At 38.2% G+C, this 115647-nt stretch overlaps 6 protein-coding genes and 1 long non-coding RNA gene across 9 annotated transcripts in view; 3 read left to right on the top strand and 4 right to left on the bottom strand.

The window, feature by feature from the left end:
- LOC140939015 (uncharacterized) overlaps positions 1 to 1502 on the bottom strand; it is a 3461-nt gene extending 1959 nt beyond the window's left edge. The window contains exon 1 of the mRNA XM_073388574.1: positions 1 to 1502. This exon is cut by the window's left edge and continues 1959 nt beyond it. Coding sequence (XP_073244675.1) covers positions 1 to 1140 — 1140 coding nt within the window. The 5' untranslated portion in view covers positions 1141 to 1502.
- Positions 1503 to 2681: 1179 nt separating this feature from the next.
- Positions 2682 to 5226, bottom strand: LOC140939016 (tetratricopeptide repeat protein 4-like). Its single transcript, XM_073388576.1, has 4 exons — positions 5106 to 5226; positions 4709 to 4870; positions 3621 to 3698; positions 2682 to 2847 (listed from the first exon to the last, which is right to left on the bottom strand). Exons 1-4 carry the CDS (start codon positions 5182 to 5184, stop codon positions 2693 to 2695), a joined length of 474 nt encoding a protein of 157 aa, XP_073244677.1. The 5' UTR covers positions 5185 to 5226; the 3' UTR covers positions 2682 to 2692.
- Positions 5227 to 17593: 12367 nt separating this feature from the next.
- LOC140937356 (tRNA-dihydrouridine(16/17) synthase [NAD(P)(+)]-like) lies at positions 17594 to 31815 on the bottom strand. The gene is made up of 14 exons (XM_073386911.1): positions 31528 to 31815; positions 30064 to 30327; positions 29834 to 29916; positions 29339 to 29442; positions 28466 to 28610; positions 27534 to 27639; positions 26839 to 26880; positions 26356 to 26422; positions 25721 to 25845; positions 24762 to 24914; positions 23746 to 23824; positions 22297 to 22364; positions 19692 to 19818; positions 17594 to 18225 (listed from the first exon to the last, which is right to left on the bottom strand). The coding sequence occupies exons 1-14, from the start codon at positions 31735 to 31737 to the stop codon at positions 18125 to 18127; spliced, it is 1674 nt and encodes a 557-aa protein (XP_073243012.1). The 5' UTR covers positions 31738 to 31815; the 3' UTR covers positions 17594 to 18124.
- Positions 31816 to 31892: 77 nt separating this feature from the next.
- LOC140937780 (xenotropic and polytropic retrovirus receptor 1 homolog) lies at positions 31893 to 46837 on the top strand. The gene is made up of 15 exons (XM_073387352.1): positions 31893 to 32085; positions 32340 to 32391; positions 34486 to 34587; positions 35334 to 35563; positions 36168 to 36215; positions 36876 to 36977; positions 38597 to 38680; positions 39728 to 39806; positions 40287 to 40474; positions 41618 to 41797; positions 42221 to 42362; positions 42913 to 43095; positions 43798 to 43970; positions 44873 to 45006; positions 45802 to 46837. The coding sequence occupies exons 1-15, from the start codon at positions 32017 to 32019 to the stop codon at positions 46088 to 46090; spliced, it is 2055 nt and encodes a 684-aa protein (XP_073243453.1). The 5' UTR covers positions 31893 to 32016; the 3' UTR covers positions 46091 to 46837.
- A 119-nt stretch (positions 46838 to 46956) lies between these two features.
- LOC140938620 (uncharacterized) lies at positions 46957 to 53808 on the bottom strand. The gene is made up of 8 exons (XM_073388119.1): positions 53544 to 53808; positions 52645 to 52847; positions 51795 to 51859; positions 51174 to 51296; positions 49564 to 50083; positions 48101 to 48340; positions 47451 to 47613; positions 46957 to 47098 (listed from the first exon to the last, which is right to left on the bottom strand). The coding sequence occupies exons 1-8, from the start codon at positions 53643 to 53645 to the stop codon at positions 47033 to 47035; spliced, it is 1482 nt and encodes a 493-aa protein (XP_073244220.1). The 5' UTR covers positions 53646 to 53808; the 3' UTR covers positions 46957 to 47032.
- An 8206-nt stretch (positions 53809 to 62014) lies between these two features.
- Positions 62015 to 96099, top strand: LOC140937519 (uncharacterized). Of its 3 annotated transcripts, none has more exons than XM_073387080.1 (25): positions 62015 to 62096; positions 77590 to 77684; positions 77780 to 77867; positions 78986 to 79132; positions 80025 to 80173; positions 80865 to 81017; positions 82135 to 82218; positions 83202 to 83319; positions 84794 to 84891; positions 85434 to 85529; positions 85646 to 85733; positions 85896 to 85945; positions 86665 to 87064; positions 88146 to 88462; positions 88753 to 89043; positions 89545 to 89805; positions 89920 to 90222; positions 91435 to 91809; positions 92221 to 92304; positions 92406 to 92621; positions 92726 to 92815; positions 93253 to 93527; positions 94049 to 94214; positions 94862 to 94975; positions 95253 to 96099. In XM_073387080.1, exons 1-24 carry the CDS (start codon positions 62036 to 62038, stop codon positions 94964 to 94966), a joined length of 4110 nt encoding a protein of 1369 aa, XP_073243181.1. In that variant the 5' UTR covers positions 62015 to 62035; the 3' UTR covers positions 94967 to 94975; positions 95253 to 96099. The 3 variants fall into 3 exon arrangements, with proteins under 3 accessions (XP_073243181.1, XP_073243180.1, XP_073243182.1); XM_073387079.1 differs by lacking the exon at positions 62015 to 62096 and adding an exon at positions 65291 to 65526; XM_073387081.1 differs by lacking the exon at positions 62015 to 62096 and adding an exon at positions 76264 to 76494.
- A 6801-nt stretch (positions 96100 to 102900) lies between these two features.
- LOC140937757 (uncharacterized) lies at positions 102901 to 104191 on the top strand. The gene is made up of 2 exons (XR_012165515.1): positions 102901 to 103166; positions 103933 to 104191. It is a non-coding gene; the product is annotated as an uncharacterized lncRNA (long non-coding RNA).
- Positions 104192 to 115647: the final 11456 nt, after the last annotated feature.

A 115647-nucleotide genomic window follows, 5' to 3' on the forward strand; every position in this document is an offset into this window, starting at 1 on the left:
TTCTTTGGCAATTTTTAGTAGTCGTTTATAGTAGTCTATGGCTGTTTTAAAATCTCCCATATGGTAATGGGTGTTGCCAAGATTTCCATACGCCACTCCTTCCTCCAATGTGTCACCCAATTCTTTCGCAATTTTTACTTGTTGTTCATGGTAGTCTTTGGCTGTTTTAAAATCTCCCAGACTAACAAGAACGTTGCCAAGAGCGCCATACGCCACTCCTTCTCTCGATCTGTCACCCAGTTCTCTCGCAATTTTGAGATGCCGTTCATGGTAGTCTAAGGCTGTTTTAAAATCTCCCAGTCTGTAATGGACGTTGCCAAGATCACCATACGCCGCTCCTTCTCTCGACCTGTCACCCAGTTCTTTCGCAATTTCCAGACACCGTTCATAGTAGTCTATGGCTGTTTTGAATTCTCCCAGTCTGTGATAGGAGTCACCAAGATTGCCATATGCCTCTCCCTCTCTCCACCTGACACCCAATTCTTTCGCGATTTCCGAATGACGTTTATAGCAGTGTATGGCTATTTTAAAATTTTCCATACTGTAATGAGCAACGGCCAAGTTGCAATACGCCCTTCCTTCTCCCGATCTGTCACCCAATTGTGTGGAAAGTTTTAGATAAAGTTTAAAAAAATCAATGGATTTTTTAAAATCTCCCAGATTGCGATAGGCGATGCCAAGATTGTTATACGCCTCTCCTTCTCCCAATCTGTCCCCTAGTTCTTTTACAATTTTAAGATCACGTTCATGGTAGTCTATGGCTTTTCTAAAATCTCCCAAACCGTCAAAGGCGCATCCAAGATTGCTATACGCTTTTGCTTCACCCGATCTGTCTCCCAAGTTTTCGGCAATTTTTAGACTTTGTTTATGGTATTCTATAGCTTTTTTATAATCCCCCATACTGTGATAGACGTTGCCAAGATTGCAATACGCTACTCCTTTTCCCGAAGTGTCATCCAATTCTTCCGCAACTTCTAGACAACGTTCATGGTAGTCCATCGCTGTTTTAAAACTTCCCAGCTTGTGATACGCGTTTCCGAGATTTCCATACGCCTTTCCTTCTCCCGATCTGTCGCACAATTCTTTTGTAATTTTTAGATTACTTTCATGGTAGTCTATTGCTGTTTTAAAATCTCCCATATCGTGATAGACATTGCCAAGATTGCAATACGCCTTTCCTTCACCCGATGTGTCACCCAATTCTTTCGCAATTTTTAGATGTCGTTCATGGTAGTCTACGGCTGTTTTAAAATCTCCTTGTTTGCGACGGATGATGCCCAGATTGCAATACGCCGCTCCTTCTTCCGTTCTGTTACCAAACTGCTTCGCAATTTTTAGGTGACGTTCATAGTTGTCTATGGCTTTTTCAAAATCTCTCAAACTGTGAGAGGCGTTGTAAAGATCATTGCCATACGCCTTTCCTTCTCCTGACCTGTTCTCAAAGTTGTCAATTTTACCAAAAGTGCCAAGGTCGCCTACTGTGTATGTCGCCTTCGTGCAACTTTTCTATGAAATAAATAACGTACATGATTTATGACATATGTTACATTACATTTTCATCATCTGGAAATATATCATTCCGTAAAGAGAGGTGATGCGTTCCAAAAAGTATAGTATCGAGAAAGTCTTTAATTTCGAAATTTTTCTTTTAAAGAACAAATACGACAGAAGTTAGGAGAAACTGAAAATCATTTAGGACAATTCAAATAATTGTTTATTTTCTGTAGGTGTTGTAATTGGTCTTATCATGATCTAACACATGCAGTGGATTGTTCATTGTTATCGATTCCAACCTCAGGACCCGATTCTTAACAGTAGACACAGGCGAACAGAGCTATTAGCTAAAACATTTAACAACAGGCAAGGTCACAAATAACCCCTCCACTCCCTGTGACCTAAGCAGTCCTTTCGGCACATACTGACTGCACATTTCAACTATAAGTACTTTCCTTTATATACGCGCGAGCTATTTTCTCTTCTCTGCTTATCTCTTTTGCTTTGCTCAGGCCTGTTGTTTTGTTATTTCAGCAAAATTACAAAATTTAGGGTGGTCCATAGGGTAGGCCGTAAGGTAGGCTAGCCAAGGATTTGTATACCCGTGTGGGGCCAAGCTACGCAAACAGATCGATCAGAGGTGGATCAGCACCTCATTTAATATTATTTGCTAAAGGAGGGTATATGCTTCTCTAGCCTACCGTATCGATACTGTACAGTAAGATGAGACCTCCAAGTTAACATCTCTGAAAAAAATATTCAAAAACGCGGAAATAACGCACTCCAAGCCCTTTCTCCATCACTCTCACCTGTTCTCCGTAATTATTTACGTTCAGCTTCTTTTGTTCTCTCACAGACCTATCCAGTAAATCCAACAGCTTCTGGTTATTCTGGTTGATCTTGTACAAGTTCAATTGTCAAGAAATTTAAAAACCTGCCAAGTTTCTGCCCTTGAAATAAATTATCTAGAGTCTCCCTTAGTTTCCTTGGAGATATAAACCCATGAGTGTATTGTAAAGTACGTGCTGTGTATTAACGACCAAATATTTAATTAAAACTGCTCCACTTCACTGCACGTTTACACCTCACTTTTTTTAGTGAGAAGGATAGATTGCAAAGGCTTATAGGTCTGCTTTGTACAAGGCACCTATTGATGTATTTAGTCTTAAATGCATGTGAGTCTGCACTAGAAATATTTTCAACAGTGAATAGAAGAAAAATGAAGAAGGTTTGTGAAGAAATGATCTCTAAATCGACTTCCTCTGTAAACTTCAGTAAAAGATACTTCTAATCCTTTTTCACACCACGTGATGGCTTCGCTGAATAGTTTCAACTGAACGCAGGCACTTGCCCCTGTTAAGAAAAAAAGCTCAGGCTAAAACACATTTAGGCTGTAAATGCTATTCAGATATAAGCTAAAGTTTGGTGTCAATCGTGGGAATATTGAACAAGATAAACTTAAAAATTTATAAGAGATATATGGATTGCTGGATGTCTATATATTTTTTACCAAATTTGGAAATGTTGCTAACCTCAATGTGCTCTTTCTGACTATCTGGATTTTGTGTTGTTTATCGCATTATAAACGGACTCGTACACAACCACTCTCGGTTTGAAATTAGGCAATAAGTAAACCTGGGAAGAATGAGATTGGTGCGCGAAAACACACACAAAAAAACAATAGTCTAATTAACGTAACCCACTCCAGAGCAAGATAATTCTCTATAAGAATTTCGTGGTAAATAAATCTGAAAAGTCCAACATTACTGAGGTCTACTGAGAGAAAACACATTTGTTGTCATGGTAACTGAAAACATCAATGGCCATTTTCCCATCCGTCCCAGAAGGGTTATCCGTTGAGTAATTCGCTTCAGACAAACAATCTGTCTTAATGTGAAAACGGAACGGCTTTAATTTTGACGAATAATCTGTCTGACTTAAATTGTCTGTTTATCCGTCTCTAGAGTGAAAACGGCTGTTAACAGCCCTTAAACTGAGCGCAGTTTGTCTTGCGTTATTTTGAATCATAAACGGTTATTTAAGGAAAGATGTTGGTGAGTTTTGCTAGTTATACACAAGCAAATCAGTAATCGCAGTCAGGATCGATTGGCCCATAGTCGACATACCTCGCACAAAAGCCTTTACAAACGATGGTTGTACGTCTATGGCAGTTTTGGCATCATTCAGTGTTTCAGTGTAATTCTCTGAGGAAAAATAAATAACACACCCAAAAACGCAGTTTAAGTTGACACTTTCATATAATTCTTAATTGTTGTACTGTATCTTTTGAACTTTTTGTCACTTAGAAGCAGCCTCGTCCGCAGGGCTTTTCCCTTAAAAAATAGGTGGGGCGCCCAACCCATTTTTTAAGGGAAAAGCCCTAGGGACGAGGTTGACTTAGTAGTACTTTAAAATAGACATTGCATTCCTTAGTATCGTGACCTGTCAGTATTTGTTCTCGCGTTGTGTGTGCAGTGGCTGCTCCCAAATCTTCTGCTATTGGTAGAAAAATTTCATAAAGCCGAAACCAATATTGTGGAATTGCACGCATTTAGCCTGGGATCCCACTAATAAACCAATTTACAGTTGTGGATGGAAGCGAGGCTGAGGGTGACCTTGTTTTGATACAAACCCTCTCTGCTTTGTTATGGAAATTGTTCTCGAAAAATACTAGTTTGCATAAGAATAACTTGATTGACATAATAAAGCAGGAAGGTTTGTATCAAAACAAGGTCACCCTCAGCCTCGCTCCCATCCACAACTGTAAAATGGCCTATTCACCATTTCCATATACACTATAATGCACCTTTTTTACCCGCCTCCCCCCCCCCCCCACCCTCCCAAAAAAAAAATAGAAAAGAAAATCTTGCATTACTATTCTCTTCGCTTTTTCTTGGGACGACTGTAATACCCACGAGAAATTGGAAACAATGGACATTCAAGATTTTGGAGGTAAGCAATTAATGTGCATTATGGTCTATGTGAAAAATAGTGAATGAACAACTACTGCAAGTAGATATTAGGAGAAGCAGTTGTTGTGTAGTCTGTCAACTTTTTTTAAGCAGCATTCCACAAAGCGTGAGTAGCAACGGCTGACGCTTTCAGTGATTGTTGATAATTGTTCTTATATACAGAACCACTACTTAAAAAGATCTTTAGTGAGTTAAAGGTAAATGTAACATCACGATAACTAACTACAATGGCAACTTCTTACTCAAATTAAAATGCGCTGCCGCCCTGTTACTGTACAGTTTGGCAGTCAGTTCTTTATCCTTGCAGTTCACTTTAATTCCGTCTGTGTAGTAGCTAATGGCGCTGCTGTAATTCTTCTTGTTGTACTCCTCGTTACCCTCATTCTTGTAAACCTCTGCAATTGCTAATGCAGCAAATTAAAATTTTTTCAGTGATTTTACAAGGCGTTTTTGCGAAAACCAATGTGATCATCATTTACTCTTGTTTGGCCTACTCCAAGCCGGGGTTTTATATCAGGGACTACACATGAAAAAAATGTTCTTGTGAATGGGTAAGGTCTTCCCTTTAACCGAATTCAAGTTTTCAACTGTTGAAACCATACTATGGAATGAAAAAAGCATTTTTCTTTTTCTTTTCACCTCGTAAAGTGTCTGCATCAAACAGGAGTGTTCCTGCATCAGTAGATGTGACATCATCTACCTCTGGACTTTTCTCCATGAATGCTTTTAACACAAGTGTAAGGTTTCCCTTTCCGATGAGCTACTGGGCCCTGAGAAGAGAAATAGGGGGTTTCGTCAACTTGTTTTTTGTAAGATATATTCATTACACGATTCTTCCTATCTACGTTTTTATCACAGCCAAAGACTTTAAAACAGCATCCCTACTTATAATTGGGGTAATTTGAGCGCTGGCCACTATCGTGTCTTACTGAGAAAATCTTAGCTGATAGCTAGCCAACCGAATCCAATATCATCTACTTATCTGCAAGTACTAGTATTCTTTTATCCATAGTGTACTTTTCTGGGTCACAGATGACATAAAAATGTGGTAAGAACAAAAAAGGTGGCACACAAGCCACAGGCGAGTGTGTTACTAATTCGTGTCTTGACTGCGCTTTTGTGAACTATGGCTGAACAGAGACAAGGATACGTTTGATGGAGAAACAACAAACTTGAATGGAAAAAATACAAGAATACGCAAAACATAATGCTCGATGGATTTTATCCACTTTTTTTTTAGAAGTAAACGTGTTTATATTCTGAAACCAGGCGGAGAAAAGGGCCAAAGTTTTGAAGAACTACTACGAGGAGGTAACATAACATATAACATAACATAACAACTTTATTTAAGTGTCGATGACTTTAGCTTATAAAAGCTAATTGGGGACACTAAAATATGTGTAATAGAAAAAATATACATATAAAATGAGTTTATACATGGTATCATTGGGTAAATTTATAATTTTCTAAAATCTAAAATTTATAAAAAGTTAAAAGTTAGAAGATTTCGGAGTTACCCTACTACAAATAAGACAAGAGCCACAATTGTCACTTATAAGATCCACAAGGTTAATACGCCGTATCAAGAGACTATAAAGGGGACAGAGGGGGCATCCCCCATATACACCCTATTCCATAGGTAATTCGTCTCGAGTTATTTTTAGAATCGGGATAAAGTTACCTCGCGCGAGGCGTGGATGTTTCGTGGAGGTTTCGCATGACCAAACGCCGTGCAAAACATGTCGGGCGAGAGGCAATGAAAGCGTAAAAAGATCGAGAGCATTCCTGAATATTGAAGCGGAATGAGTCGGCGCTCACCTGGGAAAAAGGAATCGCTGGACTCTTTGACAACCCGTGAAATCAGTTTAACTCGAAGTTGTCGTAACCTCAGTGCTTTAATAAAATAAGAAATTTCGCCGGTCTATTGAAACCGGTCGTTTGTACAATTTAGGGAGTTTAAGATCCAACGACGCGGACGACAACTAGAACGTCAAAAAAAAGAATAGGTTTAATTAGCAAAACAACAACTTCGCACGTGCAACGCACGTTTTTGTTCATTTCTTTCCCGTTTTTGCACGACTACGACGTGAAAATGCCTAATTTCGCGTTTTATGGAGGACGTAAATAAGCAACGACGAAATTTTATTTCTCTTTCTGAGCTTGAATATGGTCCCTTGAATTTCAGCTTTAGGAGGGTTCGCCTACAATTGACAAAGTAAGTGGGTAGGAATAATCGCTATAAAGACTGAAAAAAATAAACATCAAACCAGAAATTGCTCTCTTCAAACTGTAAATTATAAATGATCCTGAGAGAATATTCAGTGTGTTAAGGATTTCCCTGCTCTACTGTTAGCTCTATACAAGAGAGGAAGGGCGATTCTTTTTTAATTTCGGTTTCGCTGACACAGCTTTCGCAGAAATCTCGCTGTAGTCGTTTTCGTCGACAAAAGGAATAGCAAAATCGTTCTCCGCGTCTTCCCCCATTTTGTTCTGCGTCATTTCGTGAAGGACGCGTGGCTCTCAGCGTGGGTCATCCACGCGGAACACATTCGCAATATGTGATTGGCTGTTGTCTAATCCCCCTTGAGATCTGTGGTGTTAAAAATAACTCGAGACGAATTACCTATGGAATAGGGTGTATATTGGGGATGCCCTCTCTGTCCCCTTTATAGTCTCTTGGCCGTATGCTAGACTTAAAGGATTGTAAGGTAGGTTTGTGGTCCGTGCACACTTCGGCCAATCTAATTTTTCATTTTTCCAACAAAAACGGAAACAGGAAATATTACTTATCCTTGTCATATTTACATATTTTAAAGTACAGACAAAAATAGAAAAAAAGAAAATGGTCAGGAAAATTGATCATTTTTTCATTTTTCTAATTTTGAAGTCCGCTTCAAAAATACAAAAAATACGGTAAACGGCTAAAAGCGATATTTTGCATTTTTTTGTTTTCTTGCTATTGTTAGAAAAATGAGAAAAATGAAATAATGTCCGATTCCTAACTCATTTTTCTATTTTTCCGTTTTTCGCCAAAAATAAAAGAAAACAGAAAAATGAAAAAAAATCATATTTATTCCCACCATTTTTTCCATTTTGTTCAAAAAAATGAAAAAATAGAAAAATAGCATACCTATCGCCCAATTTTCCATAATTCCATTTTAATAAGAATAATGAAAAAATGACAAGTGTTGCGAGCAATTTTCTATTTTTTTTTATTTATTTAATAAATAGTAAAACTTTAAAACGATACACCCTTTCAGACAGTTTTTCACTTTTTATTTTATTGAAAAATGGCGCAGAAAAGTGAGAAGTTATGAATATTTTAACGGTACGTGAAGAAGAGACTCGCTAATTCGGTTAGAAGATTTACCCAGGGTCGGCGGAGATGTGGGGGAATTTGGGGGGGGGGGGAGGGCTTAGTTTCGAGATGCGGACGTAGTTCCATTCACTTTTGATCTCGATTTCCCTGAAGGTTTGAGTTGTCGGGGGTCGACTGTGGATGAAAGCGGCGGGAAAACCGTACCGTACCGGCCGTGGAAATGAAGAATATTAGAAAGGGTACGAGGGGGGAGGAGAAGGCGTGAAAATTGGTACGGGAAAAGGGGGGGGGGGGGGGGGTAACTCAACGGTTTTCATGCCAGCAACACTATGGTCCCAGCAAAAAAAAAAGCGGTTCGTGAGAGAGATCAAGGGGAAGGAGTTAAGAAGAAGCTCGTTGAACAGTCACATGCGCAAAATAAATAAAGAGCACGCCAGTGAAGAGGTCAGACGCTTTTAAATGAAATAGATGCTCAAAAGTAGACTGCTTAGCAGGTCGAAATAACGGATCTTGCCGCAGAACGGGTCTTTTAGGATTGCAAGAGTAAAGTATATTGAATTAATATTATGGAGGAGAAACATAACGAGGCGGCTATTATACGCTCGCGGGAGAGAACATCTTAATGATCTGGCCCCATACATTTGTTTAAACGTTGGATAGCGACTATCCACCGGATAGGCCACTACCCAGCTGCCTGATAATTTTTTATGTATCTAATTTTAGGGAAACCAATTGCGTTATCTACTGGATAGTTATTTATTTAGCGGATAGCGTTATCCACCTTTTAAGCAACTCAGCCCTGGAAAGACGAGAGCAAAGATCGCTAATGTCGGTAAACCCATGCGACAAGTATGGGGAAACGTTCTACAGTTTGAATGGAACAGGAACACTTTATGGTGACGCAGTGTTAGAACAGGTCACAGAGTGAGTCCTAAGTAATGAGGTAAAGGAATCAGCTAATCAAATCCAAAAGTGAATGAAACAACGTTCGCATTCTGAGAACTAAAGCGCCCCCACCCGCCCTCCGCATCCCACGTCTCCCGCCAACCCTGTGTAAATCGTCTAACAAAACTAGTGAGTCTAAAGTGGATTAGGTTTTTCTTTTCTTTATTGGTAAATGTTCATGATTTATCATTTTTCTTTGCTATTTTTCATTAAAACAAAAGATGAAAAATTGTCCGTTTTTGTTTGTTTGTTTTCTATTTATTGAAAAAATGGAAAAATTATTCGCAACACTTGTCATTTTTTTCATTTTTCTTGTTAAAATGGAATTGTGGAAAATTAGGCGATAGGTATGCCATTTTTCTATTTTTTCATTTTTTGAACAAAATGGAAAAAATGAAAAAATGGTTCGAATGAATATCATTTTTTCATTTTGCTGTTTTTCGATTTTTTGGGAAAAACGGAAAAATCGAAAGATGACCTAGGACTCGGAGATTATTTTATTTTTCTCACTTTTCTGACAATATCAAGAAAATAAAAAAAGCAAAATATTGCTTTTAGCCGTTAAGAGTATTTTTTGTATTTTTGAATTTAACTTCAAAATTTGAAAAATTAAAAAAATGATCGATTTTCCCGACCATTTTCTTTTTTTCTCTTTTTTTCTGTACTTTGAAATATGCAAATATGATAAGGATAAGTAATATTTCCTTTTTCCGTTTTTGTTGGAAAAATAGAAAATTAGATTGGCCGAAGTGTGCACGGACCCGTTTTTCAGGAGCTTTGTCATCTTTTGGCCATTTTTCTTTATTGTAGTAGGTGCCCTTGTCGCTCTCTGCTAATTTCGAAGTCCACTCTTTGGCGGCAAAACGATTTTGTCATCTTCTTTCGTCTTGGAGTCGAGGACGAAAACGGACAAGCTCTTTTTTCTTCTTTGTAGGCGTTCACTTTCAAACTCCAGGGAAAAACAGTGAGCGCTATACTTGTAAACCACAATTTCTGTCAAATTGCATGATTACGGTAGCTTGATTCAACAGCGGCACGCGTATCAAGTATGACAGGACTTGTCAACGATCAATTAAAATAATTAGCATAGGAAAAACTTTTGCACTCTATAAGTCTGCACAGAAAAAACATTTTTCCCGGAATTTTTTTTTAAAAGAAAGCTCTTGATGAGCTCTATTTAATAGTCTATAAATTGTACATTTAGAAAAATGATTTTTTTTACCCTGGATGATACCTTAAAGGACTGATGGGATGAAGGTAATGTCACGTGGTTTCTCAGGGAGCAAACAAGTAAAAAACCTGTCAATGTAAGAAAGCGCGGTCGAGTTTGTTAATTCTAGACGACCTAGACAACAGAAAGTGAGGAACTTTTCACCTTAAAGACGATAATGGCCGGGGAAGTTGTGTGTGGAAGTGATCATTTTTTCTTTATGGATGCAGTAGCGACCGTAGATGCGCTCTCAGGAAGCAATAATGAGGTAAAACTTGTCGAAATTCGAACTATACATTTTGCAAGACTAAAATCATCGCCTTTTTTGAGAAAATAAACAAACTCGACCGCAATTACTCGTGATAATTTGCCCCTTGAAATACCACGTGTTCCTTTACTTTAATTTTCATCCCATCAATCCGTAAGCACGTGCAAAATTGGCTTGTGTGGATCGTGAATCAAGTCTATTGCGTAAGAAAAGAGTTCAACTCCCACAGGACTGGTTTGGGGCCCTACCATGGCCATCGTTTAATTGTTTTGGGACACCAATATGCATGGGCGCCGTGATATCATGTGAAAACACTCTATATCCGGTAAAACTCAACAAACTTATAGGAGGGCTTTGAATTCAGCCTCATGGGAAATACGGTGTTGAATAACTCCTAATTTGCAAATAATTTACAAATTTAAAGATTTACAAAATATCTTCTGGAGACAAAAAAGAAAAATTCACCCTAAAACGAGCAAAACACCGTCGACCGATCCGAACTTACTCTAAAATGAAATAGAGTACGAAGTTTTTCAGAGGGAGGAAACACCATATCAAAATAATAAATCAAGAATAAGTTGAGAAAATAGTACGCAAACAATTTTAAAAATCCTTACCAGTTTGCACTTTCCCTAAAGTTGTCATTTCCAATTACTTTGCGTTGCAGTTAGATTTAGCGACACTCTCCGAGAGCATTTTTTTCCTCTTGTGAGGATTGATTGGACGAAGGAACAAGTAGACGCTTCAAACAGTGTACTCTTTTGTTAAAAAATGTATTTGCATAACAATATCTGACCAACATTTCATTGTGTTCACACGTGTTTTCTTACATATTTATTTCAACACCTGTCTTGTCGAGATACGATACTTTACTGAAATAGGTCGAGGATTTCATCTATCCGTAGGCTCCTAATACTTCAAAAAATCTACACTGTTATGAAACATTTTTTAAAACAAAAAAAATATGTTAAAGTACAGATCTGATCTCAGTGGCACAACAAGATGTTCAGTTAAACACCGGCAAAACTAAGAGTAAACCGCTGATAACGCTGTTAAAGAAGCCCAAGGAACTAAGACGCCGGGTAACATTTCTTGGAGGAAGAAATGGCAGAGGGGAAAGAACACGTATAAATCCCACTAAAAGGAGAAAGTTTGTTGCATATTAAATAATAGGTTTTTCCCCTTTTTCAGAGAACAAAGCCATTTTGAGAGTCAGTGGTTTACGCCACAGGCTTTTGTGGGGGCTTTCGAGCAACACGCTGGCTACCTGTAGGTACCAGTAGGTACTGCCAACAGTCACCTGCTAAACTCCAACTCCTAACTTGCTCACTGTCTAACAAGCCAAATGAGTAGCCGTTGTCCAAAGCTGAACATGTTTCGGTTAGCTGACTGTGGGACTAAAAACAAGGCAAAAGCGCTGTGTTTTATGAGTTTGGTATAACTGAAGTAGACATGCAGCTCTGATCACTGTTCTGATCGGCAAGAAGCTACAAAAACCCAGGCTACAAGCCAATGTCTGTCGCGTAGATAGAGTGGCAATTACGCGGCAGACAAGCGACGCGAACGACTTCATAAACGCTATAAGCCATGCGAGGGAGAAACCTTTGGTCGAAGGGTAACGAAAACCTATAAAACGCTGATTAATCATTTCTGACCTCCCAAAGACGACCACCTGTCAGAAACTCACATCTGACAATGGAAAGCAACGAATATTCCAAAACAGACATAACTAAATTTGCGAGCTAACAATAATTCAAGTACGACTAAAGACATAAGATAAAAACAGGAAAAAACCCATGTGGACAAAATCCTGACTAAACTTGGTCCACTTGATGAAACAGTAACGAAACTTCAAAGATGAGAATCTTAAGAAAAACCTTTAACATGCACTTTTCTGTTGAAGTTGCTCTCAGTCCCACTTTCGCGCACTAACACTTGCAAAAACGCTAGCGCTGGCTACGTAGGATAGGCTAGGCCTGCCCACAACAGCAGAACATTATGACAACATCTGCAAGAACACTTCCGCGAACATAGTTAGCGATAGCAAGCATGAACCGAGAAAGCTCCAGTGTTGCCAGTACTATTTCCCACGAGATTCAACGTAAGGCGCTCGCACATGTGTAGTCTCTCGTCTTACAAGACTAACATGTTCAAGAATAGTTATATATTTGATGGCTTCATGGCGTCAGGCCAATAACTCTTAAATATTTTTCCTAGATCGTTATAATAGGCCTCATCACGGTCTTCGACGCCATCTTGACGGATAGGCAAGCAGGCGTAAAATTACAGTGTTTGTATGAGAATCCGATGTCGAATAATCTTCGTAAAACGTCCGTTTGGAAAAAAATATAAATTGTAAACTAAAGCTACAAGGTAGAGGATTCTACTGACAAATTTTGAGGGCTGTATCCGCGCTAAAACGTTCTCGATAGCTTTTTAGATTTTCTATACATTTGTCTATAATTTTTCCCGGGAAATTTAGTCGGCGGGAACTGACATTTTTACAGAAAAATGTATTGGAAATTAAAGGTCATTAAAAGAAGCGATTCTAGGGCAGGTGAGGCCCTGGAATTTTGAGAGAAGAATCTTTTGTCTAATAACTTTAGTTTACATTTCATAGTTTTTTCAAAACGGACGTTTTACGAAAATTATTCGACATCGGATTCTCATACAAACACTGTAATTTTACGCCTACTTGCCTACCCGTAAAGATGGCGTCGAAAACCGTGATGAGGCCTATTATAACGATCTAGGAAAAATATTTAAGAGTTATTGGCCTGACGTCATGAAGCCATCAAATATATAACTATTCTTGAACATGTTCGTCTTGTAAGACGAGAGACTACACATGTGCGAGCGCCTTACGTTGAATCTCGTGGGAAATACTGGCAACACTGGAGCTCTCTCGGTTCATGCTTGCTATCGCTAACTATGTTCGCTAACTATGTTTTAAATTGTATTTAGATGATACCTTCGTTACCTAAATTGTTTATTACAGGATATATTTCTAAATGTTACTATAATTTAATATGCAGATTACTTTTCTTTCTCTAAAAATTTATCAGGAAGGGAATCTTTCTTATCTCATTTCTTAAAACGCATTCGCTTTTCTTTTTTTCAACAGATGACCACACTTCGGGGAGAAGCAGAAGATCTTACCTCAGCTAGCTGTTGTCCAAAACTGATTTTCCACTAACACTTTCTTCTTCCAGTTTACGTGATGATGAAGCTTGACTTTGAACTGGTTCAAACTAGTGAATATTAAACATTTGCACCTGAAAACAAGAAACTTCATAGCATAAATATATAATAAGGGTTTTTCCCCTTTTTCCGGGAACACGCAAATACCATTATGCATGGTGTCTTGATTGACAAAAGAATATTAAGAAGGTATTAAACTTTTCACAGACAGTCCGCGTAAGAACTATCTGCGAGCAGTGGTTCCTCCTGGACGGACGCTGCGCTAAAAAGAGAAAGGAAACCACTGCGATCGACCGTTTGCTCTTTTCATCGTGCCGCCGTCCAGCATCATGGACGAATAAATTAACTTTGATTTGCTTACGCTTATAACTGCTGCTTTAACGCGAGCCTGCTGTAAATAAGCGCTCTTTCAGAAGGGTGCGCTTCTATAATAAAATCCATACATCAACTGTTTGACCACACTGCTCATCTCTACGGTCATTTTTGAAACCCAGACGTGGATTAAGCGATCGATTTTATCCGCCTTTTTTATCGTAGTAGGAAAACCGCAATACAAACAGGACCTGCAATCGCCAATGTTCTAGTTCACTAGGGACAAAACTGCTACACAACTTCGCCCGCGTGTCTTGTAAGCCTTCACTTTTCAATAAATATCGTATTGCAAGACTCGTCTTCATTTGGCCCGTCTGTAGCAAGCAGTATCCTTGAGCTAATATTCAGAATACAATAAAAGCTCAACAAAATTGCAACATTGTTAGTGGGCTTGTTATTCTTTCTCCCGGCGGTCCGTCGATATTGTGGGTCGTTTCTACGAAAACGAATAAGAAAATAATCCTTTTTTGGATACATCGTTTCTTTTCTCAACGAAATCCTAATGATCCGGACTTTTGTTCTGATCTTTGATTTTAGTAAAGAAACACACCCAAAATGAATGATTTTCTAGTAATCGGAGACCTATGTTATGCCCACAGGATCAGGATCAATAATTACTGCGACATTCGGGTTGAAGTTTCAGTCATGAAGGTTTTATCTCCTTTTCTTGATCGCGACAATCTCACAGGAAATGGTTTACGGCTCTCCTAATTCCTATCTCGTTTTTTGCTCAATGAACCCTACTAGTACCACATGAGGTAGCACGAATAGACGGATTTTACCTCAGCAAGATGTCCCAAGTTGATTTCCCAAATGATGAACAATATCCTAGAAGTGAAGGCCCTGAGTGTAGCTTCTAAAACCAGTTGAAGAGAGTTCGAAATCCTTTTTCATTTGACAGATTTTGCTCTCAACTAATGAACAACGAATATAAAAATATAAACGAGAGGCTTAGCAGAATATATTATCATAAGTAAGATACTACTTATTACGTTCAAAGCAATTCACGGCCTTGCTCCTTAATATCTATGCGATTTACTAACATTTAAATCGTCCTTATATAACCTTAGATCTTCAGATAGTATTTTACTTTCTATGGCAACTGCTCGATCGAAGACGTTAGGTGATACAGCTTTTATGGTAGCAGCGCCAAGGCTCTGGAACTCTCTTCCAAAAGACCTTCGTGCGATTACTAATGTGAACATTTTTAAGGCGCATATTAAGACTTATCTTTTTAAAACTTTATATTGGTGAGCAATTTTATATTCACTTCTTACTTGCATGCATATATATTCTTTTTATTTTTATTTATTTTATTTTATTTTTTTTAATGCATTATCTTTTATTTGTTTCTTTTAAGTAATGTAGTTGTAATGCGCAGCTGATCATTCTCATGTTAAGCTGCGCACAATAAGTTCATAAATTATTTATTTATTTTATTTTTATTTTAGGTAATTAGGGCTTTTTCCCTTCTTTCTACAACAATGCCTACTTAATTTTTCGTGCTAGGCAACTAAAAACAAGATTTGAACCATAGCTTGAAACTCACACCAGGGGTAGGTCCAGATACAAATATCCGGATATTTTTTTAACCCTAAGACATCATTAAAAAATCTCATGATATTTAGGAAAAAATTGTGATATTTTAGAATTTTTTTGAGAAAAAAATATACTGCCATCATGTTTTTTTCTAGGAGGCTACTTCAATGCAAATGAGGGCATGGGCGTTTCAGTGACAGAAATTCAAACAAATCTCCACATATGGGCCTGTTGTAATCAGATTCAGCAATATGCTCCATTTATAATATACGCAATGTGGCCAATGTTCAACAAAATGGCTGATGACTTACCCTCTGAGCCACGCACAAACCAAACAGTAGTGTCCCTTAATTTTAGACCACTTTAGACCTCCACCTAATGGTCTTTCACGACCTCTGCCTGTATTTAAGTGCAGTGATCTAGTCTTCTTGGAAGCTGACGGATACATGACTGTAAATAAGGCTGACTTTATGTGGAATTGTTTAGAGTTTTACTGTATGCTGTACAAGAGTAAAATTTCCTGAAATTTGTGTTGCCGTTTTTTAGATGACAGGCTATATTTTTGTGTTTTTACTATAATATTTATGAAATGAAGCCAGGTATTTTTGAGATATTTAGAATAAAATTTCGAGATATTTAGAAAAAAATCGGGAATTTCCGGAAACATATTCAGGCGATTTTTGCGATATTTGTACCTACAATTGTAGGCCTAACCGGGGCCTTCAACGACGGTTTCCACCTAAATGTACTGAAAACACTTTTTACACATGCGTAGTACGTTATTCAGCCCTGTCGCGCGAGAGAGAAAAAGCCTCTGGTACCCAGGGTAATTTCCCAAGCAATGATGAGAGCAACTGAAAAGTCGCCAGAAAGCACTGATAAATCTTCTAAAACCGTTTATAACTAAATCAATTTTTTTACGAAATGACACAACTTCCTTTCATGTCAAATAAAGCGAATACCAAACGCTTGCTTAAATTTTTGAAAACTTGGTTGGCAAAAATATCAACTCATTACCCTACATGGCAATTTAAAAGAATAAAACTCATTCAAAGTCCGATTAAAAGTCTTTATATGACACCGGGCAGTACGTTAATGGTCCCTAGAAGCATTCGAACGACTCCAAATTTAAAATGACGCAAATTTTAGAACATTTATTCAGTAAACTGACTTCGTTGAGTTGAGTGAACTGCAGCGAAAAAGAGTGCCTGGTTAAGGCTTACATAACAACTTAAATGATTAGCAAAACACTACTTTTTTCGCGGTTCGATAAACAACAGGATTCCGCATGGAATAGACAACAAACTGAATGAAACGTAGTGCACGAGAATTATCACTTTCTTATCTTCAAAAATCGGCCTATGGTTCAATGCCATTAGAGCCCACTGAAACTAGACCTAGATCCAATTTTCCTGATTCGAGAGAGTCGCTTTTCCAAGGTACAATCAGCTAAGCTAAACACCGACGAAACAATATTAATGGCTGGCACAGAATATTTTGGCCAAACCGTAGTTCAACCATGCGATCCGACAAACCTGTCGACACCATGCGGAAATCACACAATCACACACTTTCACGGCACTGATAAGACTATCCACAACCACGCATAATCTTCTCACGTTTAACATAAGCGAAATATCTTCGAATAACTCGGAAAAACTCAGCCTATTGCCAGATAAACACCTCTGGACTTTTCCATTACAGTCGTCCCCAGTCGTCTCTCTCTCTGTCTCTCCTTAGTGGCGCAATGGGTGTGATAGGAAGGAGGAAAGCGTTCAACCGCAGGCGAGTAGTTTCACTGCAAAGTTTTGAACATTTTATGGCGTCATTTCTATGGTCTATACTCTCATACACCATAGCTCTCGACCAATCAGCGCCCGAGGATTCGCTAAGTTATTGTATATTGGAAGTCAGGTAAAAAACTGCCCCTTTTTGCATCCTTAATTTCTCCTTCTAAAAATCATTTTGTTTGAGAAGTAATATCAAGCATTCGACACACATTCGAAGTTCGTCAAAAATACTCCGCTGCGCGTCGTATTTTCAACTCTCTTCTTAGTGCACTGTTTCATCTGCTGATGAAACACTGCGTCTCATGCTTGATATATTTCTTCCAATATGGAACCTCTAGTTATTATCATTTGTTATTATTTTTCATTTTTTTTTAACTCATCGAAACCCGAAACGGTATCATAAATAAATCGTACGTGTTGATTAAACAGATTGCAAAATACACAAATATAAACACACAAATACAAACAACCATATCCACCACATTTATGTTTGTTGTTGAACCATGTATTTCATTCATTTACAAAGTTCTCGTTCTAGCGTACCACGTTGTTTCCGAGCAAGCTTTATCGATTCAGGGGGTAGGTTGAAGGGGAAAGGAATTGTTGGCCCTTTTCCCCCTACCCCAAATCAGTAAGCGTTCGATTAACTCAGTAAAGAGGCTTTGTTAGCCACTCATTTTCAAGTCATTGTCATTCACTTTAGAAAGCTCAGGTAAGACATACTCTCTACCATGGAAAACGGAATTAATGGAGCATAGTTTAACTGTTTATTGTCCCAGACCCGAACACATTGTTCCATCGCTCTTAATATGATTTGAAGAGGTACCCAGTCGCCGTCACGCCAACAAGAGGTGAATATCTTTAGTTTCTCACTAGCTATATCTCAGACGATCGTGTTGTACAACTGCTTTAGGGACTGCGTTTTTCTCTTGTCAGCTTTCTTAACGCGAGGCTGTGACAGGCGGACTCTCTGGGGAACAAATGTCCTTGCGTTACGTGTTCAGTTGACAAGAGCTACGGCTGCTTTACAACTAATCCTTTGCGAGGCGGGATACAGGTCTCCAGTGCAAATCGCCACTCCTCAGTCTCATGAAATTTCAACAGAATGTCAAAAACTGAAACAAATGAGAACAAAATGGATACGATACAATTATATCACATGTTATACAAAGAGCCAGAAGAGCTGCGTGACGACACAAATAACAACTGTGCAGGGCACTACAACCAAAACACTCTGCTCGCAATCATTGTGCAACTACGTTACCCAGGAGGGCCACTAAATTCTCTACTGGGTGGTTAAAGTGATGACTTGAAGGACAAACATTGAATGAAAATATATAAAACTAATTTACAAATATTAAAAAGGGTAAAAGCAGTAAAAAAAAAGGAAAAAGGTAAAAACGGGTAAAAAAAAATATATAAAAAAATTATGAAATGGGAAAGCTATCTAAGCCAGCATAACCATCCTTTATAAAATTACAATAGTTCTGTTTGAATGCGTTAATACAGGTGCTAGATCTTATATAAATAGGTAGAGAGTGGCAAAGTTTTGCAGCTGTAACAAGAAAAGTTTTTCCACCTTCTGTGTCACGGTTATACCCATGCAGGACAGCGTATAGTTATATCACCATAGCGTGAGGTTCTGGTCGACATGTCGCTGTTACGCACCAATCTACTACCTAAGTACTCTGGGAATTGTCCATTTAAGCATTTGTAGAATAAGCATAATTTATTTACATTGATCTCGTCATAAAAGGGTAGCCAGTCTAGTCTCTTGAATAGGGTTACAGTACGTTGGTCTCGCGTTTTTAGGCCTAAAATAACACGAGTTGCTCTTTTCTGAAGACGAAAAATTCGTCTAATATTACATTTTGATGTTGAACTCCAGACTGCTCCGCCGTATAGGAATACAGGCTTAATAGTTGTGTTGTAAGAAAGTATGCGCTCGTTTAGAGAAAGATATTGTCTGGTCGATCTAAGACCTACACGTTTTGTCAGTTTCTTACATAGTTGTTCGACATGTTCATTCCGGTCAAAGAATTGATTACCGCCCTCAGTAACTAACTAACTTTTCAATCGATTAAAGCCAATCATTTCACCTCAAAATAAGAAGTCAGATTAAAATTAGCCATGGTTTGTCTAAACACCGTCAAAACTTGATTTCGGTAACCAACCGTACGGCCGGAGCTTATGCTGGTTTCCTTAGTAGGAAGCATGCCCAGGGGTATTGCTACTGCCCCTGGACGAGATGCTAGTCCATCCCAGGGTTATCCCCCAGCAGTATGTAGTCAGTACCCATTTACTAATGAAACAACGCGACGGGCGAGGCTTAAGCGCCGGACCTACAGATCCGGAGTTCGAGTCTCACTCCATGCTAAACGCTAAACCCATTGGAAGAATGAATGGGTACAAGCCTTGAAAAAGATAAATTCAACGTCTAGGAATGCAGTATACTGTTTATTTTTCTTTTCCCGACTCGTCACGCGCTTAACACATGCTTTGTGTTATCGTGGATAAAATTATTTAGAAATGATCTAAAGGAAAACAACAATTACTTCGACTTATTGGGAGTCGACTATACCTTGGTTTACTGTAAGCACTTTTGATAAGGAGTGGTTTCCAGGTTTGCTCTTTCTTTCCATGTGCTCTTCAATGGGAAGCCGTGCTGTGTTCACATTCTTAGCTTCAGCTCGCGACCTGGTCCTGTCCTTAAACATCGAGGCGGATATAAGTAAAATTTCTTCTAGGTATGTGCATATTAGCATATCAACTCGTTAATGTGCAAAGCATAATAGATAAATGGCTATTATCACATTTGAGGTTGCGGTCAAAAATTTCTGAGAGTGGGTTTTTGAAGGTAAGCAAGCGAGTTTCCTTGGTTCGCTTCGCTTCTGTATTAATTTCAGTTTAAGATTCAGTGTATTCAGTTTGTTAGCAAATATATTAGTAATTTCACGACAATATAGAAAAGCAAGCTAGCAAACAATTTACGTGGTCAATAAGCAGCACAAAAACCAACACCAATCAGTGTTCTACACATTAAGAATCAGTAAAGGAAATGCTTTCAATCATGATTTGAAAAGACGGATATGATAGCAGCACCATCTATATTTAGTATATACTCAATATAAACCATAGAAAGTACATTTAAGGTGACTCGACCCAGTTTTTTGGGGGGGGGTACCACCCTACTTTGAAGCTCTCTGGCATCCCCACCTTTACTTTTATCGTAAGTCTAACACATAGAATGGATAACATATAGATCAATCTACAATATGACATAAAATTTTTGGCGATCGGAGTAAATGTCACGTGGTTACAATGCCACGCCCCTTTGAGGTCTGAGTCGAAAATCTGCTGTTGCCGGCATTTTTTCGTGAAAATCTCTCGGCTACACATAGTGCGCATTAGTGCCTTGCGCTGAACAGAGTTTCACCAAAATCGCAAAGACCCAATTCGAGAAATTCAGCGGTTTTCAAATTTAGGTCATAATTTATGCGAAAATGATAAGCAAACTTTACACGAATTATATCTAATAAACTATGAGATTCATCTCTGTATATTGGGCATCCTTATAACAGATGGGTCCTTGCAAGTCAGCAAAACGCTTTAGGGCCTTGTAAATGCGCGCGATTTCGAGCAAAGCAAACATATAGAAGCTATAGTTTTCGCTATTTGTTGACGTTTGTTAGCGTTTAAGGGTCAATCTCACCAAAAAAGCATTTTCTTAAAAATTCGTAGTTTTTTTTCCTTCACATTTTTTCAGGGCCACAATTGATTAACTAACTACCCGGACGCTGACTTTCATGGTCATTGAAAAACTGTGACATTATCTTCTATAAGCCCAAACTTGAGTAAACATTGAAGATTTTTAGCGTTTTGGCTGAGTTTGTGCTTTGGGAATTGTCTATCGTTTCTAGTCTGTCATGATACAGCATTCTTGTACAGGGAGACAGGCCATCGCGTGATACAAAGAGGTTTAACTCACAATTTTTAATCAATTCTCGTGCTTCTTGCGCCTTTGCAAAAAAATCAAGAAGTGCTACACACTAAATCTACTTACTATTAAAAAAATATCATTTTTCATAGGTTTAATGCAAGCCAATAATTAAACCAACTCGTGACGGGAATCCCTTCTATTTTCTTATACTAAATTATCATATCTCGGTGAGCATTCGGAAGTCAGCCAAGCGTGGTCATTGCACGCGTGCTGAACAAGAATGCTGTATAATGACAGACTAGAAACAATAGACAACTCCCAAAGCACAAACTCAGCCAAAACGCTAAAAATCTTCAATGTTTACTCAAGTTTGGGCTAAAAGAAGGTAATGTCACAGTTTTTCAATGACCATGAAATTCAGAGTACGGGTAGTTAGTTAATCAATTGTGGCCCTGGAAAAATTTGGAGGAAAAAAAACTACGAATTTTTAAGAAAATGCTTTTTTCGTGAGAAAGACTCTTAAACGCTGACAAACGTCAACAAATAGCGAAAACTATAATTTCTATATGTTTGCTTTGCTCGAAATCGCGCGCATTTACAAGGCCCTAAAGCGTTTTGCTGACTTGCAAGGACCCATCTGTTATAAGGATGTCCAAAATACAGAGACGAATCTCATAGTTTATTAGATATAATACGTGTAAAGTTTGCTTATCATTTTCGCATAAATTATGACCTAAATTTGAAAACCGCTGAATTTCTCGAATTGGGTCTTTGCGATTTTGGTGAAACTATGTTCAGCGCAAGGCACTAATGGGCACTATGTGTAGCCGAGAGATTTTCCCGAAAAAATGCCGGCAACAGCAGATTTTCGACTCAGACCTCAAAGGGGCGTGGCATTGTAACCATGGGACATTTACTCCGATCGCCAAAAATTTTATGTCATATTGTAGATTGATCTATATGTTATCCATTCTATGTGTTAGACTTACGATAAAAGTAAAGGTGGGGATGCCAGAGAGCTTCAAAGTAGGGTGGTACCCCCCTAAAAAAACTGGGTCGAGTCACCTTAAGCATTTGGATATGATCACATATGCCTGGCAAATAATAAAATTACAAATAACATTTCTTATAAGTTATATGAATAAGATGAACTAAAATCAGCAGATGCAGGTCACCACAAACTTGTCGAGGGTTTGAAGAATATTGTCAATAGCTGTCTTAATCCGCCGGAGTACGTAATTCTTACCCTGAGGACGTGATGATCTACAAGCCCGCCTATGATGTAAACTTTATCATTGTTAAGTTTCTCGAGAACTGAAACATTAAAGAAAAGCATATCAACTTTCGTTCAATCCTTGGTAAAAAAGGCTTTTTACAGCCAAAGCAGGTCAAGCGTTCCCGTCGCTAATGAAGTAATGAGTTCATTAATGGAAAAGTGATTTTGTTTGTTGATTCAATAATCCATTCATAAAATGAACAATCCAACATTCATATTCAGCCCTTATTCAATAATCGAATGCTGATTCGATTACTGAAAAAATTACACTTTCCACAAGTTGACCTCAGAATTTGTTTTTTCTTCTTTTTTTTCTAGAGTCGAGTGCAGGCAAGTTCTGAAGTTCAAACACAAACAAACTGTTACTTGTTCGCCATTTTGCTGCCAGTAATCAATGCAACAGACCTGACCTCTTAGAAAACACGATGGTCAAACTGAGGTCAGTGTATGTGCGGTGATTGGCAGATTTCGATCCTCGGCCTTTGTCAGTTTCTTTGCGTTTGCGGTCTGTCTATTCTAGCCGTTATTTTGATTAAAGGCAATGAAAAACGCAATCGTAAACGGTAGGAAAAGGGAAGCAAATACGATTGAACACAACAGACAAGGATAAAGAACAGGTAGATTTAACCCAAATCAACATTTAATTATTGAATCGAGGTCAGATTTGACTATTGCATTATTCCTTTTTACGAATGGATTATTGAATCAACAAACCAAATCAGTTTTCCATTCATGAATTTTTTAGTCCACTAGCGATAGGAACGCATGACATGCTTTGACTGTAAAAAAATGCCAGTAGAGAGGAGACGTCGTTTGTCACGTTGCCATGGTAGCAAAATTTCTGGATCACAACAAACCGTGGTCCTAGCCGATAAAAAGAACGAAAAAATTGCCATATACGACTTTGTTCCTGTGCATGATTGCATATACAGGAACAAAACGGTACGTTTCTTTCATCGTTCGACAATGCGAATGGCCGTCTCTATCAACGAAAGATTGTTGACATGCAAAAATTTTAATGTCATAGTAATGTGACGTAACACTTCCCCTCTCTATTGATTTTCCTTCGATTAGTTGAGTATTCTTTCTAATTACATTTGTTTATAGCCTTATATGTGACAACAACGTACTGGAACACAAAAAAATGTATTACCCTCGTGGAATTGGTTTTGATTTATACTACCATACTTTGGATTAGGGACGACGACAGTCGAGTTGTATTTCTTTTTTTAAGTATCGTTAACTGCCACTTATAAGACCCTCATCCCCGCCCCCCACCTATCTACACCTGTACTTGAGACCGAAAAAATCTAAGGCCAGGATATAAAGCGCCCTCTGGCTCCGATAGTAAGCCAATTTGCGGTATCGTAATAAGCCGTGGGTTCAAGACAATTCCAGATAATAAATACCATATCATACCGTGGGGGGAGTCTGGTGTAAGATATACAATGTCTTCGACGTCAAACACTTCTAAGAAACTCTCTTCCGTCCTGTGCACCTCAAATAATACAAAAAAAGTATTGGAAAGATATACAGCCTATTTTCAGCAAATTGATAAAAGAAGTAAAAGTTGCATTATCAAAGCAAATAAGGGATGATTTATCAGTTTTGTTTGTGAGTTAAATTATTCATGTGCTTATTCATAAGGAATCTGGCTCTAACTAGAAATACTGTAATAACACTTTCTTAAACTTTCAGCCTGAAAATAAAGGCTGACGTTCTTCACGTTTACTGTTTCCCTTTTAGCTCCCCTGTATACTCGATATTATTTTGAAATTTTGGTCAATTTGTTGTGTAGCTAATGGCTTAAAGTTAAAATTGCCTGCAAATTTTTTTTCACACTTGCTGTAACGGCTGTCAACATGAGACTACATTGTTACGCTCTGACGTCATAGATTTTGCAATGTTGCCCACTCAGAGATTTTGGGGGGAAACAGTTTCATTGTTAGATGTCATGAGACTTCGAAGTAACCAATCAGATCAGGTTGTTCGGGGTTGTAAAACTTTCCTGCAGAAAGTAGAGACTAGTTCTAATTCTTGCAACACAATCTGTACATGTTGCGCGTTTTACCGGCCCAAGGCAAACTTATTTTGGTGTTTTGTAGCAAATGACGCAACTCCAGTGTATGGCCTGACTCCCGCGTATCAAAAGTCAGAATTCACGCAACTTGAAACAACCTGATTTGTTCGGTTGCAAAACAAGTTTGATCCGCAGGTGATAAAACGCACAACATAGCTCTTCAACTGGTTTTGAAGCAATGTTGCAAAAAAAGTTGCACGTTAGTGTTGCCCATTTTACCGTAGCTTACGTAAAAATGATAATGTTGTAGCTGGATCTGCTTTGGACGAAGCAAGAAATCTGGGTATTAGATTACTTTCATGTGGCTTCAAACATGAAACTAACAGTTTCATTTGACTTCTACCAGTTTACTTACCAAAAGCTTGTTGAAATCTAGCGACTGTCTGACACACTCGCGGTACACTCTACCATTTGTGTCCAGTCCCGTCAGTTGGAGAAAAACAGGGGATACTGATTTCATGTTAGAACCATATAGCTGTCTCACTTGAGCTGCAAGTTTGGTCACTTCCTGTAAATAGTAACACAGAGTCATTTACCAGGCATGATGATGCCAGCTCCAATTTAGTCTCTGGAACTGTCACTTCTACGAAAAACATGTTATATAACATAATTGTAATGTAACGAACAAGGAGCGGACAAGATTCCAACTGAAAGCAATTCCGAGTACAGGCAGTGCGCTCTAACAATTCAATAGCTGAGGTGCTACGATAACCACTGTAAACAAGACGCTGTCAAAACGTAATTTATGTCGCTAGCGTGAACTAAACGGCAGGGGTATTTTGCAGAATTCCGAACACCTAATGGAGAAGGTCGAACGACTTTGAGTTTAGTGATTGGGTTTAGGAAACCGCTGAGTGAATCAGGTTCCATCTAGGTCCATAATACTGGGAAAACTGATCTGGAACTTGATTCACTCAGTTTGCGGAAACATTGAAGAACAGTTCCCCAAAAAATCTGTCGACCAACAATGGGCCGACAGGCGGTCGACAAACGGCCGACAAGCGACCGACTATTGGTCAACAGTCACCCTAATCACTAAACTTCAGAGACATTCGGCGTTCTGCAAAATACCCCTGCCGTGGACTAAAGGCAAATTTGAGTTCACCACGAATCTCAGAAAGAAAGTCAGAAGAGAACTTGAATAATATTCAGGCTTTGAAGTGGTTCTGCGTGTGTAGATTGGCGACAGTAGAAGCCAGCTCTCCAAAATTCTCAGATGAATGGAGCTGACAAAGTGAAGACCATTCAAGCAGAAAGAACATGCTAGTGCGGGGAATGAAAATCATCAAACTGTCGGAGGAAAACTGTGTTCACCTTGTTACTCATGTCTTCTGATAAAGTAAAATCGATGGCTATTCTCTGGCCGCCATTCTTCATTGCATTTTCTACTCTCTCTTTTTGAATTTTCTTCTTTAACAATTTTGGCACGTGGTCTTCTTCTAATGGAGAAATAAAAATACAGTTTAAATCCAACACCAGAGCTTTCAGGCCTAAAAGAATTCAATATTGTTGGGTCATACGTGTGTGGGAACTGATAAGAACATCTTTGGTAATATGCTAATAAAAAATAAAGATGTTCAGAAGAAACGTTTCCATGCTTGAAAACTCTATAGTCAAGTCCCTTGTGCAACAACCTCTTCAAAGCGATCAGTTTTCCAAACAGCTTGATGATGTTTTAGTAACACGACACTCCTTGTATTGCAGTTTTTGGTAGAGACTGACTGTAGTTCGATACTGGTAAGCATTTACCTCCCCTAAGCAACCTTTACCTCTAGACATTTTAAGTGGTAATTTCCTCGTGGGGGATTTAACTCACCAAAATCTACCCCAGTAGCTAGGTCTCTCTTTTGCCTCTTTTGAATTGTAAACGAGGTTGTTACCTAAACTTATACTGTCTCTTATTATTCCCTCATAAAACTTTACAAAATGTACTGCAGTAAATTATGTACCTTTTAGTGTGACTGGTTCACATTTCCCGTTCTCCTGTTTCTCCTCCCGCCTTCGTTTAAAGGTTTCCTGCAAAAAACAAACAAACATCCAAAAAAAGATCACCAAATAGTCTGAGAATTCTAAGTTTTATATCCACCTCCTAACTTTATTTATGGATATACACCTAATTGCAATAACGTTGTTGTAAAAAAAAAAAAGAAAGGAAAAAGCCAAATAGGAATTAATTAGGCTAACAAAGCCATATTCTTAGGGTGGATTCATTTGCAGCCGTTGCATTTCCCTGCTGAAATTTTTTATTGTTTTTCACCTTTAAAACAATAGAAAATTCCAAGAAGCAAATATGAGGTCCATGTGCAGATGTTGCTATGAATTCACTAGGCTTCTTAGCCTAATTAATTCCTATTTGGCTTTTTCGTTTTTTCATTTTTCTAACACAACGTTATTGCAATTAGGGGTACATATTGTACATGTAACTCTAATACCTTCTTTCTTTTCAGTCTTAGCAAGGACTTCATCTCACTCTTCTGAAGACAAAAAGAAAGTTAGAAAAATACTATAAGCTAATACTAGCCCTTGTAATAGTATTTATAAATAATAATAATTTATTAAAAATAACAATAATAATAATAATAATAGTTACTTTTAGTATTGTTATCAAAAATAATTACTTTTCCCCCATCACAAATTTTCTATTCAGTGGGTTTATCACCATATTGTTCAAATGATTTCACCTACTGGGTTATTAGAAGACACACACTTTCTAAACAAATTATTCTCAAGTAGGGATGTTAATAGTAGACTAGGAAAACAGCTGACATTTCACAATGCCACCACTGGTTTCCCCGCAAAATAACATCTGAGGAACGAGCGCAGAAATTCCATACTGATGACATGTCTCAACCTAGATCTTGGTAGTGCTTCTGATTGGCTGAAGCAAAAATCCCTTGTGGCACTACATTATCAGTATGGAATTTCTACTTTTCCTCCTGAGACATCATTTGGTGGAAAAATGTTGGCAGTTTTTTCAGGCTAGGAGAGTGAGTTTTCTGTGTGTGACAGACTACACTGTACATGTACGTATAAAAAGAGACTAAGAGAAACTGCCCTAAGTAGAGATTAAAAGGAGTGTGGAAAAGTTTTAAACGACTCTTAAAACTTAATAATCTGGCAGACTTACCGAAAGACGTGTCATTTCTTTCTTTAATTCACCTATCAGCATCCGAATTTCACCTAAGTTTTCTATATCTTCCATTTGCGTTGTAACTCCATGAAACCTGGAAAGACTGAAAAGGGCAATCAAGTTTGAGGTCATGTGTGTTTAATGGTAACCCAATACTGATTTGAAGAGGTACAATGTATCTGTGATTCCCTACTGCATGGACTGTTAACACTTAAAGACCGATCTTTTTAAAAAAGCATATAATGTTTAACTTTTTGATAATTTCGAATAGGATTTATTGTGATATTTTTATAAATAAGACTGCAAATAGGTTTTTAATTTATTCATATTTTATTACCAGTGGGATCTTTTTAATTATTTTAATGTTATGAATTGTAAAGCACTTTGGTCAATTAGTGGAGTTAGCGCTATAAAAATTGTGTTATTATTATTATTATTATTAATTGAAAACAACACTTATGCAAGATAATAGACGAAAATAAAGAGTATTATGGCGTTTTTTAATAAATCCTTCATGTATAAAGTTACAGACAACAGTGATAAACTTTGAAAAACTAATAAGCTTTTAAAAACCCAAATAAAATTATTACGGCAATCTGCATTTGAAAATCTTCCTCAATTTTGCCCATTTGTACCTTCTTTTGGATATTCGATAATTGAACCTTTCTTCAAAATTAGGCTTTTTGTGTATTTCATTCTTCTGTTACTTAAATCTTTACTTCAATATTGTTTAAAAGTGGTTATTTGTACATTTTACAAACTCAGACTGTTGGACAGTTTCCAGTAGCCTGTGAACAGCAAACGTATTTCCTGTCGTCACTTCTTCAGGCTAAGTTTCTAGTGGCTGAATTAAATTTGCTAAATTGCAGGACACAGTCCCTTCAAGTGGATTCTCTCATTACAGAATGTAATTTTTAAGATCTCCTTACTAGTATCCACAGAAATTGATGAGATGTTGTTTGATATTAGGAAGAGGTGTATTGTAAACCTCACACAACTCCAGGTACTGATCAACCACATCCAAAACTGTTGGCTGTTTCTTACAAAACAGTGCTGGATTGGCATCTAAAGAGTCTTTGAAAAATAAACAGAACACAATATTATTAAAAGACATGAATTATTGTGGAAACCTTAAGTCAGAAAAGGTTACAGGCACATTGTTTAGTTCCCAGACCAGTTAAATATACATGTACTTTCATTCTAAGAATGTGATGCAGGTATGTGCAATACAAGTTGCTTCAAGAAAACATGCCCCCTTACTGTCTGAGTGGCAACAACAGCTTCACAGATCACACATCAATGTACATTTATGTAAGGAAACAGTCTTCATCCTAGAGCAACGAATATGGCTATTCTTATTGATTTAATATTTTTGCTTTGGCTATTTGTCGACAGTCTAGAGAAACCTAACAAGTAAGTAATGAATAACAATTAGCTGCAGAGGTCTGTGGCTATTATCTATAACATGAATTGAATAAGAAAAATGAATATCTAGTTGTTAAAGGGAAAATAGATTGGCAAGCAAAAATGTTGAGGCAGGAGCAATGGTCCTCAAAACTGAAAAGTAAAATTGAAGTCAAGTTTCCAAATTGTAGTCTCATTTCTTGAACAATCCACTGGGCTTTGCAAAGTAACTTTTATGGGAAACTGTTAAGTCTTGCATTTTAAAACAAAAGAAAAATGTTTCATCAGGATGTCCCCTGAAATGTTACATATATACCTAGATCTTGGAGCTAAGATACATGTACCTTCTTGACAATTCTAACACTAGAACAGATGCTGATGACTGAAATAATCCTTACCTGACACAGCTATTCCTTGAACTCCAGTGTATTCTATGCATCTATCAATTTCCCACAAACTAGATGAGCCCACATCAAGGATGAATGGCACAGAAACAGAGTCACTAGACAAAATGAAAATTAAGCAACAAGACATGAAATATTTCTCTTATAATAATATTATTCCATACAACTGTCAATAATATGTACCAAAAAAGAAACAACTTTACATGTCCCCAAAACTCTGGGGAATATTTTGGAGAACAAACATGACATTTAATGTAAAAGTTCCAGCAAAAAAAATTGTTAAAATTTGGAGGCTGCCACTAAGAAAATAGCTGGGGTCATGCTTATACATGTACATGTACAAGCCAGAGGAAATACGCCGCCCCTGGCCCTTAGTGACACCCATATTATTTGACTGGGTTGTTTCCACAAGCAACAAGGGGCAGGCCATGGAAGGAAACATGCATTTAGTTTTTTTTTCATCAGTGGTCCTCAAGGTACTCTCATTACCAGATGGTCTTGACTGCATCCCAGTCATTTTTGGTGACAAGAAAATTAACCCTCTCTGGTCTGTGTTTGTGTAACAGTATAATCTAAAAAAAGGAAAAAACAAAATGAAGCTAAACAGCAGTTATAAATACCCTCATCAAATGAGCAAAAATTAAAAAATATGTTTTAAAGCCCATCTGAAATCCTCGAACCTTAAAAGAATATTATAGCTGTCCTTCACTTAAAATTACCTGACAGCCTGCTTCTTGAAGGGATTTTCCTTTCCTTATAGTATCATCAACTGTTTGCCGACTAAAAGGAAGCTTACAAAGAAGAGGTGTTTCACACTCTTGGTTGATTTGTTGGATACAGCTAACCCAAGATTTCCATCTGTCATGTTCATCTGTTGAGCACGAAATAGAACTGGAGCTGAAGTCACAGACGTCAACTGCATCACAAATGTCTCTTAGTTCCTTCACCGCTTGCACAAGACTGTCCATATTCCCTGGTTGCAGCTAACAAAATTATCAATCAATTATTACTCAGCATAGTAAAGCTTTAACACTAAATGTACGGTTTTTTCAGTCTCCAAATAATTTAAATCAAAGCTAACCTCAGCTCCTTTTCATTGGGGCAGTGGTGAGAGCAATCGCCTCTACCAGCCCGTAACCCAGAGTGAGCAACTCCCATACTAGGCCTATGTCACAGCTTTTTTACAGACCAGTTTAGGGCAGTTTGTTCCTGCTAAAATAGAATCTCCACCATGTCTATGAGCGCATTCAAAGTATAAGATATCAAAAAGGAAAACTAAATGTTATTAAAAGCCAAAAAGTATCATTTTTAGGTCTGTAGGTTTTGCTGACTGGTTTGTGGAATTTAGAAGATATTCAAAATTCATGCAAAGACTGTTCTAAAAATAAACTGTTCCGCGAAATCGCTGCGACACAGGCGCATGGAAGTTGCTCGCTCCGGGTTATGGGCTCCTGTTGCCTCCCACCAGTGTTGGAGTTTGTTGTTAGTTCTGTTTCTTGTTCTAAGAGGTTTTTCTCCAGGTACTTGGGTTTCCGCTCACCTCAATCAGGAAAGGTTAATGAAGAACCACTATGTGGATGTACTGCTACTGAATTGTTATTTATTTATTTATTCATTTACCTATCCATCTATTTATTTATTCATTTGTTATAATTATCAATTGACTCCTAGTCAAGCACAGTATTTTTACCTCTGATTTTCCTGAACCTCCTAGGCACTTGGTCTATTTCTGTGTGGGGTGGGGTGGGATGGTTTTGATGAGTTGAAGTGAGTGGCGTTGGAGGAAGGGGGTAAGTACAATGTACTGCATAATGCAGGTATCAATGTGTGGACCGGGAGGACGGGCTGTATGGGCATACGTGAAGCATCTGAATATTTTTTTTTTGGGGGGGGGGGGGGGGGCGGTGGGGTTCAAATTTCCGACCCTTGGGCCTGGAAAATGGTTCAAATGTGATAAAATGTCCTGAGGGGACAAAGGAAGTGTTCAAATTATTTATTATTATTTTGTTTATTATTTGTATTGCGCCTTTTCTATGCCCGTACCAACCCCATCCCCCTCCCCCGTTCTTAACATTGATATACCTACATAAAGAGAGAATTTACATCCCCAAATTGGTATCTTTGTACAACATGCCACTGTAGAAACCTAAAAAAACACCACCATAAATGTTACTTCGTCTTACCTGGACGATTAAAGGACGATCAGTATGCCCCATTGTTGCGCTCCCGAATAGATTGTTTGTATTTCCATCACAGTCTACCGCTGTTACAGAACGTGTAAAGCACAGATGAACACCTAAATTCCTCAAAAGTATCCTCCAAGATAGATCTTCTAAATTGGAAAACGGTGATGCAATATACCGGCAGTTAGAAAGAAACTTTAACGTTGACATATTAAAAGGAAAGCTCAAAGAGATTATTGATCACAATTTTGATTTGCCGCTTTCGCCAAGCTTTCGCCGCCATTTTGATGTTTTCCGTCCCAGTTTCCCTCGACCTCTCTCACTAGGCCTGGTAAGGAACAGCAACAGACGACAGGATCGGAAAACCTCCGGAAACCTCCCCGCCATATTTCAGATTTCTTTATTTACTGTTATGTCTACCAAATTTTTAAGGTTAATTTCTGAATAAGAGGAACTATTTTTAATTCAAGATAACTTCCCTAGTAAGATATGAAGTTTACAGAGCATCTGAGTGCTCATTTAACCCCAGAATGGCGGAGTCAATACATCCGATATGAGGTAAGCTTGAAGCTACCGCAAAAATCTTGTGTATTTCAAGCTTTATTCTAGTGTAAAAGTTTTGTTATGGGCTCGGCTTTGTGCCGTCTTAACTTTTGTATTTGTGTCTATAAATATAATTTAGAGTTAGCAGTTCCTGTTTCAGGAAAATTGTTTTTACCCTAGCCTTGCTACAATCTCGTGCCGGTAATATCCCTGCACCTTAAAGCTTAATATTATCATGTGATTTTGTTTTTTTTTTTTATAAACCGCAGCAACTCAAAGAAGTATTGTATGATGGCCTAGACAAGATGCCATTAAAGGATGGTAAGAAATAACTTCAGTTTTTTGTTTGTGCATGGGGCTTTAGTATGGAAGGTGTATGTAATTAATATAAATACATGTACATATTAAGCTTAAATACTCCTGTACACCCTGTGTACACAATGCTGCTCCTCGTCTAGACGGGGAGCAACATTTACAGAAATACGTAGTAATGTATACCTGCAAAATTTTTCCGAGTCGAATATGTGAAAGCTTAATCTCCAAAGAAATGACAACCCAGATTTCTGACATCATTTCCTCAAAAATAATGTATAATTTACATCAGAACATTACTGATTGTTTATCCATCTGATGACATATCTGTTGATTACTGAGGGTGTCTGAAACCTCTGAAACTTTAAGATGGATATACTATGTTTTTCCTTGTACTGTTTCCGTGTACTATTACTAGTTAGAATATAATTTTTGGTGTCTATATAGAGGCCAAGTAAACAAATGTTATCTTGTTGGCCCATAGTTCCTATGAATATTTATGTACACAGCAACTAAATAACAAATAATAAAGCAAATTCTTGTAAGTTATAGAACAAGTACACACACAACTAAAAAAACTAAAGGAGAAAAAAAAAAGAAAAAACAAAATAAAATTGAAAGTGAATCAAGTGGATAATAGATAACAGTAATAAAGCATATAGTTTATAAAAGCTGCATAAAAATATGTGTGTCTATTTATTTTGATTACTTAATGTCAATTTTAGGCAGCCTAATGAGCATTTGAAATGTTCATAAATGCTTGATAAAGTAAAATTTAGCCAAGGATTCAGAGACACATCGGTCATGACCAAAGCCAGGTGTCTTAACATTGATGTGTGATTACACTTTAGTTGTTCATGCATTTAGAAAATGTGGGACTTGTAAATCTTTCTGTCTCAGACTTTTGAACTTTTCCCAGCGTGCAAAGAAAGTTGTGTCCAATAGCCCGGAGCTAGTGGATTTTGCTATCGAGTCTAGTGATTTTTGTTCTTAAATTGCTGGATGGGCAAGTACTGTTTTTTGGGGAAATTCAAATAACAGAAGGAATGTAATCAATCCTTCTAATCAAAAAGGGTTTTCGGGCTAGTTAAAATGACTTGTGGGCTAGTACATGCTAGCTACAGCTTGCCAGAATAGTAGGCTGTAAAACTGACGCTCTTTGCACCCTGTTTTCCTTGCAAGGTGGAAACAAGGGTCTCCATGTAATAATTCAAGATTATATTTTCCATTTTGACTCCTCCTGTGAATTTCATTAAGCTGACTGAAAACAATAGGGCCATTTATACAAAGAAAAATAAGACGCATCTTAAATAAGACGCAAACTTTCCATATAAACAGCACATTTCATCTAAGATAAGACGCGCCTTAGCTAAGCCGCATCTTATTTTAGAGCAGCCCTAAACACTTGTTCTTAGATAAGACGCGTCTTAGCTAAGACGAGAAAAACTTCATCTAAATGACCTTTCTTACATAAGACACATAGTACTCACGCGTAAATTTTTGGTGCGCCATGTTGGATTGCTGTTGCTACGGGCAATATTCACATGAAAACGAGTCAAGAACAGAAATAAAACGCAAACCATTTATATGAGCTGTTCTCATCTTAGATAAGACATGCTCATAAAAATGGTACAGCTCTCGTCTTATTTAAGACACATCTTATGTAAGACTCGTCATATTTTTCCTGGTATAAATGGCCCTAATACATGTGTAATACTCTGTAACTAAAAAAATTATCACTGGCTATTATGTACCTACACTGTAGTGGCACTGATACACTGAACAACAGTCACTGGAAAGAAAATTAAAGACAGGAAAAGACACTTGAGCAAATTACAAGCCCACCAAAAGGAAAAGAGAGCTTAAGAGTAACCAGCGAAAAAATTGTTCTGCCAGGTGTACAAAACTGGTAGGCAGGCTTGAGAATGAAGTTTTTGACCTGCAGTTATTAAAGCCCTGCCGAAATTAAGGCTGATGAGATTAAGTCGGAAGCTCGACATGTTAGTTCTTTCACCTTGTCTCACCTTATTAACTTTGCCTTAATAATGAATTATGAAGTGAATTAACGCCCGACATTGAGTCACTGTTCTTTTTTTTTCACAGAAAACCCTGACTCAGTTGTGCAGAGTTATTTCTCCAAGTTTGAGGAGCAGTGGTTTAGCTACTGTAATGAGGAACTAGAAAAAATAAATACATTCTTTGCAGGTACATTTCAATTTTCTGCCACAGTTGAAGTATCCCACATTCTGTAAGAAGCCAAGGCTTTTCTTTTTATGGGGAATCTCATCAAGCAAAAAAGTTTTAGGCAACTCTCCTTTCTCGCCCAGACATAATGTATGTTGTACAGATCAATTTTACAAGGAAATATAGAAAGAAAAATAAGATTATGGTACTAGCAATGTTATTACCATTTATATAGAAAATAAGAGAGGTCCCAGACAAGAAGTAAACTTCTCAGTTGAAAGTGATTATCCTTTTATAAAATGTTTCATCTTCTAGGAGATATGATGTTACTGACATATTTTGTTGCCTTGATTATAAAGCACAATAAATACACTGTCAAGGATACAGTCTCATATGAGGATCAGCTTATTAGTATTTTTGCTGGTTTCACTCTAATACAGCAAATGTATGTCATCAAAAATCCAAAAATCCAAATCATTCAATCAGTAAGTTTAGAATCTGGGAAAGAAGATAAAATGTAAATAACCAAACATTCTTGGTATTAGGCTCAGATCTATGCGATTTTTCATAATATGAGTTACACAGAGAAAACTGTTCTACCCAGCAGATTTACTTGTTTGGAGCAAGAAGCCATTTTTGTCCCTTAAGGGACACCAACATACAATGTCATGTACACGTAGTAGCAGGAAATGACCAAACATCTCTCACTAAGTTTACAGTTGTGTGTTCCAAAAGTTTCAGTTTTGTTTTGTGGTCATTGTCAACAGAAAAAATTGCTGAGGCTGGTCGTAAGTTTACAACTCTTAAAAATGAACTGTATGTGGCTGGATCCCTCAAGGTGGGTCCTAGTTTAAACACATTAGCCACTTCAAAGAAGATGACTCTGGTACCTAAACCAAGTGACAAGGTCAAGGCAAAGACGAAGAAGAAAGCTTCTGAGCTAAAGTTTGCATTTGGAGAGTTTTATCTCAGCTTGGTTCTTCTACAGAATTATCAGGTACTTTCATCTTAATGTACCATGGAGCTCATCTATAGCTTTCTTTAGTATTGTTGTTATTTGTAAGTGGTTTAGGATGCTGGATTTTAATACGATTTCCCCACTGGCTAAATCCTCATTGACCACTAGCTGGAGTTACAATACAGTGTATTTATCAACTCTTCCAAATATGCTTCTAGAGTTATTTGCATCAAGAGCTGTCCTCCTTAGTCTGGAGTTTAACTGACCTTTAAGCCATGTTTTGTTAAGAAAAACCAACTGGTAGAGCCGTGTACCTGTTGGGATTAAAATCCTATCTTACATATCATACAAAAATTATGTATAATGTCTTAATTTAATTTGACATTAAAATTTTTGTTTTATGAACCCATGTATGATTGTGTTTTGATAAATTTTTGTGACAGAGGTTGGGATAAATGACACCATGGATATAGTTCAGAAGCATACATGTAAAATGTTGATTTAAAGTTTCCTGCAGTCATGAAATTTTCCTTTAGTTGAATTATTGTGATGGGAGCCCAAAATGAGAACTCACTTGTTGGCTAGTGTAGGCCTTTGCATTCCTTTGCATTCACTTATTTTATTTTATTTATTTTTGTTTCAGCAACTTAACTTTACTGGATTTAGAAAAATTCTCAAGAAACATGATAAGGTATAGAAAATTTTATTGAATCCCAGTTTTTTGCCATATGCAGTGTACTGTAAGAACATGGAACTTTCATAGGGAAATCCATCGTTTTAGCCATTCATTCAAAATGGTTTAATTTAATAAAATAATAATTATGGTATTGATGTTTAAGTGCATCAGGAATATTGATTCATGGAACCCTACTTACAGTGTACTACTTGATACAATCAAATGTAAATACATGTAACAGTTACATTGTGTTGGCTTAATTGTTGTTTAAAAATGTTGATTGACTAGATTTTGCTGTTACAGTGTGACTTCTCAAACCGGGGCACTTGGAAGAAGATTATTCAATCACAGCTTTTTTTGAAAACAAAAAGTTCTCAAAATTTTTTCACAAATGGACCAATACCATTCATTAATTTGAGGGTTGTTTCCTGAGTGGTCAGGTAAGTTCAAATGGTTTTTTAAAAAGTTTTCATAGTTGAACTTGAATTTTTTTGGTCTGTTTGCAAAAGAAAAAAAAAACTTGAGAATCTTTTGTTTTCAAAAAACGTGATTGGGTAATCTTTTTACAAGTAACCAGTTTGAGTAGTCACACTGTAACATCAAGCAAATAAGACCCATCTACATACACCTTTCATTTAACACTTTTCTGATCTACATGTAAACATAAACTTGCAGGTACTTGAGACAACGAATGGTGCTCAATACAGGCAAGAGATGATAGAAACAGCCGATTTTTTCACTAATAAACATGTTGGTGAACTCATTCTAGACACTGAGGTGTGTTTAATCTTGTAAATGTAAATGTTGATCAATGTAAATAATCATATCATCCTCTCCTCTAGTGGTTCTTTACTTCTCACACAGTGAGAAGTGTATTAGAAGCTATCATTGTTTCTCATCCTTATCCAAAAGACTAGAAAGTACATCTCACTGGAAACACCATTTCTAGTTGTTAGAAAGAATAAAGGCATTACTTTCTCCTCAGTTATTTAAAGCCCCTTGAAGTGTTAGTCAGGCTGAGAATCGACCCAACCTTTATGCTCCACAGTCTTGTATCCATCCAATTGAAAGTTCTATTACTAGAGATGGTGATGTTCTAGATTTTATAACATTGATAGCAGAGCTCTTGAACTTGAAGTGTGTTGCAGAGAACCATGTGTATTGACATTTGGTTATCTATGCATCCAAGGAATTTTGGTTGTGCGATATTGTCTGTCAATGCATATGTTGTAGTCAATTTTTTATCTCAGGTAATTTTTGTTTCTTTTTGGTTTCTGGGTATAGTAAATTATGTATGCTAATGAAGTTGAAGCAAAAGAAAAAGAAGAATTACTTCAGATAAAAAATTAACTACAACACATACGCCTGTCTATATGTATATCCTAATATTCACCCTGTCATGGAAGCAAATGTAAATGTCAGCCTTACTTCCATGTTGTTTCTCAATTGACAGTTTTCAAAACAGGGTACCCACTGACCAGTATGACATGACTGTGTTGCAGGCTCAAGTGTACAGTTTATCGAGATGATGTTTTTAAGTTATTCCACTGAGCAGTTAGTTGTTTTCAACAGTAATGATTACACGCTCAGGTCCATTTTTTTAGAAGGACTTTAGTTTGTCTCTTGTTAAGTAGAAAGTTCTTTTTTAGTAGAAAGACTTTCTTAAAGTGCCCATCACCTAAAATTTTATATTTTCTTATCTGAAACTATACCTTATCAAAAAAACTTCTGCGAAAAAATTTTGCGGTGTCAACAAAACGCGAATTTTTTACCAATTTTCGAAGTCTACATTTTTGCGGTACACCCGCGCCGCTGATCGTGCAAACTAGCAGGCTCACATACGACGTCATGTGACATAAATTAAGGAACTCGCATTACCCAGTGGTACACAAAAAAGATAAATTACAAGTAAGGATTGAATCACAATGTCTTCGCAAGAAGAAAGGTTTTTTGAAAAAGAAAAACCTATCAGAACTCTTATTGTTTTCCTGATGATAAGGTCACGTGTTCCTTAAAGTACGTCATATAATGCCATACTCCGAGAGAAGACTAAGACGAATGGTGTGCAAAAATGGCGGCAAATTTGAACGTTTTTAAAAAATTATAAAAAAATCGTCTTTGATTCAAATCGCAAAATTTTTTCGCAGAAGTTATTTTAATAAGGTGTAGTTTCAGATAAGAAAATAATAAATTTTAGGTGATGAGCACTTTAAAGAACCCCATAAGGGGCTTCGCTTTGCCTTGGCTATATTTATTGAATTATGCTCTGTGCACCCTTATCCAAGTTCTGGTAGCCTCTAGTGATCTCTATTAAGTTATTGCTTGCCCAATCTTGATCTTTTCCTTAGTTTGTCTGCGATTTTTTATTGATAATTCTTTCGTCTTCACATTTTTAGGATTTGTACATCACAGAACTTGAGGGTGGGAACCGCTCAAAAGCCATGAATAGATTACGAGTTCCTCCTCTTCAAGAAGAACAAGTATGTTTAAAAAACTCACTGAATTTATTTGTGTTAATTGGATGTAATGTGACTGTGAGATGCAGTCTTTATGCCAGCCTGCAAATGACCTGCTCATCACTAGATCACAAAAGTTCGTAGTAGCTCAGTGGTTAGAGTATCCCACTAGTGTCCAGGGCTCAAAGTTAGCGACTAACTGGTTGCATATGCTACCAGATTTTTGGTTGTGCGCCTAAAAATTCATGTGTAATTGCACCTGTGCGCCATAAAACCCAAAGAACAGTGTGACTGACTAACTTCCGACTATACTTACAAACTCGAACTAGAAAGACGGTGTATGTTTAAGTGGTCTTTTCTCCCAATGGATTCTGCGAACTCGAATGTTTTTTTTCGTTTCAATGTTTTACTCCACCCAGACTCTTCTGTTTTGTAATAAACACCACTGACACATGCAAATATATGCTACGAACGAAACATGTACTTTTTGCGCAATGGAGGTAAGAAAGTTTTTTAAGTCATATCCCAGTTACATGTAAGTCATTGCGCATTTAACAAATTCATTAAAGATTAATTTTCATTCTCGTTCGACTCACTCATTGTTGTCAGTTTTGAATTGTTTTTCAAGGGTAAGTTTTCTTTAGTCACAACTGTACTGTCAAAAATGGAAATTAGTATTTAAAATCACAACGGTATTACTGCGTAGCAAATCGGTTGTTTTATCAATCACAGGACTGAAGTAAAAGTAACAAACTGAAGATGACAAATAAACGTGGCACTGTTAAGCTTTTTACTTTTTCTTTTGAAATAGATGCTGCAGCTCCCAACATTGTAAGCTGTGCTCCTAAAATTTTCAGCTGTGTGCCTAAAATTTCGGCAGTGCGCCTAGAAATTTACATCTGGTAGCACAAGTGCTGCCAAACTCAAATTTAAACTTTGAGCCCTGGTGTCTGGAACTTCATGAGTCCAATTCCCATCTAGAACTCAGCATTTTTTTCTGAGTTCTTCTCTCCACACATATCATTCTACTTATTGTGAATTTGTTGTTGTTCTTGTTGTTGTTGTTGACAGCGAGGAGACTGGGTGTCATGTAGAGCTGGATTTTACGCTGGACTTTTTGTCATGCTGGTTTCAATAGCCACAGTTGCTGGTAGGTTGTGATCCTCACCATTGTTTCTGTTAACAAAGAAGGGTGCATAGAAGTAGGGCAGCTTGGAAGCTGATGTGGACCTGCTATACATGTAGCAATAAACACTGTCATAGATTCACACATTTTCAAGTTAATTAAGTAAGCTGCACAATAATCGGGAACTACATCGTTTCCAAGTGTTGCATTTTTCTTTTTTTCTACTTCAGTATTTGTTATTTTCACATGTAAATATTTTTTTTCATTTTTGGTTTGTGAGGGATATCTTGTTTTTTTCCATCTTCCATCAACAGGAATTAAGTCCTCGTTTATTTTATTTAAGAAACTTACTATGTCCTTAATTTCTATAATCTGTAGAATTAAGCCATTCAATTTACTGTTAAAGAGATTTTTCCTTAGCTCAAGAATTTCGGCGACAGTTGCTTGAGAGACTAATACGTAAATCGCGTTGCTTACGGAAGATTACTTTGTTTTATCTTCCAGCTTTCTTTACAGATCACAGTGGCGAGTTTGATATCGCTATTCGTATTTACCGTGGTATTTTCCTTTTTGTGCTGGTCACGTTTCTTTTAGCTCTTAACACGTACGGCTGGCGGAAAGCAGGTGTCAATCACGTGCTCATATTTGAACTTGATCCACGTGATCATCTCAGTTACCAACAGTTACTAGAGGTAAATTAACAAAAATTGAAACCCGGAACTAGGTTGAACTTTTTAGCTAGTTATTTCATTATATTAAGGCCAAAACCAACTGGTTCGTCGTTGCAGTTCACAAAAAGCAACATTCAGTTACGTGTCAAAGCAACATCTCATTTTCCTTTGTAGCTGGCTCGATAAAAAACTTACCTTGATTTAAGGTGGCTCAACGTATTAGTTGTGCAGAATGTTTCATCGCTTTTGTCTAACAGATGACAAATTCAACAATCTTGTTCTCTGACCTTCCTGTGATCGTTTCTTGTTTTGCTGTTTTCAGTTTGCTATTCGTTTTACATAGCGACGTTGGTTAGGCTATGAGGGACTTTAAGATCCAACGACACGGACGGCAACGAGAACGTCAAAAAAAAACAAAAGGTTTAATAAGCAAAACAACAACTTTGCACGTGCATCACGCTTTTTTGTACATTTCCTTCCTGTTTTTGCACGACTTCGACGTGAAAATGCCTAATTTCGCGTTTTAAGGAGGACGTAAACAAGCAACGATGAAATTTTATTTCTCTTTCTGAGGTTGAATATGGTCACTTGAAATTCAGCTTCAGGAGGGTTTGCCTACATTTGACAAAGTAAGTGGGTAGGAATAATTGCTGTTAAGACTAAAGACACTGAAAGAACGTAAATTCACTTTTTAAGCGACGTTCTCGTTGCCGTCGCGTTGTTGGATCTTAGAAAACCGCGGACAGCACGCAAAGAGCTAGCGCCTGGGCGTACAGACCTACAATGGAGTAACAACCAAAACTTTTTTGGTTATCAGATTTTCCAAGACATACAGTAGGGTTCCGCTCGCGTGCACTTTCAGAGCATTGCCATAGACAGTTAATCTTAATGATAATGATCTTATGTACTATTTAACCTTTAAGTCCTAGTCGTGACCAATATCAATTTTCTCCTAACAATATCCATACACTGTCAAGAGATAAGTTATGAGAATTAATAAAATGATCAACCAAGAGAAAGTGCCTTGATCTATTATCAAATTCTCTTAGCCAATTCTTTAAGGAAATGTATGGAGATCAGTTTGGAGAATTTGTATGTGGATACCGGCGCTTAAAGGATTAAACAGGTACTAACTAATTCTACCCATTTCATTTTCTATCTCAGGTTGCCTTGTTACTGGCTGTGCTGTGGGCCCTAAGTTTAGTAGTGTTTATGTTTAGTCACGTGATAGGTATAGGATCATACTCTCCAAATTTGGTGTTGGTGTCTTTCCTATTCTTGTTCACTTTTAATCCTTTCAAGATATGTTATTACAGAGCACGCGTTTGGCTTCTAAGAGTTTTGGTAAGTGTACTTTACTGCTTATGTAGCTTGCAAATATGCCCTACCTCCATGTTTTTCATTAGGCTCACTGGAATCAAACATGTCTGTCGTTTTTCTTACGTTTTTGTAATGTCATGATCAGTTTCACACATGCAACAGTGTTCATGTGAGCGTCTATGTGCATCCAAATGGAAGGTGATTCTCAACCTACTCAAATAAATTACAACGAGTCCAGAAGGGATCAGAAACTGCTAGGGTACATGTTGTGTGTGTAGTGTAGTGTCCATGGTAATACGTGGTTGTAACTGAAGATGACTTCAGACACCGTCTAAAACTGTCTTACAGACTGAAAATCTAGTTGATATAGTTCTGCAACTCGTGGATATTCTACTGCCCTCATAACGGCTTAAAACATGCTTTGTTTTCGTATTTCTTTTTTTTCAGTTTCGTATCTTCACGGCTCCCTTTCAACATGTAGGATTTGCTGATTTCTGGTTGGCTGATCAACTCAATAGCTTAGCAGTAGCCTTGCTGGATCTACAGTTTATCATCTGCTTCTATGCACATGACTGGCACGTGAATAATCGTAAGTTTAGGATATTTTGATTTCTGGTTGCCTGATCAACTCAGTAGCTCAACAGTAGTATTACTTGACCTGCAGTTTATCATCTGTTTCCTTTTGCGTGTTAATGACCGTACTATTTGCAGGTAAAGCAAGTAAATAACACGATTCTTATGTCCTTAAAGTTATTTCAGTTCGCAATCTTCCCTTCCTTTTGAAGTTGAGTTACAACGCATCCTTGCAACCACGCCTTTCCCGTAAAAAATGTTGACTCTCAAGGTTTTCGCAACGTATTCTCACAACATTCTTGTGAGGGTTGAGATGGTTTTGAAAAATCAGTTAAACCAGCTAGCTTTGTTAAGAAATTGTCTCTCACAACAAATGTTCTACTCGCGCATTTGCAGTGTAACTAATTTATTTTGTTTAAATCAACTTAAAATGTGTTCATTTTGTTGATAGCGCAGATTTAAACAATTTTTTGACGTTGTCGTTGCTTCGTGGTTACTGCTCTATCTTACCAAGGTAAAACTTGAAGTCGACCTGACAGCACCATGTTGTTGTTTTTTCTTTGCAGCTAGTGAAATGATCTGTGATGGTACATTGTACGGTATTCGACCTTTTGTAGCCTGTCTTCCTGCCTGGTTTAGGTTTGCTCAGTGTTTAAGGCGTTACAAGGACACGAGACAAGCTTTTCCTCATCTAGTAAACGCTGGCAAATACTCTACAGCTTTCTTTGTGGTTGTATTTTCTACTCTAGGTAAGAATTCATTGATACAGAAGTTGGTGTTTCACGGAGGGGGAGTAGTGAATTACCGGCTGCATGTGATGTTTATTTTCCCGCCTTTTTTACGCTCGTACATTCTTCCCTTTTGCTGTTATCAATGGCGTTTTTTTTTTCTCTCAAGCAATTCCGTTGTGAAACCCAAGGTGTTTACTTTATCGAAATTAACTTCTTCTCATCTACTTAAGTTAAAAGTTTGCTAGCATTTGACGGTAAGATATGAAAGAGAAACGCCAATATTTCATGGGATCCCGGTGCAGGCTTTTATGGAACAGCTGTTATGAAGTCAGCGTGGCCGAGCCGTTAGAGCGGTGTACTTTTAATCCGAAAACCTCGAGTTCAAGTCCTGTCCTGACCGCTAGCCGGGGTGAGCAGGATTTGTTGCCCACGCTTGTTAATAGCCATCCGGGCTGGGTTGTTCAAAGTTGGGTTAAGATAACCCAGGATTAGTGCGAAATTTTATTTCAGAGATGAAAGCTTAAAGAGCAAATTCACTTTAATTTTTCTTGTCGGCAAATTGATGATTAGATGTTGTAAAAAGAAAGGAGAAAATTATCCGAGAAAGCGCTTTTGAAACACCTTCCAAATGTAAGCCCCTTGATCCCTCGGAGGTTTACGGTACGCTTTCAAAACAAAACGTTTGGTTATGCGACAGAGCATTTTGTTTGTTTTCTTCAGCTAAATCTGATTCTGTGCAGCGCGATCGTTTCTTCTTGGCCTGGATTATTGCTGCTTTTATCAGTACATGTTATACTCTTACCTGGGATATTAAGATGGACTGGGGACTACTGGACAAGAACGCTACAGGCGAAAATAGATTCCTAAGGGAGGAGACGGTGTACAGATCCAAGGTGAGACTGCTTTCATGCACCATCCAGGAAGAGGTTTGGTTGTAATTGTGGTCGTTAGTATTTGAAGGAGCTGTGTCAGGAAATTTATCACAAATTCAAACAGTAAGAGCTGGCTGCCACCAAACTGAGTGAAACAGCAAAATAGCAGCTCAAAGCATTAAAAGAAGGCATAACTAACGCAACAAATATAAAAGAAGGCACGTATGGACAAACATGACAGCCTGCGAATACAGCCGTTTCTTCTTGCTGCTCGCCCCTAAGGACGTTTCGCCTGGCGAAACGTCCCTGGCTGCGAGGAGCTAGGAGAAACGGCTGTATTCGCTTGCTACAAACGTGAAGGCGGTTTAGACGGATTAAATTGGGGTTATTAAAAACTTGTTAGCCTGAACAGTTTTTCAGAGCGATTCATTTTTGTCGCTTGTAACGTTTGATAACGCTTTGGGAAAAATATTTGTGTTAATTAATTATACGAAGCTGTGAATTCGTCATTTACAGGTAAATTCCTCGCTAACGTTAAGTTCTTTAGCGCATAAAGCTGGGCTGGCTCGGCTCATGCCATGTTTTCTTTTGAAATTTTCGTTGTGTTGAAGGCGGGCTGGCCCGCTTGCCGATTTTTCGGCTTGAGGAACCGGAATCTCGAGAAGCGAGCAATGCATGAGCCGATCCAGCCCGGGTGTGGCTCACCTCGTATAAACAGGCCCTAAGATTGTATTGACCCATGACACATGACTCATTCTCAACCAATCGGAAAACGCGCGATGCCATGTATTTCCAGCTTCGATGGAGCCGTTGATGCGATCACTTGCCAATTGTACTTGTCTGCTTTACGTGCTTGTCCCTTATTTATTACACCGTCTGCCACACCGTTTAAGGTTTCTATGTTTCTTTGTTTTTTCTTGCAGGCATTTTACTACTTTGCCATGGTGGAAGATTTAATATTCAGACTGTTATGGACGCTCACGGTTTCTGTAGGACAACTGGAAATATTCCACTCTGAACTTCTTAAACTGATTTTGTCAATGTGTGAGGTATTTAGGTAAGTAGCTTATGATTTGGGGTAAACCAATTGTTAGTACTGTACTTAAAAGTATAGGACTCAAGAACTCTGTTGTTTTACCAAAGGATTCCACGAGACTATGCAGTACTTTTCGTCTAATTATCATCGATATATCTTGGATGAAAAAAATGATTATAATATAGTTCGGCGGCTTCACCCCGGGACGGTTCCCAACGACGATTTTTAGCGCAACACAGCGTTGCAACATTGCAACATTGACGCGGCTTTTTTTTTTTTGCCTTGAACAGTGGCGTGTCAATACCAGTATTTTTGTGGGACAGAAACAGTCCATGCCACCGTTGTATTAAAAGAAAACCCATTGAACTTCAGTTGAAGTCCCCGTATATTTATAAGGAAGCTTGAGCACTGATGATGACGGCAAGTGAGCGAAAACCTTCCTTAAAAGTTTTAATTCGCGCTGTTTGAAACTTCATCGCTATTATATTAATGCATCTCAATTAATTTCTCATGATCAAATGTAGTCGAATTTTCCAAAGGTGAGAAAATGAAAAATGAAAATGGTTGTTGTATTCGTGTTAGCGCAATATAAGAAAATTTAACGCCGTTGTTGTGCAGCGACAGCAAAGAAATGAACCAAAATGTGTAGCTGTTCCCATAGCCCTTTGCCGTCAGGAGTAGCCTCCCACACAGGCGTTTGTGGGGAGGGAGGAAATACGACTCCCCTACGGCTACGTCAAGAGCTTTAGGGAGTGTTCTTTAATACTTAACTGATTCTAGATTTGCCCATTTTTACTGTTTTCCTTCTGTTTTTAGACGTTTTATCTGGAATTTTTTCCGACTCGAAAATGAGCACCTCAACAACTGCGGTCAGTTCAGGGCAGTGCGTGACATCTCTGTGGTTCCCATGGAAACGCATGACGAGGTCTATCTGGAACAACTGATGGATGACGTAGATGGCCTGGCGCTATCGAAACGGAAGTTAAACCGCCGAAGGAAATCCTCAGTAGTCGTTAAATCTTTGCGCAAAATTTCCTCCCACACTGATGGTGTAAGGGCAGACACGAACATAGTCATTGAAAATGAGACGGAAACACGCGTTTAACGTTGAAAAACCTACAGTTTCGAATCAATATGTTATCCATTCATATCGTGATTTCAAATACAATATTGCGGACCATATAAAGCAAAGGGCAATTTGGCCGAATGAATGAATCTATCGTAAAGCTATAATCATTCTATCATAACAACAGCCTATTGTTGAAAAATATTACGTGGCTCTGGGCCCGGTTCCTCGAAAGATGTTAAGTTTAACCCAGGATTAAGCTAAATTTTAAGCAAGGTTTTCCCGTTTAAGAACATTTAACTCGAGCTTACAAAATACTGTCGAGCCTATACTCCGAGATACAGAAAATTAATGATAACACAAAATGTTACTCTAAGCAGTGCATAGGTCGGTGAAAAACAAAAAGGGAACAAAATTTTAATTCTGGATTAGCGTTAATCCGCCTTCCAGGAACCAGGCACTGGTTAGTAAGCGTTCTCAAATCCGTCCGAAGGGGCTCTAGGTCCGCAATACTTGAGGTATTTGACCCATAACAGTCCATAATTACAAATCATTTTAGGTCATATCAAGAGTAATATATTTGGTAGCGAAAGTAAATTGACGAATACAGATAATCAAAAATAGTTTTTTTTATTTAATAGAACTTGTGACATTCTGTACATAATTTATTGTACAAAAAGACCCACTTTTTACAAATACGTTATGATATACCATATTGAGAAAAGAAATAATAGTATTTAATTTTTTTTTTAAAAGAGAGAATAAAAAGACGATTTTAATTTCAAACTTGTGATGTCAATAATTACGTCTTACAATATGTTGCTGCAGTCTTTTAAAAAATTATACCGGAGGATTCAAATAGCATTTTTGTCTGATTATCCTGACCAAATCAGCTTAGTGAAAAACGCGTACCCAATACCCAAAAGGGTGGAGACTTCGTGACTTGGGAAATATTGGAATTGATCAGTACGACTGAATAGGTCATTTTTCATCAGGCTGATTTTGACTCTCCAAGTTGAATACCTCGCCCCATTCTTGTATGAACGTCTGCAAAGAAATTGTAAACATTTTAAAAACAATATTTGCGTCCTCAGCTTTTGATTATCGCATTCGTCCCTAGGTATTTTGATAGGCTAGGTAGGTAGGTAGGTAGGTAGGTAAGGTGTAGCCTTCCTAAGTTAAGACCGGGCGGAAAGGAAAGCAAAAGTTCGAGACAATTTCTCGACTGTCACCTTTCGCAACCTGTCCTTTCCACTCCCCCCCCCCCTTCTTTTTGTTGTGTTTTGTTGCTTTGCTCGTCTTCTTTTACTGCTGGGTATTTACTAGACTTAACTTCGGTATATCAAAAAGGATCGCGAAATTAATGGTTAGTCCTCCACACGTTGTTATAATCACCCACCTGATGCAGTTTAGGTAGAATCGGTGGATCTTGTTTTAAAAGAGCATTGCGCAGGAACACCATGTAATAGACTGTCCACTGGAAAGCTGTAGCCTTGTCCATGTTGGGATCCATGCGTGGTATTACTGCCTTGAAAAATTCTGCTGCTTTGGTTATGCGTATCCTATAGGCAGACAAAAATGTAAACATACGCTGAAGTCTGAGTCACGGGCGCACACTCTGGATGTCAGAAAAACGAGGAATGGAAGAAGAAATTGCTACGTCAAGCCCGTTCCCTGGGCTTTTCCTTTAGAAAGTAGAAGAATCTTACGTGCACCCTTCCCGTTTCTCTAAGGAAGAAGCCCTTGGACGAGGTTTTTTCTACGTTGGACTAAGGACATGAAGACTCGTACCTTGTCAACGGTTTTTTTGACAGGCCTAACGCCTACGCCTTGAAAACGACACGAGTTTAAAACGGTATTCGTTAGCTGCCCCTGAAAAAATACAGATGGTAACTGGCTACGAGTATGAGCTTACATTTTTCAAGTTTCCAATCGATCAGCATGAAACATGTTTTAGTGACCAACTTGGAAATATAAAAACAATTCAATACTAAACTGCAAATGGTGAGGTTTTAAAATAAACGCTTCAGGCTCAAAGACAAGGCTGACCTTCTATGCCTCTCCTTGGAATTGTGCCTATCCACTGGATTGGCATTAGGATCGTCAGCTAGAGGTTCTCTGTAGCTGTCAAGTTCCAGGAAATATGGTTTCTTTCCTGTCAAGCTCACAGATATCGGACTCTTGGTATCGCTTGGTGAATCTAAATCTGTTTCTGATGTTGCCGTTTTTGCACTCTTCAGACTTCCCGCAGCAGGCGATCGCCTAGTTCTTTTCTTTGTCCTGAGGCCTCTAAAGAGAAACATTAACAATTTACAGCAAATTAGACTAGAGATCTTTAGATTATAAGACGAGAACGACTACGAGAACGAGATTTTCTCCATACTAAAGGCTGGTTTTCACTAGCGACGGAGTCGGAGTCGTAAGAGCGCTTATGACCTGGTGAAAATCAAAAATCGGGGTCGTAAGCGGAGTCATAAGCGCGACGGAATCGGAGTCAGAAGAATCAGAACGTTTCCATTTTCTTCCGACTCCGCTTGCGATTCCGTCGCTTACGTTCCGCTTATGATCTAGTGAAAACCAGATTGTCGGAGTCGGAAGCAGAAGTGGAAGGATAAGCAATCAGAATGCACGTTCCCACGCTTTGTGATTGGTTTGGTTCTTCTGCTTCTGCTTCCGACTCCGACAATCTGGTGTTCACTAGATCATAAGCGGAACGTAAGCGACGGAGTCGTAAGCGGAATCGGAACGCTGTTTTCACTAGATCATATAAGCTCTACGCTTCTGATTACGACTCCGACTCCGTCACTAGTGAAAACTAAAACGTGAGAGCCGTCGTCATTCTTCTACCACGGGTTTTTGGTGAAAATGACGTAGTGACGGAAAAAAGTAATCAAATGTTAGAAGTTTCATCATTTCAAGATCGGCAGAGGGCTTATAATTAAACACCTAGAATATAACGGTGTTTGAAATGACCACTAAATGTTACATAAAGAATCAAAACAGCTGATAGAGAGCGTCCTTCCTTCAACAACTTTCTAACAATCCAAAATTTCGTGAAGAGAAATGTGTGCCTCTTAGTTAAAAAGAAGAGACATCCTAGTAATCTAAATCCCGGAGGGATACTCTACCAATATTTGGGTATAAGTGAGCCGCTGAGGGTTTGAAACCCTGACCCTGTTTTGGACAAAAAAATCCTGCAACACATACCCTGTTTAGCACAACACCCTCAATTTTATTACCCTGTTTAGGACAAAGGACAAAATGCACTCCGTCTTGTTTTTAAGCCATTTATTTTGAGGGGAAATTCACGTTATAGGCTTTTGTATACTTGGAACACAAACAAAATTCATCTTGCAAATCAATCCAATCGGGCAGGCAATACCCTGCTGACAGACTCGCACGAAATTATATAACCTGTTTGGGACAGAGAGGTAAAAAAACCATACCCTGTCCAACGGCACATCCTCGTATAGGCCATACAAGGGGGTACCCGCCCGGTGTCTAAATCTAACCTTGTTTCATCTGAGTCAGGAGAATTAAGTGCGGTAAACTTGGTAAATGTGCAAGCAGCTTGATTCTTTGCGGAGCTGTCATCTTCTTGGCCTTCCACTACCTGAATAGCATTCAGTAGAGTCTCTATTCCTGGAAGCACGGACTCCGAGTTTTCTTGAACATTCTCACACAAAGGAGGAGAAACTTTCACAGAAACTGATGATCCTTGATTCAAAATTTCCGTCACCTGCTCACCCACGGTTCCCACTTGAAGTTGCTGTGATGAGTAGCTTGATATCTGGTCGTTTAAATGTGAACCTCCTCCAGCGCTCACCGCGTTCACACCTTGTATTTTAGCAGGACTCAGCGTGGGTGGAATCTTAGTGTGAACAGGATTCGTAGCACACTGAGGGGATATCAGTCCTGGTTCAGGTAATTGAGGAAATGGCACTGAAGGAATATGGGCTGAGGTGGGCTGTGGGATAGTGCTCCAAGTGGTTTGAACTGGCAAGGGCAACAATGGTACTGAACGGACATTGCCTTGTGAGAGGTGCATAAAAGACAACAGTGCTTAATTTACACGTGAAAAAGGAAATAATGCAGGGTTCGCAAATACGCCAGATTTGGCGTAGTTTATGCCATCATTTTTAGATTACTTCACTGAGGTTCAAAGGGAGTCACTTATGCTCCAAAAATTTTTGGTTGCAAAATAGATGATTTTTTCTTACCTTTTTACAAATACAATTTACATTAACTGCAAACGTTGTAAATCTGATTTACACCACCCAAATTGAATTTGAGGCTTTCCAGGTCAGCAGACTCTCATGATGGTGTATACATGCCAGAACCACGCGCTGAAATGGCATACTCATCGAAAAGAGAGTGACAGGATACATGTACAGAACTTAATCAGGTTACCCAAAGCTGTCAAAGTTTTTAACTCTTGTTTAAGGAATATTGCATTGCTTTTTTCATTGTGTTACTTGACTCCAAATATTCCAAAAATATGACTCCAAAATTTGTGAAGAGCAGAACAAGAGTCACACTGACTTCACCCATCAATAAAATCGGCAAATCCTGTCATAATAATTCTTTCATTTTTTCCTTGTTCTTTCACGTTTTTTCACGTTTTTAACGTAAGTTTATTTGAAAAATATTACAACCATAAGTATTATGATTTTCGCAAAGAAATTATCGTAGTACTAAAGACAGTGTTGTACTGGGATAAAGTGGCAAACTTGCTTGAAGGCAGCCACCCAGTGACATTGTTTGAAAAAAGTATGGGACATAGGTCCTGGTGCCATAGTCTATATCTGAATTGTGCTGCCATTGGTCTGGCTGAATGAGGTGAGATCAAACAGCTGCTACATTCACATACGTGTGACTTTACATGCTGATGTTTGATCTTACCTCTCTTGTCCCTCTGCAATTCAGCCAATGGCATGGCTGCAAGAGAGGAAAAACTGACACCATTTCTTTTCCTATTTTTCTGTGAGCAAAAACCATCCCTCTCCTCCCTGGAGACAACATATCACAATTCTTCAAGAGCTCCAGAAAAGATAGACAGCCAGGAATGACTGTTGCACTTACACTGAATTTGATTAATAAATAAAGAAGTTTAAATGCTTACCATAGGTTCTTCCAAGGACATTGTTAAGAGCATATATCAAGTCTGCTTCAAGCTTTTCAGAGTTTGTGGTCATATGGACAGCTTCCTGAACTTCATTTGTGCCCAGCATGTGAAGGGTGCTTTCTGTTCCCAAGGAAGATAATATAAAAAAATGGAGTCACTGATAACCATCATTTCAGTGGAGAACACTTGCAAAGCAAAAGCATGGATAAAATTTTAAAATACTCACAATAGATAGAGGGTTGTTGTAGGATCAACTCATAATTTATCCAGAGTATTATTTTGACATGGGACCTTCAGTTTTGATATCTGCAGTTTTGAAGTTAATTCATGGTATGCATGAATTTGAACTTAAAAGGCAGTGGAGTTATTATCTTGCAAGTTGTTCTTATAGGACATGAAATGTTGCATATTGTTCTTAAATTACTCCAATTTATAAACCCCGGCCAAAAAGCAGAATGACTAAGGAATAATTTAATTGAAAGCCAAATGTCATCAACAAAGACAATCAATATGAATAATAATTATTATAATTATCAGTGTATTGATGATTGGATTGGACACTGCTCCGCAATTCTTTGTCACCACAAATAATAAGGTTACTACAGAAATAAAATCTACCTGGTAAAATGTCAGCCGTAGAAATGACAATCACTGGTGTTCTGGAATTCATGCCATCAACTGACCTACAAAAATCAATTTATCTATCATAAAGAAATTTTGGAAAGTACCCTTAACAGGTTTATCAAAAGGATCGCTCTGAAGAACCTGTTCTGAAAACCAGCTCTGGTTGGAGCCATATTTAAAATAATTTCCCACAGAGGTCAATTAAGAGGCAGCATGGCTGAGAGGTTAAAGCTCTGGACTTGTAATCCAGAGCCCTAGGTTCAAAGTCCTTCCCAAACTGCTAGCATTTTATCGGAGGTCTAAATTTCCATTCCTGGCCACACTTGTAAAATATCCAACTGGTTCAACCCTGGCAAGCTGGTATTCTTAACCTTGCAATATTCTATTATTTGTTTTATTGTCCCTCAAAAATTATGGGAGGAGAAAATTATTTATTATTATTATTATTATTATTATTATTATTATTATTATTATTATTATTATTATTATTATTATTATTATTATTATTATTATTATGGTGTGATCCTCTCCAGTTCTTTTTCTGGAAATTCTCATCCATATTTATGTCTCACCAGCAATCCTGCAGCGTAGAGACATAACACTTTCCACAAGATATGGGCAGTACCAAGGCTGTGTGCTTCCAAAAATATCTGGTAGGCTCAACCTCCAAATTATATCAGGCCTTTGCATTCACCGAGATAGTAATTATTATTACTATTCACCAAGATAGTTATTATTATTATCATTATTATTATTATTATTATCATAATTGTTTTAATTACCAGACATTTGACTGAAAGTGATATCAAAATAGTTTAAGTTCATGTAAAATTGATTCACAGACCTGATATTTCTTATCAGTAAAGGATCATTGTCTGGTAATATGATCACCACAAAGTGGGAATGTCTGCTATGTATAAGGGCTTCTGTTGGGTTCCTAACAACCACAGTAATGATGCCTTGGCAAAAGAGATACTGAGATATCCTGGACAGTAACTGCTGTTCATCTGGAGGCAGTGCTAGCATGCACAACTCTGAATCATAAACCTGAAAAACCATTTGGAGAAAGCTATTTTTTTTCTGCTGTGGCTACCCGAAAAAAATAACTTACAGGGCATGTAGTGATGCTAATGAAAAGCACAGTTTGTGGCAATGTGGCCATAATTGCAAGGATTTTAGGTCCAAGCTGAGTTTGAAACATATTCTCAGATTTGACCGCTCCATGAAACGATTCACTGAACTTTTAGTTTTGAAACCTAATATCTGGAAATTATTCTGGCCTGGTTGGAGCTATGAAGAATGAAAAGGAAAAAACTCTATCAACTGATTGAAAAACGTTTGCACTTAAAGCCAGTTCATTTAAAAAACGTAACATCTATCATGATTTTACCCTGTATCCAAATTTTAATTCTACCTAGCAAAACTACGATCTCACCGCGAGCAAGTCTTAACTCCTCATAGTTTCAGCATGTTGACTTAGGACTTTTTTTGATGTCTAGCCTAAAGTCGCGCGCTGAAAGTTGACGAGAGTTGAAAACTATCGCAATATTATAAATGGCAACTTTCACGCGCTCACAAACGCGACTCTCGCGCACATGGAATCGGATTCAAAGAGTTGTAGTCTGCTACAGAGTTTAAACAGGAACAAACAAAGCAAAGTTCAAACTCATGTAAATATGATTACTACTGAAACTCTTGCTTCACAGCCAAGATCTACGAAAAGCCTATCGATAACATAATTACCTTTGCAGTTTTTTGCAGTTCGCTCGCTCCACCGCGTAAAACTGGAGTCAACTCAACAAGATTTTTTACAGGTGAGTGACGCGGAGAAGTTGGCGATGACATTTTCAGTCAAAATGTCTTCCAATATTTACCATGGATAAAAAAAACTCGCCAACGAGAGGAAAATCAGGGCTGACGAATCAATAATTCGACATATAACGTCGACAATATCTTTCGTAGGAAAGAAGGATGTTGTTTCGAAATACGCCATATTTGGTTCTTCTTGTGGTCGCCATTTTCCAATCTTTGCCGGGTAGAGCCTGGGTTCCAAGGAATGAAGGGTCATGTCACTTCATGTAACCAGTCTTGAAACTGGAAAAACTGACGGGAGAGATTCATTTACATCCCCTTTTCCTACCGGTGTGAAGTTGTAGGGAAAGCGATGGAAGAAAATCGGTGAAGGAGCGAATATAAGGAGCTTTGAGAGTTCATAAAAGGGTGAGTCAAAAGGATTTATTAGTAGAATTTTTTTATAATTACTGGAGCAAACATAAAACACTGTGAAAGCGTTAATTTCCGCGCAGCTTTTCTTATTATTTCTGAAAGGCATTCGTAAATCCTGGATGCTCTGCTTAATTGCAATCATATGCAATCATAATTAGATTCATACATTTAAGGCTAAGAAGTGTAATCTTTTAAAATCGCAACTACCACACGGTCTACTCGAATTTTGCACGAAATGCGAGAAAACCAAACTGCACGACTAAAATTTAATTCGGCGGCCATTGCAATCATTAAAGCTTCCCACATGCAGCAATTCCGAGTAGAATCATATTTTAGATACTTATTGTTTAAATAAAAACCGTTCGCGAATTCTTTTTAGAGTGAACAGAACGAAAGTGGCCAAAGTATTGATATGTCCGCGGTCTCCGCGGGATGAATCAAAAAAGGCGCGAAAATGACTGCCATACCTCCCGTTTTTTTTGGCTCGAACCCGCAAAAGAAAATAATCACATTTTATCGAGTGCTAACTGATACAACTGACACACATGTTTTATTCTTCAAATCTCAAGCTGATTTGACTCAAAAGAACTTTTCATTTTCGTTCCAAGATTTTTGCACTGTTGAGTTGATTGTGTCAGACAGCATTGTTGTGCTTACAAAAATAAGTCAATTTGATAGGTAAATTTCAACTATAACAACTTGATTAGAGCCATAGATATATAGGATAGGATAAGGTTATGATTTTGAAAGCTAGGCTGAAAATAGGCCCAAATCTACAGCTGAATGGGTCCAGCACCACCCACTCTTTCCCAAGTCTCTTCAGCCATACCAGAGATGGGCTCCTGGCCATACCAGCTTCTTTCACTAAGTCAGTTAGGAATTGTCCATCGACAATGTGAGCTTACGCAACAGGACATTAGAGGAAAGAACACAGTAAGTGTTGTGTGACAAGCGTCACAATAATTTTGTTTGAAACACTCTTCCGCCAAACTTCACCCTCCTTTAAACAGATCTTTTTGTAAAAGACCAGAAAACATTAACTTAAGTGAAGATCACCACTAAACACAGAAGTAATAGGCCTGTCACGTTTGTCACACACAAGCATTTTGCCGTCCTCTTCTTTCTACCATCCTATTAAGTGAACTCAGTAATGTCAGGCTGAAGGGCTTTTTTTTCTGTAAAGCTTAAAAAGGTACAAATGGGCAGGAATACAGAAAAAGCTATCATTTTGCTATCTTAATTATCCAGAACCTTATGAGGTTTGGGGAAAAATCAAAACTGTGGAAATTCTAATTTTTCTGAGAAAATGTTGTAGCTAGTGTATGAATTTGGTTGGATGAGTTTGAAAAAATGGCTTGTCTGTGTACAAGAAAATCAAATTACATTAAAGAGACTCAGCTTAACCGTAAACAACAATTTATAAGGTAATAACTTATAAAGGAACAAACATTTTGTTAATTAGTGTCTAAAGATGACAGGATAAATCCAAACTGGTAAAAGGCAGATAAATATTAGCAGAGCCATCTGTAGTGAAGCCATGTAAATTTTTCTCATCATGTCTTTAATGGTATAATTTATGAGGTACACCTTAAAGTTAAGGCTTTTATCATACATTTACTCATACGAAGTAAATATTATAGTAATACAGGTGTGAGATGTAAAAAAAGTGGGTTTTTTTTAATTGCTCTGGAAAGAGATTAGCCTAGCTCATTAATCGAAAGCTGGTATTTTCGGGATAGATGAAAAGAAGCCCTGGCCCTAAAGAATTGACTGTAACCTCTTATAGGACGGCCTAGATAAGACTTAATAGTGCTGCAAATACTGATCATGGCAAATAATTCACTTCAATATATGTTTTAAAAGTACTTCAGGAAGACTAAAACGGCAATTCAGAGCATTTTGGACAAAACAGTCGTCGGGTGCAGCTGAGAGGCAGCTGTTGTGAATGACCGTTTGTTGCCGGGGGGAGGGGGGTACTCCTGGATATTCTTGGTGGGAGGTGTGCCGCCTGATTCTCCAAATCCTGACCCTATTTCAGACCAAAAAATGTCATTTTTCACACGCGTTCTCAGACCTGGCCCTTAAGAAATTATGTTAGGACAGCAACAGAAAAGATTTCTTAAAATCCATTTCGAATTCGCATATTTCTCTTTCTTTCTTACTCATTTGGAATTGAAACAATAAATACGTTCGTACCGGCTACCGCGGTTCCCTTGAAAACCATACCCGGTTCCAGACCAAAATGATCAAAATCTATACCCGTTTTCAGACCAAAACGACGCAAAAACCCTACCCCTTGGGGCAGCACATACCTATATGGCTTATATAGGGAAGTACCCCCCCCCCCCACCCCCCGCCAGAGGGCGTTTGTTAATGGCCGTTAACCGAGTTAGTTTGCTGCAAAAGTAAAGGCCTTGAGAAGCAATTAGTGTCGGGCTCCTTCATCTGTCTGTTAGTTGTGGCTCCTCCTCCATGATAATTAACCTCAATTAAGGCAATGCTTGGGTCGACATTGCTTAGCGCTTGGGATTGAAATAGGGAGCTCGAATAGAACCCGTCATAGGAACGTTTTGTGACAGTAATGGGCTTCTACTCATCTACTATATAACTCATCATTTTTGGTCTCCTGTGAGTTTTCCCGGTCATAGAAAAGATAATTCACTCTAAGATGTTTATCAATGGTTTTGAGCACAAGCAAGTCACGTTATGGCATCTCATTGCTCGTGCTAATTCAGAAATGTTTCGCTGTATTTCAATTAAACCACTGACTCCGCCCAGACAATAAAATCACAATCCATCAGTTTATTGTCCGTCGCGTGCATGGAGTACCCGCTGGCAGGAAAACGGACAATAACAGTTTGCAAGATCTCAATTAAATCTATCATGTTTATGGTTGTTCAATGCGGCAGAAAAACCTATGACAACTACTTTAGGGTAATTTTACTTCGTGTAGGAAACCGTTAACAAAATATTGTGAACAGCTTTTTAAATAAAGGTCGATAAGATATGCTGCACAAACGCATTTTTGAGGTAACAACTGAAAGGTACCGATAACTAAAAATAAATTCCCTCAGCCGAAACCAAAGTGTGAGGATAGGTGGGTAGAAAGAGCCATTTGCGAACCATCTGTTGTGAAAAGGCCAAAAAAAGAGAAAAGATAGTTTATTTACCCTTTCTTGATGTATCACAGCTACAACAATGATACTAGAACGTGTTAATGCTTTGTAAAGGGGCTCTATCGATTTTTAGTCATTTTTTTTTTCGTCCGTGCGTTGAGCTTTGAACAAACCGGTAGTTTTTCGAGAGCTGTTCAGGCCCGCAAATGACGCAACACTGTTGAAAGCCCCGCCTCTGTAATTAAGGTAGACAACCAAATATTGGTGCCATTTCCTCTTTGTTCACCACAAAAACGGACAGTTTCCGAGCATTTGCTTGTGTTTTTCAGTTTTTTGTGTTGGAATTATCTAATTCAAATAGTTTTCGAGGTAAGTGACATATTGTTTTATACCGATTGCAATGTACCTTGAACAATGAGATACTGTGGTCAGTTTGTTGGTTTTCCGGTGCGATGTTTACTTTTTCACGGTCTGGACGATTATCAGTGAGTACTTCTTATAGATAAAAAGAGAAATCTCAAGCACCTTTAAGGAGTTTTTAGGTTTTTTCGAGGTTGTACAGGCAAACATAAGCAAATAGCATTAACGGATTTCTCTTTATCGTTTTAGAATTCACTATTAAAGTCAGTCTAGAGTTTCCGTGTAGCCCATAGAGACATTGTTTTCTTTTTTAAGTGAACTCAATTCCATTACCCTGCGAGCAGAGGCCCTTCGATCGTCCTACTTATCTAGGGAGAGCGAAGGGCCTCTGCTCGCAGGATAAATTCCATGAACTTGTCAATGAACGCTTCTAGCAGAGTTCACTGTTAGTTGATCATCTTTTTGTGCACAGCTCACACTTACGGAGAGAACCAAACATTAGCAAACAGTTCAATTAGTTAGAAATTTGGTTATTACCTCGGTCTTTTTTTCGTTCATGGAAAATTGACTATAAAGGCGGAGCAAACTGCGCCGCTGAAAAGTGATGCTTTGTAGCTTAACCCTAGGACCCTTTCTGTCAACTAAAGATTGAAAAGGCAAAACCGTGCGTGTTGCAGATCCGTGCCTGTGGCGTACAGCAAATATGATGCATCTTTATTCGGGTGAACGATTTTGGTGAAGTGCTACAATCCCAATTAACATACAATATAGATAATCCGTTTGTTTTGTACTTATCCCTTATCAGAATGTTTTGGCGCCTTTAAATAGTAATACTTTCTCTTTCTCGCCTATTGATCGATGATAACGAGATTACATCACCGACCATCACCAATCTGCCAGCTACAAAATCCATTCCCATGTCTCAGCGGCCCAAGATGTAGCAGATATCAGTAAACTGAGTTAATCTGATGGATTCCCTGCTAGCAGAGGTCTCTCACGACGAGGCAAAAATGAGAGTCTCTCTCCTTTCTCTCATTTTTGCCTCGTCGAGAGAGACCTCTGCTAGCAGGGAATCTGATGGATCGTGATACATGTGGTTCTCAATTTCATGTAGGTTTCTACGTAAAAGTCACTTAGATTCCACAGCAACGTTGTTTAATACACTTTCAATTATAAAGTACACAGTTAAGTTAAAATGTGCCTACTAGTGCTTAAAAAGGAGTCCAGACAGCTAGCTAAAATATTCAGAATTAGTTTCTTGTGGTACTTGCAGTACTATTTATCATTCTATCATACCACTACTATATACAACTTAATTCGTGGCTTTATAGACTGTTAGATGCCTGTGAAATCCTGCTTTTGGCCACTCAAACACAGGAAGCTTTTGAACAGTTATGTTCCTAGTTACTGTTCGCTGTACATAGGCTAGTCATGTATAAAATGTTACCCCGGGGGGGTACTTTAGGAATTTTTGGGTGGGGATGTGCCGCTGGGACCCTGGAACCCTTAACCTATACCAGAGCTAGTTGAGCTAGTTCAGCTGAATTTTGCTACCCTATACTAGAGTAAACTCCTCAAATCCCCCCTATCCTAGAGTAGCTGTTTCCCTAGTCTAGATAGAATCTTCAACCAACTGATCAGTTTCCTGAAAAATGATACCCTATTCTAGAGCCAAACGTTCTGATTTATATACCCTATCCTAGAGTAAACTGCTTGAAAACCATACCCTTCACAGCGGCACATACCTATATGGCCCATATATGGCAGTACCCCCGCCCCGGAATTTTACGCCTAATCACGGTAGCCCTGGCCTGTTTATGTGAACGAAATATCAAAACAACAACAATCTAAAAGTATTGAGCAGTGGTTTTATCTTTTCCAGGTTTTAAAAGCAGCCTATAACGTTTCAACCTCAATTTTCCAAAAAAATATAATCTTGATCACTTTAAATAGCTATAGGTGCGTCAAGGTACAGTGGAACCTCGATTTTACGACTGGTTAAGGGACTGGCAAGATTTGGTCACTGTAGCGAGGTTTCGTTATATCGAGGTTCTTTTCCATATATTTTACTATAACTGGGGTAAAGAAAATCGTTCGTTATATCGAGGACTTCTTTATGTAGAGGTTCCACTGTATTAAAATTTTACATGAAATTCAACTCAGTGAACCACTGATTTGACCGTAAACAAGCCGTAAAAAAAGTCGTCAGTTACTGTCGACGGATCAAGTGATGCCTGGAGCAAATCCGGTAAAACTACACAAACGGTGCTTCTTTTTACCCCAGAGGTTTCTAGTTATATCCGTCAGGGTAGTTGGAAATCTCGGAATGGAAATTCTGAAGTCTGACCATTCATAGAAACTTCAGAACATCTTTTCATAGTAGCATTTTTACTACGATGCACCTTGTGGTTTCAAGTTTTTTTTTTAAGTTAGCGTTTGATACGAGTTGTATTCGCTTAAAATATTGATATGAGAAAGTTCTCTATCAGTTTCCAAGGTCCTAAATTCTTTAACTCTCTTACTTTTGAAATATTCTTCCTACCTCCCGGCTAGGGAGATCCTAGCGCTATGGACAAGTACAACTTTTTGTATGTAAACTGAATATAGAAAACGCATGGTGCCAGGATGATCCGCCTTCTAGGATCTTCCTCGCTCCATGTAAACGTCCCCTGCGGCCGGCTGTAGTTCTTTTCTTATGGCATTCTGTCCACTTTTGGAAGAGACTGTCCATGTGAAAAGCTTATCCTTGATATTAGTAGAAGCTCCAAAAACTTTATCACTATCTTAGAATGTTTCCCTAGAATTGAATTGCGTTCTATAAACGCAAAATGGAACTGGGTCGTATCAGCCCATCAGTTCATAGGAAACTCTCTTTAAAGTTATTCTTCCCGTGGTCCCGGAACTCTACGTCCCTCGCATGATCCCGCTGCTTAAGTTTTCCCTGGCCTCTAAGCCTTGGTTAATTGTCATTTTCTGTATCAATATGGACCTTTCCCTTCTGGAGTATGCGTTTTCCTGTGCCAGCACACCGCTTTGTCTTGTAAGTGTTTTAAAAACAAAGTTAAAAGCCAGTCAAAGTGTTAAGTATTCTTTCCCGCCGAAACTATGTTATCCAATTTTCAAAAAGGCTTAAGCTATTTTACAGATTTTCCATTAAGTGAGGCCAGGTCAAAGATCCTTGCAAATTTAATATGCCTTAACTGAGGGTATGAAAAAAAAAAGGTAAAATAAAAAGGTGTTAAGACGAAAAATGTTTTGCTTTATAGTTTTGTTAACTCTCAGGAACTAGTTTCCATGAATCGAAATGGAAAAGACGGTGAGACTTGAGTAACACAAAGAAGAAAGACAGTTTGTATGCTAAGAGACCTTTTCAACAAAGTCTCCGAAATTAAATGTGCGAAACATAAGTCGCGAAAATGTCTCACAAATAAGCTGCATAAGTAATCTCGTTAGTTCGAGGATAAACCTTACAATATGCTTGACCTCGAAATTTCTATCCCACAATCCATCAGTTCCGGTACCCTTGAATGGGTTCTATTTTTGACAAGCGGACTTCCGGTCCTGTCATTAACTCGTAAATCAACAGCGCTTCCTTGTTGCCAAGTATTCATGACAAGCCCTCTTCATAGACCGTATGTTTTGAAAAGCGAAGGTCGCTTCATAATTTTGTCCATTTATGGCCTCAAAAGATGCCATTGCATTACAAAGATCGTTTAGTCGAAGAATTATTCTTTTAGAGGACCAGATACGATTGTCGCGATGTATAAATTTAGCAGATGATCTTCGTATGCGGATTGTCATATCTTTCAGCCCATCCCATGCTATATGATCTGTTCAAAGCGGCATTGCTAATAAGAATCATTACATATGTCATGATAAGTAATAAACTTGACAGTCGAGTGACCTTTTGTAACAAAATTGCTACAACAAAAAACGTCTAACCTTTGCTGTAAGAAGTAATTTTTGACGGAAAAACCACTTCAAAGACTTAATAGGAAAGCCTGTTACCGTGCGAGCGTTTTGAAGGGTCATTGGTTAATAGCGCCTTTGTGTGGTTACACCAAATGTCTAACTTGGGCTTCTGATTGGCTGTCGCTGTCTCATTTCTTAAAAATTATCCTCTCTCAAAGCACTTCATAGAGGTGTTTGAGGCCGGAATGATTAAGTCCCAGGGTCTTTCTGGTTGAAAACTCTAGCGAAAAGGCATCTTAGATCGAAAGGAAAAAGTATGTTTGTATAGGCCTAGTGGAATAAGTGCTTTTCTTTGCATGTGAGGTCGCAAGGTCCCTGCTAACTAGCTGGATCTGTCAAATACTCGTATCTCAAATTCTCGCCAGCCTTGACACATGTCACTAAAGCGATGACACATGTAGCAGAAACCTACGCCAAAAAAAGTTCCATGACATGCCGGTCATTGCTCTGTTATCTACTGAATGCCGCAACGGAGTGAGTGGCTATACGAAACTATATAAGCGTCGCCTATTGTTTGTGTTTTAATTTCAGTTTAAGCGCCGCGCAAGCGATTCTCCGAAGATGGGACCATCTTGGACTTGGATAGTGACCTCATCTCTATTGATCTTGCTAATTTTTGGAGGTAAGTAGGCTTTATTTTTATTCGATGTTAACATAAATGTGTAATCCGAGCAAACCCTATAATATCAGCTTGTCTTGACCGCCCCTTGTTCAGGGTCGTAAATCTTGGCTTGATTTATGTGAAAACTTCAGCGCTATTTAGCCCAGAGCTATAAATCATTCCAAAGTGCTTCCTCCCGTGCTCCAAAGTTGCTAATAGCTTTGAAAACGCTTCTCTGAGGACGAAATAAATCGGTTGTGTCTGTCGAACGTTAAGAGAACAATGAGCGCGTGTTCACGTTAACTGTAGACTATAGATGAAGACCGGCAACTCAAGCACAAGTCCTTTTTGCTTGTAAATATCAAAGCCATGGAGCGAGCACAGTGGTGTTTTGAGAGTTAGGAAGTATTAGGAGAGAAAAGCAGTGAGTTTGGAGAGTTCAAGGTGTAAAATTGACATATGTGCGAGAATGAGTTATGGCGTCCGGAATGTGGTCTGTAAGCCGGGAAACATATTCTGCGAAGATACAGAGAAATGCAAAGCTTTCTTGCGCTGTGTTAACTTATTTTATCGTTCTTAGTCTTTTCTTTCGTCATTTGTATTGTGTTTAAAAACTTTAAAGCTCTAAAAAACGTGATTTGAAGAAGATTCTTCAAAGGATTTGACTTAAGCTTTGCGAGAACTCATGCAGAGCACTGAGTCGTTTTTACTTCATTTTTCAATTTTTTGACACAAACGATCAATCTCCTCGGCACTGAACGCTGATTAAGAATAATGTTTGAATTGGCCCATAAGGACCATCCGATAATACACACTTCTCCGGAAGAATTACTAAGGGAAATGTTTTTATCGTGAAAAGAAGAGCAACGTTTCTTCTTCAATTACCCAAGTCTGCGGAAAGGTGACAAAAAATTATCCATCAGGCATAGAGGCGCCTTGTCCGGATGTGGCGAGCGTTCTCAGTGAAAATTTTGCCTGCAAGAGAGAACAGATTTACTTTTTTGTACTGTTACACGGATGCATTAGGCCCCCGAGAGGTTAACTGTGAAGTTTGCCTTTGTCAGCACTTTAAAATCTTACTGAATACCAAGCAATTAGAAGTAATTGAGCTGAGGGGTAATGGCTTAGTACTCTGAGTATTGTGCACGGTGATTCAAAGGTCGGACATTCGTGGTTTCATGAGCAATTTATTTACGTTCTAATTCTCGTTTCCTTTGAACGTGATTCATAGCGACAAGTTTGCATAGTTGAGGAAAGAAGGTTTTCTTTTAGTTGCTCCCGTTTAACGGTAATATTCCATCAGAGCTGCAAAGAGCTGTCTATTGGTCCTCGAGAACTTAGCACGTTTAAAATGGATTTGTAAGTGAGTTGTTAAGCGCATCAAAAGAAACTCGTCTTCTTATTATGTTTGTTAAACTTGAAGGGACTAAAAGGGAATGTGTCCGTTGACCATCATCTGAAAATCATCCGTTCAAAGCAAACAGATTTATCTGCAATTTGATTTTCAATTCGGGATTTTAAACCATCACAATAACAATTTGGCTGATTTAGATAGCACAGCGATGACAAATCCTCTCCGTACAAATTAACTTGATTTGTTCTGTGATTGATCTAACCGCTTTTTACCCTGCGAGCAGAGGCCCTTCGATCTTCCTAGATGGTAACCGCTTTTTGAATTAGTGGAGAACTTAAAAACTACCAGTATTCTTTTTGCGATTGCTTGGCTGGTTTTGGTTAATTTTTCCCATAAACTAGTGTTTGTGTGGGTTTGGCTCTGTTCTTGTACAGACCACTCGTTTTTGACACCGGCAGTGTTTTTCTCTTCGCTACGTATTATCCAAGAAACGTTATCTGCCTGTGAGCTCGAGTTATTTGAATTTACGTCTTCTCAGAGAATTCGCCAACATTGCAGCGAAGCTTATGTGTGCTGTAGGAATGCTTGGGACAAATTACGTGTACCTGACTATATCCCAAATTTGCACCATCACATTGTGTTAAAGCTTTTTAAAAGTCTTTATAGGAACATATCATCATAGTATCCATATTGCAACGTGTTTCTTGTTGAAAATAATGTTAACAATGATTATAATAATAAAAATTTTAGCCGTCTATTACTTTTGTCTTGTGAAGTGAGAAAATATGGAAGGGCGCATGGAAATAAAATGGCTGAGAATTCTGTTCCCACTACATCTCTTCTTTGCATGGAGCGCAACCTTTCGGATGATTAATTCCCAAAGAAAAGCAATAAATCATGAATCACCAGGATGTTTTCGCTACCTTGTTAGAATGTACAAAGGTTAAGCGTTGGATCAGTTGGATTAATGTTGTTGGAGAGAAGCAATACAATTTCGCTGTTTTCGCGGCGGGATTGACTTGCAAACATGTGTATTTACTTTGCTCTTTAAAATGTAAATTGCGTTTACGAAATTATTGTCAACTCTTGTCAGATCTCCTAGTTAGCATTTTCTCCTCCCTGCTATATAACTTTCGTTGATAAGTTTGTCAGTAAATGAACTCCTGTGGCACCCAGACTACAATAGATTGTAAATGTGATAGCGCTCTTTTCTTGATGCACAGAGATACGCCCGGAGTTACAGCACGCATGGACACTCTTCCAATAGTATTTTGTTACAGTCTGTCAAGATCGCGCGTGAATTTCGTTCGTGGAAGATTTTCGATGAAAGGGGGGGAGATATCACTTCTCGAACGGCTGAGATTTTTTCCTCGCAAGTTTGGTTAAAGCAAAGTATATTTTCCATTTTGCTGATGTAAAGAACTGCTATTTTGGGGTTCTTTCCCGTCCTCCCTGACCAAATCGTGAAAGATCTAATTAATCAAAAATCCATCACACGTTTCAAAGAACAAAACAATTCCATTAGTAAGTGTAAAGTGTAAACTCGTTCACAAGTTCCTGTTAAATTTTTTTTTGGCTCTTTTCACGTTTCTTGAAAAAAGTCCTGCCAATTTGCTAAAGCCGTGACCTTAAAAAAATTGTTCCAATTGCTGTTAATGTTTCTCTCGAATTTTCAAAGATTAACCAATTTTAAAAAAGGGATTACAAATTCCTTGCCGGAAATGAGTTTAATGACAGTGAAATGTGTTCGCGGGCTTTTTAATGAAATGACGCGACCATTACGTAGTGAAAATATTTAATTCATTTCCTTTAACTGAAATGCTATTACTGGAACAAAACTCGACTACCATTGTACGCATTACCACTACAAGACCTCGTCGACCCAACCCGTTTGGATGACAAGCACTAGCAGTAACCGTTGGTTAGTCAGAATGCGATATCTTCGAGTCAACTTCAAGGAAGACTCGGAAAAAAGGCGATGTTCGCCGATAAAACAGCGGTTGTGTATTGGAATCGCTATTTTACTCGTTCTGTTGCTGTGTATTATTTTAGCGGCAACTTATACGCGTAATTCTGGTCGATCCGGCGAGCTATTAGGTAAGTTTGCTGTTAATTTGACCGGGTCTTGCGTTTTGTTGTGGTTTCTATAATTTTGTTTCTCCTTTTAAATGAATTAGAGGTTATTAGGCAGTTGATTTTAGTATTGAAGTTTTTTTCTGTACGCACAGTTTCCTCCCTGAAGGACGCTATGTGTCTGAGCGATTCTTCGTTCACCCCGAGTAACTATTGTCTTCTGAGTACAGGCTCGATATTCTTAAGATTCAAACCATCGTTTTATTACAGGGGTTATACACCTTTCATTGTGTCTTGGATACAACCTTGAAGCAAAGTTGGATCATACGTTTATCACGACATGAAATATATATCGACCAGAGGTTAACTGCATTGTTTAGTCAGTGCTATTTCTGTTCAGAAATGTTGCAAAACAAAACTCTTCCAGTTTATTTCTCTCGTTTTGAAGTTACGGTTGAATTTGGGAAAGGAAGGAGTTTATCATCAACTTGGTACGATGTCGATAAATTTCAACGAGTCGCCTACTCACAGTTCTCCATTTACAGATATATATCTGACTTGATTACAATTTAATTTTACTTCCGAGCCTCTTCTTCCCTCTACATGCTGTACACTCGGTTAGCGAAAGCTATTTTCATTCACTTTTCTGCACTCTAAATACGCATTCCTTTTTCCTTTCGTGTGCGAGGCTCTTTAAAAATATGTTTTGGATTACATATTGCGGGTTATTTTTATTATGTTTAGTAACGGAAGAACATTTTATTGTAAAGGGCTCGCTTCTCCGCGCGACAGATTAACTCTCCTTCCCTCCTTATCCAATTTATATCTGTGTTTTTCTAGAGAAAAGCATTTCAAAAGAGGGAGTCAAAGTAACTCCGCTTCTTAAGAGCCGTTCCCGAATTCTTTCTTTTGTTTCTGAGGAATGCTTTCTATTCTTATAAACACTCAAAGGTGTAAAACTATTATGCGGGTGTAAACTCCTGGCGTAAAAAGGAATTATTCCCCAACGACAAGACATCGCCGAATTTCTCCTTTTACACAATACGGCAAGACATAAATCTTGTAATGGGTGCAAGAACAGTAATTTTTGTCGCTAGTAAACACTGATTTCAAAGTCTTAATCGAAACTTGAAGCACGCTTTCTCCGATTTGTTTGCTTTGAAGGGTCGGTAGGCGCCTATGTAAACAGCTGGTGTGGGTATTAATCCTTCCGAAACAATAAAATCATTTTATGGGTCCATTCTGTCATTGACATAAACGGCCAAGTCCGCAAATGATCGACGCGTGTTGATATCTTTGAAAAAATCCGCTTTTAATCCGAGAGTGATTTCGTTCTTTTGGGGTACAACGTTTAGTACTTGAATGAACGTAACTTTTGTAAGGTACATTATTGTAATCTTATGACCATAGTGTGGTTTATAATCCTTCCTTTTTGCAAAGAAACATCTTCGCGAACCCATTTGCATCACCGTAAAATGGCGGGTGTTGACATTTTGTAAAAGCCCCCGCGTTTTAATGGCAAAACATAAGAAACCTTTTCTAACTTTGTTTTACCGCCGAAAGGTAAAGTCATTATTTTTCTGAAATTCCAGCCTAGACATTACAGACCATTTCAAAGGAAATACATTTTGCGGTTTATTATAAAGCCGCTCCAAAGTGTACATTCGTCACGTTCGTGTCTAGTAATCCACGAACCTGTACTATTCGTGCATTTGCCCCTTGCTCTCTTAGTGAAATTTTCAAATCTAAGGGGCCAAGACCTTTTGACTTCGGTTTTTCGCCGTTATTAAGAATGAGTAGGGATCTTTGGGTGAATCACTACGGGAATTTTGGACGGAAATTCCGGTAACTTTGCGCTGTTTTACTTCAAAACAACGCCTTTTATGTTAAATGTGGTCGACATTCCACTTTATTTACAGGAAGCGAAAATCAATTTACCATCCATCATCCTTAATTTTTGACAGGCGAAGTTTTCATTGTATCCACCCATGGTTCCATTTCTTTATCATTTATTTGCTTTGGGAGAAAATAATTGCTCCCAGTTCATGTTTAGACGCTTCTTTCAAGCCTGGAGATCTGTTCAAACAGAGCACTGTCTGGACAATAGTTGTGTTTTAATCAGTGGTAGCTGTCCTGGGAAAGTTTGTAGCGGTGTAGCAGGGTCGCCTCTTGAAGATAGTTCCGGAGTGTTTTTACAGAGGAAATATACTTTAAAAATAATCATGGTCAAATCATTTCCATGTTATAATTAATTATCTTTGACGCCGGGGCAGTTGAAAATTCATTCCTGTGCGTACGAACTCAATGAATCTATAACTTTTGCGATGCTTTAACCTGAAACATTCAATAAACGTATCTGCGATTTGCCAGTTTTTCTCGTTCAGCTAGGGCCCTAGACCTGGCCCATAAAAGGTGAACGTTTTCTGACTAAGCGCCAACATCGTTTTCTTTCCTTTTTTTATTATTTTTTTAAAGTTAGGGCTGTTAGAGAACGTCAGGTAGAAGACAGACCGAAAGATTCTTCCTCGCAACACCAAAGCAAGACTAGAAAGAGGCATTCTCGGCTTCATAATATAGTTTTCTGCCCTTTGGTTCAGGGATGTACTATTTAGTTTTGAAAGGGTGGATTAATATTCCTCTCAACTGAGTCGCTACTCTGTGTTACATCAGGACTAAATGGGTAGGATATAGATGGTTCTGGAAAGAACTGCTCCTAACTTAAACTATAAAAACGATATGAGAGCAGGGAGACAGAATGAGGACTTTTTTAGTGGTGTTTGAAGGATGTCACCTTTCCTTACGACTTGGGTTCGAGACTTTGATACTGAAGTTGCAAATAAAGCTATAATTATTGCAATTTCACATTGGGGCTGAGTTCTGAGAAACAAAGTACTGCCTAGCTGATCACACTAGAATATTCTTCCTACAGTCTGTCAGCACTAGGTTAAAGCCTTGAAAATTCCGAAAGTCTTCGCAAATTTACTGCCAATACACAATTTCGTCAAATCATGAAGTGGATTTCTAAATTGTGATGTCAACTCATGTTCTTTCTGTTTCTATACAATCAGGAGACAGCCATAAGGACGTGTTTTTAGGGGACACAGGTAAAAAGTGGAACCCATCCATGTGACTCTCCCAGGCGAAAATGAGAAAAAATGTCAGGTTGTTTTTCTTTCAAGAGTAAAATGTATTAGGAGCATAAAATTTGGATCAGTGCAAGGTTCTATAAAGTTATCATGTTATGATGTCGCGATTATCCTCACCAAAGGACCAATATCAAAATGTAACGATGGGGAGAAGAAATGGGTCTTAGTCTCTTTAAGAAACACTGCCCTTTGTTAAACTCAGAATGGGAGAGATTGTTATAAAGCCGCTTGATTAATAGAACGTCTCGAAAAATTAAACAACCGTTGGTCTCCATCTCTGAGAAAAGAAAAGGTTATAATTGCCTGCGAGCAAGATCTTCATTTGAGGGAGTCGCGAGAAGTCACGCGAGCGCAGCACACGAAGAAAAAGAAGAGCTAGCAGGCTGAGGTTGTGAGAATTATTCAAATCATCACCAAAGTTAAAATGCTTCAATCTTTTATCAAATTCTCCCAACTAATTCTCTAAAGAAATGTATGGAGATGAGTCTGGAGAACTTTTATGTGGATACTGGGGCTAAAAGGAATCGGCTGACGCCCAGAAGACAACAGAAAGAAAACTCACCCCGGAAGGGAATTAAATTAACTGCAAAAACCGTGGACGAAGATCCTGCTAGTTATAAACGTTGGATCTCTAGAAAAGAGATCTATATCAGCCAAGATATTAAGAACCAAAAACGAGAAGTCCAAAGACTACTGCGAAGGTGCTCAGAACAACGTGTATTGTTTTTTCCGGCTGGCCATACCAGCCATCTTCAGGTTTACATCTGTAAACCCGAAGAAGGCTGGTATGGCCAGCCGAAACATTGTTATGACAAAACACGTTCTCATCAGCTTCGCATTGGTCTTTGGATTTCTCGTTTTTGGCCCCAGAAGGGGCTCAGTCTTTCATACAACTTTCTAGATTTCTAACATTCTTCAGACCAGTCTTTCGCTGCAGTGTTTTCATAAAAGATTGAAGAAAGAAAAACTGAGACAGTTCAAAACAAAACTGTTTTGGGTAGAATCTCTTATTTTCTGTGTTGTTCCATTACTTTCAGGTTTATTTTGGTCGCAATGGAGTTACGTAGATTAATAAGTGTAGTCATCTAGGAAGCGGGCAAATTTTTGACTTTCCCAGGCAGTCTAAAGGCAGCTGAACAGGAAGCAAAATTTAAGATTTGCAAGATAGCATTACTGAAATTGTTCTAACGCTTCCTTCCGTAATTTTATTGTGGTTCACCCGTGATATCTGAGTTTGTTGTAGGAGTGTCACGCGAAAAATTCATCATGTCCACAATCGGCCACAACTGAAAAAAACGCCGGCCTGCTGCTGACCGACTAGACAAGCGGGCTCCAAGACATTCAGTTTAGTTGCGCCTCGTTTTGAAGTGTGTTTTTAATGCGGAGAATGAGTAAAATTCCTATGATGGTTGTTAGCGTCCGTTTAATTTTTGATTTGTTATTCCAGGGCGATAAGAAAGAAATTAAGGATGTTCTTTAAGCGCCCTTTCTATGCAAATGAACTTTTTCTCCCTCTTCTTTAGTGTTCACTCGAACACGGCACAATGATTTTCAGCAATTATAGACAAAACTTGTGTAAAAAGAAAACGTTTAATATGTTCAAATTCTAAACGTTTCCAACCGTAGTTTCTGTGTATCTGAGTTTTTTAAAGCTTTTCCAACTTATGTCCAATGAATCTTGCAAGGATGCTCTGAAAAATGAAACGGGACACCGGAACCAAATCAAAGCTCGGCTATACTAAAAATTCCCAGCCCTAGAAGAAACCAAAACCAGACCGGAACGAGTCTGGTCGTCTCTTTGCGTTAACTAACTCTTAATCACCTGTTAATAAAGTCAAGCAAAAAAAAAAAAAAAAAAAACGTTTTATCCTTTTTGCCACTCACTCGCGTTAGTAAGTGACCGAGTGTTAACTATTTTGCCACTTTCTAGTCTAGAAAGTTCCAAAAATAAAGCCCTTCTGGCTACCTTTTCAATGGAAAACAAGCTTGAATATTTCGGTATAAACCGACAAAACCTTGATAACTTCTCAGCATACCACTGTTCGAATATTGATATCAAACTTTTGATCCAGGCTCTAAGCCCTCTAAGTGAGTTTGTTCAGCAAAAAAAAAAAAACAACAACAAATGAAACTAAAATGACTATTTGTACTCATCCTTATTTCACTTTCTAAAGAAGTCAAGTTTTCTGAAAAAATGTTAACGTGTTCACTAGAATGGACAAACAAAGAGCATTTAAGCGTGAGCCAGCGAGAATTACCGTACTTTCCTTGAGAGCAGTATTCAACAATTGGCTGATCATAACCAATAAATCCCAGGTATCACATACAACCATTTTAAACCATTTATTTCCAGTTCGGTCAGGTTAAAACAATTTTGGATAGGTGTGGATGAGGACTTAGAAAAAAAATGATTAGAGTGTCTATTAAATTTTCTAAATCAATAGATTAAAATGGTAACTTAGAGCTAATTTAGGTATTTACAATAATTGCAATTACTCCGATAGCATAAATTGCTTCGTCTTATTTTCAAATACTTTTGATGAAATAGACTATTTTGTTTCATTTGGAATTAATTAGTTGATTTCGTGTTCAGTAATGACCTTCAGTAACAAGTTAAGTTTTTCTTTTAAACTTTATGTGTAGATAAACAAGACCTCCTTGTATAATGGTTATGTTCTTGTTGAGTATTTGCCGAGCAGACATCATTGAAATATTTAGGGAGTAGTTTTGTGCTTAGATTAAAACTTTAAGTGCTGACACTGGTGCTTACAAGAAAGTCGTTAATTTTGTTAATAGATCTAATAAATTAAGTTTTTGGAAAAATGCCTTCTTCTGGAGTTTGAATAATTTCCCTAGTCTTGTGAGATAGTTGTTTGCCCAATATAATGGCGATGCGAATTAATCAAACTATTATGATAATTATAGATTTTCAGAACTGACTGACAGGCAAACAATTGAATTTTACAGAGAACTCCTATAGTGCCAGAGATATTTGTTGCAATGTATTCAATATGACTATTTATTGTTAAGTGCTGGTCAATTATTTTTGTAAGAAATTTCGTTCTACCTACCATTTGGATAACATGGTTCCTTGACTAAGTTAATAGTCAAGATTTGTTTTTAACTCTTTTTTGTGTGATTTAACCACCATAAAATGTACAGTTTGGTTTACTGTACGAGAAGGAAATGTTCATTTTGTTGGACGGTTTCACTGGGATAGCAAAAATTTCCGTTAGTGTTATGACAACAGTTCCACCAATTAGGTATGTCAAATGTTAACAATGGCAGCAGCATAAACCAGCTATTTTTAAAGCTATTTTTCAACTAACCCGTTTGCTTTTAGTTTTGATATTTTCATGTATGTATAAGGCGAGGAACTATAATTACCCTACTGCAGTTTTTTCTTCTTTTGTGTATAGGTTTTTACAAGATTTTAATAAAGTTGTTGATTATTATTTTTTTCAAATGAGCGACGCATATTTTAGTTGTCGGCCAAGTGTCTATCTCTCGAACAAGTTGCTGTCGAATTTTTTTCTTTGTAATGCAATTAGAATCAATTAAGTGACTGCTAAATATGCTATAATTAGTTATAAATAATTTTCCGGGGGACACTTTTAAAGGATCAATTGGCGGAAACTTGAAGGCTGTTCACCAGCCCTGGAATAATTCCTATGCTAAAAAAGTATTTATTTTACAAGTGTACTCCCATGTTTTGAACAATTATTAATAAACTATCAACATGATGCTGAGAATTTTGTATAATGTTGTGGGACTGTAAAACAAATGAACAAACAAGGATGAAAGGTCAAGAAAAATTGTCGTACAATTTCGGGTCGCGTTTAGAAAAGTATTGCGAACTAAAGAAAGTCATTAATTTGTGTATAGATAGCCTTATTTTCTGGATGCTGTCATAACAGGTAGTCAGTGGAATTTTTAGTTTATTCCCTTAGTTAGAAGGTAGACGCGACAATTATAAACCTGCCATTAATAATGAACCAGAATATCATGAACTAACGGCTATAAAATTGTTCAAACTATGAAAGAAAAGTATGATTGATTTTCTATCAAACAAAGATGAAACTAATGTCGTTTTGACCAAAAATATGTTGGAATTCGGCCAGCCCCTAGTTTAAACATTTTGGTAACCCTCAGGTGAAAGTATTGACGACTGGTCAAGACGATAAAAATACGATTGCAGTAAAATGTTCTGTTGCAGGCTGGCAGTTCTTGAATTCATTTCTATCTACCATAAAGAGAACTTCTACTTGCCTCTAATAGTCCATAAATCCTTGCAGTTTACTGGGGCAATTACACAATTTGTAATAACTGTAATGGCTTAAATCATGACTGGAGAAACGGAGTTCAAAAAGTGAGAAATAATCAAGATGGCTACTGCCGTAGACGATTTCAGAATTGTGAACGTTTTATTTCGGTCATCAGTTTGAAAAACAGGATTTCCGAACACATTCGTCAACACTTCAATAGTAGTAATTATCGTTTAAGCGCGGAGACTAAATTCCTTGGCAAACAAGTGCCGCTTGCTTTGACATGTATGTAGCTTATAAACCGCATTTAACCTTGTCCCTTTTAGCACTTGCTGAAGTCAAGTTTTCAGAGAGCTTCCGAACATTATTTTCTTCAAATGCAATATTAAATGGTACTACATGACAAATTGCTTTCTTTTGAATGGTCACACTATAAGATTCAGTTCACAAATTCAATTGTTAGTATCCGTCATGAACATAAAACACTCAAAAGAATTATGAAAACGTTAACAGACCCCTCTAGCTTCTAATTTGCCTTTGTAATTGTTAAAATACTGCGAAGTTCAACAACTCACTCCAGAGACGAGTCTTTCATTTTGAAATTTGGAATAGAGTTGTAATATTCTCAGAAATATTCCTAGTAAGAACCAACCATTTCAATAATCGAATTAATGGACGAGAAAAGTTCTCACGCCCGAAGTGATCATATTTGAGTCTCGCCAAAATGTCTCAATACGGTTTTTTCTACGACGTCTTGTAAATTGTGAATTAAAGGCTCTGTCATAAAGCTTCATAGGGTTACTCAGTTGTGCTTTAATTAATATTTTTAAGTCCTTCTCTGTTATGAAGTAAGATGTCAAGAGCTTGAAACGATTTCCTTGTAATGTCTGCCTGGTTTCGAGGAATACGTATAGTTATGGCTTTGCATCGCTCAGGCTAAAAAACTGAAATACGTTTTCGTAGAATGTTAGGATCCTTGCATGTTCTCGGTCTTGCTACCGTCTCAAAAATAGCCTCACGAAGGGGAATTAAAAGAAGTACGTGCACTATGACCATAGACTTCATTGGATGTGTTCTATATCGATAATTGCGGATTTAAGAAAGTGAAATCTATAGCTAGGTTAAGTGAGAAGGTTGTAAGAAAAGATATTGCGAAGACCTTAACTAGGACGTTTTCGAAATAACACAATAAGTAACCGTGCTTTAAGTAAACTTAGGTTGAGTTGTCAGCACTGATAGCTCGTTGCAGCTGGGCAAATCAGGGCCAGAAAACCAAGAGCACAGCAAAAAGCTTTCAGATCGCCAAATTTCAGTTGTAAGGAAAATATTGTGGTAATTACTAAAATTGTGGGCATCACAAGAAACGTAAAATTACTATAGTTTCGTTCAAGAACGTCAGTAGAGAGATGTACTAAAAAGCTTTTCGTTAAACTCTAATGCCTGAATTGTATCTAAATCATTTAAAAAGCTTTGTAAAACATTCTGTAGATAACTCTGTCACTGCTGATCATACGTTTGAGAGTGAACTCTTTAAATATGACTTCCAGGTAACTATATTGGTCATTGGTATTAGTTCGTGAGAACATATGGCAATTAAACAACTGTAATTCCTTACAAGCGCTGATGTGCAAAGAATTTAGAGATCTATTCTTGTCAAATACATGATCAACGAACGAAATTTTAAAATGACTTTCAAGCTGATCTGCAGATCTTATTCTTGATAACATTCAACTTAGGAACTAAATGAAGGACACGATCACGCAAATTAGGGGGTACCTTCTACTCTTTATCGGGCGAGTTTTAAGCAAGACAAGGTACTCAAAGAATGCCTCGTATCTCTGTTCTACTTGTGTGAAGTAAAAACTGTTTACAAGGTGTTTTCTCTATGAATTTTGTGTCCAATTACATAACGATTAGTTTGTAGGAAATGTATAAACGGCTGGTGCAAACGTAAGGCGCTCACCCGAAGAAGTCCCTCAGCTGGGAGCAGCAACGCAATGCAGGCTCGAAGAAAGAATCTCTGTTTCGTTTCCTTGGGCGTTGTCATTCTTGTCTTCGACTGTTTGTTTCGTGCACGCATCTGTTTCCAGTATGCGAAGAAGATTTGCTCTTGCAAGGCAAAAAAAGCTGCTGAGACTGATGTTGCTCCAAATTGGCCAAGGCTTGTTAGCGGAACCTTGTTAGCACGATTTCATCAGTTTTAATACCCGAAACTATTATGATTAATGATCTGCTGTGTTCTTCGTGGCTGGTGTCATTTTACAGTTCTAGCTGTTCTGGTTTTGTTTACAAAAGACTCTATATATAATGTCGGAGATCAAAGAAGCGGCAAGATCGCTATATTTACCGTCAGTTTTTGCTTAAAAAGTTATCGCACTTTTGAAGCTTTGATATATTTTTCCTTTAATTTTTTCTCCGTCGGTTATTAAAAGTGCCCCACAATCACCTTAGCTTATCTATAATTGATCAGTGAATTCTAAGAATGCATTGGAATCTGTCCACTTAGCAAACTGTACCGCCTTCTTAGTTGACTTAAAACTGCCAATCTGTGTCATAATCACTGCACGCAATCTGTTGCATTTCTATTGATCCCATTTAATCAGGAAGCTCTCCAGTCAGTTGGCGATTAGTACACCTTGTTTGTCTTTTTAGCAGTACGCTGTTATCCCATATCAAATTTCCTTTGCATGCCAATGGATGGTTCATATAAACGGCTCTGGTGGACCGATTCGGCTTTGAACGTCTTATCACAACACTTTTAAATGCTCCGCCGGAGAAAAACCTATTTAAATTAAACGACAAAGACAAATCAATCTCCTTAACGGACCCTTGAATTTTCTCAAAAAGATACTTTACATTGTATCGAGTTGTGATAAATGCGCTGTTAATCTTGTACTGTATTTGTTTTATTTTTTAAAATTCTATTATTATTTATACATTATGTACCACCAAATAGAAACCTTGACTATTATTTTGTAATTTTAGTCATCTTGATTTTTAGTTAAACAAAAGCATGTTTCATAGTTACCAGTTTATGCGAACAATGTTTTTGTAGTAATATATGCTCCGCCTTCTCCTTGAATTCTTTTCTTTTATTTTGTTTTATTTATTTATTTACTTTTTTTTCAATTCTCTGCCTGGTTTATCTCAAAGTAGTCGTTGCGTGCTCATCTAAGAAGTCGTACAAAAGTCGCTGAAAACAAACGTCGTTTGCCCGCCTTGCAGCTATCGATCGCAGAGATAAACTCTATGGCTGACTCATAATCGGAGAATTAAATCTTATTGGAGGACAAAAATCCCTGATGATGCTAAAAATTTAACCCCAAAAAATTGTAAGTTGGGTAAAGTATGCGTTCCAATGCAATGCGGTGGATGGTGGAGGACGCCACTTCCGCGCGCGCAACCGTCGTTTTGACGCCATAAAAGAGGCGTGTTAACCCAAGCGGTGTAAAGGTCTTTTTGCTTTGAACGTGTCAAGAGTAAAGCGGTAGCAAGCACTTCATTAAAGGAGCTGAATCTCACGAAAATGCGTTATGCCGCGATTTCATTTTTTGTTTGCACTCTAGCAACAGTTTTAACGGGTAAGTGAGTCTACTAAATCGAGAACAGGTAATTCGGCGTCTCTACCACATTGTCACAGTTATCAACAATGGGCAATTAATCACGGCAGAGACACAGGGAAGGAATTGGGTTTGTAGTAAGTGACTATAGAGCCCTCAACTAGGTGCTAGGTTGCTAATTACTGTTAGTACTGGATTAGTGCAGGATCGATGCTCTAGGAGATTCCTCTGGACCGAGTTCAATATGCAACGGCAGTGACATTTTTACAGAAGTCACTGCTAAGCTCATTTAGAGCTTTCTTTGACTTAATGAGATGTTCGTGGATAAGCCAATGTCCTACATTTCTCGATTCTAGGTGGTAGCCTGATGGGTTCTAGTCAAATTTGTTGTAATAGAGAACGTTTTCGTGCTATCATATGTTTAAAATTAAGCTCTTCTCGTGCATTACGAAGAAAGGAGCAAACGCCTTCCAGTAGCCTAGCATACCTGTCTCAGTTTGACGAAATATCTTCACCTAGCAGTTTCGTCCAGTACTGAAAATTTTAATTCAGCCTTTATTTAGGATTTTTATCAACCGTTGTTTTATTTCATCACGACTTAACACCGATTGTAATAATAAGAAAAAAAGGTCCTGTATCGGAATACCGGTGCTCAAAGATCCGAAGGAAGTGTTTAAAACTGTGAATAGATTTTTAGGCATTCAGATAACAGATGGGAAACGGTTCAGGAAATTACACCTTCAAAGTTTATTTTGGATCTTCAATTGCCCTGTACCTTCTGTTCATGAAAAATTAGTTTTAGTATACTGTGCATTTTGCTGATCGATCATTGCTGATTTCTAGAAGTTTCTAGAAAGATTGTTTTGTCTTTACAAAGAAACTTGATATCTTTACTTAGTTACCTAACCCACCCGACTAACCTACCTTTGTCTCGTCTCATTTTTGTCCTGTTTTCTTTGGTCACAATGAACGCTCTGAAATTAAGTTTCACCATGATAGTTCTTCTCCTGAATCCATTTTCAAATGCATCATTTGTTCCCCTTCTGAAAGAAGGCTTGGACGAACTCAGTCATCTGTTTAACACACGGCATTCTCTTACCTCCATCTTGTTTCCAGACCCTGTCGAATCCAAGAACATTACTATCAAGTTGGGCTTTATAGGAGCGTTGGACAAATCTCTCGGCGCCACAGCGTCTTTGGGACAAGAATTAGTAAGTTTGTTACCTACTGAATCTTACAACTCATTTCAATATTCTATGTTATCCTCTGGCTAACAAATCCCGCTTGTGTTTTGATCTTCTTTCAGAGTTCAGCGTTCAAAATCGCCATTGAGCTCATAAATGCCGATGCGGCCAAGAATGGCAGTAAAATTAAATTTTCCATGGATTTTAAAAGTGAGTGTTTATTTCCCTCTTTAACAAGAAACTAGCTTAAAGCCGGTATGAATTAAAATTTAACTTAAAGCGAAATTGGATTCGTGCCTTGGCGTGGTGTCTAGTAAAGACTCCCTATGAGTTATTCAGCTTTCTTGCATGTTTTACGTCGGACTTTCGGTCTTTGTCATTTATTCTTAATTCAAAATTCTTTTTATTCGAAAAAATTCGAAGTTTTGATTTTCCCTTTCTATGCAGTACTTTATCGTCATACCTAACTATGACACAGACTTTTTTAAGGTCAATCTATGGAAGAAGGTCACCAATCACTTAAGAATCGCATGAGCCTCTAGGGCAACTGTTAAGTTAAAAAACTCTTTTAATTGCTAATTCAAAGTATTGTCTCTCGTGGACAATAACTAGATTCACTTGTGCAATAAGTAATCTTGTTATTCTCTGAACTGGGCCATAATTGCAAGGAACAATCAATTAGTCAATGACTTCTCGGCTACCATATTGTATTGTTGCTACATCACGCGACATTTTGGCACATTCTGACAACGTATCCATCCCGTTGGATGAGCAATTAAAGTTCTTTCACTTGTTTTGTACCGACCATACTATTGTGTTATGTTCAAAGCCGTACTGCTTGAACATCCTAGCTGCATATCGCAACGAGTTACGATTTTAAAAAGCGAGATTCGCCGCATTAAAAATCATTATCCTCAAAAGTAGAACAGCCTGAAACATGGACAAATACTTTTTTGCCTATGTGTTTTGAATCTCTACCATGAATCGAATGGTGAAAATGTTCTTTTGCAGTACTGTTTAAATGTCTAATATTTCGTTATTGAGAATTTTTTTTTTTTCAAACCAAGCCAAAATAAATTTGAGTCTCTGGATGAAAACCTATAGTATGGCCATTAAAATACCAGCTCTTTCTTAGCTTTTCTGTTACACTTCTTGTTCTAAGATTTCATGTGATTTATTATTGGAAAACTGGCAAAAGATGATTGTTATTCGTGATTTTAAGAAGAGGAGCATTACGCTATATACTGACTATTTTAACAACTTGATTTACTCAGTGATTTTAAAACAAATCCTCTGTATTGAGCGTCATTGACAAACTTCGTTTTCAGGTATGATCAAAGATGGAGGCACGAATCCGTCCACTACTTGTAAGATCGCTGCCCAGCAGCTTGCGGCGGATTCGGACATTGTGGGTGTCGTTGGAGCAATGCGTTCTTCGTGTTCAAAAGCTTCACATCAGTACTTCAGAGACAACGGTAAGAGAATCATGGACACGAACGTTTGCTGAAGTAATCGAGCGAGATTTGTGGTCCGAATCTCTTTGTTGTAGTTATCATTGCCTTTATCTTGTAATTAGTTTGTTTTCCGTCTTATTAGCATGCATGCGATTTTAAGTTATTTTAATAAATCCTGTGATACGAAATCTATCACAGAAATGTAGATGCTTAAAGGAATACCAGTTATATTTAAACGTGCGATGAAGGCATAATCAAAGTTTTTACGGCCTACATGATAGCTCCAGCACAAACAGTTTCTTTGTTTGCAAAATTGTCTACAACAGTCTTTCTCACCTTAGATTAGAAAGCAGAATACGGTATGATTTCTCTGTAAACTGTATCGGCATTGTAAGGTCCGTTTGGAAGGTTAAAAAATCCGGGAGAAAGACAAGACTTTTTAATCTTTTTGTGTGAGGCTCGAACTTGTTGTCTCAGGAATAAAATCCCGTAAAAAGTGCATGTACGCCTGAGAGTTGAATAGATTTTAGATGTTAGGCTCATAGCTTGCCAATGTAGTGTTCAACTAAGCTTTACTAAGATGTTTTTGAAATGCAGTATCTAAATTTTAAAACAGTTAACATTAAGGTTTTAATACATTTCTACAATTAGCTTTAAAGTGAGAGATGAAATATAAGATTTATGAGAAATTACGCTCGTTAATGTCACGATTGATGTGAGGTGTGATTTATAGGCTGCCTCACGTGGCGGTAGAATTTTACAACACCTCTTTTCAAAATAGTCTTCTTCGTCTATTCATAAAGCTTTGCCGTAATTTCTAACACACGACTGAGCTTTTCGAAAACACTTCAGGGCGACATAATGTGTGTTCAAAACTAAACGTTTTCAATCTTTGATTATTACTTTATGTTAGCACCGACTATGACCCAGATATCATATGCGTCAACCGCAGCGGAGCTTTCTAACAAGAAGAAGTATCCACGATTCTTCAGGACTTGTGCGAGTGATGTGCATCAGGCAAGCGCCCTGGCTGAGTTGGTGACTTACTTCAACTGGAGAAGGGTGAGCAACTATAAACTTGTCGAATCCTTCAATCGACTTTTTCCATTTTAAGTTGTCAAGTCCTTTATTCAAGAATTACCAAAACTAAAGGGTAGGGCACGACGATTCGTTGTTTCACAGTCTTCAAAGAAAAACTAAGTTTCATGTCTTAATACAGTCAATCACCGTTGGGAAATGGCAAGGTGATCATTATATACCATTATATAAAGGGTGACCTCTATATACAGGTCAACTTTGCAGAAAATGTAAGGCAACTGAAAATTTTGGAAGTTGTCCGGTGACCGTAATATACAGGGTGACCGTAATATACAGGGTGACAGCTATATACAGGGCCGTTGTATACAGGTTTGGCTGTAATTTTTATCGACTTTTAGGGCGGGAAGGATCACTGGCTCAGTCTGTTTTCTGTTCGATGCAGTAGTCTTAGTAAACGCTCAAAACCAATGTTGCAGCTAAGCACATAACTAAGGCATGATTTGAGACCCGTTATGGCAGTTTTAATTATTTATCTAGTCCATCGAGTTTCGTTTACGTAGCTTTTAGAAACAACGGTTGAATAAGGAAAGATTCTTCACTGGCTTAGCGGTTTAAAACTCAGCTTAACTCCACCTGCTCAGCAAATATCCGGGTTTGTGTGTGTTTACAGACATTCTCTAACTTCCCCTCTCCCCTCCTTCATCCGTTATTTCAGGTAAGCGTCATTGCTACATCAGATGATGAGTATGCCAAAAACCTTGCAGATAGTTTCGAAACGGAAGCCCGCTTACAAGGAATCCGAATTCACGCTTCTTCGAGGTTTTCCAGTACAGCAAGTTCGGACGTTTTGGACAACAAACTGCAGTTGGTAAGAGTTGATATAGTGGAACCTCGATGTTGCGAAACTCTATGTAACGAAGTCCTCGGTACAACGAACGATATTTTTTTGCCTCAGTAATAGTAAAATATATAACGAAGAACCTCGATATAACAAACCTCGTTATAACGAACGTGTTTTGGCAGTCCCTTGGCCTTTCGTTGTTGACGTAGCAATCCACAAAATATCTTTTTTATTAGCGTTTAAAAAAAAATTATCGTAACATCAAACTGCTGGTATTAAAAAGCTTTTAAGTAGAGCGATGTGGTTAAGAATTTTCACATCAATTACTTTTATGTTTTTCTAAGTAATCGTTGTTTGCGCAATTGTTTGATTACCTATCAAAACGCCTCGTTACCTCCCAAAAATGTCTTTAATCGCTTTGAAATGACATCATTAACGAGTATAAAACATTTTAAAATTGCAAAAAGGCCAAAAATAGCAACAGAGGGAAGACATCATGGCGTTAAGCGCCCCCACAATCAATTTGTCTCCTCTTGAGAGAGGAAATTCTTTATTTTTCTTTCCAAGAGCCTTTCTCTTAACGGCTTCGAATTATTGATAATCCGTTCTAAGTTTGTTTCATAGCAAATTAGCTAAGCCTTTTACAAGGTGAATGCCTTCTGTTTGTGATAAGCTTAGCGGTCGACCCGTTACACTCCCCTCCCCTCTTAGTGTCAAGTACAGGTCATCTGAATTATCGTCCCAGTTATAAATTGACTCAGAGCACGATCCGGAATTTTGGGCTTTCCTGCTTAAAGAGAATTAATCTAGTCCACACGCGCACAGTGGTTTAAAGAACAGCAGGGAAGTAGAACTAATCTCACTTAACATCTGCACAGTTTTAATTGGTAAACTGCATGCAAGTGCAATAGCGATGACAATTTGAACGTGTTCTTATAAGCACTCCTATGTTCCACTCCGAGGATCAGTTTTTTTTTTGTAACCTTAGTGGTGTGTGCAATAGCTGACTGTGTAATGTAACAAAGACGTTCACCTTCTTGCTAACAACTCAGGTCATCTGCCACAATGAACAAATTACTTGTCTGTTTACTGGTAAGATAAATGATCAATACTGAATTTTTTGGTCTCGATTTTTTTGTTGCAGATAAAAGACGCTCAAACTCGAGTAAACCTCATATTTGCTCAGCCTGAAGCTGCCCGAACTATCTTAGAAACTGCCAAAGGAAAGGTAAAAAATAATCCCATTAGCTGGAGTCCAAGCTTTCCCCAGGTAGACTTTAAAGTGCTGTTTAATAGGTTTAATTTCAAGTATCACACCATGGCCAGCTACATTGGTCTTCTCAAAAAAAGAAAAAACTGTGTGAGACAGGGAGAAATGTGATACTTACAGCCCTCCTAGTGACGTCGAAGTATTTATAATCCCTTTTCGGCGTGTTAATGTAATTATATTAACCAAGCTTATAACGCCTTCTTCAAAGAGGCATAGCTAATCAAAACAGAATGATTGGTCATTGACCTTGTCTGCACTTCGCACTTCAAGCTTCAAGGTTTGTTGGAACACGCTTTCTCTCCTTCTGTATTGCAACATTGGCTTGCATTCAAATGGACTCGAAAAAAGGCAGTGTTGCGAGACATTTTAGCCACAAACTCTTCTTCTCGGCCTTCCCCTTCCCCCAAAACACAAAAACAAAACGAAAAAAGATTGATTGTACCTTGTTAAAGTTTACTTATCTAATCATATTATGTCGACCATAGGCCTAATACTTGTCCTTGTCATTTGCTACAACCAGTTGCAAAAGTACTTGAGACACTGTACCGTATTTTGGCATAAATGGCCTGTCCATGATCTTGTGCTTTTGATCCCCCCTCCACTCCTTATCAAAGTTGCCAGCAATACAAGACCATACTCAAAACTTGGAGGAACAACTTTGAATGGGAGAAAGGAGGGAGGTCAGTATCATATCTCACAGACCTATGACCAGGAGCGATTTGAAGCAAGAAAGGTCGCTTTTTCTTTGGAGTGTCTCAACATTTTTGCAACTGGTTGTAACATCACAAACGACTAATTTGCATCTAGCGGTTGTCCCTTATCCTTGAGAAAAATTTTAAAAAAGCCGTTTAAAATCTAGCCTATAGACATGGAGGTATGATATTTTAACCTCCTCTGTCTACCCATTAGTAACGTCTGTGTGACGTATTGTTGTTTTATAGGGTATGACTGGCCAGGGCTGGGTGTGGCTTGGTAGCGATGGTCTGACAGCTGTTACTCCAACCAACCAGACTAAAGCCGCTGAGGCCATGCTGGGCAGTGTAGGCATCATGCCCACAGGTACGTTACATTTCAACTCTGTAACCCTTGCACTACCAGAAGTGGGAAATGGGGGCTTAAGCAACGACGACGGCGACGGCAACGGGAACGGCAAAAAGGCGATAGTTAACCCTTTCACTGCCAAATGTGGCCAATGGCAAATTTCATTTTCTAAAATTTTGAGAAACAAATAGCATCATGTGAAAGTACAGGCAGAGAGCTTTCATTTGAATGGTCACATCATAGGATTTCGTCCATAGACTCAAAAGTTAGAGTCACCTTACAAACCTCCATCAAACACTCTGGCAGTGAAAGGGTTAAGTTCAGCAAACAACAACTTTGCACGTGCATCACGCTTTTTTGTACATTTCTTAGCCGTCGTTGCATGACTACGACGTGAAAGTTTCTAATTTCACGTTTTGTCGAAGACGGGATCACAAGACAACAAATTTCTTTTTCTTTTTCTGAACTTTGATACAGTCCTTCAGAATTCAAAAAAATTGGCCCGCATATGAAAAATTAAACGAGATGAAATAAGCGCGATAATTATAGTTTGAAGCAGCGCGAATTCACTTTTTAAGTGACGTTTTCGTAGCCGTCGCCGTCGCCGTCGCCGTGGTTGTTGCTTACGCTACCTAAAGTTAAAATTCTACAACATTTCCCAATCTCACTTTGTAGAATGTTGAACAAATCAAAATATTGCTGAAGAGAATTCATGTGAATTGTAACATCGTAGGATTTCGTCCACGGACTCAAAAAGTTAGAACTACAAACTAAATAGATAGCACTATATGAAAGTAGCGCTGAAGAGGTAATGAATGGTAATTCACACCGGATTGGTTTGGGACACCAGCTTGGCCGCCGTTTTATCTAAAATGACGGAAGTGACGTTACGTGAATAAACTCCATAAATAGTGCCATGTTGAAAGTACGGCAGAAGAGAATTCATTTAAATGATAATATCGTGGGATTTCTTCCAAGAATTCAAAAATTACCTTACAAGACTACATCCTTCACCCTGGTAGAGAAAGGCTTCAATAGAAACCATTTTGTGAAACTCGATAGAACCAAACAATGCACAGTCCAGATAGCATTATTCCGTTCCCTGTGGGGCAGGAATCCTGATATATCGTGCATCTGTTACAAGAAAAGCCCGATATAAGAAACCTTAGGATAACGAATGACATTTTCCCTCCCCTGGATAGAGTAAAATGTGTGTAACAGGACACAGATGTGACTTTAACCCGTTAAAATATCGAACGATCCGTCTGGTCTCTAGGCGCTTGGAGGATTCGAACGTTGTGAATTCTTAAACGAACTGTGTAATCAGATTTTTCCAATATACAAACTAAGAAAATTGAAATGAAGATAACGCAACTGTTTCTGAAAATTCGTTTTGAGAATTTCTTCGACTAGCGTCGTCTTAGCTAATTTTAGTTTATTCTTCGATCGGTGCTAAAGCAGCTTTAACTGTTTCATTGTTTTCGTCCTTTAGGAGGTTTTGGCCGACTGAGTCTGAACATCATTGTTCGGTGGATTAAAAAGTCCCAATTGCGCGTTCAGGATCAGTACCCTGGAATCATTTATAAACATGTAAGTTTTCAGTCCATCTAGCGATGACTGGAGTGTCGTCTGTGCCGTCAAGTTGTTATAGTTGTTATTAGACTGGATACCTTAAAATCAGGTTGGACATCTTATGTTTATTTGACACAACGCCAGACTCGTCGTAGAGTACCATTTTTGTGAATTTACTGGGCATGTCATTGAGGAAAATAGGAAATCAGAGTAAGAGACAATTGTGCAGGGAAAAGAGCTGAACACAGGCCTGATTTTGGGGTATCCATTCTAGTCACAACCGTCAAGTTATATTGGGCCTGGTTTCCATTTTATCAAGTACGCCAAAATCGAGCAAGCAAATGAAAGACTCAGCTAACAAGGTGCTGTTATACGCTCGCTTTTTAGAAAAAGAATATTTTCGCACCCGCTCTAGCTTGAATTCTCACTGTAACTCCCACTCGTCATATCGTAATCTGTGTGCTTCAATACTGCGTATCCTTCTTATCATGAAGTTGAGTTTAGTTCTTAATACCAGCTGTTTAGTTTTATAACCTTTGCTTTCCAATGTTCTCCAACAGTTGCGAACTTCATCTTACGTGCCGCAAGTTTATGATGCAGTGTATGCATACTATCTGGCGTTCGACAAATTAGCGAGACAACGCAAGATAACCGAGGTAAATTTCTTCTTTTGTCAAAATTTCAGCTGAATACTCCCGGAAGAAACGTGTCTCTACCATTAGATTAGCTACTGGAAGTTCTCAGAAAACGGTATTTTGTTGTTTTTATATAGAATGACTCCCCTTCCAAATTACGGGAGGTTGTTTTTGACGAATTGAAGAAATTCAACGATAAGAAAAATGCATTTGTCGGTGCTCAAGGTTTGTGCGTTTTATGTTTTATACTGTTTTGTGGCTGATTGAGTGAACTGAATTGAAGTGAATCTGATACTTTTTTCAAAGTTGACCTTTTTTGTTTAAAAAGGGTTAAAACTGCTTTGCATCGTTTCCTTCCTTTGAGATGCCTCTTAATCTTTTTAACAGGTCCTAACACGTACTTTGAAACTCCGAGGTACAACGTTGGAAATTTTCAGGTAAGAGAAACGTTCCTGTCTGCTTTCAATTTTTCTCAAAGGATCGTGTCTTGAAAAATGGCATCCATTTTAGTAAACGGTCGGTCATACCTTGGGAAGTTCTTTAGAAGCTAAAACCCTTTCCCGCTCAGAAGTTGGCAAAGTCGAAATTTCCGCGACATAGTTACTTAATTTCAATTTGTAAAATCATCCTAAAAAACAACTACTGCTGAGTGAAATACTGCTGACGAGAACTCATTTGAAAGGGTAAGAAGTCACAACTACACACAAAACTGGTATGTAAAGGATTCAACAAAGTACATACCTTTTCATTGCTGGTGAAATAGGACTGAACCTTTTTAAGAGTTGAGGAAACGTTAAGACTCGAGGGAAACAAAATTAACTATTTTCGCGAGAGGGGCCAGTCTTTAAGTTAGAGATTTTTTTGCATAGCCCACGAAGTAAAACTTCTACTTGTATTAAATTATGACAATAAATCGGGGCGAGCGGTCAATTTTCGCGGGTAATAGTGCACAGGTACCCTATGACGTCATACTTTTTGCAATGTTGCCTGCTCTGCGACTTTTGGCGGGAAACAGTTTTATTGTTAGATGGCAGTTGTCCTCAGTGTAACCAGTAGGAGCGGGCACTGTTGGGAAAAGATCCCTGCCATATAGCAATCACAATTATCGTTAAAAAAGGAGCTACATTGTAAGTACTCTTTTCGTCTCTGTTTTCAGGGACCCACTTGGGTAAAGGTCGGCAAATGGAGCCAAACTATTGGCGTGGAAAGAGAGAACAACGATATAATTTGGCCAGGAAACACAAAGACACCTCCCACCGATAAGGGACTTCCAGGCAAAACCACTTTCAGAATAGGCTTCATTGCTCCTATTCACCCGGACCTAGCGGGTTTATCGGAACTCGGCCGGGAGTTCGAATCAGCATTCCGCGTGGCTGTAGAGATGATGAACAGAGATTTGACGCTGTCTGTTGATTTTGACATAAAGATTCAGGATGGCGGACTTGATCCTAATGCTTCATGTACAGCAGCTGCAGAACAGCTTGTAAAAGATGATGTCGTAGCTGTTATTGGAGCCTATCGTTCGTCCTGCTCTCAAGCTGTTGCTGATGTTTTAGGTAAGGAGAATTTTCTTGCAGTAATTGTCCCCCCAAAATGCAGGGTTTTCGTTAAGAATTCTAGTAGCAGGAAAAAGGAGTAAGGTTACAGGAAAATACTTTGAAAAAGGCTCCACTCCTGAATAACAAAAATAGTCATAGGCTACCGAACATTAGCCGGAGATTTCTGTGTAGTAAACAGAGAATTCTCCGATCTCTGATGCCTAACAAAAACCCTAAAAATATGCGGTGAGCTTTCCTAATTTTCTGTGAGTGCTAGCCCCAGTTTTTCAAAAGGTGGATAATACTATCCCACGGATAAATCTCTATCCTCTGTATAGCGCAATGGTTTCCCTAATACTTACATACTGGATAGTGTTTTTAATATTCCGTGGATAGCGCTATCCAGCTTTTGAACAACTGAGGCGTGTTCTTTAAAAGGTGTCCTCCTTCTAGAGATTAACAGTCTGCATAATAGGCGCGTAGGAAGTATGTCGCACGAGATAAACGAGGCGCGCGAGAGAGTAGGAACAGGTGGACAGTGAGACAGCGCCTGCTCGACCGTCCTACAAATAAAGTCCTTGTGGCGAGTGTGCGTAATTTTTGCATAAATTATGCAATAATTATAGACACTACCACCATGCAATAGCGGGCCAACCATGGCGTTATAATTTCCATTTTCTAAGAGAGTTAGAATTTTTATTGTCTTCCCCTTTCCACGCGGGAATCCTTTCCCTGCTACTGAGTATAAGACAGAAAATAAAGGAAGAAAAACAGAACGACAGTCCATCTATGGGTGTCCGCTTTAGAGAGTTGGCCGTCCTAGAAAGGTGTCTGTTCAAGAAAACTCCTTGTATCATTTTTATTGTTCAGCAACATTTAACGTGGCCTGAGGTTTTTTGGTTAACTTGTCCGGTGAAATTCAAAAGTTCACTTCTTTGTTTCCAATGACGTAAATTGTGAGTAAAGAGTATGTACTATTATTTCGTTCTCAAAAACACATATATTTGTAGTGTTTCTAGACATAAGGAGGTAAGAACTTTGATTCCAGGAACAGAGTTTACCGGCAGATTTTGATATTTTTTGGTTGTTTAATTCACAGGTTCCAGGAACAACAGAGTTCCTCAAATTTCGTACGGCTCAACGTCTGCAATTCTCTCGGACAAAACAAAGTACAAGTACTTTTTTAGAACTTGTCCTTCTGATGTTCACCAAGCCTCCGCTCTCGCAGCCTTATTTCGGAAGTACTTATTACCTGAAGTTGGTACCGTAGCAACAAACGATATTTACGGAAAGGAACTAGCGGATATGTTTGAGAAGGAGGTGACTGGTATGGCTGATGTGCCAGTCAGTGTGGTCAGCAGGCAACGTTTCGATGTAAATGCGCGAGCAGCAACCATCAGACCAAAAATACAACAGGTAATTTCAGTTGTTGTGTTTAAGTTGCTACACGTCGTTAATGCTACCTGTACCTCGTCTCCAATGTGATGGATATATAGATTTTAAAACTCAAATGTTTTGGGTTATGCATTGCCTTGTATACAGAATTACTTGTTTCTGTCACTTTCAAACATTGTTAACAATCTCTTAAGTTGAAACATATATAAAAGCTTCTCTCTTCAGATGTGCCTCTTTATCCAGACGATTATTCCACAGTTGAAAGAGGTATATGTCGACAGTTACCTCATCTATGCTCCCTTATTTTTCAGTTGAAAGCTTCGGGATCTCAAGTTCACCTCATCAGTATGGTTCGCCATGATACAGAGACGGTTTTCCAGCAGATTAAAGAGCTAGGCATGACTGGTAAAGGCTGGGTGTGGATTGGAACAGACGGCGCGACCTCGTCCACGTTCAATCAAAACAAAGACTTGCAACGAACAATGGAAGGCATGATCGGAACTCAACCTAAGAACGGTGAAGGCAGCATTTATTGGAAGTTTCTGGCAAATTGGATCAAGAAAGATTCGACAACATACCCTGGAATTGTACACAGTAAACCGGTAAGCTTTTTTTTTTTTTGAGAAGAAAGACGTATGCATATTCTAGTTTGCAGTATACCGTCGACTAAGGTTTCATTTCAAAACAGTTGGTAAGTTTGTGAAAGTGTTTGAGTAAAAACAAGAAAGTTCTCAAGTGACAAGATTGAGTGCTTGGCGAATAAGAATGAACTAATCTGAGTCGGAAAGAAAACTAACGAATGTTATTTGTTACTGATTTTCTGATAAGCTATTTCTTTTCTTGGGCTTGGTGGTGTTTTCTATTGAACTCCTGGTTTTACCACTTGCTCTCCGTAAGACAAAGAAAAGTACTATAGGGACATATTCATAGGATCGTTTTATCATTTACTTGTTTACAGTGATACCCAAGCAAATGGTGACTAGCTTGCACGCGCTTTCCCGCGCTTACCAAATGCTGCCCGTATTTTTCTCGAGTTCTAATTGGTTCCTAGGATTGCCGGGTTCTGTTATGATTGGCTAAAGGTTTACTCTTGTTCATTACAGTCTACTCCTACCTCAGCGGCCTTCACTGCACAGTTGTTTGATGCCGTACATGGCGTAGCCTTGGCTCTATCAGACCTTGTCAACAAGAAAGTTATCAGCCGGACATCTGACGTGCAGACTGTGCGAGACAATCTCTATCAAAAGCTGAGGACATTTAATGACCCTAGCACAGGCTTCCCAAGTGCCACTGGTACCAACAATGTCATGTTCTTTAATCAAGATCAAGATGCCCCTCCACTATACGATGTTGTTAACCTTGTGGTAAGTTCGAAGGATATGTATCTCACTTTTTGAGAGTAAAAAGATTTTTGCTAATCATCAAAAGCTATTAGATACGCTTTATGTAATAAGAACATCTATGATTCTAATTTCCAGGGCAACAACTGGCTCACTGTAGGTCAATATGACTCCAAAACGAAGGAAATCAGTCTGCGAAGAGACCCTGTCTTCTCTGGTGGAGTCACTCTCATTCCTGAGATAGGCCGGCCTACTTACAAGATCGCTGCGTTCTTTCCCATCCATGAAGACCTAGGACCATTGAAGACTCTTGGTAATGAGTGGCAGGCAGCTTTCAGGGTTGCTGTTGAGCTTGTTAACTCGGGTCCCTTTAAAGTGGCGTTTACTTACGTTCTTGCTGATGGTGGTTATGATTCAGATTCTTGTCGGCATGAAGCTGAGGTAGGAGGGAGTTAATTTCTTGAAAGCAACCCACAGTAATTTTCATTTTAACCTTTTTTCTTTCATAGTGAATGACGGAGGCTTGTGAGGTGGCTCAAAATTTTGAGTCTCTGGTCGAAGTTCTAAGAATGACTGAAATGAAACCCTTTCTACAGTACTTTTACATGATATTATTTCCGTACTATGTAGTGCGGTGAGACTATTCACATGAACCCTCTTTACCTGCATTCTACAAAACTGAGAACTTTGTAAATTTTTCCAATAGATAACTTTATCGACGGCCTATCCAAAATAGCAAAATGTTTCTCGTACAGTCAAATCGCTATCGTTGACCTTTTAAACGACCACAAAATCTTAGGGTCTTAGGTTGGTCAATTATAAGAATTTCAACTGTATTTTTGTCACAGACTCTGAAGTAAAAAAGGACACCTGTTTAGTGTATGGAATCGCAGTAGCTGTAATTGTACTAAGAATGTTTGATCTACCTCAACGTCTGTTTCATTTGACACTTATCATGCTTTAGGTGGGTTATAATAAGCTGATAAATGGACTGACAACAGTAGCTAACAGTAGCAAGTAAAGCCTTCCATGCTGAAGTTCAATCTTACTTAAAGTATTTTATGTAAGGAGACACGTAATTTTGTCATATCAGTTCTCATCTGGGACATTTTAATTTCACTTTTGCACGCCCCCTATATTGGCGTTCCAAAACAATAAAACAAGGGCCATATTGGTACTCCACACCGATCATGTGGAGTTAAACTTTTTTCTTGTGTAAGAACTCTTTTTTTTACTAAAAATCTGAGTGCATAGCTGCCGGCCACTGGGCACTTATAGGGTTATTTCCGATATGAATGTAACAGGGTCCACAGAAGTCCTTGAAAATTGCAGTCGGTGCTGGAACATCCTTTAATTTCAATGCTAACTTTACAATTTAACTCGAACACCAAAGGAAAAGGAGCAAACACAGAAAGACATTCGGAATAAAATTCCTCATGTTTTGGAAGAACTAAAAAAGACAGAGACTCAAGATTCGGGTTTCTACTATCAGCACGTTTGACTCGTACAGCGAAGACCTGGTTCGAAAGTTTGCACTGAAAGGAGTCCTTGAAAACTGGAAAGTGTGTCCCTGAAAGTCCTTGAAAAGTCCTTGAATTTTTTGTTCAAAAAAAGGACCCTGATATAAAGACTCTGTTTTTCGCTTTCTTTTAGAGTCTCCCGGACGACACTGACCTTATTATCGGAGAGGCCAGATCTGGTTGCTCAATTGCCATTGCTGAGGCCACAAAACACAAGAACATTCCTCAGATTTCATATGCCTCGACTTCCGCTCAGCTCTCAGATAAACAGACTTATCCAAACTTCTTCCGCACATGCTCCTCAGACGTCTATCAAGGACAAGCTCTGGCAAAGCTTGCTCAAAGGTATAAGTGGTCCCAGGTTTCTACTATCAGCACGCTTGACTCGTACAGCGACGACCTGGTGCGAAAGTTTGCCGTCAACGTGAGGCGGGTGGGAGTCGACATTAAGACTGAGCAGCGATTTGAAGCCCACACTAAAAACAGCATTAAAGAGAATCTCAGAGAGGTAGGAACAGTCTATTTCCCATAAACTTGACGTACATATATATATTTCCTCTTCGTGAACAACTTTCTTTCTTCAAATAACATATGTTTAGTCACCTAGAACTTAACGGGCAGGAGCGTGGCCGACTGATCAGCGAGTCGGACTCACAATCCAAACCTGATTTCGGGTTTCTGTCCCGCTCTGATTAGCAACAGAATTTGTTCCTTAGTTTTCTTGACTTCTGTCATTGTAAGCCATTCTTATAAACAGCAAGCCGTGTTACCTCCTGCCATCTAATTTTTGATTACTAGTTTTTTTTCGATTATTTGGGTAAAGTGCCTAGGTTTGCTAGGTTTGAGCAGCTAAGCACACATTCGCTGTAAACAGTGAATTCCAGTCACCTAACTCATGTGACAATTTCTAATCATGCAGATGAAGGAAAGCGGGTGTGCAGTAAATCTGGTCAGCGCCGCGACCGATGATTCGGAGAAAGTTTTTCAGGAAGCAGTTGAGCAGGTAACTAACTGTAACTGATCGATTCCTGTCAATCCGCAACCTTGTAAGTGATCTACTCAAGAACCCGTCGTCTAATTTTTCAATTCATGTCTCGTTCCCAGGGCATGACCGGTAAAGGCTGGACGTGGATTGGTACCGACGGTGCAACTACATCAAGTTTCACTGAATCTCCGAACTTGCGACGAGCCATGCAAGGGATGGTAGGTACCAGGCCCAAACACGGCGAAGGAGTTCTGTATCAGAGACTGCTAAAGATCTGGAAGGAAAAAGATGCAGCTGCATTCCCAGGCCTAATACACTTGCCTCGAATACTGCAGGTTAGGCCCGAGTCTATTTTCTGCGGTCCTCAGTCCTGTTCAATTCGGTCGTCAATAAATTTACCCGTGTAAAACCTCGGGTTTTTTTTTTGTTTGTTTCGCAGGCTTCGCCATATGTTGCACAAGTCTATGACGCAGTTCTCGCTTATGCGCATGCTCTGACAACACTTCATGAAGCTGGAACGATAAACAAGGTGAGAATATGCTGAACAGCACCTGCTTTGTAGCTGCGCGTATCTAAGGAGCCTTGAAAAAAGAGATCTACCCTTGTTATTAAATACAGCTTGTTTTACTGACAGAATGATTCGAGAATTCGACGGCGGCAGTATTAGCTCAGTAGAGCATTTAGAAGGTCGCGGGATCAAACGGCCACACCTTCGCGTGGCTCGGTTGACCACGCAAACTAGCGGTCCCGTCCCGTCTCCAGTAGGAGACGTACAAATAGTGTCCCAGTTAGTACTTTCCTGCTAAATACATTGACACTCAAATAAAGTGCATTTTTTTAACTCACCGTTCACTTTTCTAAGCATTTCATGTCAAGTTCATCGCATCTACGGTCTCATTACTTTCCAAGCGTGGACGCAATTTGTTTAAAATATTGTAAGTATTTTCATCTAACTGTTTCTTTCAGTATTCAACCCGGTCTGAAGTTCAAACAGAATTGATGAAGGAACTACGAAAAATGAAAGATGCAAATACGGGATTCGATAGCGCCACGGGCGGAAAAATGTTCTTCGATTCCAATCAAGAAGCGCCCGCGCTTTACGACGTGGTGAATTTAAATGGTGACTCCTGGATTAAAGTTGGCTCATATGACCCATCCCCTGATCAAGGCCTCAGTATCAAGAGAAAGATTGTTTGGCCAGGGGGTAGCGTGAATCCTCCACCCGATCAACTGCCGCCAAGGTAAAGTAACTTTTTTATACTCTGATGAACTGAACTCGTCCCCACAGACTAGTAAAGCAGTGACAATATGCGCGCGGAACCATGTCTCCTGGCTTTTTTCGTCATTCCTACTAGCACTTGGACCCCGTCCACACGAATCCGCCTTTTTTTTAACCCAGATTCGTGTGGACGGGATCTTAAGTAACTCTGGAGAGCGGTTTCAAAAAGATGCGGTTTTGGTGAACGGATTCACAGGTTTCGTGCGATGGATGGAAGACTGATTCGTTTGAATACTTGTACGGATTAAAAAATATCCGGATTCTTGTTCACTTGGCCGTTATTCACTTTTCCTCGTTTTAAACCGTCTCCGTAAAAGTTTACAGCAAAATTTAGTGTACTATAACCAGTTTTAAAAAATGTTGAGACACTCCGACGAAAAGCCGGCCTGAAATCGCTCCGAAATCACCGTTCTTGAGTGTGAACATAGCTGCCTTACATAGTGGCACAGTACTCTAATACCGTCGCCATTCTCTACTTTATAGTACCAAAGAAGTCGCTGCGACGGAAGAACCCAAATCAGCAAGTGTTAGTAGAGACGGCATTATAGCTCTGGGAGTTGTATTCGGTATCTTTGCTGCTGCTATGGGAACGTTTGTTACCTACTTAATATACAGGGAGAAGAAAGGAAAGCCTTCATTTGCTCCCCAGGTGAGTTGATTCTTGCTTGGAAGTCGGATTTTCTCCTGGATATATATTTTTAAGACACTGAAATTGTCTTGCTTTAGCTTGATCATGTATTTCGCGGACGTAGCCTTTTTGTAGCATTTCTGTATGCAACAAAAAAGAATACAACTTTCAATAAACCTTGATAAGCAAGATGACCGTGATTTTAAAACAAAGTCGTAACACAATAAAAAAAATTCTGGTCCTTTTTCATGCTACTTTTAGGTAGTTTACCATTTACTTGGGCAAACCGGTCGGTCCACGATTTGGGCAAATGGTACGCAAAATTCGGGACTGGTAAATTTTGTCCCAGAATGGCGTTTACCATCGACACAAATCAGTCCCATTTACCAAAAAATGACCGCGAAGGCCTGAAACTGGTATCAAAGATGGCTTTGAAGAAATGGAACACGACTTTCCGTTTGGCATATTCCGTCCGGAAAATTAAAACAGAACTACCTTTTTAAATTTTCTGAAGTCTCCCCTAGAACAACCCAAAAGTCATGTTCCCTTTACTTTTCAACCGGATTTTCCGGAAACTATTTGTAAATGGTAAACCAAGTTAGTAACTGCTGTTTGTTCATTTTTTTGCCTGTGTTATACTAATAGTGTTTGTCTTGCTCCACAACCAGGCCACGAGACCAACATATCAATCGCCAGTGACCGAAATTTCTGCTGTTTTAAATAATGGAAATATACCTGTTATCAGAAATTCAAAGGAACCTTTACCTGTGTGAAAGATAGAGGTAGGTTGTTCCAGGGCGATGACTGCTATGCTGCAGTCAAATTTACATGTAATAAAACTTTTACAAGTGTAATTTACAAGTGTAGCAATTGTTTTCAGACTCCAAAGCAGTGGCTACACTTGTAAATTTTTAACTTCTAAAGGTGTTATTGAAATTGACCCCTGGTTGTATAAGACTTTTTTGTTCAAGGAGGAGAAGCAAACATTCATTAATTATAAATGGAACAATGTCCAGAAAACACTCTTTAACAGTCATCCCTTCTGTTTTTTTATTTCAGATCGTTTTAGAGCTTTAGCGACAAGAGACGAGGAAAGATCAAATCTGGACAAGTTTCTTGGAAAAGTGAAATATTTATTGAAACTCCGTTTCGCGAGACAAATGTTGTGGCCGCTTCCTGCAAGAGACATTTTAAAAAATCATAGTTACGGAGGTTGAAATTGTTGTATAGGAATTAAGACAGAAATCAATTATTTTCGCCTGTAAATATTTATAGCCCAGACGTTCTTTGTGTTAAAAAATTACCATTTGCATCTTGACAAAGTGAGCCAAAATGGTTCACAGTTTTAAATGCTTTCGAGAATGTTAGGATATCATAAACCAGATTTATAAAGAGAAGTTTTTAGATCTTAAATCGAAGAAGTGTCCGGGTTTTCAAGAGCTGTCAAACAAAGATTACTGAAAAATATTGTTCAATAACCGATACTACAAATAGGCCTTTTTATCAAAAATTCCATAATACTCTTTGTTCGCCCTACAAAGGTTTGCATAAGCATTGTTTTCAATTTTTTGGAGCGGTTGTAAGTCCCAAGAGAAATAATATTGAAAACAATGCTTTTGCAGAATTTTGGAGGGACAGCAAAGAGTATTGTGGGTTTTTTTGAAAAAGGCCCATTAAGTGGGTAGAGCCAGTTCACAACAGCTTACAAGAAGCTTGAACAAACAAGCTAAGACTTATGAGCTGATTTTTCTAAAGAAAGAACTTGTGTTTGATAAATGCTAGCTTCGACAACTATTGGAAAACCCGCCATACTTGTATTATAGTGCATGTCGGGATAGGCGGCTTCGTTGGTAACTATGCTTGTTGCGTTCTCGGAATAAATACATAATTTTTACAAATTAATCAATTCTGAATAGCGTTGCATTATTTCGCAGATCTCTGCTTTGCTGTCTCCAGGCAGGCGTTCTTTTGATCGTCACGCGACGCTCTTCCCCCAAAAAGCCTGCGCTGGAGACTTTCTAATGTCGCTTCTATGAAGCCAATCGCCGGCAACGGTTTTAAGAGTTTTCACTTATGAAAATATTATTTTACGTTTTGGAAAGAACTTTAAGGGAGAAAAGGTAAAAAACTAAACTGTCGTTTTAGCTGGCTCAGCAGCTAAGACTGTTAACGTGGCCCTTTTGTGTGCTGGTCACTCAATTTTGTCGCGCTGGTAACCATCAACAGGAAAGTTTCCACGTTTCTTAACTACAGTCAAAACTCTATTTAGCAGCCATTTTCCGAGGTCCTTGCGGACAAAACGCTGAAACCTTAACCACTAATAAGCCAATTTTAATTGGCCACTTTTCTCTTTCCAATGAAGGGTGGCCCCTGAATAGAGGTTTGACTCCCTGACTGTCTACAGTCTGATCAGGTAAAAGAAGCGCTCATGAGGTTTCAATGTTCACACCATGGGGCTTCTACCATGACATCTCTTCGTTTCGCGATTAGCACGACGATGCAGACCTCTCAGCTGAAATCTCTTTCAGCCGTTGCAAACGAAATCTAGTTTACAAGCGGTAAATGTAATACTGTCTATAAGATTTATGATACCGGGTTGAAAAGAAATTTTTCAAAATAAAGAATATTTGAGCGTTTTGAAGGTGGACTTGTTTGAAAGCCCCTCCCATGCTTCATATTATGGATGCAATATGTATTGTGACATGAGGAAAGTAAAGCGCGCGTGGATGAACGCGCGCTCAAAGCACTACGAAACAATTACTAGACGATTATACTTTCTACCTTTTATTTTGCAAAGGTTCTTATCTTGACACTGAAAGACTAAGTTAACAAGTCGTCCAACGAAACATATGGAAAGGTTTTGTAATCCACATCGAGACAGAAAACGATCTAATACACCGTATTCACAAATGGCGGACACGCGGGAAAAAACTGGTGCCTAGTCATGAAAGCGAGGCGTTGGAGGATAAACAAAAATTTCAAATGAAGACTTTCAGTGAACTTCCAGAGTGTTTAGCACGGATTCCACCTAAAATAACTTTGTACGGACTTCTTTTTAAATACAGTTACGTGGGATGTCTTCTGCTCTTAATGTTTAGTAATGATTTGCTGTTTGCAATCAAAAGGGACGAGTATATCTGCAAGGAAACAGGATGATTTTGTAGGTTTCCGAAGCATCAGAAGCAGGACACGACAAGTGGGCGATGGCTTGAGAAAAGCGGCAAACATGTTGACCCAGCTTCACACTGTAACCGAATACGAAAGCCAGATCACTACAATTCTGTAAAACAGAAATAAAAACAGATATTGGTGGCGAGAAAAAGAGAAATAAGCGACGGATATATGGCCACTGAAAACAGGTCAAGCTGAGAGCGGGTGAAAGATTCATTCACGAGGCTCATTCATTCATGTTAGTGACATCTTATACATATCTATGTATATATGTATGTCTGTATTTACAACTTCCTTTGGATCATATTAATTCCGTCGCTTTGGAGCGAATTGTAAGAGGTACGTTGGCAGAGCTTAGCAAAAATCTCATGATTTCGTTGTCATTGCGAAATAATTAAAAATAATTTTATCAAAATTAGAAGCTGTAGTGTGTGAATCTTATGGCTTGCTATTTGCCTGGTCTCCTTTAGGGCATTATCTCAGAGAGCTCTTGGTAAAAAAAATTGGTATAAAGCTTACATTTTACGAGGTTAAACTTTTAAGGCAATGTTTGTGTCAGGACTGAACATGGCAAGCTTCTGTTTCGAATAATTAAATTCGAGTCTGGATCCGTTTAAGAAGACCATCATTTTATTTATTTATGTATTCTTCAACTTTAAAATATAATGGAACATAAAGTTAAAACTCTTAACAGCCAACGATAAGAAATACGAAATTAGTCGCTGAAATGATGTGTCTGGCTTACCGAGTCTGCCGAGTAACAAGTTGAAATTTTGAGCGTACTCCACTCGATCGCTCCTGCATTTATAATAAAAAAAATAGTTATAATTGATGTCCTTCGTTGATAAAAACCAGAGAATAACGTCCTGGCAAACAAAAATCAAACATAACTTCATCGAAACCTCAGTCACCTCTTCTTTCCTGTCTTCCTTTTTTCCATCTCGACTTGAACTGTTTTGTTCAACGGCAGACGTCTCTTGCGTTAACAAGTAGGCCATGTATCTGTCGCTTATTTCTTTTTTCTTGCCACCAAGATTTGTTTATATTTCTGTTTCACCGAATTACAGTGAGCTGGCTTTCGTACTCGGTTTCAATGTGAAGTTTGGGCCAACATGTTTGCCGCTTTTCTCCAGTCATCGTCCACCTGTCGAGCTTCTGATGCTTCGGAAACCGACTCGAAAACCTACAAAATCATCCTGTTTCCTTGCAGATATACGCGTCCCTTTTGATTGCAAACAGCAAGTCATTACTAAACATTAAAAGCACAAGACATCCCACGTAACTGTATTTAAAAAGAAGTCCGTACAAAGTTATTTTAGGTGGAATCCGTGCTAAACACTCTGGAAGTTCACTGAAAGTCTTCATTTGAAATTTTTGTTTATCCTCCAACGCCTCGCTTTCATGACTAGGCACCAGTTTTTTCCCGCGTGTCCGCCATTTGTGAATACGGTGTATTCAGCGAAAATATGTTTTTCCCATAGAACGAGTAGACTTTGCATGCAAAGAATGATTTGCAGACACCTTAACGTGCACCCTCAACACTCAAGTCATAAATCGGTCAGCCAGAGCAAAGCCGAGCGGGATTCTGGGGAGGGGAAAGGGCGCCATTTTGCCAGTCCATCGCTTCGCTCGCCGATGTCTGTTTTTCAACCCGTTTTTGTCTTTTTCTTCCACTACGAGGCTTGGTCCTAGGCTAGATTAATATGTTATAAAGCATGAGCTGTTAACCATTTGTTAAACTAGGCCATGACGTCATTTACCAGAATTCTTTAAGGTTTGCCTTGTGCATATTTGGGCTTTGTTACTTAAACGTTGATGGGATTGCTAGATTTAAATATGAAAGGAAAAGCAAAATGGATTCTGGTAATACAAGTGAAATGACGCCATCGTTCAATTGTAGAGTCTACACTTTTTACCTCCGTGTTGCAATGTTTCTTCTAATGACGTAGCTCCCCAACTAAATCACGCACAATCCTCAATTCTTTGATTCATTCTGACGAAGGTCGAAAAGTCATTTATTGTATGCCCACCGTGAACCATTTAACAAGTTTCATCAACTTGGTTGATAAAACCAAATTTTTATCTGCATTTTCTACCCGTCTACAAGCAATAAATGGGGTAAAAATCGGCTTAAAGTTCCCTTATATCAATGAATGCGTTTTTCACTATCTAATAAGCTGAATGTCTTGGTGTTTTAATATCCTTTAGAAAGAAGTTACTCATTAAAATAACAGCGTGCAGTCACATTATAAAATACATTGATTAAAATAACCTTCACGTGCTAACTGTGGAGTAACAGCCTTCCTATGGGGCGAAAAATTGTTACCGTAGTAGAAAAATGTCAAGCTAAATTGACAAAAAACAAATCGATTATTTTTCGTTCAACATGTAAAGAACAAAAGAGAAATGAATTGCGCTTCAAGAAGTTAGAAATAAACATTACGGTTTGAGAACATAGATAAATTTAAATCGGTTATAAATAATTCAAGAATAGTTATTGATTACATTCTTACTTAACAGCTTGATTTTAGACAATCTGACTGATCGCATGTGAATTCGAAGACGTTCTCAAGCGCGCGTTGAGAACATGATTCTCCACAGTGCCTGCCGTGGACGGCGTTTAAATATAGAACCGAACAAGACTTTTTCGAGAACTAGAGTCCAGCTAAAAATAAAATTGATAGAGTATCTTTCCCTTTAAGTGGATTAAAACTCTGTTAACAAAAAAAATGATCGGTTTCTGTAGATGAGTTGCTTTATGCAAATTGAAGTAAAGATGCGACAAGAATGCCTTTGACAGAAGACATCCGCTTACGAGCTAGGCTGTGATGCCTTAAAGTTCCGATGATAGCTTCCGAGTGAAAGCCAAGCACCTTTTGTCCTACAAACGAGAGGTCTTCCGGTGTTGTAATTTACATCATTTATTATTATTAACCTTAATCGAGGTTTAATATCCCTCGGCTAAAATTCCGGCAAAAGCTAACAAAACATATCCAACAAGAACAGACCGTTACGCGGACCTCAGCAGAAAACGTAGTCTTCATATTACATTTAAAATCCTTGCTCGATCCTTTCCGCCTAAATATAAACTGAGAACAGGTTACAATGTGTGAATGCTAAGAATTCTCGTAAAATAATTCAAATCGTGGAATTAGATTTCTCTTTTTAAAAAAACAGAATACATTATTGGACTTCCCATAAAAATCATTAAAATCTCGGAATTAGATTTTTCTTTTTAAACATTTTGTTTTCTGGGAAGCAGTAATCTTTCATCTGAAGGAACTGTTAAAATTTTATCATTTTAAACAAACAGCTTTTCAGCTCCTTCCTAGAGAAAACGTCTAGGATCTGAATAACACTTTATCTCTGCTTTTCCACACAAAGCAAGTAAAAAAACTCAACACAAATGGCTCCACGAGGAAAACGACCTATATCACTAGTTAAGAATCTTCCTTAGTCATTCACAGCTTTGATATTACGTACGTTAAGGCAACGTGTTACACGGCTTTTATTTTAGGTAGTTTTCCACTGATAAACCTGTTGCATGGAAATTATGTCATTTTATATTTAGCCTGCTACGAAATAAATTTCTTCTTTTTAGTCTTAAAACAGAATGAACTGTTAAAATTTTATCATTTCAAACAAACAGCTTTTCATCTCCTTTTCTAGAGAAAACGTCTACGATCTGAATAACACTTTATCTCTGCTTTTCCACACAAAGCAAGTAAAAAACTCAACACAAATGGCTCCATGAGGAAAACGACCCATATCACTAGTTAAGCATCTTCCTTAGTCATTCATAGCTTCGATATTACGTACGTTAAGCCAACGTGTTACGGCTTTTATTTTACGTAGTTTTTACACTCATAACCCTCTTGGAAATTATGTCATTGTATGTTTAGCCTGCTACAAAATAAATTTCTCCTTTTTTGTCTTAAAAAGCTGGTTGTCTGGTTTGTCTTAAAAGCTGGTTGAGTAGGCTTTCATGAGTTCGGTTTACTACGCTGAAAATAATGGCATTCGCCAATCAACATGCCTGCTGATAGCCCGCAGACAATGCTAGTTTTCAGATTTTTTTTTTTTTTTTTGTTGTGATAAAGGTTTATCTAGTATGTTGCCAAGTCTTTTAATCTCCGTTTTCCCTTTGAAAAACAGAAGAACAGAATAAAACTTTATACCATGCTGGTCGTATCTTTATTTTGATTTTACACTAACGGTGAAAATCACCCTCACTGACTCTATTAGACTGTGCAAACATTGATATGTTCTAAATACGAACTCTGTATAAACGATAAAGGAACAAATTAATAGCCCGGAGTCATAAGTCATTCTTGTACAGCCAACTATCGTCATAAGCATCCTTTTTTAACCATTTTTGTGGTATTTTTTCATCTCTTTAAAATGCAGAAAACTAAAGCCAATTCTCCTTATAATTTTATCGGTTAAATCTGTTGCAATCTTACCCATTTGCCGGTGGTGTCACTAAACACTTATATAACAACGACAGCTACTGTTCAATTCATATCTTTATATCTTTAATAAAATCTAAATGGATTTGTTCCTTTGCTTTACGCCATGGTTGGTTTGTTTAGCTTCTCTTTGTTCTTCTTCAGAGTTTTTCGCATAATTTACCATGTGTATGAGCTTATCTCTTATCTAAGGCACATTTCAGAACCTCTCGCTTTGAAATCATAATTCGGCTGCGAGTGGGTGCATGGTTCTATATGTACTTTTTAATATGGTTATCATTAGGCGAAATAATGTAAATGTCATGAAGTATAATGGGAAGCTTGCCGAATGATCTCATTTCTGTGCAAGGTAAACAGCTTTGAAAGCAATTGTTGTCAAAAATTTGACCGTTTTTAACGGAATTGAAAATAATCTCTACTCCTATTGACCCCAAAACAACGCTTTCAGCAATGAAATTGACTCTTTACAAATAAGATTAATTGAAATTTTCGAAGCAAGTAGAGTGAGTCTCAATCTAACAAAATCCTCGGCAAAATACTTTGAAAAAGATGGTGTCCTTTTCTACTTGTATTATTAGGCGAAACAATAATTAAATTTCCACTTTTACTCAACATAAACAGCTTAGGCTTTACTGTTCATTTGCATCCTTGTATGGGCACACGCAAGGATATGAAGAAATTTTAATCTTTTCTCTGATCTCCCGCCTATAACAGTGTTTGTTCTCACTTCTAAATAACAACTACAAATGCTTTCACAAATTTAAACAGAAACTAAACGGAATTCTCTTCTCAAGTCGTATTTGGTGTTGAATTTCAATCCGAACTTGAGTAACACATCCAGCTATCACTAACCTATTAAACTAAAATTGAAATTAAATCTGAGTTTAAACGTGAAAGATCTACAAAGAGGAACTGTCGCTTCGCGCGTTTCTCTCTCATTTCAGTATTTCATAATAGTCCGGAAATTTTGGCTAGTGTTAGTGAGAAAGGTGTTTACACTTGAGCTGTCAAAACAACAATTTATTTTCAATTATAACTTCATTAAAATGTAATTCCGGTGACGCGGAAATTACAGAGGCATGGCTTTTGTTCTTGTGCAGGGATAAAACACAGCTCTTAGATCTCCCGTCACAGCCAGCTTGACCATCTAGGAGATAGCAACATCTAATTCAGTCAAGGGAAAACAGAAACATAAACGCCATCCACAATGAACTCTAAAGTTTTCCTCATTCTTGTGGTTTTAGTTCTTGCTGTTTCTTTTGTACCAGATAGCGATGCTTTTACAGCTGGAGGTGGAGGAAATATTCCAAGAGGAGCTAAGCGTGAATATGCGGTAAGTTTGTAAACTTATAAACCTTTTGTCTATTGGGTTTGAATTATTCTGTATATTTCCAACTCTTTTCAGAATAGTTAAAGCATGAACAAGACTAAATTGCTATGAAAAGGCAGTTAATGAAAACTCCAATTGAATTATTTGAAGTTCAATACGGATTTGACTCGGTGAAATCTTCAATCAAAATGTTTGAAGTTAATTTAGACTATGACACGCCATAAAAAAAAAAAAATTAGTGAACTCTCTAATCAACCTGTTTTGTGTGCATAAGTGATTCTAGAGCCAATATTCGTTTTAGAAAACAACTGCTTTTCGAAACAAACTTGTGAAAGAAATTTGAGAATAAAAGTTAACAGAAAATTTTGCATGAAGTCTGACTTCTGCACTAATGTTTTACACGTCCAATTCAATTCTTTAAGGCACCTGCTGAGAATTTCCATCAGGACTAATATTCATTTTCTCGACAAGGCTGTGTCAGTTTCCAATAAAATACTTTCCCTCTCTGTTCAGAAAGATTTTTAAACACCTGATAAATTATTCTTGAAGTACTGTAAATGACATATACGAAACTCAAGGAGATTACGCGATCGGCTGTGGAAATTCCTTTACCAAACCTATAGAATTCCTTTCGTGAGTTCTTAGTTCAGCAAATCGCGGTTTCAGCTTTTATATGCAGTGTCATTCGTGAAACATACCTAAGTTAAAAAAGAACCATTTTGTGTGACTAATCTATTAACATCTATTTTTATTGTTCTGAATATTTTAGCACCAAATAGCCGGACGAGCCTTGTGCAGAGCCGCCAGAGAACACTGCAAAAGAGAACTTACACTCGCAGACAGTGAATAGGAAATTTGACATCGCAGTATACTGACTTAATTTCTTACGTGCAATGAAGTTTTCCTGGTGTCTACAGCTTGGAGTTTCGTTGTTGTAAATCAAGACGTTCGTTTTTTTTAAACTCAGAGTTAATTAATTAATATACCATTACAAAAAAATAATAAACGTGTAAATGACCAATATTACAGCATACAGAGTTTTCTTTGTCTTAACTGAGTGTGAACAAGTGGATGGGGCTTAATTTTTGCTTTCAAGAGAGCTTGGCGAGACCGTGAAAGAAGGGAGCGATGGAAGGTTTCGCCCTCTCAATCAGGCCCATTGTAGATACAGCATTAAAATTAATAATCCAGGCGACATTTTTATTTTTGTATAAGTCAGTATCTGCAAACACTTATTTTTAGTCATATATCAAAATTTCTGGATCGTTGAGAACTTAACAACGAATCCAAGAACCAGCGACTGACATTTTATTCTTTTGTTTTTTACGCCGAAAACAATCTAGTACAAAAGTTATCGTTGGAGAATTATTCGTTAGTTTTAATCATGGGTTAATTTGAGAATTACAGCTGAAAGAATTGGCTGAGTTTTCAGAGTTTGATGTTCTACCGGCTACTCTAATTTTTTTTGTCTACATTTATTCCGAATCAGTATAACAAGTGCACATTATTCTTAAAAGCGTTGTTGATTTTAGAATCAATGAATTTAAACTAACACCTCAAAGGTTAGGTATACAGCTATTTCGAGAAAGGTTGTCTGAAAAAGTGCACGCGACAATCCCGAAAGGTATTGTGGGTGGTTTTGAGTGTACTATTCTTCAAAGAAATTTGAAAGAATGGCACGGGAGACCACGGACGTATGTTTGCGATCCGAGTGTTGAAGGAGAGCAACAAAAGTAGGTTCGACAGCTACAGTCGTTAGAAACAATGTATTGATCATATCCCATCTTTTAAAAGATGTTTTAAAAGTTTCTAAAGCCCAAGTGGCAGTAGTCGAAACGGGAGGGATCGGAAAAGAGGGAGAAGGGAGTGGGGATTGGGGAGAGATTACATCTGCGACCAGGCTACTACCACGCAGGCCTAAGTTTCTAACGTTATATGATCGCTTCGCTTCTGCACAAATTAATTGCTATGAATCGTCATAGAAAAGAAATGAACGAGTCTCAACTCTTAAATAGAGTAATACCGGTAATGTCACCAATTTTTCTCTTTTTAATCCTTTTTTTGGTTTCTGTGGCCCATTTTTTTCTCCCCAATTTCTCCTGGTCAGACATCGATGGACATAACCGAAAGCACAAAAGACATACAAGCAGAATAAAAACAATGCATTTCTTCATTGCTGAATTTCAACTTTAATTTCCTTATCGTTTATGTCCGCTTAAAAGTGATTGAAGGTATTGAAGGTGTAAAGTATTAGAAACAAAACATTCAAGCAAATACAGCTTTGAAGACAAAAAGCCCACTTAGCTTGAAAACCGAATGGACTGACCCCAGCATTTTTAGGTCTTTGTAGAGTGAAAACTTGTATGTGCATTTGAGCTTCTTTAGAGCAAATTTGTTTTTTGTAAAGATGTTTGAAAGGTAAATTCTGAGGTTCTCTTTATGAAGATAGAGGATAACCAGAAAGTGGAGGCAAGTATACAGATTACAAACATCATCATGTTAAATGTTTCGTAAGTTTTCGAATATTTTGTATTTCAGTGTTTAAATCGCTCTCCCTGCAAACAGAGTGGCTCTTTCTAAGTTGTGGAGGAGTAAGGCAAGACTGAAACAACGTTATTACAGGGGCGGATCTAGGGGGAGGGTGCAGGGGGTGCGCACCCCCCCCCCCTGAGGTGACCTGCGGTTTCTAACACAACTGGTATTCTGCAAAAAAAAAATGTGGTTTTTTGGTGTTGAAGTAGAGCAAGAGACGAGTGCACCCCCTCCTAAAAAAATCCTGGATCCGCCCCTGCTTAAGCATGACGAAGGAAAGCCATTGCCCAAAGGGCAGCTTGAAGATAGAGATTCAGTATACCTAAAACCAATCTCGGGAACGGAATACTCCGAAAAGCTTGGACGGGTGGTTTGCGGCGTCTTCTCTCCTACTCGACCAACTATATATATAGACTCTAAGAAGAATTCACTTCTCCTGCTGAGAATAAGGCATACCTTTTTAACGTAGACGGCCCCAGAAAAAGGTGCTTGAATGATTCCTGGTCATATCTATGTTGGTTTCGGATAGTTAAGGAACAATATTCTAAGCATATAGTTTAGACTAAAATTCCGGCTTATTTTCATAAAATACAGTTCCATTTCCTGGTGCAAAAAAATTCTATCCGCGGTTATGAACATCAGGTACCATAGCCCTATAAATTTTTTTTGTCGATTCTTCTCAAACAAAATTAAGCGCCTAAGACTCGGTAGCGACAATTTGCAAAATGGCAAAAGACAAATAAAATTGCCTTCTTCTCTCCCGTCTCGCTTTTTTGCGGCTCATTATCGATCGCCCCTTCCCAGCTCCAAAGGACCCTCCCTTGGTGTGACTAAGGTTAACGGACACATGTACATCAACCCATGGCTTTTAGAGGTAGTGACAGTCATGGTCAGGGGCCTTTTACTGCCGGGGCGTGTGCAAAGCGCTCCTTTAAGCCCCACCTCCACGAAACACATGTGGAAGCTGCTCGGTATTTAAGTTCTGCTGATCTCTGTGTTAGTAAATTAGGCCCAGCAAAATTTGTCAGACACACGGAACAGGTGCAGTAAAAAACACTGAGGAAATTACGGGAAAAAATAGGACCGTGAAAACTGATGCCGACGATATTTATCTCTCAAGTTAAAAAGCTATTTTTTCCCGCTATATGGATTTTTTCCTTAAGTCTATCAACCGTCGTAGTCGTGCATTGAGCAAAGAAATGTACAAAAAAGCGTGATCGCACGATCAAGGTTATTGTTTTACTTAATAAACCTATCGCTTTTTAGCTGTTTGTAGTCGTTGCTAATTAAAAGCTTCCCAGTACTCATATAATCAAGCTACGATGGCCAAAGAACAAGATTCTAGGGTCTTAATTTCATCTACTTTGTCTTCAAACCCTGACCCCATATAAGGATGAGAAAAACGAAAATTAGGGTTCTCTATTTAAGGCCAAAACCTAAAAAATGAAACCCAGTTTAAGCAGAAAACAAAAGCTTAGAATTTCAGGGGCCGGAACACACAAATCTTTCTCAGTAATATTCTAAAGTAAAATTTCAGTTTTAGCAGATGATTTGTTTCTCGTGTAACTGGGCTTTTACGCACTTGAATTTTAGCTGATATAATAACGTACGTGTACCCAATCTAAGTGTATCACACCACAGGATTATATAAACGCCAACAAGGCCAAAAATGATACCAAATTTTAAAATTAGAACAGTAAACTGATCCTTACGGCAGGAAGAGTGATAGGAAAAATAAATAAAGAAAACAAAAATATAATGGTGAATTATATTTGCCAGATATAAGATGGATGAACAAGAGAGAATGAGCTAGATCATTCTCATTTGGGATGAATGAATGAATGAATGAATGAATGAATGAATGAGTGAATGAATGAATGAATGAATGAATGAATGAAGAGTCCTGTAAAACTACGTTTAAAACTTTGTTCAATCAATGAAACACAAATAGATCCAAACAAAAAATAAAGTTAAAAACGGTATCATTGAAACAAGAAAATAGACCAATTCCGATATGTTACAAAAGGAATCATCTTGAGGCTCAATAATGAATACTACATTTCTTTTGTTTAATTTCCCCAAGCCTCGGAGCCAAGTATGGATTTTGATATATCGAAAATGGTCTATAGCTCTTGAACGGCAATGCAGTGACTTGCTTACTGGATAACGTTTAAGCTAAACTGAACTAAACTCAAACGTACTTAGTGTAATCAAATTAGAAATAATATTTTTAAGAAGAAATTTCTCAAATCCATTCTATCGAATACTCAGTATAAACTAAAGAAAATAATTATTTTTGTTACCGCGAAAGTGTCTGAAACTGACCCCAAATAAAAATTCGCTCTAGTGTGGAGAATTCTGATATAAGCACAAAGAAAAGAAGATTTTCGAAATATTAATTAATTCTGGACAATTCAACTGCCCGTTTGATTTCATAATTGATTTAGTATATACAGATCTGACGACTTATATATAATAAAAAAATTAATAGTCCTTTAGTCATACAGCATGAAACAGTCAACTATTTCATTATTTAGACCCTGTTCTCACGACGACGAAAAATAGAGTTCGGCGTTTGCAAAAAAAATTGAACATTTTGTAATCACCGATTTTTCGTTTTTTCAACCTAGTTCGCATCTGAGACACGCGAAATTTTTCGTATAACAAGAAACGTCAATTTTTAAGGTCCTTTAAAAAGGAACTTTGATCGGTCATGTTCGCGAAATAAGATGGCTGTCAAGGAACAAAGGAGTGTCGCCTGACAAAAAATTGCAGCCTTCTCGACGGCATCTCTGAAGTTTGGTGACAACTGAGAAAATTTTGGTAAGTGAAAAAAATCGTTCTTACTAGAAATGGCTTCTTGTTGACAGCCGGACATTTTTGCAAAACAAAAAAAAACCTTGCATAGTGCGAACAAGGCCTTAGACGAACCTGTGTCCATTTAATAACGGTGGGAAACTAACTTTTCTGATCTCTTCCTCAAAATCGCGCTCCCATTTCTCGAAATCACATTCCCCCTAAACAGTTGAATTAAGCTCTTATTTCCATTGACATCTTCCAGTTCTAGCTCAGCACTAACTTAAACAAAAAGAAACTTTCTGTATTTTTCTGATCATCACAAAATAAAACAATTCTAATCTTGTATTGGAGCTTTTTTCTCTTCTTTTTATTCTTTAGCTGGAAGCTATTCTCATCTTCTGAAAAAAATGTTGCTTTTAATTCAAATTTCCAGCCTGTATATTGCCTTTGCTAAATACTAATTCCTTTAAGGCAAGTCGAAACTGCTTCATTCGAACGCAATGTATAATTGGGTTAAGAAGAGAATTGGAAATTACGAAAAAGACGCCTGTAAAATGAACGAAGTATACTGAATTTACCGAATTCAATATAACGAAAGTTGAAATAAACACCCGAGAAATTATTATAGGCAAATAACAAATTATTAAGCAAAAAATTACAGTTGTTGTTTGTTTCAAAGCTTTCTTCTCTCTTAAGAACTTCTCTCTGGCTTCCACCGAGACTTGCTGAAGAGCTATTTTTTTCTTGTGGCGTCGTGTTTCGTAATAAAGCACAACTTGACAGGAGAAGATGGAGGCAATGCATAGGGATGTTAGGCCAATGTCAAATTGAACGTAATTAATGCTTATATTTGTGAGAAACTTTGAAAGCAGGGTTATGGTCCACAGGAGAGCAGAAACACCAATCAAACGAGCTTCAGTGACTATAATTTCGTAGCGCAGTGAATGTTTGATCGCAATATACCGCTCTACGTTCACCATAGCCAGGTGTAACAATGATGCGATGCCCAACAATCTCAAGGATGTTCTTGAAAAACCTATCAGCACACAATACGTACCATAGGTGTTTCCTTGCAGTTCTACGATTAGCCAAGAGATAAAAAGAGGCAGACCGATCACTCCCATAACCGCATCAGTAGAAGACAAACAAGCAAGAGCAATGTTAGACCTGGCTCTCACTTGGTTTTTAGTTTTCACAGCCACAATGATCAGTGCATTCAAAAAAGTTGTGACAGGACAGGTGATGATACTGATGACTGTGATGAAGACAAGCCAGCAGTAAACTTCCGAGGATGTATCATTAACAGTTCCTTGCGGGGTCAGTCCACATTCGCGACCTGTCCTCGCTGTCTCTGAGGTTTCACTTGAATTCATATCTTATTTTGCTTTGATAAAGCAGTCTATTGCAGTTATCATGCACGCTGAATAAGCCGTATTGACTGATAAATAAGTGATTTATTTCACGCTTTTATTTTCTATGCATAGATAGATTTAATGCGTTTGTTTATCCTCGTTAATAAACACGTCACTGGCGGAAAGTTGGTAATCAATTAAAAAACCGTTTTAATAAGAATTTTATTGTTGCATCTAAACCATAAAAGCCACTAAAATATCAAGTTGGCCAAGGAAAAAAATGACAAAGGCGTCAGTAATTCTAATGATAACGAAGCAAGAAAATGAAACCTAGTTTTGACTTATCATTTTAGTTCTTTGATCAAGCAATTGTTCGTTCTCAGTTCAAAGTAACTCTACTGAACAAATAAAAATAGCAGTTTAACATTTTCATAGAAGAAATATAATGTTGCTAACATGTGTCGCGCTTTTGCTCAAGAATATCATGTACCTTTTTATTTGGTCGAGTTTCATTAAAAAAGCGTACAATGGAAGCGGAAAATAATAGTAGATTTAATGCGGTCATTTGTGGAGATACAGGATTTCGGCGGCATCTATACGAAGAATGATTTTATATTAATGGATTAGCGTAAAGTCGTCAATCAGGTTGAAGAGTGAATTAAAGGAAAGTATTCAAAAGCTACTGATTTGGTTCCATACGCCAATGCACCAAAAAGTCATGATTTCAACACCATTTTCGTTTTGATTAAAGACTGATTAACCGTCAGTGTAAATTTGCATACTTTGTTTTGTTAAAACGAAACGTTTTTCTCGGTCGAAAGCTTGATTTTTTTAATCGAGAATTTGCTAAAATTATATCAAAATGTTTTAGCAGATCAGGTGACGAAAAAGAAAACAACGGAAAATAACAATTATTATATTTCTGTTCATGCACCAAATAAAAGTAATAATAATTGTTTTATTTCGCAAATCAAAAATAGCAAAAGATAGTATAATAGTGCAGTGGTTATAAATTAGAAAAATGATACTTTTTTAAATTTCTCCTTTCCTGCTCATCCCACTGAAGTAAATATTCAATTCCATGTCTGTCAGCGTAGCAAACTCGGTAAATAGAAATTAGCAACAACAACGAATGCAGGTGGTGTCAACTTTTCTTTCAAACAACTGATTGTCATTTTGCGAAGAAAAAACTGCTTCAGCAAGAAACTGTTCGGCCTTTTTTAAACGCGTCTGAGAACATAGTTGATGGTAAGTGATAAAAATTACTACAACTGACAGAATATAACTGGAAATAAGCGAAGGTTTCCACCCTGGGAAATTCAGCTTCAGCTCCTTGGTTTGAAAAAAAAATATTCAAAACGGCTTTAGTTATCTTTATAGCAATAACGCACCGATAAATTTACTATCACAATTTCTCCAGGCTTGATTATTATAGGTAATAGCATGATTTGTAGCGATATTTGGCATCTGATCCTACCACGAGTGATATTTCTAAATTGTTATACGTAATTTCACGAGCCGTTAGGCGAGATTTCGAAATTTGACTGGTAGTATTTATGCCAAATATCACGTACAAATCATGCTATTATTTGTTTATACTACTACCCGCAAACATGGTAAAAGGTTTGTAATTTTCACATGTAGGTATTTCAAATTAAGCTGAAATACCACTGCTTTAAGCCAATCAAATTGCAGAAATTCTCATGTAGTATTATACAAATTATTGCTGATATTGTATATCATTAGAAACAAACATTTTGCAGTCTAATTGTTCTAGAGTTTTCTTGACTTCAGAATGTTTTACCATAACAGGAAAAGGGACGAAGCAGCGGAAATAACAGCTTGCGTTAACGCAGCAAATGAGAATAATAAATAACTTATTATCCAAACATCATGATTGCTTTATTACACAACAGTGGAACCCCGCCTTACGGTCACTTTGTCATTACGGCCACTTTTTTCGCCCGGCAAAACGGCCATACACTTCCTTATAAAAACCCCCTGTAATGCGGTCACCCGTTAATACCGGCCAACGGCCACATTTTAAGGACCCAAACAGTAGATTCTCTTATAATTTCACCCCGTGAATACGGCCACTTGTTCGAAATTTATATAAAAAATTAAAATGCCTGCGACACGTCAATTTTATTGACCCGGTACTCTGAGCCTGTTCCTGTACTGTTTTTAGACTACAGTACACATAAAGTGCACTTGTTGCGATTTTACAGTCGAATTTTAAGGTGATGTTACTACGGGACGATTCGCAACGACGAGTTTTAGCGCAACACCGCTTTGCAATGTTGGAACAGTGCTGCAACCATCTGAAACAATGTCGCAACAATGTTGCAACGCTGTGCTGCGCTAAAAATCGTTGTTGCGAATCGTCCCGTGTAACATCACCTTAAAAAGTGTTTTATGTACTGAAGGGAAATTTTAGTAGCTTTTTAAAAATTACTGTACACGATATGAACATTCCGGTTGTTTAGAACAGTTGCTACGTTGGGGTGTTTAAGAAATGCGAATGCGCATGTTTATTTGTCATTACGGCCCTCAAGTGATGAAATTTGAGCCTGTCCCGATAATACGGCCAAATTTTTTTGGACCCATTGGTGACCGTATGAACGGGGTTCCACTGTAGCAAGAGATCATAATCCTATTATAGCTCTTGACTGTAGTTATAAGTTAGTAAATGGAACAATTTTGTTTATTTCTACTTTCTTGCTGAACTGTACAGTACCACAAAGGATCCCCGACCGCAAATGATCCCCAAGATCCTCGACCGCACATGATCCCCAAGGTCGACCGCAAATGATCCCGTAAAAAGTAGAGGAATGGATGGTGAATGGTGTGAGAACTAGCCTGCGAACTTCAGACGTTTCTCCTCGCTCATCGCCGCTGAGGGAGTTGGAGAAACGTCTGCCGTTCGCAGGCTAGCTGAGAACTAGAACAACGCGTAAAACGATAAATCACCATTTTGCTTCTTTAGTCAATTCTTTCTCATTTTAGGGGCACCCAACGGCAATTTTCGGAAAATATCTGTTCGGAAGACGATTTGAGATCTAGAATTTTCGGAACATTTGTTGTAAAATTTCTTGCTTGCCTGCCTCTCCTAGGATTTTCGAACATCTACAAAATGGTATAATTACCCATTTTTAACGGATTTTTACCCTAAAAAAGGCCACCTAGAATTTTCGGGAGCCTTTTCCTGCTTGAAATTTTCGAAAAGGTAAGTTTTGATCCCTATAATTTTCGGATCACTAGACTTTCAGCTAGGAAATCCGAACAGATGAAAAGTTTTTAGGGGATAAAAATATGCCCATATCTACCGTTTAAATACTAAAATACGTTCAGCAATGCTATGTTAACTGGTTTTGAACTATATCCTCGTTGGGTGCCCCTGTCCTTTCTTTTAGCAGTGATGTTTCTCAGTTGCTTGAAAATTTAAGACTGGAAGGTCAACAGGCAGGAAACTCGTCTTTTATTTTAACACCGAGGAAAAAAGAAAATATGAGCCCGCATGAATTTATGGCTCTGTACAGGTTTCCGGTAATTTCAAAATACTACTGTGGAAGTGTCATGACTATCTATAAGGAAGTTATCGGTGCTAGTGTGTGTATTCATTTCTTGTTCCTTTGCTGCTGGAGACAGTGCTAAAGATACAAAATCAAGGAATGAGAAATGGAAGAATGAGTAAGCGTATATTGTGCCCATCGTATATCAGAATTCTTTACACTAGAGCGAATTTTTATTTGGGGTCGGTTTCAGAGACTTTCGCGGTAACAAAAATAATCATTTTCTTTAGTATTCGATAGAATGGATTTGAGAAATTTCTTCTTAAAAATATTATTTCTATTGTAACTACACTGAGTATGTTAGAGTCTAGTTCAGTTTAGCTTAAATGTTATCCACTTATATTTATTATTTAGCAATTCACAGCTTTGCTGTTTAAGAAGTCTCGTTTCAATGATACTTTTAAATTCTATTTCTTGTTTGCATTTACGATTGTTTCATTGATTGAACAAAGTTTTAGATGTAGTCTACAGTTATAACTTTCTTTTTTGCAGTTATTTGCGAAGTCAAATTTTTTCCTGTTTAATACTTTTTGTTGTGATAATAAACATGACACGATGATCCAGTAACTTGAGTCCAAACCATTCTAATTTTCGATTCCTTTTGGGATCATTTTGCGCTCGATATTGCGGATCATTTACGGTCGAGGATCATTTGCGGTCCATTTTTAAGATCTTTTGTGGTACCGTACAGACCCTCAAAAACCATAACCAATCGAGCGGCGCATACCTCTCTAGCCAGAGTCCAGAGTTCAGAGTCCAGTGCTGGTTTTAGACTATGCCTCCCTTTCCAGTTCTCATTCACTGTAAAACAGTTAGTTTTGTCTCAGTGCGTTCCAGTTCTCGCTCCTCCTTTAATATATTCCGCGACCGGCCAAATAGGTACGGTGTTTACACTGCACCAAAGTGTGGCACAAAAACCTATCCGATATGTGACGCTCCTCTTTCGAAGATCGGCGTGGTGCAGCTTCCCCCTCGTCACAGAAATCGCCACGCCACAATTAATGCAACTGTCCTTCATGTGTGCCTGAACAGGAGCCCTATCCAGCATGATTCTCGTGGAGGGTGCAAAAGCTGTCTGGATAGTGACTTTGCACTCCAGTATGGCTTCAACATGTACTACAGAGCGATTACCTCAACTCGCTCACTTAATCAAATGTAGGCGAACTGTCTTAGAGTTGAATTCCTAAGAAAAATATGCAAGTTCTGCAAGTTCAGAAAGAGTCGAGAGCTCCTGTCCGGGTTTGTTACGACCTCCATAAAACGAGAAATTAGGCATTTTCACGTCGCAGTCTTGCGATGACGGCAAAGAAATGAACAAAAAGTTGTTGTTTTGCTAATCTACAGCCCCATCCACACGAAACGATCCGGACATTGAAACAGCAAAATGGCCCGGATTCGTATGGACTGGGTAGGCGCGCGGGATGGCCTTGTCGTGTAAAAAAATATTCGGTTTCCAAATATCCTAAACAGCCTAAACTTATTGCTTTTATACGTTCTCGTTGCCGTCGATCGTGATCTATCATATAGTCTGCTACGGCTGTGTAGCAGGCTAACAAGAATAGGGATAGTTTTTTAAAAAAATGAAACCCTATAATTGATGTAGGTTTTTACGAACCCGGCCGGCCTTTTGTCCACACTGCACACCGAAACTGCATTCTTTTGAAACCGCTCTCCAGAGTTGTTTCAGGGCCCGTCCACGCGAATCTGGGTAAAAAAAAATTACGGATTCGTGTGGAGGTGGCCTTGAGCTCCCCGCTTCAGGAGACACAATCGCCGAGGTATCCTCCCTATTATGACTCCTGTAAATCTTATGCGCGCGCCAACTAATATAGCGCTCTGCTACTGGCACCCCAGTCAGACTTTAAGAATACCACTACGTTGTTGTGATTTCGCTAATTATTCTCTCTCATTCTTTTTTCTTGACCCCTGTAAAGAAGTTCACAAACAAATAAAAGAATTGTTTTAACAACACGATCATTCTGAAATACGTAATTTCTTAAATTGGTAATCACGTTTGCAATGTCTTTGCCTTAAGAAGGAGCGTTCGACCTTCTGTTTTTCAGTTTTCTTTGTTTAATAAGAACTAAAATCTACAAAAACCTCGGCACCTGAGCAAAATAATGTTGAGCAAGTTAAAAAGTTTTTAAACTCAGGGTTAATTTTTAAGCCAATGTGTTACTGGTTACCTAGCAGCAGAAACAGCATAGGTCCGTTACGGCGTCTGGTAAC

The sequence above is a fragment of the Porites lutea genome, chromosome 5 (assembly GCF_958299795.1).
Source record: "Porites lutea chromosome 5, jaPorLute2.1, whole genome shotgun sequence".
NCBI classification, from domain to species: domain Eukaryota; kingdom Metazoa; phylum Cnidaria; class Anthozoa; order Scleractinia; family Poritidae; genus Porites; species Porites lutea.

Excerpts from the sequence above, each read along its gene's own strand:
- LOC140937519 (XM_073387079.1), top strand. The coding sequence starts at position 65,325 with ATGACAAGCACTAGCAGTAACCGTTGGTTAGTCAGAATGCGATATCTT. Across the intron at positions 85,734-85,895 it reads TGCATTTGTCGGTGCTCAAG|GTCCTAACACGTACTTTGAA; the intron begins GTTTGTGCGTTT and ends TCTTTTTAACAG. Across the intron at positions 89,806-89,919 it reads ACGATGTTGTTAACCTTGTG|GGCAACAACTGGCTCACTGT; the intron begins GTAAGTTCGAAG and ends TCTAATTTCCAG.
- LOC140937780 (XM_073387352.1), top strand. The coding sequence starts at position 32,017 with ATGAAGTTTACAGAGCATCTGAGTGCTCATTTAACCCCAGAATGGCGG. Across the intron at positions 39,807-40,286 it reads TTCAATAGCCACAGTTGCTG|CTTTCTTTACAGATCACAGT; the intron begins GTAGGTTGTGAT and ends TTTATCTTCCAG. Across the intron at positions 43,096-43,797 it reads GGTTGTATTTTCTACTCTAG|CTAAATCTGATTCTGTGCAG; the intron begins GTAAGAATTCAT and ends TGTTTTCTTCAG.
- LOC140937356 (XM_073386911.1), bottom strand. The coding sequence starts at position 31,737 with ATGTCAACGTTAAAGTTTCTTTCTAACTGCCGGTATATTGCATCACCG. Across the intron at positions 26,881-27,533 it reads AAGAAATGACACGTCTTTCG|AAGAGTGAGATGAAGTCCTT; the intron begins GTAAGTCTGCCA and ends TTTTGTCTTCAG. Across the intron at positions 23,825-24,761 it reads TAGATTTCAACAAGCTTTTG|GTGCACAGGACGGAAGAGAG; the intron begins GTAAGTAAACTG and ends GTATTATTTGAG.
- LOC140938620 (XM_073388119.1), bottom strand. The coding sequence starts at position 53,645 with ATGTCATCGCCAACTTCTCCGCGTCACTCACCTGTAAAAAATCTTGTT. Across the intron at positions 51,860-52,644 it reads TTACTGATAAGAAATATCAG|GTCAGTTGATGGCATGAATT; the intron begins GTCTGTGAATCA and ends TGATTTTTGTAG. Across the intron at positions 50,084-51,173 it reads TGTCCTTGGAAGAACCTATG|GCAATGTCCGTTCAGTACCA; the intron begins GTAAGCATTTAA and ends ACCTCTCACAAG.
- LOC140939016 (XM_073388576.1), bottom strand. The coding sequence starts at position 5,184 with ATGGAGAAAAGTCCAGAGGTAGATGATGTCACATCTACTGATGCAGGA. Across the intron at positions 4,871-5,105 it reads TGATGCAGACACTTTACGAG|CAATTGCAGAGGTTTACAAG; the intron begins GTGAAAAGAAAA and ends TTGCTGCATTAG. Across the intron at positions 3,699-4,708 it reads GGCAGCGCATTTTAATTTGA|AGAATTACACTGAAACACTG; the intron begins GTAAGAAGTTGC and ends ATTTTTCCTCAG.